General features: G+C 47.8%; 2 protein-coding genes across 10 annotated transcripts in view; both read left to right on the top strand.

Annotated features, from left to right (window-relative positions):
• Positions 1 to 22,097, top strand: part of LOC147102126 (septin-5-like) — a 136,181-nt gene extending 114,084 nt beyond the window's left edge. For 6 of the 9 annotated variants that reach the window (XM_085964353.1, XM_085964349.1, XM_085964351.1 and 3 more), the window contains exons 12-13: positions 17,170 to 17,269; positions 20,330 to 22,096. In XM_085964353.1, coding sequence (XP_085820479.1) covers positions 17,170 to 17,269; positions 20,330 to 20,401 — 172 coding nt within the window. In that variant the 3' untranslated portion in view covers positions 20,402 to 22,096. Of the gene's footprint in view, positions 1 to 17,169; positions 17,270 to 20,329 lie in introns of all 9 variants that reach the window. The other 3 variants (XM_085964355.1, XM_085964354.1, XM_085964347.1) reach the window with 1 other exon arrangement.
• Positions 22,098 to 63,989: 41,892 nt separating this feature from the next.
• vps37d (VPS37D subunit of ESCRT-I) lies at positions 63,990 to 143,254 on the top strand. The gene is made up of 4 exons (XM_085964345.1): positions 63,990 to 64,245; positions 101,495 to 101,666; positions 125,656 to 125,738; positions 140,386 to 143,254. Exons 1-4 carry the CDS (start codon positions 64,147 to 64,149, stop codon positions 140,884 to 140,886), a joined length of 855 nt encoding a protein of 284 aa, XP_085820471.1. The 5' UTR covers positions 63,990 to 64,146; the 3' UTR covers positions 140,887 to 143,254.
• Positions 143,255 to 144,179: the final 925 nt, after the last annotated feature.

Below are 144,179 nucleotides of genomic sequence, written 5' to 3'. Positions count from 1 at the left end.
GAAAGCTGCCCACACCTTCTACTGAGTGGCCCGCGAGGGCGAGACCTTGGCCAGCCTTTTGCCTCCCCTGCCCGGCCTGCTGCTCCTTCGCAAGCTCTGCCCAGTGGCTGCTGCGAGGCTGGGGGAAGGCGCCTGAGGCTCAGATGCCCTTCCGCCAGATGCCGCTGGGGGGCGGCCTACACGGCGTCTGGGCCTCGAGGGGCCGTCTGCTGAGTGGCGTACCTGAGCCTGGCCACCATCAGCTGCAGCCGCTTGCCCTTGACGCCCCAGTGGGGGAATGGCGGCGACGGATGGCGCAATGTGGGCCAGCTGGCGTCTGGGATGCGCTGGCTGGTGCTGTGGCGCGGTGGCACTCGGCCGGGCCCGCACTGCAGGATCCGCAGCAATCAGCCGAGGGGCGGCTTGCTGGGATGGTCCAGCGCGGCGGCTGCCCTGGCGATGCCTGCCTGAGACAGCGCGTGTGGCAGCAGTGAGTGCCCCTGTGGTCCTGGTGTGCGCGCGCATCACATCCGTCAGGGTCTTGACGGCATCAGTCAGCATGCGGCCACTCGCGGCAGTTGCTGCCCCGAACTCGCGCACACTGGTCGCCAGCGACTCGATGGCCTCAGGCATGCGCCCCACCACGCTCATGAGCTCCGTGTGGCGCCGGTCCGAGTCGTCGGCCATCTTATCCAGCTTCCGCACCTCCTCCGAAGTGAAGGTGTCCGGACTGGAGTCGCGACTCTCCCGCTGGGGCGGAGGGGGCCGAACTAGGGGACCCTTGCCGCGTTGGTGACGGCGAGTGTGCCGAGCAGCAGCACTCCCCTCTGATCCTTCCCCCCTTTGGGGGGAAGGCCGCGGGCCACGCGCACGGCTGCTGGGTGGCTGGACGCCACTGGTCCCAGAAGCTGCATTGCCCTGCGACAGTCCCTCCAGGCACTCGTCCAGTGAGGAGGTGTCAAGCATTTCCTCCTCTCCTGCGGGACGTGACTGTTCCCCCGAAGGTCCGGCTTGCTCCTCCTCCTCCTCCTGGTCGGAGGTGCTGTCACTGGCAGCTTCAGGGTCCTGGTCGTCAGAGTGAGGAGACGGCGTCAGCAAGGGAGTTAGGACTGGTGGGATTCAGCGCATTGGTGGGACAGTGGCAAAGGAGGTAGCTCGGATGGGCCAGTGCGACGCGAGAGGGCCAAAAGGCGAGGTCCTTACCATTGCCGGGCAGTGGAGGGTCGGATACACCGCACGCTGTGGGGACAATCACACGGGCTCCCATGAGCACACACACGCGCTCCTCCAGCCGAGTGAGCTTCTGCAGCTTGGCGCGGCCACCCCTGGCACGGGCCTGGCGATTAAACGCTACTTTAGCCTGCAAGAGAAAGGACGGGCTGTAAGTGCGCAGTGAAGCCCTGATGTAGTGTGCACTGCCTCCCATGGTGGAATAGCTTGGACAGAGTGAAGCCCTGATGTACTGTGCACTGCCTCCCACGGTGGAATAGCTTGGACAGAGTGAAGCCCTGATGTACTGTGCACTGCCTCCCATGGTGGAATAGCTTGGACAGAGTGAAGCCCTGATGTACTGTGCACTGCCTCCCATGGTGGAATAGCTTGGCCAAAGTGTAGAGTGCCGAATGGCCATTTGATGCTCATGGCTGTCCCAATGCTGCTGGCTGAGGGCTGGCCAATAGGACTTTCAGCTCCCTTTGCCCATCATGTCAGGTGTACATGCAAGAATGAGGAGGAGACTGGAAAGGCTACTCACCTTCACAATCCTGGTCAGATCGTTGTATTTTTTACGACATTGTTTGTGGGTCCTGGGGGCATCGCCGGTGAACGTCACCCTCTGGGCGATCTGCTTCCAGGCTTTGGTGTAGTCATGGTGGGTTGGATTCCTCCCACTCTCTGGAAACAAGATCTTGCGCCTCACCTCCAGAGCTGTGACCATTATGTCCAGATCACCCTCTGAGAAGCGCAGGGCACGCTGACGGGCCTTCTCTGGCGTTGCCATGACTCCCTGGGGCTGAGCAGCAGTGTTGAGGCCTCTTTGCAAGGCTGCAGTGTGCAGGGCGTGGCAGCAGACCAATTCGTCCCTTCCCCCTTTAACAGCTGGTCGGCACCACGGGGTCTGCTGTCAGTGCAAAAATGACCGCACCCGCGCTGCGCTATCCCTCTGGACCGCCGGCTTAGCGCCTAAAGGTAGGAGTGGAACGCCTCTTTTAGTGCTCCACCACTCTCTTAGGGCGAAGCCACTGAATTTCCGGCAACGGGGCGCTACTTTGGGGCGGGCGCTAACTTCGGGCGGGCGCTAAGGTTAGCGCCCCAAAACTGTCTATACTGAAAATCTAGCCCCTAGAGTTGTCAAGAAACCAGAGGATTTGATTGAAACTTGCTGATAGAAAACGACTGGTACAGACTCGATCAATGGTGAAGAGCCCGCAGCCCCTCCTCTCAATAGTATACTGGCTTGGAGAGTTTGTTAGTTTAATCCTGTAGCTAAAATGGAGTTGGATGAAGGGAAAGAAATGATGGACATGAGGAAAAGTGATCACAGACACACATAGCTGCTTTGAATGTTCCAGTTAATCTTTTGCTTCAGAACAACAGAACACTTTATGAGCGTAAATATAAAAAAGGTCAAGAACTCTAATGCACAAGACTAAAATAACACAATGCCAAATGGACATTTGAAATACATTATTACTGATGCTCTCGAGCTACTCAAAGACTAAAAGGGGAGATGCAGTGTGAACATAAGAATGCAGCACCATCTGGTGGGAGCAGTTATTACCACACAGTAGCTTCCTGATCTGGCTGGAATTTCCTGTTTCAGCATAGTGCCAGCATGTGAGTTGTGGCGGGAGGACCATTCGTCCCTGGCCTATGCTACTGAACCTGGCCGATTTTCTGGGGTCGGGCGCGCTGGATAATTGTGGCAGACTCCCCAAACTCTGTCAAAGAGTTATGGGCGGGGGGGGGGTGCCGGCAGGGTAGGTTGGCTGCAGCAAGTTGCAAAAGGGAGCAACATTTTAACAACAACTTAAATTTAAAAACATTCTTTATTTGTAGAATTAATCACTCTGTAATCAGTTGCGCAGACTTTTCAAACTTCAAGATCTAAGTATCTGCCATAGCAACAGCGGATGTCAGGAATAAACAGGTATCCCCAGTATCCAGCATTTCTATGGCGCAATTGACAGAAAATACAGGAAACTTTTTTTTATCTGGCACGGACGGGACCGACGTGCTGCCGGTTCATCAAAAATTCCGGATAACCGAACGCTATTTATAGTAAAAGATAGGGAGAGCTGACAGCCCCGTATAAAGCAACAAACCCTGTTGCTTAGCAACAACTGTAGAACAATGGCCACAAGTTTCAAGCGTCTCTGTAGCTTAGCAACAGCTGCAGCCACACCCTTGCACAGCACAGATGGAAGAAGGCAAATACAATATGAAGTAAAACCTATTCCTGAATTTTGCCGGTTAACCGACATTTCCGGTTATTTAGGTGCCGGTAAATCGAAAGTTTCCTGTACATTGGATGGTGTATTCCTGTTATTTGCCTAGCGTTCCAGTACACCTGTCTACATGTGACCAGGCTACTGGATGTCCTTTGTTGCTTCTGGCGGAAGATCATGGAAGTGACGGGGCAAGTAGGGAGCCAGCGAAATGATTCATAAAGAGGTTTCCACCCGTGCCCAGCCCAGTTACACCAAGGACCTTCAGTTCTTGAAAATGCATCGTCTACTATCTCAAAGTCAATCTAGTTCCACAATAGAAATGAAAGAAAGAAGTAAAGAAAAAAACTGGCATTTATATAGCGTCGTGTGTGACCTCAGGATGTTCCAAAGCGCTTGAAGTACTTTTCAAGCATAGCTACTGTTGTAATGTAAGGAATTATGGCAGTCGATTTCTACACCGCAAGGGCTCACTAACAGTAATGAGGTAAATGACCAGGTCATCTGGTTTGGCAGCATTGGTTGATGAATAAATATTGGTCAGGACACCGGGAATAACTCCTCTGCTCTTCTTCGAACATTGTGTGGGATCTTTTATGTCCACCTGAGAGGGCAAACGGGGCTTCGGTTTAATGTTTCATCTGAAAGACGGCACCTCCGACAGTGCAGCACTCCCTCAGTACAGTGCCATCTTAGATTATGTGCTCAAATCCTGGAGCTGGGCTTGAACTCACACCCTTCCGACTCCGAGGTGAGATTGCTACCACTGAGCCAATACGTGTAAATACCATTACAGGAGGGAATTTAAAATGGGGCTGTACTTGAATGTAAATGATAGGGTGAGCCAGTCGACTTCTCATTCCTGCTGTTTTGTGTTCTAAAAGGAAAGTAAGCAGCCAAGGTGTACTTGACCTGGACTCTAGATGAATGAGGAATTCCAGAAGCACATGGGAAGCATCTGGAATGTCAAATCTCATTAAATAGGTAATTGAACATAAATAGACAAATGACACAAAGCAGTGGTTCCCTTGAAGCTACTAAACAAGGGAGAAAATAACCCTGGACCAATCCATGGAAAAATGAAAGAAATTAGTAACAAACTGTAAATTTGTTGTTGCTGGGTAAAGATGACCCTTTCTCTCTCCAAGTTCTAGGTTTCAGTGCCAATTGTGTAGTTTAGAGGGAGACCATCCTCATGTCTATAGGCTGTTGCTCAGATACTAAAGGGGTATTAGGGATCTAATGTAAAAGGTGCATCCAATGTTCTGTATATTACAGAACCCTTTCCTGTATTGGGTTAATGTTGAACCCCCAAATTATATTGTGGAGTGGTTTTGGCAACAACAGAACAACTGGGCAGATTTGTTCATGCAGTTGTCCAGAAGTGAGGAATGCCCCAAGCACCCTGAACAAGCCAGTGCATCCCTGCAGTCAGATGCACGTGGCACATTACGGTCAAAGGAAGGAAGGATTCACCACCTCCAATGGCACTGATGGCCACCTTCAGTAGTTGGCTCCAGAGTTAACCCCGTAATGTAAAGTAACATAAGCATTGAGGCACATTGTGACAATACCTTTCTAAGTACAAAGATACTGTTTGGGCTCTGGAGGAGCTCGGGGGCTGTGTATGTTGGAAAATCCCACCATGTTGGGGGCGGTAGAGGGAGGAGATATTCCAGAACGACAGGGTTAAATTACGAGGAAAAGTTACGTAAACTTGGTTGAGGGGTGATCTAATTGAGGCCTTTAAAATAATAAAAGGGTTCGATAGGGTAGATACAGAGAAATTATTACCTCCGATGGGAGACTCCAGAACAAGGGGGCACAATAACATTAGAGCCAGGCCATTCAGGAAGCACTCTTTCACACCAAGGAAAGTGAAAATCTGGAACTCTCTCCCTCAAAAGGTTGTGGATGCTGGGTCATTGAAATTGAAGACTGAGATGGATATATTTTTGTTAGGTAAGGGTATCAAGGAGCAAAGGCGAGTTACTGGAGTTGAGGTACAGATCAGCCATGATCTCATTGAATGGCGGAGGGGCTGAATGGCCTCCTCCTGTTCCTATACCTGAATGAATTCTCCACCCTCAGTCCAGAAAAAGAGCGATTTGGGATCAGCCTATGTCCCAGTTATACTGAGGCCAGCCTGTTTCCGAGTTTTACTGTGTGGAATGAAATAGTATGTCTAGGGACCTAGTGAATTGAATCAGGTTGAAATCTATATTAAGAATTTAAATTAAATTAAAAATGTTTTTGCTTCTGTTGCAGGTTGGGCTAGGTTGAGTCCCCTACAAATCAAGTCAGTTTCAGACCTGTCTTACTCAAGATCCTATAGTCATCTCAGCCTGTCTGTCTTAAAACTACCAATAAACAAGACAAATTAATGCTGTAAGAGAGTTTGCTGGTCCCTTAGTTATTTATAAATAATACCATTAATAGTATAGCTATTAATACTAGGTAGATCTAGATCAAACATTCGCACCCATTTCATCACATGGGAAAGTAGGATTACACGCATTGGGTAATGGGATTACTGCCTTCGATTTAATCCACTTTATTCAGTGCCAAAACAGGCCCTGAAAAATAATCTCACCACCTTAAGGAAGACCATGACCAATCCCTTGTGCTAGGATGGAAAAAGTAACACTTCCATTTCTTCATTTACCAAGATATTTTGCAGGAGCGGGAACTGGACCTGAACGAGACACTTTGATCTTGTGAGGTCCCCTGTCGATGACTTAAAACAAAACACAAAAAGCAGAAAAGGCAGAGAGCATCCTTGTTAACACACCTAACTTTAACCGAGATGACCTTTCCATAGGAACAGGAGTAGGCCATTCAGCCCCTCAAGCCTGTTCCACCCTTTAATTAGATCATGGCTGATCTGGACCTCAATTCCATTTACCCGCTGTTAATCCATAACTCTTGATACCCTTACCCTTTCAATTGACCTGGCATCCACAGTCTTTTGGGGAGAGAGTTCAACATTTCCACTACTCTTTGGCTGAAAAAGTGCTTCCTGATTTCAGTCCTGAATGGCCTGGCTCTAAGATTGTGCCCCCTTGTTCTGAATCCCCTTGCCCCCCCCCACCCACCCCACCCCAGAGGAAATAGCTTCTCTATTTCTATGCTATTGAATCCTTTTAACATTTTATAAACACCTCAATTTGTTCACTCCTCAGCCTTAATGTTGTTAGCCGTGGCTCAGTGGTAACAGTCTTGCCTCTGAATCAGAAGGTTGTGGTTTCAAGTCCCACTCCGGAGACTTGAGCACATAATCTAGGCTGATACTCCAATGCAGTACTGAGGGCGTGCTGCATTGTTGGAGGTGTCATATTTTCAGATGCCGGCTCAGGTAGATGTAAAAGATCCCATGGCACTATTTCGAAGAACAGTGGAGTTATGCCCGGTGTCCTGGCATATGTATCCCTCAACCAACATCACTGAAACAGATGATCTGGTCATTATCACTTTGCTGTTTGTGGGACCTTGCTGTGTGCAAATTAGATGCAGCATTTCCTACATTACAACCGTGACTACACTTCAAAAAGTACTACATTGGCTGGAAAGCACTTTGGGACATTCTGAGGTTATGAAAGGCACTATATAAATGTAAGTCTTTCTTTTTCTAAACTCAAAGGAATACAAGCCAAGTTTATGCAACCTGTCCTCATAATTTAACCCTTTTAGCCCTGGTTTCATTTCAGTAAATCTGCGCTGAGCCCTCTCGAAGGCCAGTATATCCTTCCTGAGGTGTGGTGCCCAGAACTGCACGCAATAGTTGAGATGGAGTCTGACCAAGGCTCTGTACAACTGAAGCATAACTTCCTCCTGTTTGTATTCCAGCCCTCTTGAGAAAAAGGCCAACATTCCATTAGACATTTTGTACATATGCTTTAGCTTTTAGTGATTTGTTTACCTGGATGCCCAAATCCTTTGATCCTCCACAGATTCGAGTCTCTCACTATTTAGAAAATATTCTGATTTGTCTTTCTCAGATCCAAAGTGGATGACCTCGCACTTCCCACATTGAACTCCATCTGCCATAGTTCTGCCCACTCACTTAATCTGTAACTTCTTTCTCCCAACTACTCAATTTACGGTTCCTCCTGACTTAATATCATCTACAAACTTAATCCAAGACATTGATATATATGGTGAAAAGCTGAGGCCCCAGTACAGATCCCTGGGAACCCCACTTGTCACATTCCGCCAATCAGAGAACGTTCCCTTTATCCCGACTCTCTGTGTTTCCTACCTCCCAACCAATGTTCAGTCATTTACTAAGGTACCTCCAATTCCATGTGCACTAATTTTTGGTAAAATCTCTTGTGCAGAACCTTATCAAATGCCTTCTGGAAGTCCATAGAAAACAACATTCATAGACACTTCCCTGTCCACCTTGTTAGTGCTTCGGCCTCAGCTATTTACAATCTTTGTTCGTGACATAGATGAGTATAATGTATCCAAATTTGCTGCAGACAAAGTTAGGTGGGAAAGTAAGTTGTGAGGAGGATGCAAAGAGGCTGCAAAGGGATATAGATGGGTTAGGTGAGTGGGCAAAATCCTGGCAGATGGAATATACTGTGGAGAAATGTGAAGTTATCCACTTTGGTAGGAAAAATAGGAAAGCAGAATATTTTTTAAATGGTGAGAGATTGGTAAATAGAAGATAGGAGCAGGAGTAGGCCATTCGGCCCCTCGAGCCTGCTCCGCCATTCAATGAGATCACCTCGAGCCTGCTCCGCCATTCAATTAGATCATGGCTGATCAAATGTTGTGTTCAGAGGGACCTGGGTGTCCTTGTACACGAATTACAGAAGTTAACATGTAGGTACAGCAAGCAATTAGGAAAGTAAATGGTACGTTAGCCTTTATTACAAAGGGATTGAAGTATAAGAGTAAAGACGTTGCACTACAGTTATACAGGGCCTTGGTGAGACCACACCTGGAGTACTGTGTACAGTTTTGGTCTCCTTACCCAAGAAGGATATACTTGCCTTAGAAGAAGTCCAAGGAAGGTTCACTAAACTGATTCCTGGGATGAGGGGATTGTCCTATGAGGGGAAATTGAGTAGACTAGCCCTATATTCTCTGGAGTTTAGAATAAGAGGTGAACTCATTGAAACATAAAATTCTTAAAGGGCTTGATAGAGTAGATGCTGGGATGATGTTTCCCCTGGCTGAGGAGTCTAGAACTAGGGGTCAGTCTCAGAATAAGGGGTCCGCCATTTAGGACTCAGATGAGGAGAAATTTCTTCACTCAGAGGGTTGTGAATCTTTGGAATTCTCTACCACAGAGAGCAGTCGATGCTCAGTTGAATATATTCGAGACAGTGATCGATCGATTTTTGGATATTAAGGGACTCAAAGGGGTTAAATTGGGTCTTGCCGATTTTGGGGCACTAATATCAGCCCGGTTCAAAGTTTAGCGCCCAGCGCTAATTATCGCCTCCGACTGCAAAATTCACCTCTATTGCCCCGGAGGTGATTTAAGCACTAAATCAAGCGCTACACACCTCTTAAGGTGCAAACCTCGGGGAGCGAGGCACTACCTCAGAACGCTACTGAAGCTCAGGTGATGTCCGTTACCATGGAAGCCAGACAGACTGGCGCCGTCCAGTTCTTAAAAGGGAGGGGCCATCTTGCTGGCCAGCCACACCCTGCTCATTGCAGCCTTGAATCTCGATCTGGAGAGACCTCTGAAGCAATTGTGTTGGAAGCACTAATGGATATGCCCAGGCAAGGAACTCGGCGCTTAGGAACCTCAAAAGTGGTGCTGAGGGCCAAAACTCCTGGGGGGAAAAATTGGGTGAGTAGCGCCACCTGTTAGCGCCTAAAGAGGCAGTCAGTGGCTGTAGCACCACTGGCTGCGCCTCCCGCGATATTCAGAAGGGGCGCTAATGGTGGCGTTAGCCATTTGCGCTGCACCGCCACCGATGACGTCATCGGTGTGCGCAGCGCCCCATTCGCGCCCCGTTCGCGATATTTGGTAGCGAACGCCGCAGTTGCGCCGTTCACTACCCGCGCCCGGTTCACGGGGCCTTGCTGTGCCGGCAGCGGCGCAAGTTAAGGTGGCGGTGCAGGGCGGCCGCCTGTTTTGGCGGTTGCCTGCCAGCACCTCCGTCCCCGGCCTCCTGACCCCCCCCCCCCCCCACAGCATTGCCGGCTGTTTCCCGAGAGCCCGGCACTTCTCCTTGGTGCCGGGCTCGTTTGCCGGCACTCGCGAGCGGGGATCGCGCTGTTGCAGGCCCCTCCCCCTTAACAGTGGGAGGAAGGCCTGCAGTACCGCAGCATGCCGTGCCGCAGCGTGTGGCGCTGTGGCACGTTGCGCTGCGATATTCAGTTTCAGCGCCCTAAGAGGGATGCGGAGCGCCTCGAGCCTCGCCCCGTCTCCCTCTAGGGGCAATGAAACTGAATATCTGACGATCGCTAAAGCCTCGAACGCTGTGCTAAATCCTGCGCTCAGGCGACTTTGGCGCCACTTTGGCGCCCCAACCCAATTTCTAGGCCCTTAGGACAGCATTAAATCTCTCCAGATGTCTCCCTCTCAAGCTGCGTGTACCAAAAATTTTGCCAACAGGAAAAAACAGGAAGCCTCTAAATAGCGCTCCCCCAGCCCCTTCCCGACTTGAAAACGGTCCCCACTACCATCGTTCCTTGCGACAGACGCTAAGGCAGGGGCTGCGACTCAATTTCCGGTCCGGGACGTTGCATACTTGCATGACATCACGATCTGCGGGCACAGGAGATTGTGGCAGTAGTGTTTAGCGCCAGCGCAAAACGACAGGTCAATTTTGCGAGCGGCGCTGAAAACGCCGTGCTCGGGCGCTAAGTTGCTAGCGCCCCCCGGAGGCGCTAACGGGAGGTGCTAACCAACCGAATTTTTCCTCCAAGGGATATGGGGAGAGGAGCGTGCAGGAAGGTAGAGATGAGGTAGAAGATCAACCGTGATCTTATTGAATAGCGGAGCAGGCTCGAAGGGACGAATGGCCTACTCCTGCTCCTGCTCCTATTTCTTATGTTCTCAAAAAATCCAACTAGATTAGTCAGACATGACCTTCCCTCCCACTGGGTCAGGAGAATTGAAGTGGTTTGTGGGTTTAAGGGGCTCAGCGGGTTTGTGCCTTCTGTCGGGAAAGATTCTCATAGCTCAGTTTATTACTTTTATACCAGCAATAAATGAGTTGCAATGAGGCCGCACGCCAGATATTCATAAAAACATTCAATTTTTCGATAGCTTTGCAATTTAATTAATTACCAATGAGAGGTTTTAAATAAAATCTCCAATAAATAAAACTCAGATGAATTAAATCACATTAATTAAAATCTTCAATTAATAAAATCTAAAAGAAATAAGACCTACAATAAGTAAGAAATAAACCAACCATCTATTGGTTCTTGCTTCTCTCACTTTCAGTACATTGACAGTGCTGTTTGCTTAAATTCCAGAATTCATTATTTCTCTTGATTTTCCTTCAACCCTCTCAGTTAAGGATAATCTGTGAGCAAAAACAGAACCAGCTACACATACTCAGCAGGTGTGGCAGTGTCTGTGGAGAAACAGAAGTCAGTCAGTTAACGTTTCAGGTCTAAGACCCTTCTTCAGAACTAAGGAAAGGACAGAATTTTCAGCATCTACAGTATTTCGCTTTTTTGGTCGCCTCCATCAGTCGGGGCTCTCGGGCATCACCGTCAGTCGGGGCTCTGAGGTCACCGTCAGTCGGGGCTCTCGGGGGGTCACCGTCAGTCAGGGCTCTCGGGAGGTTACCGTCAGTCGGGGCTCTCGGGCATCACCGTCAGTCGGGGCTCTCGGGGGGTCACCGTCAGTCAGGGCTCTCGGGAGGTTACCGTCAGTCGGGGCTCTCGGGGGGTCACCGTCAGTCGGGGCTCTCGGGAGGTTACCGTCAGTCGGGGCTCTCGGGGGGGTCACCGTCAGTCAGGGCTCTCGGGAATCACCGTCAGTCGGGGCTCTCGGGAGGTTACCGTCAGTCGGGGCTCTCTGGGGGGTCACCGTCAGTCGGGGCTCTCGGGAGGTCACCGTCAGTCGGGGCTCTTGGGGGGTCACCGTCAGTCGGGGCTCTCGGGAATCACCGTCAGTCGGGGCTCTCGGGAGGTTACCGTCAGTCGGGGCTCTCTGGGGGGTCACCGTCAGTCGGGGCTCTCGGGAGGTCACCGTCAGTCGGGGCTCTTGGGGGGTCACCGTCAGTCAGGGCTCTCGGGGGTCACCATCAGTCGGGGCTCTCGGGAGGTCACCGTCAGTCAGGGCTCTCGGGAATCACCGTCAGTCGGGGCTCTCGGGAGGTCACCGTCAGTCAGGGCTCTCGGGAATCACCGTCAGTCGGGGCTCTCGGGAGGTTACCGTCAGTCGGGGCTCTCTGGGGGGTCACCGTCAGTCGGGGCTCTCGGGAGGTCACCGTCAGTCGGGGCTCTTGGGGGGTCACCGTCAGTCAGGGCTCTCGGGATGTCACCGTCAGTCAGGGCTCTCGGGATGTCACCGTCAGTCGGGGCTCTCGGGGGGTGACCGTCAGTCGGGGCTCTCGGGAGGTCACCGTCAGTCGGGGCTCTCGGGAGGTCACCGCCAGTCAGGGCTCTCGGGGGGTCACCGTCAGTCGGGGCTCTCGGGGGGTCACCGTCAGTCGGGGCTCTCGGGGGGCCACCGTCAATCAGGGCTCTCGGGAGGTCACCGTCAGTCGGGGCTCTCGGGAATCACCGTCAGTCGGGGCTCTCGGGAATCACCGTCAGTCGGGGCTCTCGGGGGGTCACCGTCAGTCGGGGCTCTCGGGAATCACCGTCAGTCGGGGCTCTCGGGGGGTCACCGTCAGTCGGGGCTCTCGGGGGGTCACCGTCAGTCGGGGCTCTCAGGGGGTCACCGTCAGTCGGGGCTCTCGGGGTGTCACCGTCAGTCGGGGCTCTCAGGGGGTCACCGTCAGTCGGGGCTCTCGGGGGGTCACCGTCAGTCGGGGCTCTCGGGGGTCACCGTCAGTCGGGGCTCTCGGGGGGTCACCGTCAGTCGGGGCTCTCAGGGGGTCACCGTCAGTCGGGGCTCTCGGGGGGTCACCGTCAGTCGGGGCTCTCGGGAATCACCGTCAGTCAGGGCTCTCGGGGGGTCACCGTCAGTCGGGGCTCTCGGGGGTCACCGTCAGTCGGGGCTCTCGGGGGGTCACCGTCAGTCGGGGCTCTCAGGGGGTCACCGTCAGTCGGGGCTCTCGGGGGGTCACCGTCAGTCGGGGCTCTCGGGAATCACCGTCAGTCAGGGCTCTCGGGAATCACCGTCAGTCAGGGTTCTCGGGAATCACCGTCAGTCGGGGCTCTCGGGGGGTCACCGTCAGTCGGGGCTCTCGGGGGGTCACCGTCAGTCAGGGCTCTCAGGAATCACCGTCAGTCGGGTCTCTCGGGGGTCACCGTCAGTCAGGGCTCTCGGGAATCACCGTCAGTCAGGGCTCTCGGGGGGTCACCGTCAGTCAGGGCTCTCGGGAATCACCGTCAGTCAGGGCTCTCGGGAATCACCGTCAGTCGGGGCTCTCGGGGGGTCACCGTCAGTCGGGGCTCTCGGGAATCACCATCAGTCGGGGCTCTCGGGAGGTCACCGTCAGTCGGGGCTCTCGGGAATCACCGTCAGTCGGGGCTCTCGGGATGTCACCATCAGTCGGGGCTCTCGGGAATCACCGTCAGTCGGGGCTCTCGGGGGGTCACCGTCAGTCAGGGCTCTCGGGAATCACCGTCAGTCGGGGCTCTCGGGATGTCACCGTCAGTCGGGGCTCTCGGGATGTCACCGTCAGTCGGGGCTCTCGGGAATCACCGTCAGTCGGGGCTCTCGGGCCTCACCGTCAGTCGGGGCTCTCCGGCCTCACCGTCAGTCGGGGCTCTCGGGCATCACCGTCAGTCGGGGCTCTCGGGAATCACCGTCAGTCGGGGCTCTCGGGATGTCACCGTCAGTCGGGGCTCTCGGGCCTCACCGTCAGTCGGGGCTCTCGGGATGTCACCGTCAGTCGGGGCTCTCGGGAATCACCGTCAGTCGGGGCTCTCGGGAATCACCGTCAGTCGGGGCTCTCGGGCCTCACTGTCAGTCGGGGCTCTCGGGCCTCACCGTCAGTCGGGGCTCTCCGGCCTCACCGTCAGTCGGGGCTCTCCGGCCTCACGGTCAGTCAGGGCTCTAGGGAATCACCGTCAGTCGGGGCTCTCGGGCCTCACCGTCAGTCGGGGCTCTCCGGCCTCACCGTCAGTCGGGGCTCTCGGGAATCACCGTCAGTCGGGGCTCTCCTGCCTCACAGTCAGTCGGGGCTCTCGGGCTTCACCGTCAGTCGGGGCTCTCGGGAATCACCGTCAGTCGGGGCTCTCGGGGGGTCACCGTCAGTCAGGGCTCTCGGGAATCACCGTCAGTCGGGGCTCTCGGGAATCACCGTCAGTCGGGGCTCTCGGGGGGTCACCGTCAGTCAGGGCTCTCGGGAATCACCGTCAGTCGGGGCTCTCCGGCCTCACCGTCAGTCGGGGCTCTCCGGCCTCACGGTCAGTCAGGGCTCTCGGGAATCACCGTCAGTCGGGGCTCTCGGGAGGTCACCGTCAGTCGGGGCTCTCGGGCCTCACGGTCAGTCGGGGCTCTCGGGCATCACCGTCAATCCGTGTTCTCCATTGGTCACGATCAGTTTGGGTTGTCCAGTGGTCACCTCCTTTAGTCTGGATTTACCGTTGCAGACTTGCTCCTTTCTTATGCACAGATATTTTTCTTATTTCTCCTCTATTTCTGATCTCTCCTCTCCATTCTGCTTGTACCAGAAATGTTTATTTTAACTATTTATCAACTCTCAGCTCATTGTGTTACTTGTCCTCATAATATGTCTTTTTCTCTGAGATCCTTCTCAGCTCCATTTATTTTTCTTACCCCGTGTTTCTACACTTTCTGTCCTGGTTTAATATTAAAATACTCCTTCCTTTCAGTCTTTGCAGGTACTTTCTGTCTTTCAGTTAGGGTGTGCTATCCGTTGAAATTCTTATCAAATATATACCCATGCTTTCTGCACATGCCTTCTGCCCCTCCTTTCCCCACTGTAATCCTGTTGCTAATCTCCTCTTGTTTACTTTAAGATGAGTTTTATCTGTTTCACCAAGATTGGGGCAATTTCTGTGCTCATTACTGAGGGGAACACTAGCACCGAGGAACAGAGGACTTTTGTCATTTCAGTCAACTTGAGTTGGCACAGAACACTCCTGGCGCTCCATAAAACTATCCTTCCCTTCCAACACTGTTCCCAAAATGTTCCTCAACCCCAGCAGCAGAAGAGTGCATCCTGCTGCACCAGTGACATTTTACATTTCCTCCACCAGCCAGCACACACACTCAGTACGATTAACAATGCAAGCTGAATTGGAAAGTTCATTCACTTAGAGCTGTGCTTTATTGGATTCAGTACAATATGGATACCATGACTGAACCGTAACTTGAAAATAAATATATGGGCTTTCTTACCTTTTTTTGTGTTTTAAAAGTTGATATATAAGGGTAGAAATGACTGTCCATGATGTTATTGTATGAGTTCAACATGCTTGTATCAACAGGTTAAAATAGCAGAGAGTGATTTGGTATGAGCAAGTTAAACATTCGCACCTAAACATTGCCTGAGTGTAATTTCTATCCTAGTCGATCTCCCATGACATTGCACACAGTGGCGTAGATCTTGACTTTGTGCGATAGTGTAGGACGGGTGAGAGTGAATCGACAGCCCGTTTTACTTCTCTCCCGATTTTATTTCCATTGAATTCAGAATAGCAAGAGATGTAAAACGTGCTGCCGAGTCATTATCACCTATTTTACACTATCGCACAAAGGCAAAATTACCCCACGGAGTCAAAACAAGTGTAGTCCTCAGGTAAACTGAGGTTAGAGGGTAGGGGATAATTGGACCAGGGCATGCAGCATAATTTAGTTCCCATTTTAAAATCCTTATTCCTATTTCCATTATAACTTATGTTTCTAGCCCAATGAGGAAAAAAGCAGTGCTGGATGTAGTTCTAGGGAATGGAGTGAGGAAAGTGGAGCAAATTTCAGTGGGAGAGCATTTTGGGAACAGTAATCACAATATGATTAGGTTTAGAGTAGCTATGGGAAAAGGAACAATCAAAGGTGAAAATACTCAACTGGAAGAGGGCAAACTTCCTGGAGTTGTAAAGGGATTAATTGGAAACAAAGATTGGCAGGTTAAAAAGTAACTGAGTGATGGGAGGCCTTCAAAGAGGAGATAGTTTGGGTACAGACTAGAGATTCCTATGATGGAGAAAGGAAGGGCAGCCAAATCTAGAGCTCCCTGGATGACTAAAGAAACAGAAAAAGGAGGCTTATGATAAACATCAGGTTCCTAATACAGGAGAGAATCAAGCTGAATACAGAGGCAAACTGAAAAAGGAATTAAGAGGAGCAAAGAGAATGTTTGAGAAAAGATTAGCAGGTAACATATAAGGGAACACTAAAGTCTGTTATAAACATATAAAGAGTAAACGGATAGTCAAAGGAGCGGTGGGGCCAATTAAGGACAAAGAAGAAATCTTGTGGAGGCAGAGGACATGATGGTACTAAATAGATAGTTTTCATTATAAATGTGGACATAGGAATTTATGATGGGAAAATGCAGACAGGAAGTGTACATAGATATAAGATCTTTAAAATATAAATGCTGTTGGGTTCAGTCTGCTGCTATGGTTTAGCAATGAGACAAGGTACAATCCAACCCCTCTGTGAGTGACTGTTCTATTCAAGAATTTATTTCCATTTTTGGGTTTCATTAAGTGATGTATATTAGCGCTCAGAACATTATGCTGTTTGAGGCACCCAATGTCAGCAAAACCAATTTCAGGTATAGCATGGGTTAGATACAGAGTAAAGCTCCCTTTGCACTGTCCCTTCAATCACTCCCATGTCTGGTATAACATGGGTTAACTACAGAGTAAAGAACCCTCTGCACTGTCCCTTCAATCACTTCCATGATCAAGTATTACATGGGTTAACTACAGATTAAATTTCCATCTACAATGTCCCATTAAGCACCCCCAGGTCAGGTACAGCATAGGTTAGTTTCATCCTGCGATTCCAACACCTCACCACTATCCAGCAGGTGAAATTCCCGGCTTCACTAATTCTTGTCTAATGTGGAGTGTTCTGATGTGAGGACCTCTTGCAGTTTGTAGCCTCTGGTTATAAACCAGATTTTCTATTAGAGATGGAGCAATGAATATATACATGAGGTGACTTGGCCAATAATATAGACAGGGTGATTTAGCTGGTAGAAATGAATTCTGAATATATTCCTGCAGTATATTTGTTTCCACATCAGAGTATACATAATATAACTTTATTATCCTGCTATTTCACTTCCTTTCTACATTCCTGTTAGCGTCTCTGTGTGAGCACAGGTTGTTTTGCATATAATGTTTACAACTGCATATCACTGAAGTGTAAATAGTATTAAGTGACATAAGTAAGGTGAATACAGAACATTATTTCAACGTACATCAGGCAAGTACTGGGAAGTAGGGATTTAACCAGGATGGAATAGAAGTACCTTTTGTAAACTGCCTCCATGGCTTTGTTCTGGGGTCTCCTTAGTTCCCTCATGATGTAGAAGTGCTCTTTAAATGTTTCACTAATTTGCACTATTATACACCACAATTTTCACAGGATGACCATTCCCACAACATACACAATGCACACTCTGTAGGAAGTTTACTCAAATGCCCCTACAATCTTTTTTAGCAAACTGACGAGGGACAGTGGCACAGATTTCCCAATTCCCATTGTATCAGGATTGACGGATAACGAGACGGAGAAAATAATCCGGGAGAAGGATGAGGAGGTAAGAAATGCTCCTTTTAATTTAATTAACACTTTTTTTAATGCTAGGCTGTGCTGAGACCTGTAGGACTGTGAGGAAAATTATAATTTTACTTTGTGTATTGAAGAGTGCAGGGATTAAATTGGTAAATATGCAGGTTAACCTTATACTCAATCTAAAAACAAAAAGAAAATACTGCAGATGCTGGAAATCTGAAATAAAAACAGAAAATGCTGGAGAAACTCAGCAGGTCAGGCAGCATCTGTGAAGAGAGAAACAGAGTTAACGTTTCAGGTCGATGACCTTTCGTCAGAACTGGAAAAAAGCAGGAAATGGAACGGATGTTTAAGCAAGTGTAGGGGCTGGGAAAGGGGGGAGGGGATGAAAGAACAAAAGGGAAGGTCTGTGATAGGATAGAAGGCGGGAGAGGTTAAGAGACATTAAAGAGATATTCAAGGCAAAAGGAGATGGTAATGGGACAGGTTAAGAAACAAAGGATGGCTCTAGATGAAGTGTAAATTGCGCTGGCAGAGTGAAAGACAGCTGCCATGTGGGAGAGGAGAACAGGAGGCACAAACAAAAGGTGTGGATAAAAAATATATATATGATGGGGGCCAGGTTATGATCTGAAATTGTTGAACTCTATATTGAGTCCAGAAGGCTGTAAAGTGCCTAATCAAAAGATGAGGTGCTGTTCCTCGAGCTTACGCTGAGCTTCCGTGAAACAATGCAAGAGGCCGAGGACAGTGAGGTCTGAGTGGGAGTGGAGCGGTGAATTAAAGTGACAGGCGACCGGAAGCTCGGGGTCCCCCTTACGGACTGAACGGAGGTGTTCCGCAAAGCAGTCACCCAATCTGCATTTGGTCTCCCCAATGTAGAGGAGACCACATCGTGAGCAGCGAATACAGTATACTAAATTGCACGAAGTACAAGTAAAACGCTGTTTCACCTGGAAGGGGTGTTTGTGGTTTAGTATACTGTATTCGCTGCTCACGATGTGGTCTCCTCTACACTGGGGAGACCAAACGCAGATTGGGTGACCGTTTTGCAGAACACCTCCGTTCAGTCCGTAAGGGTGACCCTGAGCTTCCGATCGCCTGTCACTTTAATTCTCCGCTCCACTCCCACTCAGACCTCACCGTCCTTGGCCTCTTGCATTGTTCCACGGAAGCTCAGCGTAAGCTCGAGGAACAGCACCTCATCTTTCGATTAGGCACTTTACAGCCCTCTGGACTCAACATAGAGTTCAACAATTTCAGATCATAACCTCGGCCCCTATCATATATATATATTTTTATCCACACCTTTTGTTTGTGCCTCCTGTTCTTCTCTCCCACATGGCAGCTGTCTTTCATTCTGCCAGCGCAATTTATACTTCATCAAGAGCCATCCTTTGTTTCTTAACCTGTCCCATTATCATCTCCATTTTCCTTGAATATCTCTTAATGTCTCTTAACCTCTCCTGCCTTCTATCCTATCACAGACCTTCCCTTTTGTTCTTTCATCCCCTCTCCCCTTTCCCAGCTCCTACACTTGCTTAAAAATCTGTTCCATTTCCTGCTTTTTTCCAGTTCTGACGAAAGGTCATCGACCTGAAACGTTAACTCTGTTTCTCTCTTCACAGATGCTGCCTGACCTGCTGAGTATCTCCAGCATTTTCTGTTTTTATTTTATACTCAATCTACTTGGCTCACCCCAACACTTCAGTAGGAATATGCATCTCCTGCTGTGACACTGACAGTGTGGATTTTACTCAAGGGTGGAATTGCCACCAGAATTGGGGCAGGATTTCCATGCGTTAGATCAACCCCACTGTCATCTCATCTCATTTTCTTGGGTTGAGATCAATTAAGTAGGCAGGAAAAACTCCCAGCGCTACTCTCCATTCCTCATTGGGAGTCCAACACTGTAGAGGAGTTAGCTGCAGTGAAACAAAAGTCGTTGTCATCTAAGGGCTTATCCAGAGGAGGACGTTACTTATCGGCCCGTGTTGTTGAGGAGCACTTTTAGAAGGTCATCCCGAGTCTGCTTCGGGGTCTCTGTCATGTTGGTGGTGAATGCCCTGGCAGGGTCAGACTTGGGCATGAGGTGTCCATACTAGAGGAGTTGGTAATAATCAATGAAGCGGGTCGACAGAGATTGATTAGTCATGTTGTGTACAGTCTCATTTAGATTTGGTCCTGAGGATCAACCTTTAATAGTGTTCAAAGCAACCTAGAAGCAAGCCCATCAATTTGCTTATTCACTTCTTTACATATCCACCTTTCTAAGCCATATTTAAGTATGAATATTACAAATGCATTGTAGAGCCATACTAAACAAAAGTGCCGGACTCAAAATTTTTAATGACCTCTGAATAAGCCTAGCTAAAAAAGAACAGTCAGTGTGAAGGAGTTGGAAGAGGGAGAAGTGGTCAGATCGCCAAAAACGTTATTCCATCGACCTAGACCCGCCTCTTTCCTTCTAGCCTACTCCAAGCAGCAACGCAGAGGCAGGAAAGGTGCTATATAAATGCAAGATCTTTATTTTCTTTTAGTAGTGGGATGCGACAACTGGTCACAGGGCTAGCGAGCGAGGGTGGGAGGGGGAAATAAGCCAAGAGTCCTGTTATAAATCTCATCATTCATCAAGAAACTACTCGTGAAATAACGCTGGACGGCCAGCTGGTGGCGCCGTCCAAGGAGTATAAATACTCGGGCGTCAGCCCCAGCTTGACAGGGACATTTTGTAAGACAAGGAACTAGTGAAGTACAACTAGACCTCCATGTTCTGAAACAAGTTGATTAAAGCCTTGCTTTATGCTCAAACCAAGTGTGTAGTGAGTTTTATTACATCAAGTCCTACTACTGGTTGCTGCCTAATGACCCCTGCTGGAAAATGCATGTGTGTGGACTTTGGGTCAGGACAGGGTCAGGCTTGGCCGTAATACCTTGCGATGCCAGTTGGGTAAGATAGCAGAGAGTTGCCAGTGCCCAGAAGCACACCCAGCACCAGCCCTCATGGGGAGGGGGAGGTCGGGAGGAGGCCTTTCCTTTTTTTTGTGAAATAATTGATAGCCTTGTTGCCTGTTCTGTATTCTAGTTGCGGCGGATGCAAGAAATGCTGCAGAAGATTCAGCAACAAATGCACGGCCAGAAGCCCGAAGGATTGTAGCACGTGGTGCTCACCACTTTCTTCAGGGATTTGAGATGTTTACAGTCTTCACCCTTGCCCAAGGGCACGGACACTGTTCCTCGTCACAAAGCTTCGGGGCTTGGAGCTCGGCCTGTCTAAATCACTAACTTCAGAATTCGACATCTCGCCTTTCACTGGGAATAAATGCATCCATTTTATTAGCCCCACTAACTTAAAGCACTTAAAATAGTAGGAACCAAACCTAGAATTCATAACTGCAATAAATGTTGGGTGTTGTCCATAAATTTGAGGCATTTTAAACATGATTTAAGAATCCCATTTTGCTTTGCTAAGAACAGGCTGGATCTCTCTTTCTTGTCCCAGATTTATGTAGCAATGATCTATCCTGCTGGTTTAAGAGTTGTTCTTATTGCTATTACGTTGCTAGGGTTTCCCAGTTGCGGTTAGACTGATAAAATGCCTCCAGCCAGAACATTTGCGGTCAGTGTTTATGACACGGATGGAACCTGACAGATTTACACAACATTTTGGCAGCACCAGCTTTCTCCTCATTGCTTCCAAGTTTCAGCAGCCTCACGCCAGTGAAGTCAAGAGTCACATCCTCACACCTTTTTCAGAGTTTGCCGGGTGTTTAACCTTACTGAAAGAAAACTGCGGATCTAGTGGGAATGAAAGTGGCCTAAAAATGGAAATGGCATAGGACATATGGAGAAAAACACTGGAAATTGGGGGAAAACATGCTGGCAATAGGAAAAATCAATCAGAAAGCGGATTAATAATAGTTGAACCATGGTAAGGTCAATCTGAGTGAGGCCAAGAACAACTTAAAGCTTCTCTTGAACAGATATTTTGTGTTTCTATGAAATGTTGAAAATTATACACTGCAATAGTCACTTACTAATTCTTATTTAAAAGGTTTTCAAATCCCTATACAATAACATCCATCATTAAGTTGATACTGCAAAATAAACATATAAATACTATAGGTTGTAATCAGCACCTTCAAAGAAATGGTAGCCTCTCCTACCATCAGACTCAAAAATACTGCATTCCTTTTTAAGTCAAGCAATCTATAAAACATGAGACAAGGGTGGCCCATGGCTCAATGGGTGGGTGCATCGCCTGGTGTGATTCCTAGCCATATAGACCAAGTAGGCCCCAGGTTCAATCCCTGGTCGCTACTATGTTTGCTGATCTCAGTCAGGGCAGTGGTGAGTGGCCCTGCAATGGACCTTAGTGTCCTTGGACTAGGGAATGGAGAGTTAAGCCAAGGTTTCTCCTTCACGTTGCTTTGTAGTAACTCTTGCTGGAAAATGTGGCTGCATGTGGACACTGGCTGAGGGCAGGGGTTGTGTCAGGGTTCGCTGTGTTGCTCCCATCCTCAAGCTAACGCCCTACTGACGCCTATGAAGAATGCCCATTTGGGAGAGAGCCTGTGGAACTGTACTCCAGCATAAGTTAATACCTCCAGGAGAACGAGGGCAGAAAACTGATGATGATGTAGTAAAACCTCCAATCTAAAATTTACTGCATAAAAGGGTTCGCTGAATGAAACGGTTGTCGGCTTCCCAACCAAGCACTAACCAAGCTTTAGCTCCATGGGTGTAATTAGGTAGTGTGGTAGCATTTGCCAATCTAATACCTCCTCTCCAGCAAGTTGCTACAATTTGAATAAATACTGCTATTAAAAATGGTGCACTGTTCGCATTTGTTCTTTGTTCCACATTATGAACTGCTCTCAGCTATTCAACATAGTCATCACTTTGTATTGGAGTGGGCCTTTGGCGTAGCGGTAGCATCCCCGCCGCTGGGCCAGAAGGTGTAGGGTTTCGAACCCCGCTCCAGACAGTCCCGGCAAGTGGAGTCGGAGCTCCGGCTCTAAATTCTGGGTTGACATCCAGCGGAATACTTGCGTCCGTGGGTGTGGGTGGCCCCCCCCCGCGTATGGGTTGTGGGAGCCCGTAAAACCCTCCCGCCATAGGACTAACCACCCTAATGGCTGGTATGAAGATGGTTATGGTCACGGAAGGAGCGTTAACACGGCCAGAAATCCTTCCACCACTTCATACAGTTCCCCAAAGGGAACAATGTGAAGACACGTACGACGACGACTTTGTATTTAAATAAATCGGATGCTGCTACTTCACCCTCACCTTTATCAGCTACACTTATACAAGAGGGGGTTGCACAGTGCTCCTTAATACTGATTGATGATGAAAACCTCTTCCAGGAGTAAGGTGTTCGGCTTTGAAAGAGCAAGAAGCGAGACTATGGCAATGGATTTTTCGAAAGTCAAATGTTTCATTGGCAATCTTTTACGACAGTTTAAGCAGTATAAGCATCACAACATTATCACTGCAGCATGGGGCTCAGAACTCTGGGTGATCAGGCCTTTATCCTGGGAGAACAGGTTTTTTTCACCAGTAGGGGAGATTAGGGACTTCTTCCCTTCTTCGTTTTTCTCCTCAACTCTCGTTCAAAATGCAAAACATTTTAATACTTTTCAATGGTTTGTGGCAGCTGGTCACTTAACCACAATCGCCTGACTTTCATAGAATCCTAGATTGGTACAGCACAGAAGGAGGCCGTTTGGCCCATCGTGCCTGTGCCGGCTCTTTGGTAGAGCTATCCAATTAATCCCACTCACCCGTTCTTTCCCCATAGCCCTGTAAATTTTTTCCCTTCAAGTATTCATCCAATTTTCTTTTGAAAGTTACTACTGAATCTGCTTCCAGCACCCTTTCAGGCAGTGCCTCCTGGATCATAACAACTCGCTGTGTAAAAAGATGTTTCCTCATGTTACATCTGCTTCTTCTGCCAAACGACTTTGAGAGGTTTATTCTCTCACCACAATCACCTATTGTCTACAATCAGGCAGGCTCCATTTGTTCTTGCAGTTAGTAAATATAATCAATCCAAACCTGCAGTAACTTTGGATTGTTAACTAAAGTCAATAGGCCCATCATCCTCTACAATTTTGGTCAAGCTTGCAGTCTTGCAGTGCATTCAGTCCTTTTCCATCGATGCTGGGTTTTGTAAAATGCAGGGATTTCATATAATGCAAGAGTTCGAGATTGGAAGCTTAATCCACGAGCTCTTGCCCAGCCAGGTTACATCAACTCCAAGGAGATGTTGTGTCCACCCGCAGAGGCGAAGACAGTGGGTAAATACATTATCCAGTGTGGGACTGAGAGTCATGTCTGGAAGGACCCAGGACCATAAGTGCTGCATTAAAAAGTTTGAACTGGGACAGTGGTTCACATCACAGGAGAATTATAGATGAGGAAGGCCATTCAGCCCATTTTAGCTAATCCCATCTAGAATGCCCCCACCCCCACCCCATTGCAGCATCTAGTTGTTTCTAGACTGATTCCATCACTCTATCCAAGAGCCCGCTCTAAGGCCGCGATTTTCTGCTTGGAGGCAGGATGGCGTCGCGAACATTAGTCGGCGGGTTCCGGTCCCGCTGCCGACACCAGCCAGCCTGCTGACACAATTTTACGTTAATTGGGCGAGTTAAGCCCGCTGTGTGGGTTACCCGCCCTGATCACAAGGTATGGGTCTGCTGAGCTGCTATGCTGACGCATTTTCAGCCGATGTTTTTAAGGGGGCCATTTCACAATTAGATCTCACGTCATTTCTGCTGCTCCTGACTGCTGCTGCTCTCTACGGTGTCTGCAGAGAGACAAAAGGCAGCTCCCCGCTTCAGCGATGACTCCCTCCATGTTCTTGTGGAGGGAGTCAGAGGACGGCGGGAGGTCCTACACCCAGGTGATGGAAGAAGGAAACCTCCTCGGCAGACAAAGGCAGCCTGGCTGCGAATAGCTGAGGAGGTCAATGCCAGGTCCATGTTCAGACGCACCTGGGTCCAATGCAGGAAAAGGTTCAAGATCTCCTGCGCTCTGGAAAAGTGAGTATAAAAGCACACTTACCTTAATTCTGCTGTGCCTGTCATCACATCCCCATCACTCTGCATTGCCAACCCTACTCCTGCACATCCTGACTCAACCTAACATCCCTTGCACCATCAACCATCCCTCTTTCCCTATGCACAGAATCATTTCCCGATCTAACTATGCACCCCTCCGACCCACCCTCAAGGTTATATAATGACAACACCTAACAACTCAAAAGGAGGGAACGTGGTAATGGGAACCCACTCCATCGTAGTCTCCCTTTAAACATTTATCGTATCCATTCTTTACACTCATTCTATCACTCTCACTGAAACTCCACTTCTTTCCCTCGTTGTAGGGAAAAGAGAGCCCACAATAAGAGGGAGAGGGCGAGAACAGGAGGAGGACCACCATCTGTCTTACACCTCACCCACGCTGAGGAGGCCGCTCTCGACATTGCGGGATCAGTGGAACAGCTCGGTGGGGGACGGAGATAGAGGCTCAGTAGAACAACCTGGTGACCGAATGCTTCTCCATCCATCTTATTTGGCTTTCATGAGTGGCTTATATGGGATCTGATGTCAATAGAAATTGAATGCTCATCATGTGCACAATGGGATGTGTCTGCAATCTACATATCACATGTCAGGAGTACAGGAACAAGGATGTCTTGCTGCAGTTGTACAGGGCCTTGGTGAGACCACACCTTGAGTATTGTGTGCAGTTTTGGTCGCCTTATCTGAGGAAGGATGTTCTTGCCATGGAGGGAGTGCAGCGAAGATTCACCAGACTGATACCTGGGATAGCAGGAATGACGTATGAGGAGAAATTGGGTCGATTGGGCTTATACTCGCTGGAGTTTAGAAGAATGAGAGGGGATCTCATTGAAACTTATAAAATTCTAACAGGACTAGACAGACTAGATGCAGGAAGGATGTTCCCGATGGCGGGGGAGTCCAGAACCAGGGGTCACAGTCTAAGGATAAGGGGTAAGCCATTTAGGACAGAGATGAGGAGGAATTTCTTCACCCAGAGAGTGGAGAACCTGTGGAATTCTCTACCACAGAAGGCAGTTGAGGCCAATTCATTAAATATATTCAAGAAGGAGTTAGATATATTTCTTAAGGCTAAAGGGATCAAGGGATATGGGGAGAAGGAAGGGACAGGGTACTGAGTTTGGATGATCAGCCATGATCTCATTGAATGGCGGAGCAGGCTCGAAGGGCTGAATGGCCTACTCCTGCTCCTATCTGCTATGTTTCCATGTCTAACTCATGTCTTTACTCTCCCACAGGACCATCAAAAGCCCCCCTCCCTACTGTCCAGGAAGAAGAGCAGGAGGACTCTCGCATCCTCTGAGGGAGCAGCTTTAGCAGAAATGAGCGCACCTAGCACCAAGACGCAAACCTCGGTGGATCGTTTGCGAGATAGAGTGGTGTTGTCACCTGGTATATCACAACTCAAGAGTGAGCAAGAGCAGATGGTGGGGACAGGGACAGCAGTGGAGAGTCCTCGCCGGAGGGTGCTGGATGCTCCTAGCTCTGCTCAGCTGCATGCAGACACTGAGCCTCGGGGGCCATCCAGAAAGAGAGCGGTGCTGGAGCTTCAGGAACAAGTGCAGGAGGCTCTGATCGGGTTTGCAACCACGGTGACAGTGAGTGTGCAGAGAATGGAGGAGTCCATCTCAAACATGAACAATGCCGTGGTGCACACAATGGTGAATGTAGGTACTGCCATGGAAAGGATGGCAACCTCCATGGAGGACATCAATCGCCAGAGTCAAAACAACATGGTGACTCTTCTAAATAGATGGTCAGCTATGGAGGATAGATGGACATCTATCGTGGAGAGGAACCAATTATGAGGACTGTCAGTACAGAGATGGGTCCTCATGGCCCCACTGATGTGCAGCAAAGTGTTCTCCAGCTACTTGCTAGCAGAGAAGTGTGGGTGGCCCATGAGAGGGATGATGGTGGGAGGTGACATGTAAGTGGGGGGCTCCTCTCCAAGCACTCATACTTCCATCCCCTTGCCAACCCCTCGGTCAGAGCTCCAGTTGACTGCCCAAGCAATGATGGCCGAGTCTGCCCCTGTGCAGCCACAGGAGGAGCAGCCTTTGGCGGGGCCTTCACAGACTCCAAAACCCAGAGGACGACCGCCAAAGGCGTCTAAGCAGGCGCAGCAGGGAAGTGAGCAGGCTGCTGAAGCCACAGGGGTAGCACCACATAGAAGCACGCGTAAGAGAAAGCTGACACATAAATAATCATAAGGGTACTCACTTGAGTATTCTGCTAGAATTCAATGTTAAGTTTCTGTTCTTTTATTCTGTTGGAATAAATTAATGTGGTATGAATGTTTGACATCGGTGCCATATGTGTGCTCACAATTTGAGGTGGCACAGTGAAGGGTGAGGGTGCCTTTTATGTCCAGCAATGCAGGTGACAGTGGATATAGAGTTAACACCATACACTTACAGCCTCAAGACAGATTGTGTCTCCCAAATCATGAAATCAGCAACCTCTGACATTTGAAATTGAGCAGATGTGAGAGTGCAGCTTTTAGACTGCAGTTGCAGCTGTGAAGTATCCAGCTCATTGGTCCTCCCCTGGCGTGATATCCGAACATCGTGAAACCCATTGAAAATGTTGGAAAATAGGAAAAGGCTGTCAAAATAGCTGTTAACACGCACTTAACAAGGAGTTAAGTGCCTTAAATCCCTTACCCGTCGCTTGGTGTCAGGTCTATTGTGAAATCGCAGACCCAACACTCTTGAAACTCACACGGAGGTGGGTTCACGGCGGGTTTCCAACCCGCCATCAATCACTGTGACTTTAACAGCTGACCCGCCTCCGAACCCACCCTCTGAGCGCTGGCAAAATCGCAGCCTAAGTTTTGATCACTCTTCGTGCAAATAAGAATTTCATGATACTCATCCAGAATTTGCCTTTTACTAGTTTGAACCTGTGCCCTTGTCCTACACTTTAGTTTAAAGTAATATTATGGATTTCCTTTTCCATACTACTTACTATCTTGTATACCTCAGTAACATCACCTCTTGCTTACCCCCTTTCAAATGTTTTTATCTTTCCTTATTCCTTCGACCCTTGACACCGGGAATAAGCCTTTTACCTCTTCTCTGCACTGCCTCCAACATTTGAATGTCTCCCTTGTGACTCAGTGGCCAGAACTGGACACAGTGCCCAAGATGTAGCTTGGCTAGTGTACAATATCATTTGAGCATGACTTCCTCTGACTCACTGTAGTGTTTTCTACATAGTTCAACATTGTGGTTGCATTGTTGATTATTTCTCTGCAGCGAATGGACATGTTAAGCAGTGGGTCTAACGGGCTGAATTTTCCATGGTGGTAGCGGGCGCGATCAGTGGCTGGTCGGGTGGGAAAGTTGTTATTTTTGACAGCAGGTCAGCAACCCGCTGTCAACTCACTCCCACATGCCTTTCCCACAGGCGCATCTGTCAGTGTGGAGCCGACCCGACCTGCAGCAGTGAGGGACCCAATTGAAATCATTATCAGGCACTTAAGAGCCTTTTTCCCCTTTTTAATTTTCCCTGCATGGCCACGGGATTCACACATCTGTCAACCTGAGGCGTGATTTCTGTGGCCATTGCTCCAGCTGATTACTTGACAGCATGAAAAACAAACCAAAATAAAAACCTGTTGACTACATCAGCTAACAGATTGATGGAAATTCTGTTCTACTAGAAAAGCTACTGGTAAATGTTAATTTTTTTACTGGCCATTCTCGGCTGTTGCCTTCCAACTGAACAGTAAATTGATCTGCACTATAAAAAATTACATATACCATTTAAATGTATTTTTGTGTTGTTTCTGGTCAGGTTTTTCTCACAGTATACTGTGATTGTCCATTTACACACTAAATCAAGTCATCAACCGTAACACTCATTCTACTGGTTCAATTTGCTTTCAGTCCCAGGTTATGACTAATTAAATTTTTCAGTCTTTAAGGTGAATTTCTGTGGAGGTTCTCTCACTTGTCCATTGCTAACTTCAACGGAAGAGCTGCAGAAATCCCAGAAACAGATTGTAAGCACCACTTACACTGTTTGTCAGGGATTCCGCAGCTCTTTCGCTGAACTTGCAAAAGATTGTAAATCCACCCCTTTACAATTACATTTAAAATCTGCTTAATTTTATGTATTACCAATAAACGCACATCTTTTATTTGTACCAGTTACTGATACAAAAGTCTATAGATTTGTGACTACACCAATAACTTCCCAATTAATGTACTTTTAAAATTATGTTATTGACCTTATTTGTAGATGGAGTCATATTACTTAATGATAATTTTATTTAAATATTTCTTTGTCACTCATATAGAACTTTTTATTATATTATTGTACAGTAAAGATTCAACACCCACTATGTTAGATTAAACTTAAAATTTAATGTGGCCAGGGTCCCTTTAAGGACCCCGGCTACAAATGCATCATGAATGACGTCACCAGGCCTGCTCCATCTAATTGGGCTGGGTAATGCACTGGGCGGGCTTAATAGGCCCCATTATGGTAAGTTAATTTTGTACAGCGGGATGGAGCCAGCAGTGGGGTTGGGACCCTCCACGGACACTGGCCACACTAGACCCACCAAGGTAAGGAAAATTCTGGCCATAGTCTTTTTCAACTTCATGCTTAGCTATTCCAACACCATTCCACGAGTACCATGTATTGACAACTTTCTTCTTTCTATGTGCAATAATTTACACTTGTCTACATTATATGACATCTGCAATAATTCTGCCCACCTACATATTTTTTCCAACTCAATTTTTATTTCCCAAGCCGCCTCTTCCTAATCATAATTTGGAATCATCTGCAAATTTGACAAATAGGCCGCGATTTTGTCAGCGGTGTCGGGATGGGTGCGGGACAGCTGGTTTCCAGATACCAGTCCCGCCCCCAGCTGCTTCCGCTCCACAGACGTGATTTTCTCTTGACCTTGTTAAGCCCGCCCTGCGAGCTTGCCGGCCAATTAACAGGAAGCGGGTCTGATGATGTCATTTGATGACGCATCATCTGTCAGTTTCCTTAAAGGGACCACGCACAATTTTATTTTGACAGTTGATTTCTCAGTGTTTGACAGCATTGAGGTGCTGAAAACACTGACAATCACTGCACAAAAGTGACCTCTTGCACCCAGGCTCTCCAATGACTCCCTCCATAGGCTGGAATAGATGGCAACTGCAGGTGAGATGGCAGAAGCGATCTGTCACTGGTGAGAGAGGTTCTCCCAATAAGGTGGCAGTGGACATGGATTTCAAAACTTGTAAGCTAAAGAAATCTGTAAATGTTTTAAAAATACAGTACCCAACATTTTCTTTGCTCTGAATCTCACCATGTGTAACATTAGATCCTTCACACCACTTCTGCAGCTGTCATCTTTTCACAAATATTACACCAGACTCACAACACGCCACACTTACCTGGTGTGGTGTCCGGATGTCAGGAAACCTGACCCAGAAGTGGGAAAATCCAAAAACAGGCTGAAAACTACTGACAAGTACCTGTTAATAGGCAGGCAATTGCCTTTAATCCGCTTCCCGCCACTAGGTGTCGGGTCCATTTGCAAATCGGGGACCCGACACTTGGGAAAGCTGTTTGGAGACGGGTTGATGGCAGGATCGGAACCTGCTGTCAATCAAATCGAATTTAACCTCTGACCCGCCTCCAAACCCGCCCTCTGAACGCCGGCAAAATCGCAGCCTTTTCTGAACTTGATATAAATTAGAAACAGCAGTGGTCACAATACTGATCCCTTGGCCAGCCCACTTAGCACACCCCTCCCCCACCCTGACATAACTCATCTATCCAATACCCTCTGTTTCTAACCATCAACCAATTTATTATCCTTTCCCAAGGTTACCCTGACTCTCCATAGCATTAAGTTTTATAAAAGCCTTTTGTGTGGAACTTTATTAAATGCCTTCTGGAAGTTTAGGTACAGCTGATTGTTGGGTTTTCTACAGTCCGCTTGGGATGACACTTCTCAAAAATGTTTGGACAGGCAGATCTTCTTCTGGATCCATGTTGGTTGCTGTTTACTCTGTAAGTTCACTCCTGATAATCAATTCCATTATTTTACATGGAATTGAAGACAGACTAATGGGTCTGTAGTTTTCTCCTTTGCCATCATTTTGAATGTGGGCACCATGTTAGCTTGTTTCAATCTACTGGCACCTCACTAATGTTCAGTGACTCCCTCATAATGACCATTACTGTCTCACAAATCTCATCCCCTGTCTCTCTTAATATCTTGGGGTAAATGCCATTGCTCCCTGGGGATTTATGCATTTCTTGCCCTTTTAGTCTGTCTAAGAATCCGTCTCATGCAAACAACTTACATTCAGCACTTTTAACACAGTGAAATATTCCAAGGACATCACAAGGGGGAGCAGACTGGACAATCAGCAGGAATAGGGAAATGTTTAGGCTAGGCTGACCAGGTGGGTTTTGAGGAGTAGACTAAACAAACATGCACACAGTCACAGTGAAACCTGTATAAAGGGACACTCCCAAAAAACGGACAATTATTGAGAGACCCAAATCACTTACATTACAACATATACAAGAGACACTCTGAAACCATGGACACTGGCAAATTCCAAAACATGCACAGCCTTCAATGCACCAAACACTTTACAACTTAAAACATGGGACACAGCCTGACGTCGCACTTTAAAATGTTCAAAGTACTGTATCTGAGTCTGAAGATCATGATGATTGATGGAGAAATTTCTTCACTCAGAGGGTGGTGAACCTATGGAATTCTCTACCACTGAAGGCAGTGGAGGCCAAGTCACTGAATATATTTAAGAAGGAGATAGGTAGATTTCTAGACACAAAAGGCATCAAGGGGAGAGATAGAGGATCAGCCATGATCATATTGAATGGCGGAGCAGGCTCAAAGGGCCGAATGGCCGACTCCTGCTCCTATTTTTCTATGTTTCTATGGATTGTTGCTGGATCCCTTTTTGTCACTGCCGGTAGCAGGGTTTGAGTCCCCACTGTGGCCGATGTCCCTGCTTCCAAAAGCATTCTTGTTAACAACATACACCGGAAGATGCGCACTCGACCCCACGGGGACCCAGTAGATGCGCGCACGCCCGACCCCATGGGGACCCAGAATATGCGCGCACACCCGACCCCACATCTGCGGTGTCTGCAGCTCGAGGAACTTCAGCTCAGAGTTGTTGAGCTGGAGTCTGAGGTGCAGACATTGCGGGGCACCAGGGAGGGGGAGAGTTACCTGGACACTTTGTTCCAGGAGGCAGTCACACCCCTTAGGTTAAGTAGTACTTTAGAGTTCATCAATGGTCAGGGACAGGAGGGTGTGACCGCGAGTCAGGAAGGTATGGGGACCCAGGGTGTAGTGATGGAGGAGCCTCGGCCCTTGACTTTGACCAACAGGTATGAGGTACTTGCTACCAATGTTCTCTCTAAGGTGTGAGGCTGCGTGCGTGCACTGATCCCGAGCTCGTGCGCAGTTGATTTGAAATGCCCCGCAGAGAGCCGGACAGTAGCTGGGGTGGGGGAGGGGTCCAATACACAATGACCCCGGGAATCCAGACAGACTCCTTTGCGAGTCTTGCGACCTCAGAGCCGATCCCAATTGCAGCTCTTGAAGTGTGTGTCCCGATGGGAGGGGTTTGGTTTTCTCCCTTGAACTTTGACCTTTCAGCTGGACAGCGGGAGAATCCCCCGCCCTCTGGAATACCGGAGCCGCGCATGTGAGAGAGAGACTGGGGGAGAGCGAGAGAGAGAGAGAGACGGGGGAGAGAGAGAGAGACGGGAGGAGCGAGAGAGAGAGAGAGACTGGGGGAGAGAGAGAGAGCGAGAAAGGGAGACGGAGGGAGAGCGAGAGGGACAGAGAGAGGGGTGAGGGTCCAGACGCGTATAGTCCGCTCCCGGGGACTGAGTGGTGGCCACACTTTGGAACAACACAGGTGGAGGCGCAGTGCATGCACAATGACCACTGGAAGGAGGCGAAAGCAAACAAGTTTTAGGCCCCCGATGAAACAAAAAATTACAATTTCTTTTTTTTTAATTCAGAAAATTGTTTAAAGCTGGTAGAAAAAATACGGGAAAGTGATGTTGAATGTTCCACAGTAAGTTCCAGTTAAATTTCGCCAGGTGTTGTCACCTTTTTGAAAGAGTCTATCAGGGTTATTGAAATCATGTTATGAGAGCGGGGAAAAAGTTTGTGCCCCTGTTTTTACCTCAGAGTCTGTGAGAGACGGAGGGAACGGCAGCAGAAAAAGAGGAAACAACTGCTCCAAAACTGATCCCAACTTCTTAGGAAGTTTAGCCACTTTATTCACTTTCTCATTTGAGCTCCGTTTGGAATTAGAGTTTATTTTATTATTTTTTGTTGTATGTTTAACAACAGCGTTAAAGAGGGAAAGAAAAACTTGGAGTAACTTCTGTCAAAGCGGCAATGAGATTTGAAAGAATTTAAAGATTTTTAATGAACTTTTCACAAAACATGAGTGTTAAAAACACTTTTTTCCTCCCTAAGTTTCGAATATGATTTTGGAAGAAACAGAAACAAAAATCAATTTTCCCCTCATCGAAACAAGTTTCAATCAGGTCTAGGAAAAAACACAAACCATTTTATTTTGTCTGTCGATCTATAGTCCTAACAAGTCCCAGGAATAATGTGAATATAGATTTCCTTTTAAATGTTTAGTGGAGTGTTAATAGAAACAAGAGTTATGTAATGATGTATAAAAATTGCAGGAAGCTACTTTAGAAGTAACGACTATTTATTTATTAAGACACAGAAAATACTTTGATTAAACTGATAATGTACAATTTCAATTTGGTATAAATGTTTGAAATAGGAGATTAAAAATTAAGAGTAGAATGAAGTTTGTTTCCCACTATTTAATTGGGAAGTATTTAAAATAATTCAACACTTTTCATGATAAGGGCAGGGGTGAATATTGTGGAGAATGTTTGAGAGAAAAACATTAGAAGCGAAATTCGTAAATTAACATCTTTACGTCAACATAATAGTAAACATTTCCAAGTCCGTCTGATTGGTTCTCCTGTCCAGGAAGAAAGATGAATGTTTATTTCTGTTAAATCATAGTTTTCCTGCTTTTTGTTTTTAATTCGGTGACGCAAATTGTGTATGTGTTTTCTGCACTTGTGACTAAGTGCTACATTTCTGACATGTTACGTTGGGGCGGGGCGGGGAGGGGGGAAGGCTGCTGGTTCAAGAAGACAACATTTATTAATGGAAGTGATTGAAGCTGGAAATACAGATACCTGTTTTTGTTCACTTATTTTGAATATTGTGAACTAAAGAACGACAGCACTTTATATTTGCCACTGCTATAGTGACATGAGGGATGAGCTAATATGTTGAAAACATTAAAATTAATACAAATTGCATGAATAAATATGCCTCTTTCAGCTCATCTTGGGTTTTTGGATTGTTTGTCGATACATAACTGTGTAACTGAGTGACGTTTCTGAAATGTTAATGTATTATTATGCAGTTCTTTTATAGCCCAATCATTTCTGATGAGTAATTTTTTATTAAATAGAGTTTGTACATGATGAACTAAAACCTTTTAATTAATTCTACCGGAAACAAACTTGCAGAATGGGCAGGTAAATGACAAATGAATTTCAATATAGCTAAGTGTGTGGTGGTGCATTTGGGTAGGAGGAATACGGAGGCAACCTACTCCTTGGAAAATAAGAGTCTAAATGGGGTAGAGGTACAAAGGGATCTAGGGGTATAGATTCACAAATCATTAAAAGTAGCAACGCAGGTTAAAAAAGCGCTAAAAGTGCAAATAAAGCACTGGGGCTCATTTCTAGAGGAATAGAAGTCAAAAGCAGAGAAGTTATGTTAAACCTGTATAGAACCTTGTCTGATTGTCTCATGATTTGAGACAGTGGGTTGGCAATATGGCATTACAGCATATATGCTTTTAAGTGGTTGCTGTTGCTAAAGTTGTTGTTGTTGTTGTGTTAAAATTTGCTCACGGACTAAAAGGTCGCCCTCAAAGGAGTTCGTGGCCCGCTCAGTACAAAAAAAATTAGAGGGAATATTGCTTGCTACCTGTGTGGATGAGAACAAGGACTGCAGGGTGGATGAGCAAACTGGCCATGGCACCATGATACAGGAGGCCATTCAAGTGGGGGGAGTGAAAAGAAAGGAATGTAGTTGTGGTAGGGGACAGTATAGTCGGGGATAGATATTGTTCTCTGCAGCCGTGACCGGGAGTTCCGAAGGTTGTGTTACCTGCCCGAGAAGAGGAGGATCCAGTTGTCATGGTCTACGTAGGAACCAACGACATAGGTAGAACTAAGAATGAGGTTCTGCTGAGGGAGTTTGAGCAGCTAGGGTCCAAATTAAAACACAGAAGCTCAAAGTTAATAATCTCTGGATTGTTACCTGAGCCACATGCAAACAGGGACAGGCAGATCAGAGTGTTAACTGCATGGCTCAAAGAGTGATGTGGGAGGAAAGGGTTTCGATTCATGGGGCATTGGCATCAGTACTGGGGAAAGAAGGAGCTGTTCCATTGGGATGGGCTCCATTTAAACTAGGCTGGGACCAGTGTCCTGATGAATTGAATAACTAGGGTGGTAGATAGGGCTTTAAACTAATGAAGGGGGGGGGGGAGGATTCAGGAAAGGGTAAAATCAAAAGCAGTAAGAGAAATGTCAAGGCTGTAGAGCAGAGCAGTGATCTGGGTAAAGATAAGCAGAGTGGGTCAGGAAGGTACAGAGAGATTAATAAAGGTAATAGGGCACCAGTGACTAAAGTGACATCAGGGAAAAATAGAAAAAAGTTAAATCTAAAGGTACTATATCTGAATGCATGAAGCAAAGAAACGGAAAATAGAATATGAGAGTTAACTAGCGAGAGACATAAAAAGAGATTGCAAAAGCTTCTATAGGTATGTAATAAGGAAAAGATTAGCGAAAGTAAACGTGGTCCCTTACAGGCTGAGACAGGAGAAATTATAATGGGGAATAAAAAAATTGCAGGGAAATCACAGAAGAAGACGTAAAAACATTCTGGAAATAGTGGCGAACCAAAGGTCTAGTGAGAATGAGGAACTGAAAGAAATTAGTATTAGTAAGGAAATAGTACTGAAGAAATTAATGGGACCAAAAGCCGATAAATCCCCTGGACCTGATGGCCTACATCCTAGGGTTTTGAAAGAGGGGGCTGTAGAGATAGTGGATGCATTGGTTGTCATCTTCCAAAATTCCATAGATTCTAGAACGGTTCCCACGGATTGGAAGGTAGCAAATGTAACCCCACTATTTAAGAAAGGAGGGAGAGGGAAAACGGGGAACTATAGACCAGCCTGACATCAGTAGTAGGGAAAATATTAGAATCTATTATTAAGGATGTGGTAACAGGGCACTTAGAAAATAATAATAGGATTGGGCAGAGTCAACATGGATTTATGAAAGGGAAATCGTGTTTGACAAATCTGTTAGAGATTTTTTGAGGTTGTAACTAGTAGGATAGATAAGGGGGAACCAGTAGATGTGGTGTATTTGGATTTTCAGAAGGCATTCAATAAGGTGCCACACAAGAGGTTATTAAACAAAATTAGAGCTCATGGGATTGGGGGTAATATACTAGCATGGATTGAGGATTGGTTAATGGACAGAAAACAGAGTAGGAATAAATGGGTAATTTTCGGGTTGGCAGGCTGTGACTAGTGGGGTACCACAAGGATCAGTGCTTGGGCCTCAGCTATTCACAATCTATATCAATGATTTGAATGAGGAGACCAAATGTAATATATCCAAATTTGCTGATGATACAAAGCTAGGTGGGAATGTAAGTTATGAGGAGGATGCAAAGAGGCTGCAAGAGGATATAGGCAGGTCGAGCGAGTGGGCAAGAACATGGCAAATCGAATATAATGTGGAGAAAAGTGAAGTTATCCACTTTGGTAGGAAAAATAGAAAATCAGAGTACTTTTTAAATGGTGAGAGATTGGGAAATGTTGGTGTTCAGAGGGACCTGGGTGTCGTTGTACACGAATCACTGAAAGTTAACATGCAGGTACAGCAAGCAATTAGGAAAGCAAATGGTATGTTGGCCTTTATTACAAGAGGATTTGAGTATAAGAGTAAAGACGTCTTACTGCAATTATATAGGGCCCTGGTGAGACCACACCTGGAGTACTGTGTACAGTTTTGGTCTCCTTACCTAAGGAAGGATATACTTGCCATAGAGGGAGTGCAACGAAGGTTCACCAGACTGGTTCCTGGGATGGGGGGATTGTCCTATGACGGGAGATTGAGTAGACTAGGCCTATATTCTCTAGAGTTTAGAAGAATGAGAGGTGATCTCATTGAAACATACAAAATTCTTACAGTGCTTGACAGGATAGATGCAGGGAGGATATTTCCCCTGGCTGGGGAGTCTAGAACCAGAGGTCACAGTCTCAGAATAAGGGGTCGGCCATTTAGGACTGAGATGAGGAGAAATTTCTTCACTCAGAGGGTGGTGAATCTTTGGAATTCTCTACCCCAGAGGGCTGTGGAGGCTCAGTCATTGAGTATATTTAAGGTAGAGATCGATAGATTTTTGGATATTAAGGGAATCAAAGGATACGAGGATAGTGCAGGAAAGTGGAGTTGAGGTAGAGGATTAGCCATGTTCTTATTGAATGGCGGAGCAGGCTCGAAGGGACGAATAGCCGACTCCTGCTCCTATTTCTTATGTTCTTATGATGCGCAAACACCCGACCCTACACGGACCCAAAAGATGCACAAATACCCGACCCCACACAGACCCAGAAGATGCACAAACACCCGACCCCACATGGACCCAAAAGATGCACAAATACCCAACCCCACACAGACCCAAAAGATGCACAAACACCCGACCCCACACGGACCCAAAAGATGCACAAATACCGGACCCCACACGGACCCAGAAGATGCACAAATACCCGACCCCACACGGTGCAGTTGTCTGTCTTGTGAGAGTATCGTTAGGAACAGGTTCCACTGTACAAGTATTATATTTGTAACATCAGTTTTGTTGTTATATCTGCTTCCAAACTTAAGTTCTTAGTATTGTTGCAGCTGATTAGGTGTTGATCATAATCTCAGCTGGTTCTTCAAGATTGTAGGGATAATTTTTACGGTACATACAATGACAATTTTGAAAATGAGGTCACCTACAAAAAAAGGATATCTGATGCAAGTCCCTTAGGTGTCCGCAATTTACAGATTTCACTGTACATAAATTCATATACACATTAAAAACATGTACATGAATATGAATACACCCATACTTTAATAGACACACAAATACATACATTATATACATACACATACTTACAAACACCAATGCATAAATACACATATGCATACATACACACATACATATATATATATATATATATATATAAAAATACACGTATACATACATAATTACACAAACACACATGTATATACACGCATACATATACGTGCAAATAACAACACTGGCTCCACTTCAAAAAATAATTAATTGGATGTGAAGCACTTCGTGACAACCCGAAGATGTGATAAGATGTATTAATGTAAAGTCTTTTCTTAGAATTTTCTCAGAATTTTACGCAGTGCAACACTGCCCTCTGCTGCCTGAGAGCAGGAGTGACTTTTTGCTTTAACATTTAATTCTCCACCCAGACAGAATTCTCAGCTATATTTTACTAGGAATAGAATGCAGACCATTACTAGCAGGCAGAGTTGGGTGCCCACAAATACCGTTACGCCCCATGTATCCATCATACCAGTGTAGCTGCAGGTTAGCTCTTGTTTTTAAAGCATAAGGAGGAAAGTGTAAGAAACAGTGTCAATTTTAATCCCCCAGTGGGTTTTGGCAGGCAAGGGTGGAGGGGTGCGGAGCGAGTGCAAAACGTACTGGCTGACGTATGTTTGAAGTCAGGGGTATTTTAACTCCTGGGCCTCATCTACGTGAAACTGGCAAGCTGCCTACCTGAAATGGGCAGGAAGTGGCAGCTGGCAGGACAGGAAGTTCAGGCAACTGGAGGGTGGTAACTGGCACCAGAGGAAGGTTTGTTGCAAAGTGGCAGGTAGGGGGAGGGAGTCCGGGGCAGGGGAGGCTTATCCTGACCCTACAAACTAAAGTTTGCCACTTGCCATTTGGGCCTCTTCGTCCTTCCCAACAGCTGTAACCTGCTTTCACCTGCTGGGAGAGCCTCAGTCCTTTCCCACTCAGGCCCGAGTTCAAATGCTCGGGGGTCCTATTGACATAAAAGGACCCCAATTTGAATAACTATGAGACCCCCGCCTGTTTCAGGTGTACACCTCAGCTGCCTGTAGAATCCTGCAGGTTAAGATCGCAGGCAGTGTGAAAAGGCCGAGTTTCAAGCGGGTAACTAACCAACTCGGTTTTATCTGCCACCCTCCCGGTTTCCATCGGCCAAAATTCCTCAGGCCCTAAATGATGAGCTGCATTGGGACACCCACTTGCCAGATCTATTTAAATGCGATCAGGGTGTCACAATGGCTCCTGCTCTTCACTCCTGGCCCAGTGAGTTTTGATGAGCTTGTGGGGGAGGGGTGATGGAGTGAGAGCAAAACGCACTCGCAGGCGTAAGTTCAATGCCTGGGGTATTTTAGCTCCACTGGTCAGCTGCCTGGAAGTACCCGAGTGATAGCGCCGACCTGTATGGCTGCTGTTTTACGAGCTCCTCCCCAACTGATATTTTAATGTTGTATTTAATGTATTTACTGTTGTATTTAATGTTGTATTTTAATATATCGTACTGTTAGTTTTTTAGTATTCTACTGTTTAGTATTTAGCATTCTAGTTTTAGTATTAGTAGTTTCGTTGTTTTTTTTAAAAAGTATTCTACTGTTTAACCGCTCCCGGGCCCCAGCCTCGCCGCTCCCCCCGCCCCGCTGGTCAGGTCCCGCTCCTGGGCCCCAGCCTCGCCGCTCCCCCCGCCCCCGCTGGTCAGGTCCCGCTCCCGGGCCCCAGCCTCGCCGCTCCCCCCGCCCCCGCTGGTCAGGTCCCGCTCCTGGGCCCTAGCCTCGCCGCTCCCCGTCTCCGCTGGTCAGGTCCCGCTCCTAGGCCCAGCCTCGCCGCTCTCCGCCCACTCCCCCCGCCGGCCAGGACCTGCTCCTGGGCCCGGCTTCGCCGCTCCTGTGATGAAATATATGCCTTCATCAGCCCTTGTGTTTTACCTGCTTTGTATTGTGTGTACCGCCCCCTTTTTCCTATTGTGTGTATTGGCTACGCCCCTGTCTTTTGTCATATAAAGGTCTCAAGAGCTGTATGAGTCATTCTATCAGACGAACCCGATGTGTAAAGACCTGCAATGTTCTTAGTGATTAAAAGCCTTTAGTTGAATCCTTTAAACTCCTTGGGCTAGAAATTCACTTTGGGCCCGCCAGCTTGCTAGCGCCCAGAAGTTAGCGCTGCGCGCGGAGCCAGTTGCGCCCGTCGGAAATTCAGTTTCTGCGCCCCAAGTCGAAACCGGCCGCTATTCCAGGGTGTGCCCGCCCCCGCTTGGGGCGCTGAAACTGAATTTCGGCGCGCTAGGTGCCGCAGCGCCACTCGCTGCGGAGCGGCAGGCTGCGGTACTGCAGGCCTTCCTCCTACTCTTAAGGGGGAGGTGCCTGCAACGGGGAGATCGCCGCTTGATAGTGCCGGCAAATGAGCCCGGCACCACGGAGAAGTGCCGAGCTCCCGGAAAACAGCCGGCAATGCCGGGGGGGAGGCGGTGGAGGAGGCCAGGGAAGGAGGTGCGGGCAGGCGGCCGCCGAAAAAGCGGCCGGCCGCACCTCCGCCTTAACTCGCCCCACTAAGGCTGCAGGACGGCCCCGTCTTCACATCGTTGTTTGCGGCCGCTGCGGAAGAGGCGGCTGCAACTAAATATGGGGGTCGGGCCGGTAGCGGGGTGGAACCGGGGCACTGCGCACACCGATGACGTCATCGGTGTCGGCGCAGCGCTACCGGCTACCGCCGCCATTACCGCAGTGCTGAATATCAGCGCAAACTCCTCAAGTGGCGCAGAAGCCCTCTTTGGGCAGTAACTGGGCGCAAAGCCCACTGAATTTCTAGGCCCTTGTCTTTGAGTTATCGATGGCACATCAATTTTAATCACTAAAACACCAAGATGGATCGACTCCTGAAACCAGAGCGCTTGGATCTGGACCCCCATGCCTCAGACGCAGCCATACAGTTCGGAGACTGGTTCCAATGCTTCGAATTTTTCATTGCAAACTCATCCACCGCCATAGCAGCCGCAACCGCCACCGGAGACGTGAAACTGGGAATCCTGCGAAACTGGGTGAGCCATCGGGTCTCCCCTTCCATCCAAGATGCCACCAGCTACGGGGATGCCTGCACCATTCTGAAGGCCCACTACGTGCGGCCAATAAACGAGGTGTACGCCAGGCATCTTCTGACTACTCGCACGCAGCGGCATGGTGAGTCACTAGAGGACTTTATACTAAGCCTAAAAGTACTGGGCAGAGACTGTAACTGTATGGTCGTGTCTGCCATCGTGTACACGGAGGAGCTGATCCGAGACTCCTTTGTGGCGGGCCTCAGTTCAAATTACATTCGGCAGAAACTGTTTGAAAAGGAGGGACTGGACTTAAAACAGGCTATAGATATAGCGCGATCGCTGGATATGGCCCAGAGGAACTCTGAATCCTGTTCCTCAGGCCACGCGGCCCACTCCACCTCGTGCGCGCCGTGGGGGCCGCCATCTTGGAAGCCATCTTCACCTCCCAGGTCTCAGGCCAGCCCAGCACCATTGGAGCCCCAGCCCCCACCCAGGAGCCCCACTACTGCCGCGATGCATCGGGGCCCGAAATGCTACTTCTGCGGCCAGGACAAACACTCCAGGCATCTGTGCCCAGCGAAGGGCACCACCTGTTTTAAATGCGGGAAGAAAGGACATTTCAGCAAAGTCTGCAGAGGGAACCCCGCCTCCAACTCCACCACCGCCGCGTGCGCGCCGTGGGAGCGGCCATCTTGGACGCCATCTTGTCCACCCTCATGGAATCCACCATCTTGTCCCGACTACACGGACCTCCAGGACCCACTGGTGGCCTCGATCACAGTGGATCAATCCAGGCCGCATCCGTTGTCTAAATCGATGATGGACATAGAGGTAAACGGGAACAAGGTTAAATGCTTGATTGACTGCGGGAGCACCGAAAGCTTTATTCATCCTAGCCTGGTAAAACGACTTTCACTAACGATAGTCCCCACACAGGGCAAAATCGCCATGGCTGATAAGACTCATACCTCAAAAATTACAGGTTTCTGCGTGGTTATGTTGTCGGTAAAAGGCACTGATTACAGAGATTTTAAACTATTGATAATGCCAGATCTCTGTGTGAGCGTGATCTTGGGTCTGGGCTTCCAGTGCCACCACCAAAGTATCACGCTTACCTACGGTGGGTCCCAGCTGCCCCTCACAGTGTGCGGTCTGGCTACCCTGAAGGTCAAGCCGCCCTCTCTGTTCGCCAACCTCGCACCCAACTGTCGACCCATAGCGACCAAGAGTAGGCGGTACAGCTGGGAGGATAGACGGTTCATTGCGTCGGAAGTAGAAAGACTCAAGCGGGAGGGTATCATCGAATGCAGTACCAGCCCGTGGCGCGCCCAGGTAGTAGTAGTTAAGGGTAGCGAAAAGAAGCGGATGGTGATAGATTATAGCCAGACGGTTAATCTATACACCCAGCTAGACGCCTACCCTCTGCCCCGCATAGCGGATATGGTTAACCAAATCGCGCAATACCGGGTGTTTTCCACCATCGACCTAAAATCGGCATACCACCAGCTCCCCATTAGGCCGGAGGACCGTCCATACACCGCCTTCAAGGCGAACGGACGCCTCTACCACTTCCTCAGAGTCCCCTTTGGGGTAACGAACGGGGTCTCGGTCTTCCAGCGGGAGATGGACCGCATGGTCGATGAGAACCAGTTAACAGCCACCTACCCATACCTAGACAACGTCACCATCTGCGGCCACGAACAGCAAGACCACGACTCGAACCTCGCGAGATTTCTGAAAACCGCCCTCAGACTCAATCTCACCTACAACGAGGATAAGTGTGTCTTTAGCACCACGCGCCTCTGTATCCTGGGCTGCGTGGTGGAAAACGGGGAAATCGGTCCGGACCCCGACCGATTGCGCCCCCTACGGGAGCTACCCCTACCAAACACTCCCAAGGCCCTGAAAAGGTGCCTGGGGTTCTTCTCCTATTACGCCCAATGGGTCCCCAATTATTCCGACAAGGCCCGTCCCCTCCTGAAATCAACGTCCTTCCCGCTCACGGCCGAGGCCCACGCCGCCTTCAACAACATTAAACACGACATTGAGAAGGCCGCGCTGCGGGCAGTGGACGAAAACATCCCTTTCCAGGTCGAAAGCGATGCGTCCGACTTCGCTTTAGCAGCTACCCTCAACCAGGATGGGCGGCCCGTAGCCTTTTTCTCAAGAACCCTCCAAGGGCCCGAGATCAGGCACTCCTCGGTAGAGAAGGAGGCCCAGGCCATAGTGGAGGCAGTGCGGCACTGGAGGCACTACCTAGTCGGCAAACGCTTCACCCTGCTTACCGACCAGCGGTCGGTAGCCTTCATGTTTAACAACAAACAGAGGGGGAAGATCAAGAACGACAAAATTCTCAGGTGGCGGATCGAACTCTCCACGTTTGAGTACGACATAATATATAGGCCGGGGGCCCTCAACGAATCCCCCGACGCCCTATCACGAGGGATGTGTGCCACCATCCAGGGGGACAGGCTACAGGGCCTCCACAATGGCCTCTGCCACCCGGGGGTCACCCGGCTATTCCACTTTATAAAATCCCGTAACCTGCCCTATTCCATCGAGGAGGTCCGGTCTATGACCAGGGACTGCCGCACCTGTGCGGAATGCAAGCCCCGTTTTTTCAGGCCCGACCGAGCCCACCTGATCAAAGCTACACGGCCATTTGAGCGCCTGAGCTTAGATTTCAAGGGACCACTCCCCTCCACCGACCGCAATGTGTACTTTCTCAACATTGTGGACGAGTACTCTCGCTTCCCATTCACCTACCCCTGCCCAGACATGACCAGTGCCACGGTCATCAAGTGCCTCGGCAACCTGTTTTGCACGTTCGGCATGCCTAACTACATCCACACTGACAGGGGGGCGTCGTTCATGAGCGACGAACTGCGCCAATACCTGCTGTCGAAGGGGATAGCCACGAGTCGGACCACTAGTTATAACCCCCGGGGTAATGGGCAAGTGGAGAGGGAGAACGCGACAGTGTGGAAGGCGGTCACCTTAGCACTAAAGTCTAAAGGCCTCCCCACCTTCCGCTGGCAAGAGGTCCTCCCAGGCGTACTCCACTCGATAAGGTCGCTACTGTGTACTGCTACTAACGCCACTCATCACGAGAAGATGTTTGTTTTTCCCCGCAAATCAACCTCAGGAGTATCCCTACCCTCGTGGCTCTCCACCCCAGGGACAGTCCTATTACGAAAGCATGTGAGGGGCCACAAAATGGATCCACTCGTGGAGGCAGTACACCTACTCCACGCAAACCCACAGTACGCGTACGTCAAGCACGCCGACGGGCGTGAGGACACCGTGTCCATAAAGGACCTCGCCTCGGCAGGAAGCGACGACGACCCATCACCACCACCCCCAGAAGAACCTCCACCATCCCCAGGCTCACCACCCCCAGAAGTACCCGCAACACCCCCAACACATGGGTATGCCCAGGAGGGCACCACGGACTCCCGGTCGGAACCCGAGGTACTGTTGCGACGTTCAGGAAGGACTATCACACCCCCGGAACGACTAGATCTGTAGAAGGGGTGAATGTGATGAAATATATGCCTTCATCAGCCCATGTGTTTTACCTGCTTGTATTGTGTGAACCGCCCCCTTTTGTTCCTATTGTGTGTATTGGCTACGCCCCTGTCTTTTGTCATATAAAGGTCTCAAGAGCTGTATGAGTCATTCTATCAGACGAACCCGATGTGTAAAGACCTGCAATGTTCTTAGTGATTAAAAGCCTTTAGTTGAATCCTTTAAACTCCTTGTCTTTGAGTTATCGATGGCACATCAGCTCCCCCCGCCCCCGCTGGTCAGGTCCCGCTCCTGGGCCCCAGCCTAGCCACTCCCCGCCCCTGCTGGTCAGGTCCTGCTCCCGGGCCCCAGCCTCGCCGCTCCCCGCCCCTGCTGGACAGAACCCGCTCCCGGGCCCCAGCCTCACCGCTCCCCCCGCCCCCGCTGGTCAGGTCCCGCTCCTGGGCCCCAGCCTAGCCGCTCCCCGCCCCTGCTGGTCAGGTCCCGCTCCCGGGCCCCAGCCTCGCCGCTCCCCGCCCCTGCTGGACAGAACCCGCTCCCGGGCCCCAGCCTCGCCGCTCCCCCCGCCCCCGCTGGACAGGTCCCGCTCCTGGGCCCCAGCCTAGCCGCTCCCCACCCCTGCTGGTCAGGTCCCGCTCCCGGGCCCCAGCCTCGCCGCTCCCCGCCCCTGCTGGACAGAACCCGCTCCCGGGCCCCAGCCTCGCCGCTCCCCCCACCCCCGCTGGTCAGGTCCCGCTCCTGGGCCCCAGCCTAGCCGCTCCCCACCCCCGTTGGTTAGGTCCCGCTCCCGGGCCCCAGCCTCGCCGCTCTCCGCCCGCTCCCCCCGCCGGCCAGAACCCGCTCCAGGGCCCAGGCCTCGCCGCTCCCCCTGCCCCCCCCATTGGCTAGGACCTGCTCCCGGGCCCCAGCCTTGCCGCCCGCCCCGCCACCCCCAACTAGCCAGGACCCGCTCCCGGGTTCCTTTCTCGCCCTCTCGCTCCTCGCTGCTCCTCTTCCAGATCCCGTAGCCAGGTCTCTCTCCTCCCCTCACCAAACCCAGTATGGCGTTCACGAGCGTAGCCGCCGTTTTACGAGCTCGTCCCCAACTTTCCACCTTATTTATTATTTTATTGTTATTATTAAACACTTTTGTACGAACTGTTTCTTCGCTTATCCGGTACAACCGTCAATCACTTCTGGACATAAGATCGTCTGGGGACATAGGACCTACCCCCGATTTTTCGAACTGGGATTCTGCTGCTACTACCATCTACCCTCCCACCTGCTTACCTGACTTCATTCCTGTGATCAGGAAGCGACGACGGCGCAAGCGGAGCAGGCGAGCAGGTGCATTAGTGAAGCTGAGGCGACGTAAACACCCCCCCCCCCTTCCGAGTATTCTCCTGGCGAATGTGCAGTCACTGGACAATAAGCTAGACGAACTCAGGGGGAGACTCACCTTCCAGCGAGACATTAAGAACTGCAACGTCTTGATTTTCACTGAGACTTGGCTTGATCCATCGATACCGCCTTCGGCCATTCAACCAGAGGGATTCAACATTCACCAGCTAGACCGAACAAAGGATTCGGGGAAGAATAGAGGGGGTGGAGTATGTTTCATGATCAACAACTCCTAGTGTTCCGACGTGGAACTACTTACATCTTCTTGTTCACCCGACCTCGAACACCTGATGATCAAATGCTGACCCTTCTACCTCCCGAGAGAGTTCTCATCCGTGATCATTACAGCGGTGTATATTCCACCACAGGCCAACGCAAATAGGGCACTAAACGAGCTGTATGGGATCATTAGCAGGCTTGAAACTTCCCATCCAGAGGCTGCATTCATTGTGGCTGGCGATTTCAACAAAGCCAATCTGAAGAAAGTACTGCCTGAGTACCATCAGCATATCACCTGCCCAACGCGAGTCAAGAACACACTAGATCACGTTTACAGTCCATTCCGGGATGGATACAAGGCCCTCCTCTGCCCTCCCTTCGGCAAATCAGATCACGACTCCATCCTGCTGCTCCCCACCTATAGGCAGAAACTGAAACAGGAAAAGCCTGTGATGAGATCTCTACAATGCTGGTCGGATCAATCAGATGCTATGTTACAAGACTTTTGATTCCACTGACTGGGATATGTTCCGGAATGCCTCGGACAATGACATCAACACATATACAGATTCAGTTATTAGTTTCATAAACAAGTGCATAGACGACGTTGTTCCGAGGATTGTTGTACGAACATTTCCCAACCAGAAACCATGGGTAAATGGCGATATCTGTGCTATGTTAAAAGCACGGTCCATCGCATTCAATTCTGGGGACATGGATGAGCACAAGAAATCAAGGTACGACCTCAGAAAAACCATCAAAAATGCAAAAAGACAATACACGGACAAAGTGGAGTCACACTATCATAGTTCAGATTTGTGAAGGATGTGGAGTGGATTACAATCTATTACGGACTACAAAGGGAAACCCAGCTGTGTCATACCCAGTAATGCCTCTCTCCCGGACGAGCTCAACACTTGTTACGCCCGGTTTGAGGCCAACAACAACTGGCCTGTTACAAGGGCGCCCGAGGCTCAGGACGACCGGGTCTTCTCAATCTCCATGGCTGACGTGAGTAAGACTTTTAAGAGAGTGAACACCCACAAAGCACCCGGTCCAGATAGAATCCCTGGGCGTGTCCTTAGAGCATGCGCTGACCAGCTGGCAGCCGTGTTTACGGATATATTCAACCGTTCACTGTACCAGTCTGTAGTCCCCACCTGTTTCAAGATGACATCGGTTATTCCAGTCCCCAAAAAAACAAAAGTAACCTGTTTAAACGACTACCGCCCCATAGCACTCACTTCTGTCATCATGAAGTGCTTTGAGAGGCTGGTCAAAACCCACATCAACTCCTTACTAACTGACACACTGGACCCACTCCAATTTGCCTACCGCCCAAACAGATCTAGGGATGATGCCATCGCCACTGTACTGCACACTGCCTTACCACACCTGGATAAGAGGAACACCTATGTGAGAATGTTGTTCATTGGTTATAGTTCAGCATTCAATACCATTATCCCCTCCAAGCTTGTCAACAAGCTCAGTGAGCTAGGACTTAACACCTCCCTATGCAACTGGATCCTGGACTTCCTGACGGGCAGACCCCAGGTGGTGAAAATAGGCAGTAACACCTCCTCCACACTGATCCTGAACACGGGAGCTCCCCAGGGTTGTGTGCTCAGCCCCCTTCTGTACTCCCTGTTTACTCACGATTGCCTGGCCACGCACAACTTCAACTCCATCATCAAGTTTGCTGATGACACTACCGTTGTAGGCCTGATCACAGATGGCGACGAGACAGGCTACAGGGAGGAGGTAAGAGCTCTAGCAGAATGGTGCAAGTACAACAACCTCTCCCTCAACATCAGCAAAACAAAGGAGATGATCGTGGACTACAGGAAGTGGCAGGGGGAGGGACACACCCCAATCTACATCGAAGGGGCTGAGGTGGAGAGGGTCAGCAGCTTCAAATTCTTGGGTGTATTCATTACGGAGGACTTAACGTGGTCCCATCACATCGACGTCATAACCAAGAAGGCATGCCAACGCCTGTTCTTCCTCAGGAGACTGAAGAAATTTGGAATGGCCCCCCAGATTCTCACCAACTTCTACCATCGAGAGTATCCTGTCCGGCTGCATCACTGCCTGGTATGGTAACTGCACCGCCACAGACCGCAAGGCTCTACAGATGGTGGTGAAAGCTGCACAACATACTATAGGAATTAAACTACCTGCTGTGCAGGATATCTACCCCGAGAGGTGCCGGGGGAAGGCACTGAGAATCATCAAAGACGCGAGCCACCCCAGCCACAACCTCTTCGCCCTGCTCCCGTCCGGTAAGAGATATCGAAGCATGCGGCATCGGCAGCGGGTGGAGGCGGAGCAGCGCGGCAGAGCGACTACAAGAGGCCCCAGAGGCTCAGGTAGGCGTACCAATCTCCAATCTCAGGCAAGGAGAGAGGTAAAAAGTATTCAAGGTGTGACGTCACCACAAAACAGGTAGGTGATTGGTTGGAGTATTTCTCTCGTTTTAAAACTTTAAGTCTGTGGTTTATAGTTTTTAAGGTTGCTGTGGTGTACCAAGGCCTTTCTGGTGCAGAGTGACTGTTGGTAAACCATTTAACTGGTGTAACTAGAGGGATTGATTTAATTTAAATCCAATTAATTAAAGGGGATACGAGCATCTAAAATCGGGCAGAGGGTGTCCATAACTAACAATAAAAAATTTAATTAATTACATAGAATGGAGCAGGTGATGTGTTACTGTTGCGAGATGTGGGAGCCGGTGAACCCCATTGAGGCTCACGGTGATTACATCTGTGACAAGTGTCTGCTGCTACAGGAACTCCAGCTCCGTGTTGATGAGCTGGAGTCTGAGCTTCAGACACTGCGACACATCAGGGAGGGGGAGAAGTACCTGGACTCTGTGTATCAGGAGGTGGTCACACCTATGAAGTTAAGTAATTCAGATGTAGCCCATGGTCAGGGACAGGACGGTGTGACTACGAGTGAGGCAGGTACGGGGATCCAGGAGGTAGAGCTGGAGGAGCCACAGCCCTTGCTCTTGACCAACAGGTTCGAGGTTCTTACTCCCTGTGGGGACAGGAGCAGGGGCTGCAGGGAGGATGAGCAACCTGGCCACAGCATCGTGGAATGGGGGGCCATTCAAGAGGGGGGAGTAAATAGAAATGTTGTAGTGGTAGGGGATAGTATCATTAGGGGGATAGATAGGGTTCTCTGCAGCTGAGAGCGAGAGTCCCGAAGGCTGTGTTGCCTACCCGGTGCCAGGGTTAAGGACATCTCCACTGGGCTGGAAAGAAACTTGCAGTGGGAGGGGGTGGATCCAGCTGTCGTGGTCCATGTTGGTACAAACGACATAGATAGGACTAGGAAGCCGGTTCTGTTAAAGGAGTATGAGCAGCTAGGGGTCAAATTAAAAAACAGAACCTCAAGGTTAATAATCTCTGGATTATTACCTGAGCCATGAGCGAATTTGGCTAGGGCAAATAAAATTAGAGAGTTAAATGCGTGGCTCAAAGACTGGTGTGGGAGAAATGGGTTTTGCTTCCTGGGACACTGGCACCAGTACTGGGGCAGGAGGGAGCTGTTCCGTTGGGAAGGGCTTCACTTGGCCAGTGCCGGGACTAGAGTCCTGGCGGATCATATAACTAGGGCTGTAGAGAGGGCTTTAAACTAACTAGCGGGGGGGAGGTTCCTAGAGAGCAAATAATAAAAATGACAACAGAGAAGGTCATAGACTTAGGTAGCAGTGGGGAAATTAAAAACCAGAGCGTGTCAGGAAGGGGCAGAAGGTATGGAGTAAAAGGTAAAGTAATAAAAAGGGCAAAAGCAGGAACTAAGTGTCACAAAACATATTTGAAAGTTCTCTATCTGAATGCACGTAGCATTCGTAACAAAATAGACGAGTTAATGGCACAAATAACTACATATGGGTATGATCTTGTGGCCATTACAGAAACATGGCTGCAGGGTGACAATGCCTGGGAATTAAACATACCAGGTTATTTAACGACCAGGAAGGACAGGCAGGAAGGAAGGGGAGGTGGGGTGGCTATGTTAATAAAGGAAGGAATCACTGTAATACAGAGAAATGATATTGGGTCAAAAGATCAGGATAATGAAACAGTTTGGGTGGAGGTAAGGAATAATAAGGGGAAAAAAACACTAGTGGGCGTAGTCTATAGGCCTCCGAACAGTTGCAACTCTGTTGGACGGAGTATCAATCAGGAAATAGTTGAGGCTTGTAATAAGGGAGCATCTATAATTATGGGGGATTTTAACTATCATATTAATTGGACAAATCAAATTGGGCAGGGCTGCCTTGAGGATGAGTTCATTGAGTGTATTAGGGATGGGTTTCTTGAGCAGTATGTAACTGAACCGACCAGGGGGCAAGCAACCTTAGATCTGGTCCTGTGTAACGAGACAGGATTAATTAAAAATGTCCTAGTAAAGGATCCCCTTGGAATGAGTGACCATAACATGGTTGAATTCCATATTCAATTAGAGGGTGAGAAGGTTGCATCTCAAACAAGTGTGCTAAGCTTGAATAAAGGAGACTATGAAGGTATGAGAGCGGAATTGAGTAGAGTGGATTGGGAAAATAGATTAAAGGGTAAGACGATACATGACCAGTGGTGTACATTTAAGGAGTTATTTTACAACTTCCAAAAAATATATATTCCAGTGAGAAGAAAAGGGTGTAAAAGAAGCGACAGCCATCCGTGGCTAAGTAAAGAAATTAAGGATAGTATTCGACTAAAAACAAGGGCATATAAGGTAGCCAAATCTAGTGGGAGGATAGAGGATTGGGAAAACTTTAAAAGACAGCAAAAAATAACAAAAAGATTGATTAAGAAAGGGAAGATAGATTATGAAAGTAAATTAGCAAAAAATATAAAAACAGATAGTAAGAGTTTTTATAGTTATATAAAAAGAAAAAGGGTGGCTAAAGTAAATGTTGGTCCCTTAGAGGATGAGACCGGGAAATTAATGGTGGGAAATATGGAGATGGCAAAAACACTGAATGAATATTTTGTATCAGTCTTTACAGTAGAAGACACTAAGAATATCCCAACACTGGACAAACAGGGGGCTATAGGGGGGGAGGAGCTAAACACGATCAAAATCACTAAGGAAGTGGTACTCGGTAAAATAATGGGACTCAAGGCGGATAAATCACCTGGACTTGATGGCTTACATCCTAGGGTCTTGAGGGAAGTGGCGGTAGGGATTGTGGATGCATTGGTAATAATTTTCCAAAACTCCCTGGACTCAGCAAAGGTCCCGGCAGACTGGAAAACTGCTAATGTAACGCCCTTATTTAAAAAGGGCAGTAGACAGAAGGCTGGAAACTATAGACCGGTTAGCCTAACATCTGTGGTAGGTAAAATATTGGAGTCCATTATTAAGGAGACAGTAACAGGACATTTGGATAATCATAATTTAATAGGACAAAGTCAGCATGGTTTTATGAAGGGGAAGTCATGTTTGACAAATTTGCTGGAGTTCTTTGAGGAAGTGACATATAGGGTGGATAAAGGGGAACCAGTGGACGTAGTGCATTTAGACATCCAAAAGGCATTTGACAAGGTGCCACACAAAAGATTATTGCTTAAGATAAAAAAAATCACAGGATTGGGGGTGACAGCAAGGGAGGAATGAGTGCAGCGATTTAGTAAGTTGGATTGAAAGTTGTTGTGTATGTAATATGTGTGCTACTTTGAACCTATGGACAGGACTGCACTACTTGTAGGGCGTAGTGATACGCAGTACCACTCCTGGCCATAGGGGTATAAATAGTACTGTGGGTACTGATCTCCCCTCAGTTCCCGCCTGTGGGCATGAAGTAAAGATCTACGTGTAGTCCCTACCTCCAACCAGTAAAGACCTGTTTGAGTTATACGTTTAAGTCTTTGTGTTAATTGTTCAATACAATACACATACTTAACACTGGCGACGAGTCAGGTTCTTACCCTGCGGCAGTTGAAGAGAGGTTTCAAACATCACCACCCCACTAGAAGCGACAGGCTTTAGGACTCTGAAGCCTCCATCAGCGACTGAGCACTGGAATGCAGCAGCCATCCTGACAGCTTCCAGCGACTGACAGAAGTCTTTCTGCAGTTTCTTTGTTCAACCTAGGTGGTGGGGTAAGCCGTGCAGTGTTGGCTGCAAAGACAGGGCTGGGGAAGTTGGAGAAGATAAGGGCGATCGCAATCCCTGATAAGAGCCGCGGTGAAACGCGCGAGCGGGTAAGCCAGAGCCCGGGAGGGAGCGAGCAAGAGCCGCTTCGGTCGGGAGCCACTTCGCTATCCAGCGATCGCATCCGCTGATAAGAGCCGCACTCGGGCGATCGCGGCGAAGATAAGGGCCGCACTCGGGGGCTGAAGGGAGACGGCGTCGGGGGACGGGTGAAGACCGCCAAGCGCGGGAAAACCGCCATTTTGTGGGCGGAGGACGACGGCAAGAGCGGGAAGCCGCCATCTTTGATAACAAGTAAACAAAATAAAATCTGAGAAATTGCAAATCTACAATGCCTAAACACGGGAATATTAGCACCTTTGATAGTGACCTCGAAGATTGGGCCATATATGTTGAAAGAGTAAAAAATTATTGTAAGGCCAATAAAATTCGTGACCAAGATAAAGCTCTAACATTATTAAATTTAATGGGTGCGAAGACATACGGGCAATTGAAACACCTGTTATCACCAGATGAACCGGCGGATAAGACGTTCGATGAGATTGTTACTGTCCTGAAAGATCATCTAAACCCCACGCCGCTAATGCTAGCGGAACGATTTAAATTTTACGACAGAAGGCAGCTACAGCATGAAAGCAATGCTGAATATTTGCTGGAATTGCGTAAATTAGCGAAATATTGCCAGTTTCGAACGGGACTGACAGATGCACTACGAGACAAATTTGTGTGTGGTTTATTTAAACAGGATACACAAAAGCGACTGCTCGAGGAGAATGAGCTGACGCTTGAGAAGGCGGTCACTATGGCAGCAGCACACGAAGCCGCAGCGAGAGGCACGGCAGTAATGCAGCTACGGTCACCGGAGCTCAGTGCACACAAATTGGGTGTGAGTTCTGGCAAATGTTATCGTTGTGGAAAGACAACGCATGATCAGAACCAGTGTTGGTTTAAAAACCAAGAATGTAGAACTTGTGGTAGGCTTGGACATATAGCTAGAGTATGCAGGTCAGGGAAGAAGACCAGCAACAAGAAGTCACCGCAAGGAAAATACGCAAAGGTACACAAGGTGACCGAACAGGAGTCCGATTCAGACGCTAGCAGTAATGAACTGGCTGGCTTAAGCTGTAATGAACTGGCTAGCTTAAGAGTACTCAACGCTGGTAAGGGTGCAGACCTCCAGACAATTTGGGTCACTCTTCAGATAGAAGGAGTCCAAGTAAAACTGGAATTGGACACTGGATCGGCATTGACGGTCATAAATAAGAAAGATTACGGAAAGTTATTCCAACATATTCCCCTACAGGATACGGGGATTATATTGAAAACATACACGGGGCAAAGAGTGTACCCCATCGGGAAAATAGAGGTTGCAGTGGTCCACAAGGGCGAAGACAGTCAAATAATGGACTTATATGTGATATCTGAAGGAGGTCCTCCACTACTAGGACAGGAGTGGATTAGGAAAATGAATATGGACTGGCATTTCCTACAAACAATAACGAGTGAGAACTCGGTGAAGATAGTCGGCCCAGACTCTGGAACGGATGATGGTAAGCCCAACTCAGGTGCAAAAGACAAAGTTTCAGCACAGAATTCCACTGAGCAACAACAACATAGTTTAACTGTGGATTCTGAGTCTGGCAAGTCTACTGATGTGCCCATTTCTGAGGGACACCGGGCTCGAACTCAACTCCATTTCAAACTACAACAGCAATTAGAACAAATGCTTCGCCGTTTTGAGCAAGAGTTGAATGCAACGAAAGAGTTCTTTGATATAGAGTTGGAGAATCTGGAAAGACAACAGAAGCAGCTGATGGAGAAAATGGAGCAGGAGCACACAAAACGTCTGATGTCAGAGGAGTTAACGGTCAGCCAACTCCTGCATATGCTGAAGGACAGGACTCTGAAATGGGAAAAACTTGAACACGAACTTCAATATTCAAACGAAAGGGGTTCGGAGCTCTCAAAGGTTATTGGAAGAGCTGAGGTGGCAACACAGACTGAGATGACTGCAACAGAGCAGCCCTTGGATGCCAAAAGTACGCTGACTCACGTCAACGTAGAACAACAGACCGCTGAAACAGCTGCTCCGGTAGAGGGATTGAATAGTCCGATCAATCAATCTCCAAAAGAAGTTGAAGTAGTAAAATCTCAAATGAGGTCATTAGTAAACGACTTGCTGAAAGCCCAGAAAAAGCTGGATGAAGAGGTACACATGAAGAAGTCTCTTCAGGAAAGATGTCTGGACTTGGAACAAAAGCTGGCTAACGCCCAGCTGGGTATGGAGGAAATAGAAGACCCTCTCGCTGGCCTAGATCAGGACGACACCGAATATTACTATGTCCTGTCCTGCCCAACTTGTAACTTCGACTCCCACCATACAGAAATCATGGAGGAGCACCGAAAGTCTACAGAACATCGGGAGAAGGTGGCTCTACTACGGAAAAAGGAGGAAGAGAAGGAGGAACTGCGCATGCAGCTGGCAGCTGACGGAGCCCAGAGAGTCTCCAAGAAGCAGAAAAGGAAAAGTCGAAACAGAAGATGACCCATCTGAACCATTATTACCTCTACCAGATCACACACGTGGTCCCTCCGAACGGAGCCAATTCAGTTCGGAAGTTCAAACTGTTAAATCCATGGAAGGACTATTGAATGAGTCACTCCAGCAACGTGAACCGACTACACCACAGAGATTGAATCTGTGAACTGTTTTCCGCAGAGACTGAATCTGTGATCTGTTTTGACATGAAGTTATCTATGTATCTATGTTATTCTGTTATGTAAACCTGAAGTTATATATGTATATATGTTATTACGTTATGTTAAATGGGGAGATGACTGTAAAGCTAGGAAGGGAGGAATGTTGTGTATGTAATATGTGTGCTACTTTGAACCTATGGACAGGACTGCACTACTTGTTGGGCGTAGTGATACGCAGTACCACTCCTGGCCATAGGGGTATAAATAGTACTGTGGGTACTGATCTCCCCTCAGTTCCCGCCTGTGGGCATGAAGTAAAGATCTACGTGTAGTCCCTACCTCCAACCAGTAAAGACCTGTTTGAGTTATACGTTTAAGTCTTTGTGTTAATTGTTCAATACAATACACATACTTAACAAAAGTGTCAAAGGCTGGTGTTGTGAGGGACAAGTGGAAGGAGAGAGGACAAAAAGATGATGACCTTACCATTGCTGTCCAGAACGGGGTCGACATCTCCAGGGGTGACAGGACCAATCACCCGGCTTGCCACAATCCTGTGGATGCGCACCTCAAGATCGCTGGAAGGTTGCAGCTGAGGCCGCCCTCCACCCGTCCGTTGCTTCTGTCTCCTATTATGAGATAGCTTGGCCTGCAAGAAAAAGGACGGCGTCTGAGTAAATATGCAGCCATGGTCTTGCCTGATGTGCCTCCCATAGGTGAATAGCCCTTTCTCTATGCAGCCATGGTCTTGCCTGATGTGCCTCCCATAGGTGAATAGCCCTTACTGTATGCAAAGTGTGGAATGTGCGTGTGTGTTTCATGAGAGGGCCATAGGTGTTGGATGAGTGAAATAACAACAGAAAATGCTGGAAAAACTCAGCAAGTCAGGCAACATCCGTGGAGAGAAATTTGAGTTGACGTTTCGGGTTTGACCCTTCTTCAAAACTGGAGAGAAAAGGAACTAGATCGAAGGCAGGGCTGCGATCGGACAAAAGAATAAAAGAACCAAAAGAAGTAAAAGAGATTAGAAGCTAGACGAGATGGTAATAGGCTGTGATTAGGTGTAAAGTGTACTGGCAGGGCAAAAGATAGCTGCCAGGTGTGAGAGAGAAACAAAAGGAAAGGGGGGGGGGAAAGGAAAGGAGTGGAAAAATATAAGTGAAAATGAAATAGGGGCCGAGGTTATGATCTGAAATTGTTGAACTCGATATTGAGACCGGAAGGCTGCAGACTGCCTAATCGGAAGATGAGGTGCTGTTCCTCGAGTTTACGTTGAGCTTCCGTGGAACAGTACAAGAGGCCAAGGACGGTGAGGTCCGAGTGGGAATGGAGCGGTGAATTGAAATGACAGGCGACCGGAAGCTCGGGGTCACCCTTACGGACTGAACGGAGGTGTTCCGCAAAGCGGTCACCCAATCTGCGTTTGGTCTCCCCAATGTAGAGGAGACCGCATCGTGAGCAGCGAATACAGTATACTAGATTGCAAGAAGTACAAGTAAATCGCTGTTTCACCTGGAAGGGGTGTTTGGGGCCCTGGACAGTGGGGAGGGGGGAGGTATAGGGGCAGGTGTTACATCTCCTCCGCTTGCACGGGAAGGTGCCAGGCGAAGGGGAAGGGCTGTTTGGGGTGATAGAGGAGTGGACTAGGGTGTCTCGGAGAGAGCGGTCCCTGCGGAATGCTGAAAGGGGAGGGGAGGGGAAGATACGTTTGGTGGTGGGATCACTTTGGAGGTAGCGGAAATGCCGGAGGATGATCCGTTGAATGTGGAGGCTGGTGGGGTGAAAGGTGAGGACAAGGGGAACCCTATCGTGGTTCCGGGAGGGAGGGGCAGGGGTGAGGGCAGAGGTGCGGGAGATAGAACTGACACGGTCGAGGGCAGTGTCAACCACGGTAGAGGGGAATCCTCGGTTGCGGAAAAAGGAAGACATGTCTGAAGCACTGGTGTGGAAGGTGGCATCGTCGGAGCAGATACGGCGGAGGCGGAGAAACTGGGAGAATGGAATAGAGTCCTTACAGGAAGCGGGGTGGGAGGAAGTGTAGTCCAGGTAGCTGTGGGAGTCAGTGGGCTTGTAGTAAATATTGGTCGATAACCTATCCCCAGAGATGGAGACGGAGAAGTCGAGGAAGGGAAGGGAAGAGTCAGAGATGGACCATGTGAAGGTGAGGGAAGGGTGGAAATTGGAGGCAAAGTGAATGAAATTGTCAAGTTCGGGGCGAGAGCAGGAAACGGCACCGATACAGTCATCAATGTATCGGAAAAAGAGGTGAGGGAGGGGACCCGAGTAGGACTGGAACAAAGATTGTTCCACATAGCCCACGAAAAGGCAGGCATAGCTAGGACCCATGCGGGTACCCATGGCAACACCTTTGATTTGGAGGAAATGAGTGGAGTTAAAGGAGAAGTTGTTCAATGTGAGAACAAGTTCAGCCAGGCGGAGGAGGGTCGTGGTGGATGGGGACTGGTCGGGCCTCTGTTCGAGGAAGAAGCGGAGTGCCCTCAGGCCATCTGGGTGGGGGATGGAGGTGTAGAGGGATTGTACGTCCATGGTGAAAAGGAAGCGGTTGGGGCCAGGAAACTGGAAACTGTTAAAGTGGCGGAGGGCGTCCGAAGAGTCGCGGATGTAGGTGGGAAGAGACTGGACAAGGGGAGAAAAGATAGAGTCAAGATAGGAAGAGATAAGTTCCGTAGGGCAAGAACAGGCTGAAACGATGGGTCTACCAGGGCAGTCCTGTTTGTGGATCTTGGGAAGGAGGTAGAAGCGGGCTGTGCGGGGTTGGGGAACTATGAGGTTGGTGGCAGCGGGGGGAAGATCTCCAGAGGAGATGAGGTCAGTGACAGTCTTGGAAACGGTGGTTTGATGTTCGGTAGTGGGGTCATGGTCCAGGTGGAGGTAGGAGCAGGTGTCGGAGAGTTGGCGTTCAGCTTCCGCTAGGTAGAGGTCAGTGCGCCAAACAACAACAGCACCACCCTTGTCAGCGGGTTTAATGACAATGTCAGGGTTGGATCTAAGAGAATGGAGTGCTGCAAGTTCAGAGGGAGGTAGGTTGGAGTGAGTGAGGGGAGCAGAGAAATGGAGACGGCCGATGTCACGGCGGCAGTTAGCGATGAAAAGATCTAGAGAGGGTAAGAGGCCAGGGGGAGGGGTCTATCGTACTGGTGTTGGATGAGTGTTGGGCATTGGGGTTTTAAGACCCTCTGGCCACAGAGTGAGGTTGAGATGGAGGGATGGAGAGGTATTGAAAAAAAGCCACTCACCCTGATGACCCGAGTGAGGTCGTTGAACTTTTTGCGACATTGTATATGTGTCCTGGGCACCATGCTCCTGGAGGAGATGCTCTGAGCCACCTCCCTCCACACTCTTCTGTACTCGCGCGGCAAAGGCCTCCTGCCACTCTCTGGGTACAGTATTGATCTTCTGCACTCCACCGCACCAACCAGAGCCTCCAAGGCCCGCTCGCTGAAGCGCTGTGCTCGTTCTCACACCCTCTCCATAGTCCTTGGCTGCAAGATTTAGGCACAGGTCTCTCCAGGCTGAGATTCAAGGCTCCAGTGAGTAGGGTGTGGCTGGAGAGCAAGATCGACCCTCCCCTTTAAGAATTGTCTGGCGCCAGTGTGTCTGTGTTCCATCGCTAACTGACAGCACCTGCACTGCGCCCGAGCTCTGAGTTAGCGCCTCACTCATCGGTCTTTGTGCCTTAAGACAGGTGTGTAGTGCCTGATTTAGCGCTCCAATCAACTCCACGGGCGATGAAAACCAAGTTTGCAGTCGGAGGCGATAATTAGCGCCAGGTGCTAAACATTGTGCACGGCCGCTAATGGTGCCCCAAATGGGGCGATACTGAATTTTTCCCCTTATAACTCTATGAGATTGATTTAGAGATTTATTCATAAATCACCAGATTTATTTCTATTTCTGGAGGAATTCTGTTTTCATTTTTTATATAAAAATATTTCAATCGAAGACAAAGCCCCAGGTATCATATATTGACATCTGGGAATTTTACAAAGATACATTTTTGGAATACATTTTTAGACAAATCTGTAAAATTAAAAGATAGCTCATCATATCGCAGAATTAAAAAATAATAATTCCGGAGGTTTTAAAAATGGAAGAATGACCGAAAGATCAGAAGTGAAAAATTCCAACATTAAAATAAAAAATGCTGCAGGGAGAGTGTGATCTGCTCGGCACCTCGTCTATATGTATGGCCCTGTCTCTCTGAGATGTGTTTCCAGTATGTCCAAAATATATATTTCTCTAATATAAGTATCACTGTCTCCCCACATGTTGCCCCGCCTCACCCACATGCATGCTCCTGTCTCTGCAACATGTTTGTCCATGTCTAACTTGTTTCCCTGTCTCTCCAACATGTTTGCCCATGTTTAACATGATTCCCTGTCTCTCCAACATGTATATCACTGTATCACTAACATGTGTTCCCTGTATCATTAGCATGAGTTCACTGTCTCTCTAGTGTGTGTTTCAGTCGTTCGAACATATGTTTCCCCAGACACTCTAACATGGTGATCCTGTCTCTGTAATATGCTCTCTGTCTCAGCCCATCATGAAACCATCATCTGTGCCTTTTTTAAAATTCGTTCCTGGGATTGGGCATCGTTGGCAATCTATTGCCCCTCCCTAATTGCCCTCGAGAAGGTGGTGGTGAGCCACCTTCTTGATCCGCTGCAGTCTGTGCTGTGAAGGAACTCTCAGTGCTATTAGGGAGGGAGTTCCAGGATTTTGACCCAGTGACGATGAAGGAATGACGATACACTTCCAAATCAGGATGGTGTGTGACTTGGAGGGAATCTTAGAGGTGGTGGTGTTCCCATGCGCCTGCTGTCCTTGTTCTTCTAGGCAGTAGAGGTCGCGGGTTTGGGAGGTGCTGTCGAAGAAGCCTTGGCGAGTTGCTGCAGTGCATCTTGTAGATGGTACACACTGCAGCCACGGTACGCCGGTGGTAGAAGGAGTGAATGTTTAAGGTGGTGGATGGGGTGCCAATCAAGCGGGCTGTATTGTCTTGGATGGTATCGAGCTTCTTGCGTGTTGTTAGAGCTGCACTCATCCAGGCAAGTGGAGAGTATTCCATCACACTCCTGACTTTTGCCTTGTAGATGGTGGAAAGTCTTTGGGGAGTCAGGAGGTGAGACACTCGCTGTAGAATACCCAGCCTCTGACCTGCTCTTGTTACCACAGTATTTATGTGGCTGGTCCAGTTAAATTTTTGGTCAATGGTAACCCCCAGGATGTTGATGGTGTGGGATTCAGCTATGGTAATGCCGTTGAATGTCAAGGGGCGGTGGTTAGACGCTCGCTTGTTGGAGATAGTCATTGCCTGGCACTTGTCAGCCCAAGCCTGAACGTCATCCAGGTCTTGCTGCATGTGGGCATGGACTGCTTCATTACCTGAGGAGTTGTGAATGGCACTGAACACTGTGCAGTCATCAGTGAACATCCCCACTTCTGACCTTATGATGGAGGGAAGGTCATTGATGAAGCAGCTGAAGATGGCTGGGCCTAAGACACTGCCCTGAGGAACTCCTGCAGCGATGTCCTGGGGCTGAGATGATTGACCTCCAACAGCCACAACCATCTTCCTTTATGCTAGGTATGACTCCAGCCAGTGGAGAGTTTCCCCCCTGATTCCCATTGACTTCAGTTTTACTGAGGCTCCTTGATGCCACACTCAGTCAAATGCTGCCTTGATGTCAAGGGTAGTCTCGCCTCACCTCTGGAATTCAGCTCTTTTGTCTTTGTTTGGACCAAGGCTGTGATGCGGTTGGGAGCCGAGTGGTCCTGGCGGAACCCAAACTGGGCACCAGAGAGCAGGTTATTGGTGAGTAAGTGCTGCTTGATAGCACTGTCGATGACACCTTCCATCACTTTGCTGATGATTGGGAGTAGACTGATGGGGCGGTAATTGGTCGGATTGGATTTGTCCTGCCTTTTGTAGACAGGATATACCTGGGCAGTTTCCACATTGTCGGGTAGATGCCAGTGTTGTAGCTGTACTGGAACAGCTTGGCTAGAGGTGCGGCTAGTTCTGGAGCACAAGTCTTTGTTATGTCCAGACTCAACTATTCCAATGGTCTCCTAGCTGGCCCCCCCTCCTTATACCCTCTGTAAACTTGAGCTCACCCAAAGCTCTGCTGCCCGTGTCCTAACTCGCAATGTTCACCCACCACCCCTGTGCTCACTGACCTACGCTGGCTCCCCATTCGGCAACACCTCAATTTTAAAATTCTCATCCTTGATTTCAAATCCCTCCGTGGCCTCCTCCCTCCCTCCTCCAGCCCGACAACCCTGCGCGATCTCTGCTCTCCTTCAATCCTGGTCTCTTGCACATCCCCAATTTTCATCGCTCAACCATCGGCAGCCGTGCCTTCAGCTGCCTGAGGCCCGAAGCTCTGAAATTTCCTCCCTAAACCTCTCCGCCTCTCTCTCATTCTGTAAGAAGCTCCTTAAATCCTAACTCTTTGACCAAGCTTTTGGTCATGGGTCCTAATATGTCCTTATGTGGAATAACAATAGAAAATGCTGGAAAAACTCAGCAGGCCAGGCAACATCCGTGGAGAGAAATTAGAGTCAACGTTTCGGGTCAAAACCCTTTATCAAGACTAAAGAAGCACAGGGAATGAAATAGATTAAGAGGCCGGGCTGGGAGAGAACAAAAGAGAAGAGACATTAAGAGCTATTCAAAACGAGACGAGATGGTGATAGGACTAGTGGAGGCAAAAGACGGCTCTGGATTAGGTGTGAAATGCGCTGGCAGAATGGGAGACAGCTGCCATGTGGGAGAGAGAAAAAAAAGGGAAGGGGGGGAAGGGCCAAAACAAAGGGGTGGATAAAAAATATAAGTAAAAATGTAATAGGGGCCGAGGTTATGATCTGAAATTGTTGAACTCGATGTTGAGTCCGGAAGGCTGTAAAGTGCCTAATTGGAAGATGAGGTGCTGTTCCTCGAGTTTACGTTGAGCTTCCGTGGAACAATGCAAGAGGCCAAGGATGGTGAGGTCCGAGTGGGAATGGAGCGGTGAATTAAAATGACAGGCGACCGGAAGCTCGGGGTCACCCTTATGGACTGAACGGAGGTGTTCCGCAAAATGGTCACCCAATCTGCGTTTGGTCTCCCCAGTGTAGAGGAGACCACATCGTGAGCAGCGAATACAGTATACTAGGTTGCAAGAAGTACAAGTAAATCACTGTTTCACCTGGAAGGGGTGTTCGGGGCCCTGGACAGTGGGAAGGGGGGAGGTATAGGGGCAGGTGTTACATCTCCTGCGCTTGCACGGGAAGGTGCCAGGCGAAGGGGAAGGGGTGCTGGGGGTGATAGAGGAGTTGACTAGGGTGTCTCGGAGGGAGCGGTCCCTATGGAATGCTGAAAGGGGAGGGGAGGGGAAGATGCGTTTGGTAGTGGGATCACTTTGGAGGTGGCGGAAATGGCGGAGGATGATCCGTTGAATGTGGAGGCTGGTGGGGTGAAAGGTGAGGACAAAGGGAACCCTATCGTGATTCTGGGAGGGAGGGGCAGGGGTGAGGGCAGAAGTGCGGGAGATAGAACGGACAGGGTCGAGGGTCATGTCAACCACGGTAATGGGGAATCCTCAGTTGAGGAAAAAGGAAGACATGTCGGAAGCACTGGTGTGGAAGGTGGTATCATCGGAGCAGATGCAGTGGAGACGGAGCAACTGGGAGAATGGAATAGAGTCCTTACAGGAGGCGGGGTGGGAGGAAGTGTAGTCCAGGTAGCTGTGGGAGTCAGCGGGCTTGTAGTGAATGTCGGTCAATAACCTATCCCCAGAGATGGAGACAGAGAAGGTGAGGAAGGGAAGGGAAGAGTCAGAGATGGACCATGTGAAGGTGAGGGAAGGGTGGAAATTGGAGGCAAAGTGAATGAAATTGTCTAGTTCAGGGCGAGAGCAGGAAACGGCACCAATACAGTCATCAATGTACCGGAAAAAGAGGTGAGGGAGGGGACCTGAGTAGGACTGGAACAAAGAGTGTTCCACATATCCCATGAAAAGGCAGGCATAGCTAGGACCCATGCGGGTACCCATGGCAACACCTTTGATTTGGAGGAAATGAGTGGAGTTAAAGGAGAAGTTGTTCAATGTGAGAACAAGTTCAGCCAGGCGGAGGGTGGTGGTGGATGGGGACTGGTCGGGTCTCTGTTCAAGGAAGAAGCGGAGCGCCCTCAGGCCATCCTGGTGGGGGGTGGAGGTGTAGAGGGATTGTACGTCCATGGTGAAAAGGAAGCGGTTGGGGCCAGGAAACTGTTAAAGTGGCGGAGGGCGTCCGAAGAGTCGTGGATGTAGGTGGGAAGAGACTGGACAAGAGGAGAAAAGATAGAGTCGAGATAGGAAGAGATAAGTTCCGTGGGGCAAAAACAGGCTGAAACGATGGGTCTACCAGGGCAGTCCTGTTTGTGGATCTTGGGAAGGAGGTACAAGCGGGCTGTGCGGGGTTGGGGAACTATGAGGTTGGTGGCCGTGGGGGGGAGATCTCCAGAGGAGATGAGGTCAGTGACAGTCTTGGAAATGGTGGTTTGATGTTCGGTAGTGGGGTCATGGTCCAGGTGGAGGTAGGAGGAGATGTCGGAGAGTTGGCGTTCAGCTTCCGCTAGGTAGAGGTCAGTTCGCCAAACAACAACAGCACCACCCTTGTCAGCGGGTTTAATGACAATGTCAGGGTTGGATCTGAGAGAATGGAGTGCTGCAAGTTCAGAGGGAGGTAGGTTGGAGTGAGTGAGGGGAGCAGAGAAATGGAGACGGCCGATGTCACGGCAGCAGTTAGCGATGAAAAGATCTAGAGAGGGTAAGAGGCCAGGGGGAGGGGTCCAGGTAGAACGGGAATTCTGAAAGCGGGAGAAAGGGTCAGTCATGCGGGGGGAAGACTCCCGGCCAGAGAAGTGGGCACGGAGACGAAGGCGGCAGAAAAAGAGCTCAGCGTCATGCCGAGCTCGAAATTCATTGAGGTGGGGGCGTAAGGGGATGAAGCTCAGGCCTTTGCTGAGGACTGATCGTTCGGGGTCAGAGAGGGGAAGGTCAGAGGGGATGGTGAAAACGCGGCAGGGGGTGAGATTGGGAGAAGGGGGGGGTCAGAGGAAAGTAACGGGGAAGAAGGTTCCCGAGGGGTTTTGGTGGCCAAGAGTTGATGAAGCTTGTGTCCTTATGTGGCTGGGTTTCTGATTATGCTCCTGTGAAGTGTCTTGGGGCGTTTTACTATGTAAAGGCTCAATATAGATGCAAGCCGTGTTGCTGTATGGACAGCATGTTTCACTCTTTCTGTAAGATGTGTTTCCCTGTCGCTCTAACCTGTTCCTCTCGCTTCGCCCTATCTATCGATCTCGTTGCCTTTGCAGCGCCGCCTGGCGGCTGTTGGCGGATGCCACAGCCCCCGCCCTGCCTGCACACACTCCGCCCCGGCTCAGTGCGTGTGTCGCTCGGCTGGCTGGCTCTGGCATGGTCCGTCTCCGCTGCTGACTCCGTCTCGCTCGCCATCCCGGGGGGCTGACAGGCAGCAGCATGTCCCGGGACCGCTTCGGCATCCTCAGCACCCGGCAGCTGAGGGATGTGTTGGAGGACGAGGAGAAGCTGGGTAGGATGGTGCAGCTGAGCCCGCAGGTAGGAGAGAGCGAGAGACACCAGTCGCATTGTAATAAATCGCAACACAAAAAACCCTGCAGACAGCAGAGACCCTGGCGCTGAGGTGCTCGTTAATTTCACTGAAATTGCAGCCTCCGCCGGGGCAGCCGGCGCGGGGTCGGTGTGAAATTAACAAGCAGATATTTGCAAATCAAGGGCATGAAATTGACAAAACCAGGAATCTTCGCCGGGGCTTCTAACTCCAAACAAGGGATTCTTGAAAATCTCTTATTCACAGCACACAGAGAGATGGTGATGGGACCTCGATTGAAGCAGGGAGCCAGGACAGTGCAGAGGGGCTGGGAATTGGGCAAAGGATGAGCTACCAGCTATTGTTTGGAACAAAAGAGGGATTGAGCCCGTTGTTAATGTGCCGGCAGCGACCCACTCCATTGCTCGCAGTACTTAACACTGCGAAGGTGAAGGAGAACAACGGAATATCGGAGGAGCCGGTGTCGGCTGGGTGTGTGGGGGGGTCTCTGCTCTGAACCCACCGACTCCTGATCACACCCGACGGCTGCGCTACCCGTTCAATGGGGTCCCAGTCAGAACGGGGGGGGGGGCCCAGCAACAGGACATCAGGTTCGTGCAGCCAAATGTGTGAATGTTTGAGCTGTTTAAAGGGCTTCAGTGTTTACAGAGAAAATATTTTAAATTAACAGGTGCATTTGGCTGCAAGCTTGTTTTAGTAATCAGCACCGCCGAGGTGCAGCACCGTGATCTAGCTCTCTATAGAACACATTTAAACCATCTCTCCTCAGGAGCACCTCCTGTCAACTTTTCCCATGAGAAATTTCTGTGTCCACATTTAGAATGGAACTGGTCACGCTGTAATTGCACCCCCCTGCCAGTTGAGGTGCTGCAGTGCCACCCCTAGCAGGAGGATGGAGCGTGACAAGTTTACATAGGCAGTTTCCATTTCAAATGTGGACATAGGAATTTATAATAGAATTTTTTTTTTTAAAGGACAGAATTGATGACTTTAAAATGGGCCTGAATTACATAAGTGTGCCCTTGTCCAAATATTCCCAACCTCTAGCCTCACTTCACCTGAACACTGTACTTGGTCTTGACAATGCCACGTGCAAGTGATGAGTAATAATGTAAAATCAGGGAGTGAAATTGGTCTTTGCCAGTAACAAGCTCAGCATCACGCCTATTGACTTCAATGGACAGGAGAATGGGGCGCGGCGTAAAACCGGCTGCTGATTCGCTGGGAGCCCATTCACGCTACTGGCGTAGACCAGTTTCACCCCCGTTATATATCACTTTAAAATGGGAATTGAATTATGTTTGTGCGCTCTAGTCCAATTATTCCCACCCTCTAACTTCACTTTGTCTAAAGACTAGTGGGTAGAAATTGGTGTGCGTTGTGCCCATTTTTCAGGTATAAAATAGGTGCAAAGCAGATCGATTTAGCAGTGGGACAGTCGGCGCAGATGTTGGTTGCACTGCCAAATTGATGGGCCCCTTCCTTAGGTGTCCTGGGCGGAAACTTAACACAGGCATTAGGAGCACGCCACTCCCCTCTCTCATGGCCCATAGAAAGATAGAAAAATAGGAGCAGGAGTAGGTCATTCGGCCCTTCGAGCCTGCTCCGCCATTCAATATGATCATGGCTGATCCTCTATCTCAATACCATATTCCCGCTCTCTCCCCATACCCCTTGATGCCTTTTGTGTCTAGACCTTCAACCTCACTCCTGGACCTTATCCAAGGCCCTACTCCCGGCAAGGCAGGTGGCCCGAAATTGGCATCCCCCTCACCTCATTTATTCAGATGAGGCCCGAGGGCCAATTTGTACCGATCCTCGGGCCTCTTGTTTCAGAAGTGTGCTGTTTCCACAGCTTCTAGTCTGGGCCCAGACCAATCTCTGCCCCATCACTTCATCGCGAGTCCCGTGTGCAATGCCATTGCATATTCATTAGTTATTATAGGAAAATCTGGTGTCTGGTGCTCAGATGCCACACTATGTTACAAAGGCAAAACATTCCATAAAAAAATAAGAAAGTCAATTATTTCAATTACAATTGCCTCCGATTGACCTCGGCAGTTCACTAGCAGCTAGAATTACCTAGACTTGTCTGTCTATATCTCTTCATCACAGGGTGCACACAGGCAGTGGTTTTTCTTGCCTCTCACAGAAGATTGTTTCATTAGAGTGTGAGTGTTTGGTATTTGTAGTTGCTCTATGTCTGGATGGGGTGGGCTTGGTGAGCCCAATGATTTGTCCATTTTTTTTGTATGTTCATATAGTTTAAAAGGAGAAGCTAAACATGATAAACCATGCTCCATATCCTGGACTACCTGGGAGCAATGCCACTGGCGATCCACTAGTTTATATGATTTAAAAAGGCAAGCTTCAAATCAATGAGGGATGAAATAAAATAATGAACTGGGAAATATCGCTGGAAGATCTTTTAGCTGAGGAAAGATGAAAACTTTAAAACGATGAGGTCGAGTCTGTCGGATAGGTGCACAGCTGAGAAAAATAAATACAAATGAAACACAAGCCTCCAAACTGGCTGAACTGCAAAATTACAATTGGAATAATTAATGGCCAAAAAAACCCAAACCAAGCTTATGGGGTAAAGGAACAGAAGGACAGTGGGAGGAGTGTAGATATTCGCTGAAACAGGGATTAAAAGAGATATTAGAGAAACATAAAGGAGCTGGGAGATAAATACAGCAAACACAGTACTAAAGCTTTCTGCAGCACCTCGAATTCTCACATTCTATATAGCGCCTGATCAAAATCTCTCAAAGCAGGTCACACAGTGTGCAATTTTGGAACATTGTGAAGTCAGCAGCCATTCTGCACCATGTGACATGTAACACTGGTTAGTGGCCAGTTAATCTATTTTATGGTGGTGTTTGTTGATGGAAGAATATATGACCAAGACACAAGGAGAACTTCCTCCTCCTCCTCATTAACATCTACCCAAACAGGCAGGCGGGGTCCCAGTTCAACATCCCATCTTAAAGGACAGCACCTCTGCCAGTGCACCTCTAGAGTGCAGTCGACGATGCCCGTCTGGTCTGGCACTTGAACCCACAACCTACTGGCCCAGTGGTGAGGCAGAACAGTCAAAGAGTGGTTAGAGAGGAAGTTACCCTAAAAGGTAAAGTTGTACCAAAACTACAAGAGATAAAATAGTTAAAATTATGAAGTGAATATTTTCCAGCAGCATTCATCAAAGAGGGTAGCACTATTTTGTTACCCGGTTTCAGTTGTACGCCCAAAATCCAAGGATTATGAAGTCAGTGCGGCAGATGTACTTGATAGGTTAAAGGGGCTTAAGACTAACACGTCTCCTGGGACAGGTTGACCATATTCTAGAGCTCTGAAGTAGACTGGGTGGGGGGTGGGGGGCAGTTTGCGAAGCACGGTCTATCATGAAGGAATCTTTGGGCACTGATGAGGCTCTGCTTAACTTTACTTCCTGAATAAGCCAGGTTATCCAATCTCATGCTAGCTTGCATCGTGTAGCCAGACCTGTGAACTCGCATTCAATTCAATAAAGTCACCCATTTAGATCTGACTCACTCTTAAAATGAAACATGTTTAAGTGACTCTGTCAAGATCATTATGGATGAGGAAGGCCATTCAGCCCATCATGATTTATCCATCCTGAACAACTCTACAGTCGCCCCCATTGCTGCATCTTATTACTTCTCAAATGATTCCAGGGTTTTCACCTCCACTACTCTATCTGAAAGAAAGATTTGCATTTCTATAGCGCCTTTCATGACCGCCAGATGTCCCAAAGCGCTTTACAGCCAACTAAGTACTTTTGAAGTGGAGTCACTGCTGTAATGTAGGAAACACAGCAGCCAATTTGCACACAGCAAGCTCCCACAAACAGCAATGTGATAATGACCAGACAATCTGTTTTAGTGAGGTTGATTGCGGGATAAATATTGACCAGGACACCGAAACAGTACCGTGGAATCTTTTACATCCAACCGAGCCTCGGTTTAACATCTCATCCTAAAGATGGCACCTCACGACAGTGCAGCACTCCCTCAGTACTGCACTGGGGTGTCAGCCGGGATCTTTGTGCTCAAGTGGGACTTGAACCCACAACCTTCTGACTCCGAGGTGAGGGTGCTCCCAACTGAGCCACAGCGGGGACACAAAGTTAATTCCAAGTGTTGACCACTCTATTATAGGAATTTAGTTCACCAATTTCTTATAAATGAATGGATCTGGAAGCCTAGGGTCAGCAGCTTAATATTTTATTAATAAAACAAAATATACTCAATCATAGCAAGCAAGTTTATATACATTTATATACTTACAAGCAGACCACCCTTGGGTGAATCTAGTACACCCTGAGCTTGACTTCTGGTGTCATCAGTCCGAGCTGTCTGCAACCTACTGGAATGGCCTGACCTTTATACTCACGAGTAAACAACTCAACAGGCTTTTGTACTCCGTGCTTTTCCATTAACCCAAAGATTTCTTACCTTCTGTTAATTGTGTTAATTTGTTAGAATCCTGCATTGTTAACTTAATCTAGTCCCTTGCTCTGTATTCAATTTTTTCTATTCAATTCAATTCAAATCGCTTTATTGGCACGACAAGTTACATCTTATGTTGCCAAAGCATCGAAAAACATTCATGTTTGTTCACGTACTGTGCTAATTTAATCTGGTCTGTCTCAGCTGCCTTTACCTCCACTTCCTATTTTATCTCACCCAGGCTAACTGGTTGCTCAAGGGTGTCTCTTCCTATGTCAGCAACAATCTGTTACGCAAATGTATCCGCTGCATGTTGCACTTAGGCTAACTTTTATTGTGTTATCAATTTTCTACGATTGTCTCTAAAACCTACATGAATGAAGAAGAATATTGATTTTCGGTCCTGAATTACCCTTTTACTAGTTTGAACCTATAGCCCTTTGTCCTACTCTCACAATTCAATGTAAATTAATAATCTTTTATCCATCTTCTGTATCTCTGTAACATCACCTCTCAGATGCCTCCTTTCTAGGCTGTGAAGCCCAAGTTTCTCTGATCTTTCCTCATAAATCAGACTCCTGGCACTGGGGATCGGCCTTTTCTGCACTGCCTCCAGTTGTTTCTCAGTGATTAGAACTCAACACAATACTCAAAGTGCAGTCTGGCAAGAGCACTGTACAGTTTGATGATGATTGCTTCTAACTTACAGTCTGTGGTTTTGGCTGTATAGTTAAATATCCCATTGGCTTTATTGATAACTGCTCTGCATTGGTGTTGGACATATTGAACGTTAAATCTACTAAGACTTCTAGATCTCTTTCAACTTCACCCTCCGCTAATTCAAAACCATTCATGCAGTGGGTGTGCCGCGCATTTTCCTTCCTGTTTGTTTACGCATAACCCTGGTGCCAAACAGCTCTGGTATAATTGACGTCTAGAAGTGGTTTAGGCACTTTCATGGTTTCCTTGAACTTAGTCAGGGAGGGCAAAATCACCTTGATTCCCTCTCCTTATCCAATTGCCCTCGACTGAATAGAGTGCGTGTGCGGGCTCAGTGAGTAAGGACTGGACTTAACTGTGATGCCCCCATGGTAAAATAGCCTGTTGACACTCTCTGTCTATGATGACTGGTCAGTTTGATGAGGTGCTGGCAGCAGCCATGAAACTGTACCCAAGCAAGAGTCAGCAGGTTGGATTTTCCTTCACATACCCGCCGAAATTGGGTAAGGTAGTGGCAGGAAACTGGTGTGTTGAGGCCTACTGCTGTCTCCCCGCACTGTCCTGCCTCTGGCCCAATGGGGTGGCCGCTGGCTGCCTGTCCCCTCACCACTGCATGTAAATGCTGGCAGGAAGATGGAGCCTGGCATCCCAGCCCATTTCAACGCACCTGTCCCCTTACTGCTACTCCCTGGTGGAAGGTGGCGGGAGACCCAGGGTAACGTTAGTAATGGCCCTTAAGTTTGCTGCTGGGGAGTGAGGGCTGAGAAGATGCCTCCTCTCCCTCTAAATGGGCCCCAGTATTAATATTGAAGACCTCGGTCTCAGCTAAGCCGTAAAGAAACACTGGTCATTTCTGTCTTAGGGGCTCTTTGGCCCCTTTAAGTACAGAGCCGCAGGCCGTCTGGTGCTGGATTACCGCTCAATTTCTTGACAGTGGGAATCCCACCAGGAAGCCACCCTGTGTGACGAAGTAACGCTGATCCAGGAAAATTAGGTTACAGCAGGCAAAAGTCCATCCCAAAGAGAGAAATTCCACCCAGTATCTTCAGGAAAAGGTGAAGAAAATTGCCTCCCTCCCCCGCCCGAGTTTGTATTTGAATTAAGTTCAGGCCTCAGCCTCTGCCTGTTTGTGAGTAATGAGCCGTTAGATCCATGCAGATCAACAATTAAGGGATTGATTTTCCTGGCAGACAATAACCAGACATTAATAATTAACTAGACAATTAATCACCATTAATCTGCGGCTTCAGTGCACACAGAGAGCAAAATAAACATGCCCGTATAATAAACTTAACAATTTTAGGAGCTGGAAAAGGACATGTGGGCCCAACGAGCCAATCTCTTTTCAGTGGATCAACCCCACGCATCTATCGTCTCACCATATCCCTCAATCCCATCGCTCTCCACAAATGTATCTAATTGTCTCTTCAGCCTATTTAAACCTTCTGTTTCAATGGGCTTCGCGGTTAACTTACTCCACAATCAGGGAATACTTTGCAAAAAAAAGGTTCTATCTTCCATTTTTATCCACTACCCCCTGCGATTCGAAAACTTCAGCACAGTCAAAAATTTGCTTGGATCAATTTTGTTAATTTCGTTCATGATGAAATAATTGAAGTTGTTACAGTAAACTGGTATAGTACATTCCCCCACTGACTAAACTCAGTTAACCCAGCACCACTCACTGATCAGTTAACCCAGCACCACCCACTGATCAGTTAACCCAGCACCACCCACTGATCAGTTAACCCAGCACCACCCACTGATCAGTTAACCCAGCATACCCACTGATCAGTTAACCCAGCACCACCCACTGATCAGTTAACCCAGCACCACTCACTAATCAGTTAACCCAGCACCACCCACTGACCAGTTAACCCAGCACCATTCACGGATCAGTAAACCCAGCACCACCCACTGATCAGTTAACCCAGCACCACCCACTGATCAGTTAACCCAGCACCACCCACTGATCAGTTAACCCAGCATACCCACTGATCAGTTAACCCAGCATACCCACTGATCAGTTAACGCATCACCACCCACTGACCAGTTAACCCATCACCACCCACTGATCAGTTAACCCAGCACCGCCCACTGACCAGTTAACGCATCACCACCCACTGACCAGTTAACCCATCACCACCCACTGATCAGTTAACCCAGCACCACTCACTGATCAGTTAACCCAGCACCACCCACTGATCAGTTAACCCAGCACCACCCACTGATCAGTTAACCCAGCACCACCCACTGATCAGTTAACCCAGCATCACTCTCTGATCAGTTAACCCAGCACCACCCACTGATCAGTTAACCCAACACCACCCACTGACCAGTTAACCCAACACCACCCACTGACCAGTTAACCCAGCACCACCCACTGATCAGTTAACCCAACACCACCCACTGACCAGTTAACCCAACACCACCCACTGACCAGTTAACCCAACACCACCCACTGGTCAGTTAACCCATCACCACCCACTGACCAGTTAACCCATCACCACCCACTGATCAGTTAACCCAGCACCACCCACTGACCAGTTAACCCAGCACCACTCATTGATCAGTTAACCCAGCACCACCCACTGACCAGTTAACCCAGCACCACTCTGTTGTGTCTGTGTATAATAAGACACAGACTGCGGAGAACGGTACAACAGGTGCTTACTCAATGTGGCTCACACTGGAACTGATCTGTACAGATTACTACTCAGTGCTATATACAGGTGTGGTCACTGCCGGTACTGCAGTATACATGAGCTGTAAAAGATAGTTCCCCCCTTAAAGGTACATACATTACAATTCCTCCCCTTTTAGATTAACAGTACCATAACACTCATTTAACAATTAAATATCAAACTAATTACAATTAACACTTTTAACATGCAATATTAGCTGAAAATAGTCTATTTATATATTCAGTCTTTGGGGAGGCTTCCTGATCCTTTCTGGATAGCGCCTTTCCCGAGTGTCTTGCTCTTGGTGCGGAGGCGATTCTGGCCCCCTGTCGTCGGTTGGTTCATCAGCTTCCGATGCTACTGTTTCTGGGGTAGATGCGACCTGTAGGTCGGGTTCATCACCAGGTACGTATGGGCGAGGCATGGGGTTGACTTGTTCCTGTGACTCTAGGATCTGGTCAGCATGGCGTCTCACGATGCTCTCCCCAACATCCACTGTGTACATTAGGGGGCCCTGCCATGTGCATATCGTTCCTGGCTGCCATTTTTCTGTTCGGTAGTCGCGGGCCAAGACTGGTTGCCCTACATTGAAGCTCCTTGTTGGCTTCTCATGGATGTGCTGGAATTGCTTACTCTCAACATCTCTTCGTACGTTTGGTCTGAGCAAATCCAGGCGAGATCTTAACCTTCGGTTAAAGAACATCATGGCTGGGGCCTGGTTGGTGACTGCATGTGTCGCATTCCGGTAGGCGAACAGGAAATTGTCCACCTTGTCCTGCAGCGGAATGTTGTCATTGTACGTAGCCTTAATTGCCTTCTTAAAGGTTTGTACGAACCTCTCAGCCAATCCATTTGTGGCTAGATGATACGGGGCAGATGTGTAATGCCTTACCCCATTCTTTTTCAAGAACCTCCGGAACTCTTCGGACACAAACTGTGGTCCGTTGTCGGAGCAAATCTGTTCTGGCAAGCCATTCCTGGCAAAAATGGTCCGTAGGACTGCAATAGTTTTCTCCGTGGTGGTGGAGGACATTTTGATGACCTCAGGCCATTTCGAGTGCGCATCCACGGCTATTAAAAACATTGAGTCCATGAATGGACCAGCAAAATCAATATGCACCCGTTGCCATGGAGATGAGGGCCACTCCCATGGGTGTAGAGGGGCCTGTGGTGGTGCATTTTGGACTTTCTGGCATCCTGAGCAGCTCTTGGTCAGGTCCTCGATTTGTTTATCGATTCCCGGCCACCACACATAAGCCCTGGCTAGGCATTTCATTTTTACCCCTCCCAGATGACCCTCATGAAGCTCATTGGGCACTCTATCCCTTAACTTGGGTGGAATTACCACTCGGGATCCACACATCAAGGTTCCCCCGGCACACTGACAGCTGTTCTCTCCTTGTCGAGAATGCTGGCAACAGTGAGTCGCCATGTGCTGGCCATCCCTTCACCATCAAATCATATACCCGAGACAGTGTCGGGTCATTTCGGGTTTCCTTTTTGATACAAGCGTTACTTACCGGTAGGTATTCAACTATAGTCGAATGGAATATTTCGACAGGATCCACTGCTGGTGCTTCCTCCGCAGTAGACAGTGGCAGGTGTGATAGCCCATCAGCATTTCCATGCTGTTTCGTGCCCTTATATTCAATCTCATAGTGGTGCGCCCCTAGAAAAAGTGACCATCTTTGTAGTCATTGCGCAGTCATCACCGGAACGCCCTTCTTCGGATTAAAAATGGAGACAAGAGGCTGGTGATCAGTCAGCAAGGTGAATTTCTGCCCGTGCAGATAGTGATTGAACTTTCTCACTCCCCACGCTAGGCTGAGGGCCTCCCTGTCAATCTGGGCGTAGTTACGCTCGGCTGAGGTTAGTGATCGTGACGCAAAGGCTATTGGCCTCTCTGAGCCGTCCGAGAATTTGTGCGACAGCACTGCTCCAATGCCGTAGGGTGACGCATCGCATGCCAACCGAATTGGTAATGCTGGGTTGTAATGGGCCAATACCTCTTTCGATGTGATTAGTGTTTTGCTCTTCTGGAAAGCTCGTCTACATTCGTCACTCCACTTCCATGGCACCCCAGTTTGCAGTAGGGTGTTCAGTGGGTGTAGTATTGTAGACAAATTTGGCAAGAACTTATGGTAGTAGTTTACCAGCCCGAGGAACGACCTCAGTTGTGACACATTTTCCGGTGCTGGAGCCTTGACTACTGCCTCAATCTTCTCTGGGGACTTATGTAACCCCTCTTTATTGATAACGTGGCCACAATACGAGATCTGTTTTCTAAAAAACTCGCATTTGAGGCAGTTAGCTCGGAGCCCATATTCCTGCAATCTAGTGAGCACCTGCTCCAGGTTGGCAAGGTGATCACTGTCATTTTCGCCCGTGACCAGGATGTCGTCCAAATAACACTGGGTCCCTGGAATCCCTTGCAGGACTTGTTCCATTGCCCTCTGCCAAATAGCCGGAGCTGATGCTACCCCGAATACCAGCCGGTTGTATTGGTAGAGACCTTTATGGGTGTTGATTGTGAGGTATTTTTTGATGCTTCTTCTACCTCCATTTGCAGATACGCCTGGGCCAGATCAATCTTAGTGAAGCGTTTCCCTCCATATAGCGAGGTGAAAATATCTTCAATCCGCGGAAGTGGATATTGTACGGTGTGAAGGACCGGGTTCACTGTTACCTTAAAGTCCCCACAGATGCGAACCTTCCTTGGTTCCCCAGGCGTGCTGCTCAACAACTTTTTCATCACAGGGACGATGGGTGTAGCCCACTCTCTCCAGTCTACCTTGGACAGTACACCTGAACGTTCCAGACTCTCCAGCTCTGCTTCGACGGCTGGGCGGATCGCATAAGGTACCGGTCTGGCTTTAAAAAATTTTGGACTTGCGTTTTCTTCAATTTTAATCATCGCTGTCATGCCTTTTAGTGTTCCGAGTCCTTGCTGGAACACTTCTTTCACGTCAGTTAGGATCTTTGACAGTCGCCCAGGTGCGACGTCATCATCCTTTTTGTCAGCCACAGTCAGTGCCTGTATGGAATGCCAATCCAGTTGTATTTTCCGGATCCATTCACGTCCCAGTAATGGTGGTCCTCCATCTTGCAATACATACAGGTCTAGTTTTGGTGTTTGCTTACCGTTATATATAACGGTCACTCTTATTTTTCCTTTGGGGTAGACTTTTTGTCCCGTGTACGTCTTCAAAATAATTTTTGTGTCTCTCAAGGGTATGTGTGAGAATAACCGCTCGTAGTCCCGTCGGTTTATGACTGTTAGGGCTGATCCTGTGTCCAATTCCATCTTTACCTGGACTCCTGCTATCTTGAGAGTGACCCAAATGGTTCGGTGATCCTCCGTTGTGATCACATTATGTAGTTTCAGACAACTCAGTTCCCTGCTTTCGGAGTCGTTATCACTCTTTTGTTCATCTGAACTATTCTCCGTCATCTTATGTACCTTCTTGTACTTTTCTTTGGTAGGTTTCTTATTGCTGGTTTTCTTTCCTGACCTGCAGACTTGTGCTACGTGTCCTACTTTTCCACACTGTCTGCACACTTTGTCTTTGAACCAGCAATCATTCTGGTCATGTGTTGTTCTGCCGCAGCGATAGCACTTCTCTGTTCCATATGACATTTCGTTTGTGCCATATTCTTGCGGTCTCTGTTGTATCTCTGCAGCGCCCCGTGCTGCTGCTTCATATGATACCGCAATGCTGAAAGCCTTTTCCAGCGTAAGGTCCTTTTCAGATAAAAGCCGTTTCTGGGTTCCTTCACTTTGAAGCCCACACACAAACTTGTCCCTTAAGGTATCTGCCAGTCCCGCTCCAAACTGGCAGTGTTTCGATAGTTTGCGCAGTTCTGTTAAATAATCAGCATTGCTTTCATCCTTATGCTGGTTCCGTTTGTGAAACTTGAATCTTTCTGCTATCAGCAGCGGTGTGGGGTTTAAATGTTCCTGTAGTATCATTATTATGTCTTCAAAACTCTTTTCCATTGGCTTCGTTGGGGGTTACTAGATTTCGTAGTAAACCATACGTCTTTGCACCCATTAAATTTAACAATACCGACGCTTTCTTGTCATCTGACACCTCATTTGCCTTGCAGTATACCTCTATTCATTTGACATATGTAGTCCAATCTTCGACTTCATTGTCAAATGCGGTGATACTGCCACTCTTCGGCATTTTGGGTGTGGTTTAAAATGGCGTCTCCCGTGCTTTCCTTCCTCCCCCGCTGCTGCCAACGCCGCTCCCGGCGGTTCTTGTGGCAATGGCGGTGCCCTGTAGGTTTCGCGCACTTCTCCTGCGCTGCTGCCAACGCCGCTCTCGGCGGTCCTCATGGCAATGGCGGCGCCTCGCGGCTTTCTGCACGTCTCTCTCACCCTCTCTTCGACGCTGCTCGGCCCCTGAACACCGGCTGCGCCCTGTGCGCTCTGCCCTCTCTCTCTCTCTCTCTCTCCCCCGTCGACGCTGCTCGGACCTTTGCTGTGCCGCTCGGTCGGGCTCTAGCCCGCCGCTGTCCGGGAAGGGTCTGCGCACTACCTGTTGCCAGCCCGTTTCGCTGGACCACCTCGACTGGAAAGCCAAGCCTGGCTCTTGACAGCCTCCCCCGCAATTCTCGAGTCTCAGCTGGATGACTGGGCGGTTGCCCGTGGTCGACTCCTGAGTCTCTGGCCTTGACCTCCAATCCACTGATCTCCAGGATCGAATCCCCAGGAGGTGACGCAGAGTTGCAGGTAGGTTCGGAACTTGCCTTGTCGCCAATGTTGTGTCTGTGTATAATAAGACACAGACTGCAGGAGAACGGTACAACAGGTGTTTACTCAACGTGGCTCACACTGGAACTGATCTGTACAGATTACTACTCAGTACTATATACAGGTGTGGTCACTGCCGGTACTGCAGTATACATGAGCTGTAAAAGATAGTTCCCCCCCTTAAAGGTATACACATTACACACTCCCTGATCAATTAACCCCTCACCACCCACTGATCATTTAAGCCATCACCACTCATTGATCAGTTAACACAGCACCACTCACTGATCAGTTAACCCAGCACCACTCACTGATCAGTTAACCCAGCACCACCAACTGATCAGTTAACCCAGCACCACTCACTGATCAGTTAACGCAGCACCACTCACTGACCAGTTAATCCAGCACCACCCACTGATCAGTTAACCCAGCACCACCCACTGATCAGTTAACCCAGCACCACTCACTGATCAGTTAACCCAGCACCACTCACTGATCAGTTAACCCAGCACCACTCACTGATCAGTTAACCCAGCACCACCCACTGATCAGTTAACCCAGCACCACTCACTGATCAGTTAATCCAGCACCACCCACTGATCAGTTAACGCAGCACCACTCACTGATCAGTTAACCCAGCACCACTCACTGATCAGTTAACCCAGCACCACCCACTGATCAGTTAACCCAGCACCACTCACTGATCAGTTAACCCAGCACCACTCACTGATCAGTTAACCCAGCACCACTCACTGATCAGTTAACCCAGCACCACCCACTGATCAGTTAACCCAGCACCACTCACTGATCAGTTAATCCAGCACCACCCACTGATCAGTTAACGCAGCACCACTCACTGATCAGTTAACCCAGCACCACTCACTGATCAGTTAACGCAGCACCACTCACTGATCAGTTAACCCAGCACCACTCACTGATCAGTTAATCCAGCACCACCCACTGATCAGTTAACGCAGCACCACTCACTGATCAGTTAAAGCAGCACCACTCACTGACCAGTTAACCCAGCACCACCAACTGATCAGTTAACCCAGCACCACCCACTGATCAGTTAACGCAGCACCACTCACTGATCAGTTAACCCAGCACCACTCACTGATCAGTTAACGCAGCACCACTCACTGATCAGTTAACCCAGCACCACTCACTGATCAGTTAACGCAGCACCACTCACTGATCAGTTAACCCAGCACCACTCACTGATCAGTTAACGCAGCACCACTCACTGATCAGTTAACCCAGCACCACTCACTGATCAGTTAACGCAGCACCACTCACTGATCAGTTAACGCAGCACCACTCACTGATCAGTTAACCCAGCACCACTCACTGATCAGTTAACGCAGCACCACTCACTGATCAGTTAACCCAGCACCACCAACTGATCAGTTAACCCAGCACCACCCACTGATCAATTAACCCCTCACCACCCATTGATCAGTTAACCCCTCACCACCCATTGATCAGTTAACGCAGCACCACTCACTGATCAATTAACCCAGCACCACTCACTGATCAGTTAACCCAGCACCACCAACTGATCAGTTAACCCAGCACCACCCACTGATCAATTAACCCCTCACCACCCATTGATCAGTTAACCCCTCACCACCCATTGATCAGTTAATCCAGCACCACCCACTGATCAGTTAACCCAGCACCACTCACTGATCAGTTAACCCAGCACCACTCACTGATCAGTTAACCCAGCACCACTCACTGATCAGTTAACCCAGCACCACCCACTGATCAGTTAACCCAGCACCACTCACTGATCAGTTAACCCAGCACCACTCACTGATCAATTAACCCAGCACCACTCACTGATCAGTTAACCCAGCACCACCAACTGATCAGTTAACCCAGCACCACCCACTGATCAATTAACCCCTCACCACCCATTGATCAGTTAACCCCTCACCACCCATTGATCAGTTAACCCAGCATCACTCACTGATCAGTTAACCCAGCGCCACTCCCTGAGCAATTAACCCCTCACCACCCATTGATCAGTTAAGGCAGCATCACTCACTGATCCGTTAACCCAGCACCACCCACTGATCAGTTAATCCAGCACCACTCACTGATCAGTTAAGCCAGCACCACTCACTGACCAGTTAACCCAGCACCAGCCTCTGATCAGTTAACGCAGCACAACTCATTGACCAGTTAACCAGCACCACCCACTAATCAGTTAACCCAGCACCACTCATTGATCAGTTAACCCACCACCACCCACTGACCAGTTAACCCAGCACCACCCACTGACCAGTTTACCCAGCGCCACTCCCTGAGCAATTAACTCCTCACCACCCACTGATCAGTTAACGCAGCATCACTCACTGATCCGTTAATCCAGCACCACCCACTGATCAGTTAACCCAGCACCACTCACTGATCAGTTAACCCAGCACCACCCACTGATCAGTTAACCCAGCACCACTCACTGATCAGTTAACCCAGCACCACTCACTGATCAGTTAATCCAGCACCACTCACTGACCAGTTAACCCATCACCACTCACTGACCAGTAAACCCATCACCACTCCCTGATCAATTAACCCCTCACCACTCACTGATCAGTTAACCCAGCACCACTCACTGATCAATTAACCCCTCACCACCCACTGATCAGTTAACCCAGCACCAACCTCTGATCAGTTAACCCAGCATCACTCACTGATCAGTTAACCCAGCACCACTCACTGATCAATTAACCCCTCACCACCCAATGATCAGTTAACCCAGCATCACTCACTGATCAGTTATTCCAGCACCACAAATGTTAGTGTTAGTAATGGCGACCATGATACCATTGTCGATTGTTACAAAAACCCATCTGGTTCACTAATGTCCTTTAGGGAAGGAAATCTGCCGTCCTTACCTGGTCTGGTCTACATGTGACTTCAGACCCACAGCAATGTGGTTGACTCTTAATGCCCTCTGAAATGGCCTAGCAAGCCACTCAGTTGTAAACAACCGCTACTAAAAACAATAAGAATAAAACCGGACGGACCACCCGGCATCGACCTCGGCACCAGAAACGACAACGACAACGGCAAACCCAGCCCTGTCGACCCTGCAAAGTCCTCCTTACCAACATCTGGGGGCTTGTGCCAAAATTGGGAGAGCTGTCCCACAGACTAGTCAAGCAACAGCCTGACATAGTCATAATTACCGAATCATACCTTACAACCAATGTCCCAGACACCACCATCACCATCCCTGGGTATGTCCTGTCCCACCGGCAGGACAGACCCACCAGAGGTGGTGGCACCGTGGTATACAGTCGGGAGGGAGTAGCCCTGGGAGTCCTCAACATTGACTCAGGACCCCATGAGGTCTCATGGCATCAAGTCAAACATGGGCAAGGAAACCTCCTGCTAATTACCACCTACCGCCCTCCCTCAGCTGTACTCCTTCATGTTGAACACCAATTGGAAGAAGCACTGAGAGTAGCAAGGGCACAAAATGTTCTCTGGGTGGGGGGCTTCAATGTCCATCACCAAGAGTGGCTCGGTAGCACCACAACTGACCGAGCTGGCCGAGTCCTAAAGGACATAGCTGCCAGACTGGGTCTGCGACAGGTGGTGAGAGAACCAACACGAGGGAAAAACCTACTTGATCTCGTCCTCACCAATCGACCTGTTGCAGATGCATCTGTCCATGACAGCATTGGGGGAAGTGACCACCACACAGTCCTTGTGGAGACGAAGTCCCGTCTTCATGTTGAGGACACCCTCCACCGTGTTGTGTGGCACTACCACCGTGCTAAATGGGACAGATTTCGAACAGATCTGGCAACTCAAAACTGGGCAACCATGAGGCGCTGTGGGCCATCAGCAGCAGCAGAATTGTATTCAACCACAATCTGTAACCTCATGGACCGGCATATCCCTCACTCTACCATTACCATCAAGCCGGGAGATCAACCCTGGAACAGCACCAGGCATACCGAAAAATGAGGTGTCAACCTGGTGAGGCTACAACACAGGACAACTTGCATGCCAAACAATGGAAGCAACATGCGATAGACAGAGCTAAGCGATCTCACAACCATCGGATCAAATCAAAGCTCTGCAGTCCTGCCACATCCAGTTGTGAGTGGTGGTGGACAATTAAACAGTTAACAGGAGGAGGAGGCTCCAAAAATATCCCCATCCTCAATGATGCTGGAGCCCAGCACGTGAGTGCAAAAGACAAGGCTGAAGCATTTGCAACTATCTTCAGCCAGAAGTGCCGAGTGGATGATCCATCTTGGCCTTGTAGTGTATGTACCCGTCTACCTTTAAGGGAACGATTGAGTGTAACCGTTCACCTTTAAGAGAACTACTTTAGGTGTGGCACTATTTGATTGGCTTCTGTATACGGTAATACCGACAGTGACCACACCAGTATATAAGTGATGTTACAGGATAACGAGGGCAGATTCGCCCTGACCTCTGAATAGTAAAGACCTGTTTGTTTGTACTTCAAAAGTCTGTGTATTTATTTACTGCACAACCCACAGACTTTACAGTGGCGACGAGTCCGATCGTATCCTGCGGCAAGAATAGCAAAGTAACAAAGAGCGTCGAAGAGAGGCAACCGCCCTCGTCGTGCTACCAAAAGAAAACACGAGGCTACAACAACAGAAAGTGTGGTACTTTACAGAAGCTGGAAGACTAGCAACAAAAGCTTCATCAGCAACAGGCACTGATTACCCTGCTACCACGGTGTGGAGTGAGCCGACCAGCAAGAAACAAGGCGGCCGAAGAGACTGTGAGTAGGGGAAGGGGTAGAAGTATCCGGAGGAGAAGGGCAGAGCACTCGACCTCGGTCGAGGGGGAGCTATACCGGCCAAAAGTCGGGTCCAACGGCGTCGGGTGACAGCCGGACCGCGATCGGCGGGAAAAATCCGGGCAGCCACGAAGCGCTGAGCCTGCGAGTAGGCGCGGGAGGAGAAACCCAGCCGCAGCTGGGGAGGGAAACACCGGTCTGCGAGAGGGCTGGGGAGGCAAACGGGAACCGTGCGGGTGAGAGCCGGGTGCGGAGTGAGAGACTGCGAGGAGCCAGTCCAGCGGCTGAGCTGTTCTCCACCAACGGGGTACTCAGAGCCGGCAAAACCGAACGTGCGGGAGTGGGAGAGCGAACAGGAGCCGAGAACGGGGAGAGAGACTGCGCGAGAGCCAGTCCAGCGGCTGAACTGTTCTCCACCTACGGAGTACCCAGAGCCGGTAGAACCGAACGTGCGGGAGAGGAAGAGACAGAGCCGAGCACGGGGAGAGAGAGACTGCGCGAGAGCCAGTCCAGCGGCTGAACTGTCCTCCGTTAACGGGGTGTACCCAGCGCCGGTAGAGCCGTGCGGGCGGGAGGAAAAGACAGAGCCGAGTAAGGGGAGCTGTCCGAGAGCCAGCCCAGCGGCTGAACCTGTCCGCTGTGGGAAAAGCGTACCCCTTACGCCAGGGAGAAACGCGGAAAGCCGCCATTAGGTGGAGAAGACGACAGAGGCGGGAAACCGCCATTGAAGTGGGCGGGGAGAGAAAGGAAGAGCGGGAAACCGCCATTTTCGCAGGAAAACCGCCATTTTAGAAAAAAAAAAGATAATAAATAATACTTAAAGAAATACTGTGCTGCTTCAAAGAAAGAAAGATGCCTAAGCGAGGGAATATTAACGATTTTAATTCTGAAATAGAAGACTGGGCCACGTACGTGGAACGCATAGAGATCTATTGCGAAGCCAACAAAATAGAGGAAGACGACAAGGCGATAACATTGCTAAACTCGATGGGGGCAAAAACATATGGGCTCTTGAAGCATCTAATAGCACCAGCTAAACCAGTGGATCAGACCTTCGAAGAAATTGTGGCTGTGCTGAAGGACCACTTGAACCCCACACCGCTGATGCTGGCTGAACGATTCAAATTCTACGCAAGAACGCAGAGGAAAGACGAAAGCAATGCGGAATACTTGGTCGAACTGCGTAGGCTAGCGAAATACTGCCAGTTCGGAGGGAATCTGACAGAGGCACTGCGGGACAAGTTCGTATGCAGATTGTCCAAAGAAGGAACGCAGAAGCGACTACTGGAAGAAAACGACCTCACACTGGACAGGGCTGTCCTCATAGCTGCATCACACGAAGCCGCAGCGAAAGGAACGGCCGAAATGCAGCTAAAGGCGGCGGCACTCGGGGTGGACCAAATTACTTCGAGCACAACAAAATGCTACCATTGTGGGAAGACCACGCACGACCAGAATCACTGCTGGTTTAAGAACCAAGAGTGTCGGAAATGTGGCAAACTGGGTCACATCGCGAAGGTATGCAGGTCCGGGAAAAAGACCAACAATCAACGGAAGCCACCACAAGAAAAGTACAACAAGGTACACAAGGTGGCTGAAAAGAGTTCAGACGAACAGAATTCAGACTCAGACCCAAACAACCAGGAGCTGGGTAGTCTGAAGATCCACAATGTGGGGAAAGAAACTGATCTACAAACGATTTGGGTTGTACTAAAAATAGCTGGAGTCCAAGTACGAATGGAGCTGGACACTGGATCAGCTCTATCAGTCATCAACCGAAGGGACTACCACCGGCTATTCTCTCACATACCTTTGAGAAATACCAAGTTCGTATTACAGACATACACGGGGCATAATGTATACCCCGTGGGGAAAATAAGAGTCAAGGTGAGAGATAGAGGGAAAGAACACCCAAGAATGAATTTGTACGTATTACCTGAGGGAGGACCACCACTTCTAGGACGGGAGTGGATTAAGAAAATAGACATGGAATGGCACTACCTAAAAGCCATAATGAAGGAGGATTCGGTGCAAGCTATCAGCTCAGATTCTGAGATGGATGACGATAAGACCAATTCAAATATGCATGACAAGGCTAAAGGGGACTTGCCGACGATGGGGAAGGAAACAAAGACATGCAGAAAGACTTATGTCACCAAGAAGAATAAAGTTACAGAGCAGAACTCCAGGTTGACAGAGAATTCTGAGCCTGTTCAAGCTAAGGATTCATCCACGACGGAAGAACACCGAGCTCGGACTCAAACTTATGTCAAAGTACGACAACAATTAGAACAGTGGAGTGACCGTCTCGTACAAGAGATGAAAAATATGGAAAAGTTCTGGGACACTGAATGGGAGAACCTGGAAAGACAACAGAGACAGCTAGCTCGAGAAAAGAGCGACCATAGAGCCATCGTGGCCAAGTACCGATCACATCTCCCTGAAACTGTTCAGGAACTAGACTATTTACAGAACGACCTAAAGGAAGAGGAATCTTCAGGAAGCCAGGATTTTATCCCAGTTCATCTCTACGACTCGTTGCAAGCAGAATGTAACAAGTTGAAGGAACAGTATGAACGGGCCCAGACTACAATCCTGGAAGGGGTTAACTCGGCAACCTCCGAAAAGCTAGTTTTAGTGAAAGCATATGAACAACTAAAGTTTGAACTTGAGCAAGAATTACAAAGGCTGCAGGAAATGTTTGACGAGCTCCAGGCCAAGACAGACTCATCGGTAGAGATTCCATCCGTAGATGGAAAATTAGAGGTGGAAGACATAGCAGAACGTGAAATTCAAGATGTCCAAGAACTCGTTAAATTATTGAAGGAAACCCAAGACAAATATGAGGCGGCAATGGCAGAGGTCCAACAACTTGAAGAACATATTCAACTAGGAATCCGGGCAGTGGAAGGAAAGGCCAATGGAAGGAACACAGAGACTGTAGGAATGGCCCCTGATCAGGAGTTAGAGAACACCAAGGCGCAATTTCTTCGAGCGCTTAAAACCAAAGGACCGGAGGAAAGGAAGGTGAAAACATTGGAGGGAAAGGTGGATGAAATGGAGAAGGCGCTAATCCACAGTGTCCCCGTAGAAGAGTTACCGGCCAGCCAACTCTTATACACGCTGAGGGACAAGACCCCAAAATGGGAACACGAGTTTCAGGTTTCAAAGGGAAAGAATTCGGAGCTTCCAAAAGTCACGGAGAGAGCTGAGGGGGCAACACAGCTTGCACATGGATGTCAAAAGTATGCTGAATTACGTCAAGGGGAACAGAAGAATGCGGAAACAGCTACTTCAGTAGAAGGATTAAATAGCCTGATAACGGAATCCCCGATGGAAGGGAAGGTATTGAACTCACAAATGAGGCCAGGCGTGAAGGAATGGCAGACATCCCAGGAAGAGCGGGATGAATATGAATGCTTGAAGAAGTCTTTTCAAGAAAGATGGTCAGAGAAGGAACCACCGTCGGCTAACGTCCAGTTGGATAAGAAGGAAGTAGAAGGGCCCCTCACTGGCCTAACTCAGGACGACCCCGAATACTATCCTGACCTATTGAGTGACACTGAATATTACGAGGATCTGGTCTGCCCAGTTTGGGATGAAAACTCCCAAAGTACAGAAATCCGCATGAAGCACTTAAGGTCTAATGAACATAGAGAGTTGGTGGCGCTACAGATGGCCGCAGAGAAAGGAGCTCCAAGAGTTTCAAAAAGGCAGAAAAGAAAAAGAAGAAGCAGGAGATAATAACTGTCTAAAATACTATCATCTCAGGCGGGACACCATGAAAGGAGCTAAATTAGTTGAAAACCCGAAAATTATCAAGACAGCCAGTTGGTTGTAAAAGTCCGCACTGCTGGTTCAACAGGACGGAAGGTCAAGCTGTTACGTTAAGAAAAAGGCTATGGAGGAGTCACGCTAGCCATGTGAACCGGCTACACCAAAGAGATGCTGTTCGGAATGAGTCAAGATCAGAGACTGAATCTATGAATTGTTTCCGCAGAGACTGAACCTGTGAACTGTTCCCACCGAAAGTATATCTGTAAACTGTTTTATATGACGTTGACTCCACCGGAATTATCTCTGTAAATTGTTTGTTCTCCACCGAGAGTATATCTGTAAATTGTTATGTGAAGTTGAAGATATGTATGTTTAACGGGGACCCTGTAAGTAATAAGCTAAAAAGGGAGGATTGTAGTGTATGTACCCGTCTACCTTTAAGGGAACGATTGAGTGTAACCGTTCACCTTTAAGAGAACTACTTTAGGTGTGGCACTATTTGATTGGCTTCTGTATACGGTAATACCGACAGTGACCACACCAGTATATAAGTGATGTTACAGGATAACTAGGGCAGATTCGCCCTGACCTCTGAATAGTAAAGACCTGTTTGTTTGTACTTCAAAAGTCTGTGTATTTATTTACTGCACAACCCACAGACTTTACAGGCCTCCTCCTGAGGTCCCCAGCATCACAGAAGCCTGTCTTCAGCCCATTCAATTCACTCCACGTGATGTCAAGAAACGGCTGAAGACACTGGATACTGCAAAGGCTATGGGCCCTGACAACATTCCAGCAATAGTACTGAAGACTTGTGCTCCAGAACTAGCTGCGCCCCTAGCCAAGCTGTTCCAGTACAGCTACAACACTGGCATCTACCCGGCAATGTGGAAAATTGCCCAAGTATGTCCTGTCTACAAAAAGCAGGACAAATCCAATCCGGCCAATTACCGTCCCATCAGTCTACTCTCAGTCATCAGCAAAGTGATGGAAGGTGTCGTCGACAGTGCTATCAAGCGGCACTTACTCAGCAATAACCTGCAAACTGACGCCCAGTTTGGGTTCCGCCAGGGCCACTCGGCTCCTGACCTCATTACAGCCTTGGTCCAAACATGGACAAAAGAGCTGAACTCAAGAGGTGAGGTGAGAGTGACTGCCCTTGACATCAAGGCAGCATTTGATCGAGTGTGGCATCAAGGAGCCCTAGCAAAACTGAAGTCAATGGGAATCAAGGGGAAAACTCTCCATTAGTTGAAATCATACCTAGCACAAAGGAAGTTGGCTGTAGTTGTTGGAGGTCATTCATCTCAATCACATGACATCACTGCAGGAGTTCCTCAGGGCAGTGTCGTAGGCCCAACTATCTTCAGCTGTTTCATCAATGACCTTCCCTCCATCATAAGGTCAGAAGTGGGGATGTTCGCTGATGATTGCACACTGTTCAGCACCATTCAAGACTCGTCAGATACTGACGCAGTCCGTGTCCATATGCAGCAAGACCTGGACAACATTCAGACTTGGGCTGACAAGTGGCAAGTAACATTCGCACCACACAAGTGCCAGGCAATGACCATCTCCAACAAGCGAGACTCTAACCATCTACCATTGACATTCAATGGCATTACCATCGCTGAATCCCCCACTATCAACATCCTGGGGGTTACCATGGATCAGAAACTGAACTGGACCAGCCATATAAATACTGTGGCCACAAGAGCAGGCCAGAGGCTGGGAATTCTGCGGCGAGTGTCTCACCTCCTGACTCCCCAAAGCCTTTCCACCATCTACAAGGCACAAGTCAGGAGTGTGATGGAATACTCTCCACTTGCCTGGATGAGTGCAGCGCCAACAACACTCAAGAAGCTCGACACCATTCAGAATAAAGCAGCCCGCTTGATTGGCACTCCATCCACCACCTTCAACATTCACTCGCTCCACCACCGGCGCACTGTGGCTACAGTGTGTACCATCTACAAGATGCACTGCAGCAACTCGCCAAAGCTCCTTCAACAGCACCTTCCAAACCCGCGACCTCTACCACTTAGAAGGACAAGGGCAGCAGACGCATGGGAACATCACCACCTACAAGTTCCCCTCCAAGCCACACACCATCCTGACTTGGACCTGTATCGCCGTTCCTTCACTGTCGCTGGGCCAAAATCCTGGAACTCCCTTCCTAACAGCATTGTGGGTGTACCTACACCATATGGACTGCAGCGGTTCAAGAAGGCGGCTCACCACCATCTTCTCAAGGGCAATTAGGGATGGGCACTAAATGCAGGCCTAGCCAGCCAGCGACGCCCACATCCCATCAATGAATTAAAAAAAACTCACTGACCAGTTAACCCAGCACCACTCCCTGATCAATTAACGCAACAGCACCCACTGATCAGTTAAACCAGCACCACCTACTGACAAGTTAACCCAGCATCACCAATTGACCAGTTAACACAGCACCACTCATTGATCAGTTAACCCAGCAACACCCACTGATCAATTAACCCAGCACCACTCACTGATCAGTTAACCCAGCACCACTCATCGATCAGTTAACCCAGCACCACTCACTGATCAGTTAACCCAGCACCACTCACTGATCAGTTAACCCAGCACCACTCACTGATCAGTTAACCGAGCACCACTCACTGATCAGTTAACCCAGCCCCACTCGCTGATCAGTTAACCCAGCACCACCCACCGATCAGTTAACCCAGCACCACCCACCGATCAGTTAATCCAGAACCACGCACTGATCAGTTAACCCAGCCCCACTCACTGATCTGTTAACCCAGCCCCGCTCACTGATCAGTTAACCCAGCACCACTCATTGACCAGTTAACCCAGCAATACTCACTGATCAATAAACCCAGCAATACTCACTGATCAATAAACCGAGCACCACCAACTGATCAATTAACCCAGTACAACTCACCGATCAGTGAACCCTGCACCACTCACTAATCAGTCATGCCAGCACCACCCACTGATCAATTAACCCAGCACCACCCATTGATCAGTTAACCCTGCAGCACTCACTGATCAGTCACCACTCACTGATCAGTTAACCCATCACCACCCACGGACCAGTTAACCCATCACCACCCACTGATCAGTTAACCCATCACCACTCAATCAGTTAACCCAGCACCACCCACTGATCAGTTAACCCAGCACCACCCACTGATCAGTTAACCCATCACCACCCACTGACCAGTTAACCCATCACCACCAATTGACCAGTTAATACAACACCACTCATTGATCAGTTAACCCAGCACGACCCACTGATCAGTTAACCGAGCAATACTCACTGATCAATAAACCCACTGATCAGTTAACCCAGCACCACTCATTGATCAGTTAACCCAGCACTACCCACTGATCAGTTAACCCAGCAACCCTCACTGATCAATTAACCCACTGATCAGTTAACCCAGCACCACTCACTGATCAGCTAATCCAGCACCACTCCCTAATAAATTAACCCATCACCACCCACTGACCAGTTCACCCATTACCACCAATTGACCAGTTAACACAGCACCACTCCTTGATCAGTTAACCCAGCACCACCCACTGATCAGTTAACTCAACACCACTCACTGACCAGTTAACACAGCACCAACCACTGATCAGTTAACCCAGCACCACTCACTGATCGATTAACCCAGCACCACTCACTGATCAGTTAACCCAGCACCACCCACCGATCAGTTAATCCAGCACCAACCACTGATCAGTTAACCCAGAACCACGCACCGATCAGTTAACCCAGCCCCACACACTGATCAACTAACCCAGCACCACCCACTGATCAGTTAACCCAGCACCACTCACTGATCAATTAACCCAGCCGCACTCACTGATCAATTAACCCAGCACCACTCACTGATCAGTTAACCCAGCACTACCCACAGATCAGTTAACCCAACACCACTCACTAATCAGTCAAGCCAGCACCACCCACTGATCAATTTACCCAGCACAACCCATTGATCAGTTAACCCTGCACCACTCACTGATCAGTTAATCCAGCATCACCCACTGATCAGTTAAACCAGCACCACTCACTGATCAGTTAACCCATCACCACTCACTGATCAATTAACCCAGCACCACTCACTGATCAGTTAACCCAGCCCCACTCACTGATCAGTTAACCCAGCACCACCCACTGATCAGTTAACCCAGCCCCACTCACTGATCAGTTAACCCAGCCCCACTCACTGATCAGTTAACCCAGCACCATCCACTGATCCGTTCACCCAGCACCACCCACTGATCAGTTAACCAAGCACCACTAACTGATCAGTTAAACCATCACCACTAACTGATCAGTTAACCCATCACCACTCACTGATCTGTTAACCCAGCACCGCTCACTGATCAGTTAACCCAGCACCACTCATTGACCAGTTAACCCAGCAATACTCACTGATCAATAAACCGAGCACCACCAACTGATCAATTAACCCAGTACAACTCACCAATCAGTGAACCCAGCACCACTCACTAATCAGTCATGCCAGCACCACCCACTGATCAATTAACCCAGCACCACCCACTGATCAGTTAACCCAGCAGCACTCACTGATCAGTTTACCCAGCACCACTCCCTGATAAATTAACCCAGCTCCACTCCCTGATAAATTAACCCAGCACCACCCACTGAGCAGTTAACCCATCACCACCCACTGACCAGTTAACCCATCACCACCAATTGACCAGTTAACACAGCACCAGTCACTGATCAGTTAACCCAGCACAACCCATTGATCAGTTAACCCTGCAGCGCTCACTGATCAGTCACCACTCACTGATCAGTTAATCCAGCACCACTCACTGATCAGTTAACACATCACCACTCAATAATCAGTTAACCCATCACCACCCACTGATCAGTTAACACATCACCACTCAATAATCAGGTAACCCAGCACCACCCACTGATCAGTTAACCCAGCACCACTCACTGATCAGATAATCCAGCACCACTCACTGATCAGTTAACCCATCACCACTCACTGATAAATTAACCCAGCTCCACTCCCTGATAAATTAACCCAGCACCACCCACTGACCAGTTAACCCATCACCACCAATTGGCCAGTTAACACAGCACCAGTCACTGATCAGTTAACCCAGCAACCACGCACTGATCAGTAAAGCCAGCCGCACTCACTGATCAATTAACCCAGCACCACTCACTGATCAGTTAACCCAGCACTACCCACAAATCAGTTAACCCAGCACCACTCACTAATCAGTCGAGCCAGCACCACCCACTGATCAATTAACCCAGCACAACCCATTGATCAGTTAACCCTGCACCACTCACTGATCAGTCACAACTCACTGATCAGTTAACCCAGCACAACCCACTGATCTGTTGACACAGCACCACTCATTTATCAGTTAACCCAGCAACACCAACTGCTGAATTAACCCAGCACCACTCATCGATCAGTTAACCCAGCACCACTCACTGATCAGTTAACCCAGCACCAGGCACTGATCAGTTAACCCAGCACCAACAATTGACCAGTTAACACAGCACCAGCCACTGATCAATTAACCCAGCACCACTCACTGATCAGTTAACCCAGCACCACCCACTGATCAGTTAACCCAGCACCACTCATCGATCAGTTAACCCAGCACCACTCACTGATCAGTTAACCCAGCACCACCAACCGATCAGTTAATCCAGCACCACCAACCGATCAGTTAATCCAGCACCAACCACTGATCAGTTAACCCAGCCCCACTCACTGATCTGTTAACCCAGCACCACTCACTGATCAGTTAATCCAGCACCAACCACTGATCAGTTAACCCAGCCCCACTCACTGATCTGTTAATCCAGCATCACTCACTGATCAGTTAACACAGCACCACTCACTGATCAGTTAACCCAGCACCACTCACTGATCAGTTAACCCAGCCCCACTCACTGATCTGTTAACCCAGCACCACCAACCGATCAGTTAATCCAGCACCAACCACTGATCTGTTAATCCAGCATCACTCACTGATCAGTTAACACAGCACCAACCACTGATCAGTTAATCCAGCACCACTCACTGATCAGTTAACACATCACCACTCAATAATCAGTTAACCCATCACCACCCACTGATCAGTTAACACATCACCACTCAATAATCAGTTAACCCAGCACCACCCACTGATCAGTTAACCCAGCACCACTCACTGATCAGATAATCCAGCACCACTCACTGATCAGTTAACCCATCACCACTCACTGACCAGTTAACCCAGCAGCACTCACTGATCAGTTTACCCAGCACCACTCCCTGATAAATTAACCCAGCTCCACTCCCTGATAAATTAACCCAGCACCACCCACTGAGCAGTTAACCCATCACCACCCACTGACCAGTTAACCCATCACCACCAATTGACCAGTTAACACAGCACCAGTCACTGATCAGTTAACCCAGCAACCACGCACTGATCAGTAAAGCCAGCCGCACTCACTGATCAATTAACCCAGCACCACTCACTGATCAGTTAACCCAGCACTACCCACAAATCAGTTAACCCAGCACCACTCACTAATCAGTCAAGCCAGCACCACCCACTGATCAATTAACCCAGCACAACCCATTGATCAGTTAACCCTGCACCACCCACTGATCAGTTAACCCAGCACCACTCATCGATCAGTTAACCCAGCACCACTCACTGATCAGTTGACCCAGCACCACCAACCGATCAGTTAATCCAGCACCACCAACCGATCAGTTAATCCAGCACCAACCACTGATCAGTTAACCCAGCCCCACTCACTGATCTGTTAACCCAGCACCACTCACTGATCAGTTAATCCAGCACCAACCACTGATCAGTTAACCCAGCCCCACTCACTGATCTGTTAATCCAGCATCACTCACTGATCAGTTAACCCAGCACCACTCACTGATCAGGTAACCCAGCCCCACTCACTGATCTGTTAATCCAGCATCACTCACTGATCAGTTAACACAGCACCAACCACTGATCAGTTAACCCAGCACCACTCACTGATCAGTTAATCTGGCACCACTCACTGATCAGTTAAACCAGCACCACTCACTGATCATTTAACCCAGCACCACTCACTCATCAGTTAATCCAGCACCATCCACTGATCAGCGAACCCATCACCAGCCACTGACCTGATAACCCATCACCACCAATTGACCAGTTAACCCAGCAACCACTCACAGATCAGTTAACCCAGCATCACGCACTGATCAACTAACCCAGCATCACGCACTGATCAGTTAACCCAGCATCACCGACTGATCAGTTAACCCAGCACCACTCACTGATCAGTTAATCCAGCACCACCCACCGATCAGTTAACCCAGCACCACTCACTGATCAATTAACCCAGCCGCACTCACTGATCAATTAACCCAACACCACTCATTGATCAGTTAACCCAGCACCACCAACTGATCAGTTAACAAAGCACCACTCACTGATCAGTTAATCCAGCACCACCCACGGATCAGTTCACCCAGCACCACTCACTGATCAGTTAACCCAGCACCACTCACTGATCAGTTAACCCAGCACCACTCACTGATCAGTTAACCCAACACCACTCATTGATCAGTTAACCCAGCACCACCAACTGATCAGTTAACAAAGCACCACTCACTGATCAGTTAATCCAGCACCACCCACGGATCAGTTCACCCAGCACCACTCACTGATCAGTTAACCCAGCACCACTCACTGATCAGTTAACCCAGCACCACTCACTGATCAGTTAACCCAGCACCACTCACTGACCTGTTAACCCATCACCACCAATTGACCAGTTAACCCAGCATCACTCACTGATCAGTTAACCCAGCAACACCCACTTATCAGTTAACCCAGCACCACTCGCTGATCATTTAACCGAGCACCACTCACTGATCAGTTAACCCAGCCCCACTCACTGATCTGTTAACCCAGCACTATCCACTGATCAGTTAACCCAGCACCAACCACTGATCAGTTAACCCAGCACCACTCACTGATCAATTAACCCAGCACCACTCACTGACCAATTAACCCAGAGCCACTCACTGATCAGTTAACCCATCACCACCCACTGACCAGTTAACCCATCACCACCCACTGACCAGTTAACCCATCACCACCCACTGATCAGTTAACAAAGCACCACTCACTGATCAGTTAAACCAGCACCACTCACTGATCAGTTAACCCAGCACCACTCACTGATCATTTAACCCAGCACCACTGATGCGCTATCAATTACTCATAAAAGACTGAGGGCTAGATTTTCAGTTGCTTGCACCAGCAGTTAGCGCCTTAAGAGAAGTGATTTTCGGGCGCTATGCGTGTAGCGCCCGGGCGCAGCGCAGTTTGCGCCCCGCCCCAAATTAAGTTGCCCGTTAGCGCCGGCGCAAAGTTTAGCGGCCGCCCGGATGCGCACGCAGAAAATGACGTCACATCCTCGTGCAACGCCCGTTGGCCGCCCCGAATCCAAACTTCAGTCGGACCGCCCCATTGTGCGGCTGGCGTCCAGAGCGTTTGTAAAATGGAACGCAACACACCCTGGGGAGCGCAAATTAAAGGGCACTCCTCCTGCACTATAAACGGCAGTCTGCATGTGTTGTGTGGAAGGATGCAGTGTGTAATGGCGTATTTATGTTTCCGGACACCACCACCACCTCCTCCTCCTCCTCCTCCTCCTCCTCCTCCTCCTCGACTCTGCCTTTGAAAAAAACACATGCACCCTTCCCCTTTAAGAGCTCACTGGCACCAGAGTGTCTGCCGTGCGCTGCGCCCGAGCTCGGGTGTTGCGCTCTGCACCGCCGGCTTAGCGCCTAAAGATAGTAGTGGAACGCCTCTTTTAGCGCTCCACCAACCTCTTAGGGCGAAGCCACTGAATTTCCGGCAACGGGGCGCTACTTTGGGGCGGGCGCTAACTTCGGGCGGGCGCTAAGGTTAGCGCCCCAAAACTGTCTATACTGAAAATCTAGCCCTGAGAGTTAAGAGAGTAACTAAAGGCTTTTATTAACAAAAGAATGAAGGTCTGCCTCGAGTGGTCGACCGGTCCAGAAATACAAAGGGCTGGGGAGCAGTCACCTTTATACTAGGACTTGTGGGAGGAGTCAGCCGAGGCATGTCCAGGCATGTACACAGTGGAATACAAACAGTGGTTTACCACAACCACTCACTCATCAGTTAATCCAGCACCATCCACTGATCAGCGAATCCATCACCAGCCACTGACCTGATAACCCATCACCACCAATTGACCAGTTAACCCAGCAACCACTCACGGATCAGTTAACCCAGCATCACGCACTGATCAGTTAACCCAGCATCACCGACTGATCAGTTAACCCAGCAACACCCACTGATCAGTTAACCGAGCACCACTCACTGATCAGTTAATCCAGCACCACCCACCGATCAGTTAATCCAGCACCACCCACCGATCAGTTAATCCAGCACCACTCACCGATCAGTTAACCCAGTGCCACTCACTGATCAATTAACCCAGCACCACCCACTGATCAATTAACCCAGCACCACCCACTGATCAATTAACCCAGCACCACCCACTGATCAATTAACCCAGCACCACCCACTGATCAATTAACCCAGCACCACCCACTGATCAATTAACCCAGCACCACCCACTAATCAATTAACCCAACACCACTCACTAATCAGTTAACCCATCACCACCCACTGACCAGTTAACCCATCACCACCCACTGATCAGTTAACAAAGCACCACTCACTGATCAGTTAACCCAGCACCACTAACTGATCAGTTAACCCAGCATCACCGACTGATCAGTTAACCCAGCAACACCCACTTATCAGTTAAACCAGCACCACTCGCTGATCATTTAACCGAGCACCACTCACTGATCAGTTAACCCAGCCCCACTCACTGATCAGTTATCCCAGAACCACGCACTGATCAGTTAACCCAGCCCCACTCACTGATCTGTTAACCCAGCACCACTCACTGATCAGTGAACCCAGCACCACTCACTGATCAGTTAACCCAGCACCACTCACTGACCAGTTAACCCAGCACCACTCATTGATCAATTAACCCAGCAGCACTCACTCATCAGTTAATCCAGCACCACCCACTGATCAGTTAACCCATCACCACTCACTGATCAGTTAACCCAGCAGCACTCACTGATCAATTAACCCAGCACCACTCACTGACCAGTTAACCCAGCAACCACGCACTGATCAGTTAACCCAGCAACCACGCACTGATCAGTTAACCCAGCAACCACGCACTGATCAGTTAACCCAATACCACGCACTGATCAGTTAACCCAGCCCCACTCACTGATCAGTTAACCCAGCAGCACGCACTGATCAGTTAACCCAGCACCAACCACTGATCAGTTAACCCAGCACCATTCACGGATCAATTAACCCAGCACCACTCACTGATCAATTAACCCAGCACAACTCACTGATCAGTTAACCCAGCAGCACGCACTGATCAGTTAACCCCTCACTAATCACTGATCAGTTAATCCAGCACCACTCACTGATCTGTTAACCCAGCACTATCCACTGATCAGTTAACCCAGCACCATTCACGGATCTATTAACCCAGCACCACTCACTGATCAGTTAATCCAGCACCACTCACTGATCTGTTAACCCAGCACCAACCACTGATCAGTTAACCCAGCACCATTCACGGATCTATTAACCCAGCACCACTCACTGATCAGTTAACCCAGCACCAATCACTGATCAGTTAAACCATCACCACTCACTGATCAATTAACCCAGCACCACTCACTGATCAGTTAACCCAGCACCACCCACTGATCAATTAACCCAGCACCACCCACTGATCAATTAACCCAGCACCACTCACTGATCAGTTAACCCAGTACCACCCACTGATCAATTAACCCAGCACCACCCACTGATCAATTAACCCAGCACCACCCGCTGATCAATTAACCCAGCACCACCCACTGATCAATTAACCCAGCACCACTCACTGATCAGTTAACCCAGCACCACCCACTGATCAATTAACCCAGCACCACCCACTGATCAGTTAACCCAGCACCACCAACTGATCAGCTAACCCAGCACCCCTCACTGATCAGTTAAACCAGCACCACCCACTGATCAATTAACCCAGCACCACCAACTGATCAGCTAACCCAGCACCCCTCACTGATCAGTTAACCCAGCACAACCCACTGATCAGTTAACCCAGCACCACTCACTGATCAATTAACCCAGCACCACTCACTGATCAATTAACCCAGCACCACTCACTGATCAGTTAAACCATCACCACTCACTGATCAATTAACCCAGCACCACCCACTGATCAATTAACCCAGCACCACCCACTGATCAGTTAACCCAGCACCACTTACTGATCAGTTAACCCAGCACCACTCACTGACCAGTTAACCCAGCACCACTCATTGATCAATTAACCCAGCAGCACTCACTCATCAGTTAATCCAGCACCACCCACTGATCAGTTAACCCATCACCACTCACTGATCAATTAACCCAGCACCATGCACTGACCAGTTAACCCAGCAACCACGCACTGATCAGTTAACCTAGCAACCACGCACTGATCAGTTAACCCAATACCACGCACTGATCAGTTAACCCAGCCCCACTCACTGATCAGTTAACCCAGCAGCACGCACTGATCAGTTAACCCCTCACTAATCACTGATCAGTTAATCCAGCACCACTCACTGATCTGTTAACCCAGCACTGTCCACTGATCATTTATCCCAGCACCACTCACTGATCAGTTAACCCAGCACCAACCACTGATCAGTTAACCCAGCACCACCCACTGATCAATTAACCCAGCACCACCCACTGATCAATTAACCCAGCACCACCCACTGATCAATTAACCCAGCACCACCCACTGATCAATTAACCCAGCACCACCCACTGATCAATTAACCCAGCACCACCCACTGATCAATTAACCCAGCACCACCCACTGATCAATTAACCCAGCACCACCCACTGATCAATTAACCCAGCACCACCCACTGATCAATTAACCCAGCACCACCCACTGATCAATTAGCCCAGCACCACTCACTGATCAATTAACCCAGCACCACCCACTGATCAATTAACCCAGCACCACCCACTGATCAATTAACCCAGCACCACCCACTGATCAATTAACCCAACACCACCCACTGATCAATTAACCCAGCACCACCCACTGATCAGTTAACCCAGCACCACCCACTGATCAATTAACCCAGCACCACCCACTGATCAATTAACCCAGCACCACCCACTGATCAGTTAACCCAGCACCACCCATTAACTTCAGGAGCATAATAAACTAAAATCAAATCTAATTTTTTCCTGAAAGCTAAAATTAAAATCAGACTAAAATTCATGGCAAAGTGACAAGAAACTGCAATTGAACTGATTCCTAGGACTGAACCGGCACTGGGCAGTAATTCAGAGCATTTGGAATCGATGTCGGAAAACGCCATGGATGAATGATGTTTCTGTTTTCATTCAAGCTCCAGTGTTTCTCCTGTCCTTGTGAGCTCGCTGAGAAGTCAAACAACATGTGGGCCATATTTTGAAGCATAAGTTTTGAAAGAAGATTCTTGAGAAGACCATAAGGAAAATCTGCATCAAGGTTTACATTAATTGTCTCTGTTGTTGATGGAGAGCAGGTGGGAATATTTGCCCACACTTTAACAGTTCCTCCAGGGAGTGAACAGGTATGTTAGGCGTTACCACACAGCATTCCCATTTTTTCCCTTGTTAAGCAGCAATTGCAATATTTTTTCCTAAATTATTCAGGCTTAACTTAAGAGGAAAGAAACGTGAAATGTGCTGCCTGTTCAGGAGCTGTTGATAGAGCAGTAGGAGAAATTAGATGGATCATAGACATTGGGGAAGTGAGACACACGTATTGAGTGACGGTGAGTGCAGGAACCTGGGCTGTCCTGATGGGAAAGTGCTGCACACACCTCGACCATGTCTTACCATTGAGGTCAAGCCCATCAGTTGTGTTTCTGGGATGTGTGCACACGAGAAGTCATAGGAACAGAAGTAGGTCGTTCAGCCCCTTGAGCCTGTTCCACCATTCAGTTAGATCATAGCTGATCTGCCTGCCTTCGCTCCCTATCACTTAATACACATCTATCGATCTCCGTTTTGAAATTTACAATTGACTAACTAAAGCTAGTACTTTACAACTCTATACAAACTCCATGAGCAATGTACAGTACCATGACTGATTATGTAAACATGGTTAGCATGTTATTAAGAGGACTCCTGAACAGTTATTAACCTACTGACATTTAACCTGTTATTAGCATAACATGAATGAATGTTACTTATTTCAACAACAACAACAACTTGTATTTATATAGCGCCTTTAACACAGTAAAACTTCACTGGAGCATAATCAGACAGAAATTATCACTGAGCCAAAGAAGGAGCCATTAGGACAGGTGACCAAAAGCTAGGTCAAAGAAGTAACTTTTAAGGAGCGTCTTAAAGGGGGAGAAAGAGGTGGCGAGGCGGGGAGATTTAGGGAGGGAATTATTATACAGATTCAGATGGTGCAAGCAACAATTATCTCTGATGTGCCCAACGTATTCGTTATGAACTGAGCACAGGAGTTGACTGCTACTATTTTGAGTTCAATACTCACATACCTCATTACTTCTTCATTACTTATACAGAATTTCCAACCGGCACTCGTTTGACACCCTGCACAATCACCCCCACTCTTTAATTAATGTACACTCATCTCACTCAATAGGTTACTGGTACAATTTATTATCAAACAGAAAGAATGAAGAGCATGTGACAACTGGAAGCTTCTAGAGGCCTAAAGCAGCCCCGGATCGCTAGCAAATTTGCTTCACTTCATTTACGCCTTCGACTCTTGGCTGAATCTTCCTTCATAAAATGTTCCTTAGGCTGAAAGGTGCAAAAATAACACATTTAAAAATATGATTCAGCACTTGAGCTTTTAAGACATCCCCGACATAGCACGCGTTAATTAAATGCAGTTCCTGTGTCGGATGATGTAACATTTCACGCTCCTAATGCATGATTCCTGTTGATGCCAGTTACATGATTTCACCTTCACAGCATTTAAAAGTGGGTGAGGTCTGTTGAATGTATCCAAAGCTGGTGATACGCCGTATGCAGAGAAGTCAAGGGGCTGTTCCCTCTATGGCCTCCAACTTTCCCTAAGTAAAAAAGCCAAAATGCTTACTGTTACAGGTATGTGTTGCCACGGGGCATTCCGGGTATATTGGTTTACCTTAACCAATCAAAATGGGAAGAACTTGAGCTTGTGTGCCACACAGGAGAATTCGCCAAGTCTGCAGGTTTAAGCTCATTAACAACCGTTAGCGGTTTAACATGTGGTTCTGCAACGTTATAGCTGGTGTGTTAGAATCATAGAAATTTACAGCACAAAATGAGGCCATTTGGCCCATCTTGTCCATGCCGGCCGAAAAAGAGCTATCCACCCTAATCCCACTTTCCAGCACTTGGTCCGTAGCCTTATAGGTTACGGCACTTCAAGTGCATATCCAAGTACTTTTTAAATGTGATGAGGGTTTCTGCCTCTACCACCCTTTCAGGCAGTGAGTTCCAGACCCCACCACCCTCAGGGTGAAAACATTTCTCCTCAAATCCCCTCTAAACCTCTGACCAATAACTTTAAAATCTATGCCCCCTGGTTATTGTCACACAAAAGTGTTGCTTTTATCACACCCTAATGCACCCAAGATTGTAGAAAGTGCAGAAAATTGTACCTTCCTAAAACTGTGGTTTAAAAAAAGTGAGAAAAATTGCCTTCAATTTAATATGCATTCTGTGGATAATGTCACCACCTGCCCAGCCGTGGGGGTGGGTGCTGTACTTTTTAAAATAAAAATGTAAATGAAGTTAAGAGTAGTAAGTTTATAACGTGTGATTACTGATTGTATCACTACTTGTGTTATGATACCACTCTTTAGTAACCATGCAGGATACCTTACCTGATGACAGTACCCCTTTAAATCCTACAATGACAGCCTACAGTCACCACATTCTACAAAATATGCAGTTCAAGCTGGTATGGCCCTCTACCTCACACTCTCACACTCCCACACATACACACCCTAATGCACACACGCACACTCTCTCACACATGCGGCTTGGAACAGCAGCCAGTGATTCTGTTTCTGATCACCATCCAGTGACCCCCTGCTGAAACGTGCACGTTGGATGTTGATTGGTCATGGGACCGGACTCAGCTATGACGCCCCATGCCTGTCGGCACCCGCTGCCCTTTCGATACCCTGCATAGGTTCAGAAGTAAAGAATGGCCCTTTGAGTGATGTACCAGAGGTCTGCCTGTGGACCCTTACTTACCCCAGTGAGAATCAGCACCTTCAGGTGACAAAGGAATGAAATTGATGGGCAAGAAAAAGAAAGCATGTGCAGTTTAGTGATTCTTCATAACTCTTCGTTCCAGAATCATCCGCCTCTCTTTAACAGAGAATGTCACCCTAATCGATGGAATTATTGTTATCGGGCTCCTGCCTTTCAACAGCAAGCATTGTCAGAATCAGTGAACCTGGTGCCCTTTTGAAAAGTACTCAAACAATGAAAGTGGGAATGGTTTATAACATTATCACAAGTATTTTATTTATCGTTGCTGCATTATTTTAGTCAGCTCCATCATTACAGAACAAAAAGAGCACACAGATTGGCGACTTTAAACCCACGTAGCTGGGGAGAGAACCTCTCCTCAAAGTTTGTCACAAAAAGCATCATGATGCCCACCGTGCATTAACGCCAATGGAATGCCATTGTGGAAGAACTGCACACAACACAAATTATATCAAAACAGACACGTTGCTCAAAATGCACTGAGAAACCTTGGTTACAAAACCTCATCCGTTGCACCTGGTACTGGTGCATCTCCGGGTCTAACGCATGTGTTTCTGCTTCTAGTTACAGACGCTGCAGCTGGAGCGGGAGATGCTCCTAGCCGGTAACCGGAAGATGGCAGAAGACAACCTCAGCCTGCAGCCTCGGCTAGATGACAGCAAACTACGTTTGGCCAGGAAATACCAGGAGCTGCAGGAGGTGACTGCAGTTTATCAGTACAAGCAGAGAAAAGCGGGTAAGCAACACTTCTTCAGCCTGCTGCCCACCCCGTACCCCCCTCCCCCCAGATTACAGCCAGCCTTTTCCTGTATAATCCTGCAATCAGCCCACACACACAGATGAAAAGAAGAGTAACAGGTGGACAGAACCCCGGCCAGGGAGCAGTTCAAATCCCCCAGTGCCCCTGCTCCTTATCACAAGTTGGCGACATCAGCTGGAAAATCAGGCGACAATAAGGGTAAGGTTCAGCATCCAAGTTGGTCTATACCCAAGCCTATATTTTCCAATCTGTGTTATTTTAATGCCAGCATTAACCCATTTATAATGTGAGTTGCTAATTGGTAAATCCAGGTTTCACTGTTTGGTCACACACATGAAGAACAACCAATGGGGAGAGATACTGGAGATGTTCAGCACCCATGGCAAGCACATGTTTGAGAGCTGTGGAGGAGCAATGGGATTTAGGGGCCCATGTACACAAATCACTAAAAGCTATTGCACAAGTACAAAGAGTAATCGAAAAGGCCAATGGAATTTTGACCTTTATCTCAAGTTGGGGGTAGAATGCAAAAGTGAGGAAGTGGATGCTTCAGTTGTGCAGCGCCTTGCTCAGACCTCAGTTGGAGCACTGTGTTCTGTTTTGGGCACTGCAACTCAGGAAAGAAATATTTGCCTTGGAGTGGGTACAGCGTGGGGCTTAAAGGGTTAAATTATGAGGATAGGTTGCATAAACTAGGCTTGTATTCCCTTGTGTTTAAACCTAATTGAGTTGTTTAAAATGATTAAGGCATTTGAATGGGTAGATACTGTGATATCCGAGTGGTAAGGTCCGAAACTGAGAGAAGCGAGATCTTAAGGAACAAAACCCAACTGTTTAATTATACGGTGTAGCAGAGAAACATCTCTTACAGGCTGCAAGCAATACACAGTATTTCTAACTGCACGATGCAAGATGGAGGATCACCTCTGAGTCATACCCATAATGCAATGCCACATTACCATCCTAACTGGTGTACCAGGACATTACCTTAAACACTGGTGAATATGATCCCTTAATCTTTGGCTCCATCTGGTGGATAACTTAAACATTACATCCCAGATTACTATAGATACGGAGGAACTATTTTGTCTGGTGGGGCAATCCAGAACAAGAGGGCCTAATCTTAAAATTAGAGCTGGACTGTTTAGGAGTGAAATCAGGAAGCACTTTTTCACACAAAGGGCAGGGGAAATGTGGACCTAGCTCCCCCAAAAGGCTGTGGATGCTGGGACAATTGATGTTTTCAAGAGTCAGATCAAAATGTTTTTGTTAAGTAAGGGTATCAAGGGATATGGATTAAAGGTGGGTAAATGGAGGTGAGATACAAATCAGCCATGATCTGATAGATTGACAGAATAGGCTCAAGGAGCCGAATGGCCTACTCCTGTTCCTATGTACCCTATCAATGTTCAGAGGAGGGGAGGAAAATGGGGGAAATATTTCCAATAAAGTAGACGGTTAAAAATAGTTGAAGACAATAAAAGTAACTGCTGGAAATGACAGAGTAAATACCAGCGCATGCATGAATGTTTAAACCATGCCGCCACATTGCTGCCTCAGCCTCGCTCTGCCTTGAGCTACTGCGTGATCGGCTGGTCAAAATCATCGACATGCTTTTATTAACATCACAAAAAGACTGAGTGAAGGTCAGATACTCACCACCAGCAGAGTCTCCTTTGTGGACAGATTTCAGACCTGCTCTTTTGACAGAGCCAACAGCTGTACTGGCAGAGCTGTGACTCAGCATTAAGTCTGACACAAACGTGACCCAACAACAAATTGCATTCATATAGCACCTTTAACAATGCAAAACGTCCCAAGGTGCTTCACAGGAGCGTTATCAAACAAAATTTGACACCGAGCCATATAAGGAGCTATTAGGGCAGATGATTAAAATCGGGGATACGCAAGAGGCCAGAATTGGAGGAGAGCAGATATCTCGGAGGGTTGCAGGGCTGGAGGAGGTTACAGAGATAGGGAGGGGCGAGGGCATGGAGGGATTTGAAAACAAGGATGAGAATTTTAAAAATGAGGCGTTGCTGAACTGGGAGCCAATGTAGGTCAGTGAGCACAGGGGTGATGGGTGAACGGGACTTGGTGTGAGTTAGGACACGGGGCAATGAGCACAGGGGGTGATGGGTGAACGGGACTTGGTGTGAGTTAGGACACGGGGCAGTGAGCACAGGGGGTGATGGGCGAACGGGACTTGGTGTGAGTTAGGACATGGGTCAGTGAGCACAGGGGTGATGGGTGAACGGGACTTGGTGTGAGTTAGGACACGGGGCAGTGAGCACAGGGGTGATGGGTGAACGGGACTTGGTGTGAGTTAGGACACGGGGCAGTGAGCACAGGGGTGATGGGTGAACAGGACTGGGTGCGAGTTAGGACACGGGGCAGTGAGCACAGGGGGTGATGGGTGAACGGGACTTGGTGCAAGTTAGGACACGGGGCAGTGAGCACAGGGGGTGATGGGTGAACGGGACTGGGTGTGAGTTAGGACACGGGGCAGTGAGCACGGGGTGATGGGTGAATGGGACTGGGTGTGAGTTAGGACACAGGGCAGTGAGCACAGGGGGTGAGGGGTGAACGGGACTTGGTGTGAGTTAGGACACGGGGCAGTGAGCACAGGGGTGATGGGTGAACAGGACTGGGTGCGAGTTAGGACACGGGGCAGTGAGCACAGGGGGTGATGGGTGAACGGGACTTGGTGCAAGTTAGGACACGGGGCAGTGAGCACAGGGGGTGATGGGTGAACGGGACTGGGTGTGAGTTAGGACACGGGGCAGTGAGCACGGGGTGATGGGTGAATGGGACTGGGTGTGAGTTAGGACACAGGGCAGTGAGCACAGGGGGTGAGGGGTGAACGGGACTTGGTGTGAGTTAGGACACGGGGCAGTGAGCACAGGGGTGATGGGTGAACGGGACTCGGTGCGAGTTAGGACACGGGGCAGTGAGCACAGGGGTGATGGGTGAACGGGACTTGGTGCAAGTTAGGACACGGGGCAGTGAGCACGGGGGTGATGGGTGAACGGGACTTGGTGCAAGTTAGGACACGGGGCAGTGAGCACAGGGGGTGATGGGTGAACGGGACTTGGTGCAAGTTAGGACACGGGGCAGTGAGCACGGGGTGATGGGTGAACAGGACTTGGTGCAAGTTAGGACACGGGGCAGTGAGCACGGGGTGATGGGTGAACGGGACTTGGTGCAAGTTAGGACACGGGGCAGTGAGCACGGGGTGATGGGTGAACATTGCGAGTTAGGACACGGGGCAGTGAGCACAGGGGGTGATGGGTGAACGGGACTTGGTGCAAGTTAGGACACGGGGCAGTGAGCATGGGTGATGGGTGAACGGGACTTGGTGCGAGTTAGGACACGGGGCAGTGAGCACAGGGGTGATGGGTGAATGGGATTTGGTGCAAGTTAGGACACGGGGCAGTGAGCACAGGGGTGATGGGTGAACGGGACTTAGTGCAAGTTAGGACACGGGGCAGTGAGCACAGGGGGCGATGGGTGAACATTGTGAGTTAGGACACGGGGCAGTGAGCACGGGGTGATGGGTGAACGGGACTTGGTGCGAGTTAGGACACGGGGCAGTGAGCACAGGGGGTGATGGGTGAACGGGACTTGGTGTGAGTTAGGACACGGGGCAGTGAGCATAGGGGGTGATGGGTGAACGGGACTTGGTGTGAGTTAGGACACGGGGCAGTGAGCACGGGGTGATGGGTGAACGGGACTTGGTGCGAGTTAGGACACGGGGCAGCGAGCACAGGGGTGATGGGTGAACATTGCGAGTTAGGACACGGGGCAGCAGAGCTTTGGATAAGCTCAAGTTTATGGAGGGTGGAAGAACCAGCGTTCAGGAAACGCCTGCTAACCGACTGTAGGCGCACGGAAAGAACGCATCAATGAGCGGATTACAGTCCATTTTTAAACATTTTTCACATGTAACATTGTAACACACCTATTGCAGTGTTGGGCTACCTTCAGGGCTTCACAGGCTTGGTGTGACCATCTTGCGGCTGCTTTGTTCCCGTGTTGTATCTGCTGAGCCACCAGTAGGCACACTCAGCATCTTTCTGATTTCCTCTCACTCTCATAGCTTTCTCCCCCCACCCCCCTTCTCTTTTTATGGTCACCTTCTCTCTCTCAATTCCTTGAAAGCGCACAGACCAGGATAAGATACAGACTGAGTATCACATGGGTCAAGGCAATATACAGACTGGGATTAACATGCATACTTGCCCTGCTGCTGCAGGGAGGCAGTACCTTTGTACACCTTTACACTGTGTCCCTGCATCACCGTGCTTAATTCACACGCAGACAGCTGTTAAAACCTGCAGTGGCATAAACAGAGCATGCCAACCACGAGCAGGCGAAACACACTGTTTAATCTGGATCAGCTCAGATCACTGATAGCACTTTTTAAAATTAATTCTTGGAATGTGGGCATCACTGGCAAGGCCAGCATTTATTGCCCATCCCTAGTTGCCTTGGAGAAGGTGGTGATGATCGGCCCTCTTCGTGAACCGTTGAGTAGCAGTTTTGATACAACTGAGTGGTTTGCCACGAAGAGTCAACCACATTGGTGTGGGCCTGGGGTCACATACAGGCCAGACGGGGGAAGGGCGGCAGGTCTCTTTCCCGATTGGACATCAGTGAACCAGATGGGTTTATACAACAATCCCACAGCATCATGGTCACGTTACATTCTATTTCCAGATTTTTTTATATTGAATTCAAATTCTCAAACTATCATGGTGGGATTTGAACTGACGTTCTGCTGGATTATTAGTTCAAGTCTCCAGATTACCAGTAAATAACCATTACCCCACTAGTTCAGTAAATAACCACTACCCCACTAGTCCAGTAAATATCCATAACCTCACTATTCCAGTAAATAACCACTACCCCACTAGTCCAGTAAATAACCATTACTCCACTAGTCCAGTAAATAACCATTACCCCACTAGTCCAGTAAATAACCACTACCCCACTAGTCCAGTAAATAACCTCTACCCCACTATTCCAGTAAATAACCATTACCCCACTAGTCCAGTAAATAACCTCTACCCCACTAGTCCAGTAAATAACCTCTACCCCACTAGTCAAGTAAATAACCATTACCCCACTAGTCCAGTAAATAACCTCTACCCCACTAGTCCAGTAATAACCTCTACCCCACTAGTCCAGTAAATAACCATTACCCCACTAGTCCAGTAATAACCTCAACCCCACTAGTCCAGTAAATTACCATTACCCCACTATTCCAGTAAATAACCATTACCCCACTAGTCCAGTAAATAACCTCTACCCCACTAGTCCAGTAAATAACCACTACCTCACTAGTCCAGTAAATAACCATTACCCCACTAGTCCAGTAAATAACCACTACCCCACTAGTCCAGTAAATAACCATTACCCCACTAGTCCAGTAAATTACCATTACCCCACTATTCCAGTAAATAACCATTACCCCACTAGTCCAGTAAATAACCTCTACCCCACTAGTCCAGTAAATAACCACTACCTCACTAGTCCAGTAAATAACCATTACCCCACTAGTCCAGTAAATAACCACTACCCCACTAGTCCAGTAAATAACCATTACCCCACTAGTCCAGTAAATAACCACTACCCCACTAGTCCAGTAAATAACCATTACCCCACTATTCCAGTAAATAACCATTACCCCACTAGTCCAGTAAATAACCTCTACCCCACTAGTCCAGTAAATAACCATTACCCCACTAGTCCAGTAAATAACCATTACCCCACTATTCCAGTAAATCACCATTACCCCACTAGTCCAGTAAATAACCATTACCCCACTAGTCCAGTAAATAACCATTACCCCACTAGTCCAGTAAATAACCATTACCCCACTAGTCCAGTAAATAACCATTACCCCACTAGTCCAGTAAATAACCATTACCCCACTAGTCCAGTAAATAACCATTACCCCACTAGTCCAGTAAATAACCACTACCCTACTAGTCCAGTAAATAACCATTACCCCACTAGTCAAGTAAATAACCATTACCCCACTAGTCAAGTAAATAACCTCTACCCCACTAGTCCAGTAAATAACCACTACCCCACTAGTCCAGTAAATAACCTCTACCCCACTAGTCCAGTAAATAACCTCTACCCCACTAGTCCAGTAAATAACCATTACCCCACCAGTCCAGTAAATAACCTCTACCCCACTAGTCCAGTAAATAACCATAACCCCACTAGTCCAATAAATAACCATTACCCCACTAGTCCAGTAAATAACCTCTACCCCACTAGTCCAGTAAATAACCATTACCCCACTAGTCCAGTAAATAACCTCTACCCCACTAGTCCAGTAAATAACCACTACCCCACTGGTCCAGTAAATAACCATTACCCCACTAGTCCAGTAAATAACCATTACCCCACTAGTCCAGTAAATAACCTCTACCCCACTAGTCCAGTAAATAACCTCTACCCCACTAGTCCAGTAAATAACCATTACCCCACTAGTCCAGTAAATAACCACTACCCCACTAGTCCAGTAAATAACCACTACCCCAATAGTCCAGTAAATAACCACTACCGCACTAGTCCAGTAAATAACCATTACCCCACTAGTCCAGTAAATAACCACTACCCCACCAGTCCAGTAAATAACCAGTACCCCACTAGTCCAGTAAATAACCTCTACCCCACTAGTCCAGTAAATAACGATTACCCCAGTAGTCCAGTAAATAACCACTACCGCACTAGTCCAGTAAATAACCTCTAACCCACTAGTCCAGTAAATAACCATTACCCCACTAGTCCAGTAAATAACCACTACCCCACTAGTCCAGTAAATAACCAGTACCCCACTAGTCCAGTAAATAACCTCTACCCCACTAGTCCAGTAAATAACCATTACCCCACTAGTCCAGTAAATAACCACTACCCCACTAGTCCAGTAAATAACCATTACCCCACTAGTCCAGTAAATAACCATTACCCCACTAGTCCAGTAAATAACCACTACCCCACTAGTCCAGTAAATAACCATTACCCCACTAGTCCAGTAAATAACCATTACCCCACTTGTGCAGTAAATAACCTTTACCCCACTGGTCCAGTAAATAACCTCTACCCCACTAGTCCAGTAAATAACCACTACACCACTTGTCCAGTAAATAACCTCTACCCCACTAGTCCAGTAAATAACCACTACCCAACTAGTCCAGTAAATAACCATTACCCCACTAGTCCAGTAAATAACCTCTACCCCACTAGTCCAGTAAATAACCTCTACCCCACTAGTCCAGTAAATAACCTCTACCCACTAGTCCAGTAAATAACCTCTACCCACTAGTCCAGTAAGTAACCACTAACCCACTAGTCCAGTAAATAACCTCAGCCCCACTAGTCCAGTAAATAACTTCTACCCCACTAGTCCAGTAAATAACCATTACCCCACGAGTCCAGGAAATAACCTCTACCCCACTGGTCCAGGAAAAAACCTCTGCCCCACTAGTCCAGTAAATAACCTCGACCCCACTAGTCCAGTAAATAACCTCTACCCCACTAGTCCAGTAAATAACCTCTACCCCACTAGTCCAGTAAATAACCACAACCCCACTAGTTCAGTAAATAACCTCTGCCCCACTAGTCCAGTCAATAACCTCTACCCTGCTAGTCCAGTAAATAACCACTACCCCACTAGTCCAGTAAATAACCTCTACCCCACAAGTCCAGGAAATAACCACTACCCCACTAGTCCAGTAAATAACCACTACCCCACTAGTGCAGTAAATAACCATTACCCCACTAGTCCAGTAAATAACCATTACCCCACTAGTCCAGTAAATAACCATGACCCCACTAGTCCAGTAAATAACCTCTACCCCACTAGTCCAGGAAATAACCACTACCCCACTAGTCCAGTAAATAACCACTACCCCACTAGTCCAGTAAATAACCACTACCCCACTAGTCCAGTAAATAACCATTACCCCACTAGTCCAGTAAATAACCATGACCCCACTAGTCAAGTAAATAACCATTACCCCACTAGTCCAGTAAATAACCACTACCCCACTAGTCCAGTAAATAACCACTACCCCACTAGTCCAGTAAAGAACCACTACCCCACTAGTCAAGTAAATAACCTCTACCCCACTAGTCCAGTAAATAACCACTACCCCACTAGTCCAGTAAATAACCATTACCCCACTAGTCCAGTAAATAACCACTACCCCACTAGTCTGGTAAATAACCATTACCCCACTAGTCCAGTAAATAACCTCTACCCCACTAGTCCAGTAAATAACCACTACCCCACTAGTCCAGTAAATAACCACTACCCCACTAGTCTACTAAATAACCATTACCCCACTAGTCCAGTAAATAACCACTACCCCACTAGTCCAGTAAATAACCTCGACCCCACTAGTCCAGTAAATAACCACTACCCCACTAGTCCAGTAAATAACCTCGACCCCACTAGTCCAGTAAATAACGACTACCCCACTAGTCCAGTAAATAACCACTACCCCACTAGTCCAGTAAATAACCACTACCCCACTAGTCCAGTAAATCACCTCTACCCCGCTAGTCCAGTAAATAACTTCCACCCCACTAGTCCAGTAAATAACCACTACCCCACTAGTCCAGTAAATAACCTCCACCCCACTAGTCCAGTAAATAACCATTACCCCACTAGTCCAGTAAATAACCTCTACCCCACTAGTCCAGTAAATAACCATTACCCCACTAGTCCAGTAAATAACCATTACCCCACTAGTCCAGTAAATCACCTCTACCCCGCTAGTCCAGTAAATAACTACCACCGCACTAGTCCAGTAAATAACCACTAACCCACTAGTCCAGTAAATAACCATTACCCCACTAGTCCAGTAAATAACCATTACCCCACTAGTCCAGTAAATAACCTCTACCCCACTAGTCCAGTAAATAACCATTACCCCACTAGTCCAGTAAATAACCATTACCCCACTAGTCCAGTAAATAACCTCTACCCCACTAGTCCAGTAAATAAACACTACCCCACTAGTCCAGTAAATAACCATTACCCCACTAGTCCAGTAAATAACCTCTACCCCACTAGTCCAGTAAATAACCATTACCCCACTAGTCCAGTAAATAACCATTACCCCACTAGTCCAGTAAATAACCTCTACCCCACTAGTCCAGTAAATAACCACTACCCCACCAGTCCAGTAAATAACCTCTACCCCACTTGTCCAGTAATAACCATTACCCCACTAGTCCAGTAAATAAACTCCACCCCACTCGTCCAGTAAATAACCATTACCCCACTAGTCCAGTAAATAACCACTACCCCACCAGTCCAGTAAATAACCTCTACCCCACCAGTCCAGTAAATAACCATTACCCTAGTCCAGTAAAAAACCACTACACCACTAGTCCAGTAAATAACCATTACCCCACTAGTCCAGTAAATAACCACTACCCCACTAGTCCAGTAAATAACCATTGCCCCACAAGTCCAGTAAATAACCTCTACCCCACTAGTCCAGTAAATAACCACTACCCCACTAGTCCAGTTAATAACCATTACCCCACTAGTCCAGTAAATAACCACTACCCCACTAGTCCAGTAAATAACCTCTACCCCACTAGTCCAGTAAATAACCACTACCCCACTAGTCCAGTAAATAACTACTACCCCACTAGTCCAGTAAATAACCACTACTCCACTAGTCCAGTCAATAAACACTACCCCACTAGTCCAGTAAATAACTACTACCCCACTAGTCCAGTAAATAACCACTACCCCACTAGTCCAGTAAATAACGTCTACCCCACTAGTCCAGTAAATAACCTCTACCCCACTAGTCCAGTAAATAACCATTACCCTAGTCCAGTAAATAACCTCTACCCGACTAGTCCAGTAAATGACCAGTACCCCACAAGTCCAGTAAATAACCTCTACCCCACTAGTCCAGTAATAACCATTACCCCACTAGTCCAGTAAATAACCATTACCCCACTAGTCCAGTAAATAACCTCTACCCCACTAGTCCAGTAAATAACCACTACCCCACTAGTCCAGTAAATAACCTGTACCCCACTAGTCCAGTAAATTACCACTACCCCACTAGTCCAGTAAATAACCTCTACCCCACTAGTCCAGTAAATAACCTCTACCCCACTAGTCCAGTAAATAACCATTACCCCACTAGTCCAGTAAATAACCACTACCCCACTAGTCCAGTAAATAACCACTACCCCACTAGTCCAGTAAATAACCTCTACCCCACTAGTCCAGTAAATAACCTCTACCCCACTAGTCCAGTAAATAACCATTACCCCACTAGTCCAGTAAATAAACACTACCCCACTAGTCCAGTAAATAGCCTCTACCCCACTAGTCCAGTAAATAACCTCTACCCCACCAGTCCAGTAAATAACCATTACCCCACTAGTCCAGTAAATAACCTCTACCCCACTAGTCCAGTAAATAACCACTACCCCACTAGTCCAGTAAATAACCTCTACCCCACTAGTTCAGTAAATAACCATTACCCCACTTGTCCAGTAAATAACCTCTACCCCACTAGTTCAGTAAATAACCATTACCCCACTTGTCCAGTAAATAACGTCTACCCCACTAGTCCAGGAAATAACCTCCACCCCACTAGTCCAGTAAATAACCATTACCCCACTAGTCCAGTAAATAACCTCTACCCCACTAGTTCAGTAAATAACCATTACCCCACTTGTCCAGTAAATAACGTCTACCCCACTAGTCCAGTAAATAACCTCTACCCCACTAGTCCAGTAAATAACCATTACCCCACTAGTCCAGTAAATTACCACTTCCCCACTAGTCCAGTAAATAACCACTACCCGACTAGTCCAGTAAATAACGTCTACCCCACTAGTCCAGTAAATAACCTCTACCCCACTAGTCCAGTAAATAACCACTAACCCACTAGTCCAGTAAATAACCACTAACCCACTAGTCCAGTAAATAACCATTACCCCACTAGTCCAGTAAATTACCACTACCCCACTAGTCCAGTAAATAACCACTACCCCACTAGTCCAGTAAATAACCATTAACCCACTAGTCCAGTAAATAACCACTAACCCACTAGTCCAGTAAATAACCATTACCCCACTAGTCCAGTAAATTACCACTACCCCACTAGTCCAGTAAATTACCACTACCCCACTAGTCCAGTAAATTACCACTACCCCACTAGTCCAGTAAATAACCTCTACCCCACTAGTCCAGTAAATAACCTCTACCCCACTAGTCCAGTAAATAACCATTACCCCACTAGTCCAGTAAATTACCACTACCGCACTAGTCCAGTAAATTACCACTACCCCACTAGTCCAGTAAATAACCTCTACCCCACTAGTCCAGTAAATAACCATTACCCCACTAGTCCAGTAAATTACCACTACCCCACTAGTCCAGTAAATTACCACTACCCCACTAGTCCAGTAAATTACCACTACCCCACTAGCCCAGTAAATAACCATTACCCCACTCGTCCAGTAAATAACCTTTACCACACTAGTCCAGTAAATAACCACTAACCCACTAGTCCAGTAAATAACCATTACCCCACTAGTCCAGTAAATAACCATTACCCTTGTCCAGTAAATAACCACTACCCCACTAGTCCAGTAAATAACCACTACCGCACTAGTCCAGTAAATAACCACTACCCCACTAGTCCAGTAAATAACCACTACCCCACTAGTCCAGTAAATAACCACTACCCCACTAGTCCAGTAAATAACCTCTACCCCACTAGTCCAGTAATAACCATTACCCCACTAGTCCAGTAAATAACCATTACCCCACTAGTCCAGTAAATAACCACTACCCCACTAGTCCAGTAAATAACCACTGCCCCACTAGTCCAGGAAATAACCTCTGCCCCACTAGTCCAGTAAATAACCACTACCCCACTAGTCCAGTAAATAACCACTGCCCCACTAGTCCAGTAAATAACCACTACCCCACTAGTCCAGTAAATAACCATTACCCCACTAGTCCAGTAAATAACCACTACCCCACTAGTCCAGTAAATAACCACTACCCCACTCGTCCAGTAAATAACGACTACCCCACTAGTCCAGTAAATAACCATTACCCCACTAGTCCAGTAAATAACCTCTACCCCACTAGTCCAGTAATAACCACTACCCCACTAGTCCAGTAAATAACCTCTACCCACTAGTCCAGTAATAACCACTACCCCACTAGTCCAGTAAATAACCATTACCCCACTAGTCCAGTAAATAACCACTACCCAACTAGTCCAGTAAATAACCATTACCCCACTAGTCCAGTAAATAACCTCTACCCCACTAGTCCAGTAATAACCTCTACCCACTAGTCCAGTAATAACCTGTACCCCACTAGTCCAGTAAATAACCTCTACCCCACTAGTCCAGTAAATAACCTCTACCCACTAGTCCAGTAATAACCTGTACCCCACTAGTCCAGTAAATAACCACTACCCCACTAGTCCAGTAAATAACGACTACCCCACTAGTCCAGTAATAACCTGTACCCCACTAGTCCAGTAAATAACCATTACCCCACTAGTCCAGTAAATAACCTCTACCCCACTAGTCCAGTAAATAACGACTACCCCTCTAGTCCAGTAATAACCACTACCCCACTAGTCCAGTAAATAACCACTACCCCACTAGTCCAGTAAATAACCTGTACCCCACTAGTCCAGTAAATAACCATTACCCCACGAGTCCAGTAAATAACCATTACCCCACTAGTCCAGTAAATAACGACTACCCCACTAGTCCAGTAATAACCACTACCCCACTAGTCCAGTAAATAACCATTACCCCACCAGTCCAGTAAATAACCATTACCCCACTAGTCCAGTAAATAACCTCTACCCCACTAGTCCAGTAAATAACCTCTACCCCACTAGTCCAGTAAATAACCTCTACCCCACTAGTCCAGTAAATAACTTCTACCCCACTAGTCCAGTAAATAACCATTACCCCACTAGTCCAGTAAATAACCTCTGCCCCACTAGTCCAGTAAATAACTTCTACCCCACTAGTCCAGGAAATAACTTCTACCCCACTAGTCCAGTAAATACCCTCCACCCCACTCGTCCAGTAAATAACCTCTACCCTTCTAGTCCAGTAAATAACCTCTACCGCACTCGTCCAGTAAATACCCTCCACCCCACTAGTCCAGTAAATAACCTCTACCCCACTAGTCCAGTAAATAACCTCTACCGCACTCGTCCAGTAAATACCCTCCACCCCACTAGTCCAGTAAATAACCTCTACCCCACTCGTCCAGTAAATAACCACTACCCCACTAGTCCAGTAAATAACCTCTACCCTTCTAGTCCAGTAAATAACCATGACCCCACTAGTCCAGTAAATAACCACTACCCCACTAGTCCAGTAAATAACCTCTACCGCACTCGTCCAGTAAATAACCATTACCCCACTAGTCCAGTAAATAACCAGTACCCCACTAGTCCAGTAAATAACCACTACCCCACTAGTCCAGTAAATAACCATTACCCCACTTGTCCAGTAAATAACCACTACCCCACTAGTCCAGTAAATAACCACTACCCCACTAGTCCAGTAAATAACCACTACCCCACTAGTCCAGTAAATAACCACTAACCCACTAGTCCAGTAAATAACCTCTGCCCCACTAGTCCAGTAAATAACCACTAACCCACTAGTCCAGTAAATAACCTCTGCCCCACTAGTCCAGTAAATAACCATTACCCCACTAGTCCAGTAAATAACCTCTACCCCACTAGTCCAGTAAATAACCACTAACCCACTAGTCCAGTAAATAACCTCTGCCCCACTAGTCCAGTAAATAACCTCTACCCCACTAGTCCAGTAAGTAACCACTACCCCACTATTCCAGTAAATAACCATTACCCCACTAGTCCAGTAAATACCCTCTACCCCACTAGTCCAGTAAATAACCATTACCCCACTAGTCCAGTAAATAACCACTACCCCACTAGTCCAGTAAATAACCTCTACCCCACTAGTCCAGTAAATAACCTCTACCCCACTAGTCCAGTAAATAACCTCTACCCCACTAGTCCAGTAAATAACCTCTACCCCACTAGTCCAGTAAATAACCATTACCCCACTAGTCCAGTAAATAACCTCTACCCCACTAGTCCAGTAATAACCTCTACCCCACGAGTCCAGTAAATAACCTCTACCCCACTAGTCCAGTAAATAACCATTACCCCACTAGTCCAGTAAATAACCTCTACCCCACTAGTCCAGTAAATAACCACTACCCCACTAGTCCAGTAAATAACCTCTACCCCACTAGTCCAGTAAATAACCTCTACCCCACTAGTCCAGTAAATAACCATTACCCCACTAGTCCAGTAAATAACCTCTACCCCACTAGTCCAGTAATAACCTCTACCCCACTAGTCCAGTAAATAACCTCTGCCCCACTAGTCCAGTAAATAACCTCTACCCTACTAGTCCAGTAAATAACCTCTACCCCACTAGTCCAGTAAATAACCATTACACCACTTGTCCAGTAAATAACCTCTACCCCACTAGTCCAGTAAATAACCACTACCCCACTAGTCCAGTAAATAACCATTACCCCACTAGTCCAGTAAATAACCATTACCCCACAAGTCCAGTAAATAACCTCTACCCCACTTGTCCAGTAAATAACCTCTAGCCCACTAGTCCAGTAAATAACCATTACCCCACTTGTCCAGTAAATAACGTCTACCCCACTAGTCCAGTAAATAACCATTACCCCACTAGTCCAGTAAATAACCTCTACCCCACTAGTTCAGTAAATAACCATTACCCCACTTGTCCAGTAAATAACCTCTACCCCACTAGTCCAGTAAATAACCACTACCCCACTAGTCCAGTAAATAACCATTACCCCACTAGTCCAGTAAATAACCATTACCCCACAAGTCCAGTAAATAACCTCTACCCCACTAGTCCAGTAAATAACCATTACCCCACAAGTCCAGTAAATAACCTCTACCCCACTTGTCCAGTAAATAACCTCTAGCCCACTAGTCCAGTAAATAACCATTACCCCACTTGTCCAGTAAATAACGTCTACCCCACTAGTCCAGTAAATAACCATTACCCCACTAGTCCAGTAAATAACCTCTACCCCACTAGTTCAGTAAATAACCATTACCCCACTTGTCCAGTAAATAACGTCTACCCCACTAGTCCAGTAAATAACCATTACCCCACTAGTCCAGTGAATAACCTCTACCCCACTAGTTCAGTAAATAACCATTACCCCACTTGTCCAGTAAATAACCTCTACCCCACTAGTTCAGTAAATAACCATTACCCCACTTGTCCAGTAAATAACCTCTACCCCACTAGTTCAGTAAATAACCATTACCCCACTTGTCCAGTAAATAACCTCTACCCCACTAGTTCAGTAAATAACCATTACCCCACTAGTCCAGTAAATAACCTCTACCCCACTAGTCCAGTAAATAACCATTACCCCACTAGTCCAGTAAATTACCACTACCCCACTAGTCCAGTAAATAACCACTACCCGACTAGTCCAGTAAATAACGTCTGCCCCACTAGTCCAGTAAATAACCTCTACCCCACTAGTCCAGTAAATAACCACTAACCCACTAGTCCAGTAAATAACCACTAACCCACTAGTCCAGTAAATAACCATTACCCCACTAGTCCAGTAAATTACCACAACCGCACTAGTCCAGTAAATAACCACTACCCCACTAGTCCAGTAAATAACCACTAACCCACTAGTCCAGTAAATAACCACTAACCCACTAGTCCAGTAAATAACCATTACCCCACTAGTCCAGTAAATTACCACGACCCCACTAGTCCAGTAAATAACCTCTACCCCACTAGTCCAGGAAATAACCTCTACCCAACTAGGCCAGTAAATAACCACTACCCCACTAGTCCAGTAAATAACCATTACCCCACTAGTTCAGTAAATAACCACTACCCCACTCGTCCAGTAAATAACGTCTACCCCACTAGTTCAGTAAATAACCACTACCCCACTAGTCCAGTAAATAACCACTACCCCACTAGTTCAGTAAATAACGTCTACCCCACTAGTCCAGTAAATAACCACTACCCCACTAGTCCAGTAAATAACCACTACCCCACTAGTTCAGTAAATAACCACTACCCCACTAGTCCAGTAAATAACCACTACCCCACTAGTTCAGTAAATAACGTCTACCCCACTAGTCCAGTAAATAACCTCTACCCCACTAGTCCAGTAAATAACCACTACCCCACTAGTTCAGTAAATAACGTCTACCCCACTAGTCCAGTAAATAACCACTACCCCACTAGTCCAGTAAATAACCACTACCCCACTAGTTCAGTAAATAACGTCTGCCCCACTAGTCCAGTAAATAACCATTACCCCACTAGTCCAGTAAATAACCACTACCCCACTAGTTCAGTAAATAACGTCTACCCCACTAGTCCAGTAAATAACCATTACCCCACTAGTCCAGTAAATAACCACTACCCCACTAGTCCAGTAAATAACCATTACCCCACTAGTCCAGTAAATAACCACTACCCCACTAGTCCAGTAAATAACCATTACCCCACTAGTCCAGTAAATAACCTCTACCCCACTAGTTCAGTAAATAACCTCTGCCCCACTAATCCAGTAAATAACCATTACCCCACTAGTTCAGTAAATAACCACTACCCCACTTGTTCAGTAAATAACCTCTACCCCACTAGTCCTCTAAATAACCACTACCCCACTCGTTCAGTAAATAACCTCTGCCCCACTAATCCAGTAAATAACCATTACCCCACTAGTTCAGTAAATAACCACTACCCCACTAGTCCAGTAAATAACCACTACCCCACTTGTTCAGTAAATAACCTCTACCCCACTAGTCCTCTAAATAACCACTACCCCACTCGTTCAGTAAATAACCTCTACCCCACTAGTCCACTAAATAACCACTACCCCACTAGTCCAGTAAATAACCTCTACCCCACTAATCCAGTAAATAACCTCTACCCCACTAATCCAGTAAATAACCTCTACCCCACTAGTCCAGTAAATAACCACTACCCCACTAGTCCAGTAAATAATCACTGCTCTTCCATGATCCATTCAGTGCTTTCTGATAGGTGCTATAGAGTCGTGTCTGTTATTGATCCTCATTTGTTGTCTGGGACAGTGCAGCAGTTGACTACCAAGTAATCAATCAAATGAGTTGGCCTAAAACCCACTGCAACTCATTAAAAAAAGTGAGGATTGACTAGCCTCCTGCGGCTGACCTGGAGCTGAGGGGGAAACACTGAGACTGGCAACGAGCCCACGCTGATTTGATTGTTTGGCACTGACAGAGGCTGCCAGCTTCTGGTAACAGCCACATGCCACTGTTGAGGTTACCCTGAGGTTCACAGACGGTGCCCGTGCAGCAGATGGGTGAAGTCAGAGAAGCAGATGGCTGTCGTTGTGGAGCTCATTTCATGGCCACTCGGAAGGGTTTCCCCCTGTGCATTGTTTGTGTACAGAACAAGTGAATCCTCATTATCCCCTCATTACTGAAGTCCCGATCTGTGGTTACTCCCATCTGTTCTTATCCCAGCTGTAGCTGTGGGGCCCTCCATAAGTACAGGTCATCAAGCCCACACAGCTGTTCACAGAGCCCGCGCAGGACTGAAGGTAAATCAAACAGTTTAAATGAACATTATTCTGCAGTTTTTTTCTCAGCTATGGAATGGCTGTGTGTTTCTGATGGGTGCACTCTATTTAAAACTGTAAAATTCAGTTCAAATTGTTGACTACTTCTAGATACTTTCTACCTGAGGCCAAGTGATCTTTCTAAAAAGAAAGAATTTGCATTTATATACCAGCTTTCACAACCTCAGGACCTTCCAAAGCACTTTACAGCCAATAAAGTACTTTTGAAGTGCAGCCACTGTTGCAATGTAAGGAAACGTGGCAGCCAATTTATGCACAGCAAGCTCCCACAAACAGCAATGGGACAAATGACCTGATAATTTGTTATGACAGCAAAATATAACAAAAAGATTGATTAAGAAAGGGAAGATAGATTATGAAAGTAAATTAGCAAAAAATATAAAAACAGATAGTAAGAGTTTTTATAGTTATATAAAAAGAAAAAGGGTGGCTAAAGTAAATGTTGGTCCCTTAGAGGATGAGACCGGGAAATTAATGGTGGGAAATATGGAGATGGCAAAAACACTGAATGAATATTTTGTATCAGTCTTTACAGTAGAAGACACTAAGAATATCCCAACACTGGACAAACAGGGGGCTATAGGGGGGGAGGAGCTAAACACGATCAAAATCACTAAGGAAGTGGTACTCGGTAAAATAATGGGACTCGAGGCAGATAAATCACCTGGACCTGATGGCTTACATCCTAGGGTCTTGAGGGAAGTGGCGGTAGGGATTGTGGATGCATTGGTAATAATTTTCCAAAACTCCCTGGACTCAGCAAAGGTCCCGGCAGACTGGAAAACTGCTAATGTAACACCCTTATTTAAAAAGGGCAGTAGACAGAAGGCTGGAAACTATAGACCGGTTAGCCTAACATCTGTGGTAGGTAAAATTTTGGAGTCCATTATTAAGGAGACAGTAACAGGACATTTGGATAATCATAATTTAATAGGACAAAGTCAGCATGGTTTTATGAAGGGGAAGTCATGTTTGACAAATTTGCTGGAGTTCTTTGAGGAAGTAACATATAGGGTGGATAAAGGGGAACCAGTGGACGTAGTGTATTTAGACTTCCAAAAGGCATTTGACAAGGTGCCACACAAAAGATTATTGCTTAAGATAAAAAATCACGGGATTGGGGGTAATATTCTGGCATGGATAGAGGATTGGCTATCTAACAGAAGGCAGAGAGTTGGGATAAATGGTTCATTCTCAGACTGGCAATCAGTAACTAGTGGTGTTCCGCAGGGGTCAGTGCTGGGTCCCCAACTCTTTACAATCTATATTAACGATTTGGAGGAGGGGACCGAGTGTAACATATCAAAGTTTGCAGATGATACTAAGATGGGAGGGAAAGTAGTGAGTGAGGAGGACATAAAAAACCTGCAAGGGGACATAGACAGGCTAAGTAAGTGGGCAGAGATTTGGCAGATGGAATACAATACTGGAAAGTGTGAGGTTATGCACTTTGGCAGGAAAATCGTAGAGCAAGTTATTATCTTAATGGCAAGAAACTGGAAAGTACTGAAGTACAAAGGGATCTGGGGGTCCTGGTGCACGAAACTCAAAAGGTTAGTATGCAGGTGCAGCAAGTGATTAAGAAGGCCAATGGAATGTTGGCTTTCATTGCTAGGGGGATAGAATATAAAAATAGGGAGGTATTGCTTCAGTTGTACAAGGCATTGGTGAGACCGCACCTGGAATACTGCGTACAGTTTTGGTGTCCATACTTAAGAAAGGACATACTTGCTCTCGAGTCAGTACAAAGAAGGTTCACTCGGTTAATCCCGGGGATGAGGGGATGGACATATGAGGAGAGGTTGAGTAGATTGGGACTCTACTCATTGGAGTTCAGAAGAATGAGAGGCGATCTTATTGAAACATATAAGATTGTGAAGGGGTTGGATCGGGTGGATGCGGGGAGGATGTTCCCGATGATGGGTGAAACTAGAACTAGGGGGCATAGTCTTAGAATAAGGGGCTGCTCTTTCAAAACTGAGATGAGGAGGAACTACTTCACTCAGAGGGTGGTAGGTCCATGGAATATGCTGCCCCAAAAAGCTGTCGAAGCTACATCATTACATAAATTTAAAACAGAAATAGACAGTTTCCTAGAAGTAAAGGGAATTAAGGGTTACGGGGAGCGGGCAGGAATTTGGACGTGAGTCTAGGTTCGGATCGGTCATGGCCCTGTGGGTAGCGGAGCAGGCCCAGGGGCCGTGTAGCCTGATCCTGCTCCTATTTCGTGTGTCTAATTCTGTTAGATTCAGGAGATGGTTCTGTGATAGTAGATTGGCGGTTAGGATCAGATCAGCCATGATCTTATTGAATGGCGGAGCAGGCTCGAGGGGCCGATTGGCCTACTCCTGCTCCTATTTCTTATGTTCTTATGAAGGGATTTTTTACATCCACCTGAGGGGGAACAGGAACCTTGTTTTAACGTTTCATCCGAAAGACAGTGCAGAACTCCCTCGATGCCACATTGAAGTGTCAGCCTAGATTATGTGCTTATATCCTGGAGTGCAGCTTGAACCCATGATTTTCTGAGTCAGCTGTGAGAATACTGTCACTGAGCCAAGGCAGTGAGAAGTTAACTGATCGGAAGAATGGAGGGAGCAGGCAGTGAGGAGTTATCTGATTGGAGGAGTGGAGGGAGCAGGCAGTGAGGAGTTATCTGATTGGAGGAGTGGAGGGAGCAGGGAGTAAGGAGTTATCTGATTGGAGGAGTGGAGGGAGCAGGGAGTAAGGAGTTATCTGATTGGAGGAGTGGAGGGAACTGGGAGTGCGGAGTTATCTGATTGGAGGAGTGGAGGGAACAGGGAGTGCGGAGTTATCTGATTGGAGGAGTGGAGGGAGCAGGGAGTGAGGGGTTATCGGATTGGAGGAGTGGAGGGAGCAGGGAGTGAGGGGTTATCGGATTGGAGGAGTGGAGGGAGCAGGGAGTGAGGGGGTTATCTGATCGGAGGAGTGGAGGGAGCAGGCAGTGAGGAGTTATCTGATTGGAGGAGTGGAGGGAGCTGGGAGTGAGGAATTATCTGATTGGAGGAGTGGAGAGAGCTGGGAGTGAGGAGTTATCTGATTGGAGGAGTGGAGAGAGCGGGAATTGTGGAGTTATCTGATTGGAGGAGTGGAGGGAGCAGGCAGTGAGGAGTTATCTGATTGGAGGAGTGAATGGTGCAGCCGGCCATACCAATTTCATAACTCTATTAAACCTTTGGGTGAAGGTGTGCCTGATCTTCCTTCTAAACGTCCTTATTTTGAGCCTTATGTCCTTTGGGATTTGGCCCATTCGTCATTTAAATAATTTGCCCGGATCAAATTTGTCAATCCTCTTCATAGTCTCAAATTCTGATTGGATCACATTGAAGTCTCTTTTCCAAAGAAAATAAGCCTAATTTCCTTTAAAGTTTCCTCATACGTTAAATTCCTGGTACCCGGAATTACTCTGTCCCCTCGCAAGGGCAATAATATCCTTCCTATGATTAGTTGCCCAGACCTGCACAATACTCCAGATAGAGTCTGACCAGTGCCTTATAGAGCAACAATACAATCTCTTTAGGCCTATACTCTGTTTCTGTTAATGTAACTCAGAACAGTGGAATCCTGTTGTAATAATCGATTTGTATAATAATTTATTGGTGGGGCTTTGCTGTGTGCACATTGACTGTAACATTTGCCTATATAACAACAGAGGCTGTACTTCAAAAGCAATTCATTCATTTTGAGGCATTTTGGTACATTTGAGGGTGTGAAGAGGTACTATATAAAGACAAGGGGCTAAAAATTGAGTAGCGCCCCAATTGAGGCGCTAACTTTAGCGCCCCGGAAAAATTAGCGCCCCCGTGCCGGAGATTGAGTGGTTGCGCCCCAAGAGGGAAGCGGGGCGCTACTGGAAGCGCCCCGCATTCCTCTTGTGGCGCTGCGAGTGAATATCGTGGCGCTACGTGCCACAGCGCCACACGCTGCGGCACGTTGCGCCGCGGTATTGCAGGCCTTCCTCCCCCTCTTAAAGGGGAGGGGCCTTGTGCAGCGCGATCTGGGGCCCAGCTGGGCCCCCGGGGATCGGGAGTGCAGGCAAAAGAGCCCGGCACTCAAGAGAAGTGCCGGGCTCTTGGAGCGCAGCCGGCACTCCACGGGGGAGTTCAGGAGGCCGGGGATGTAGGCTAGGCAGGTGCTGGCAGGCGGCCAGCAACAGAAATGGCCTCCCCGCATCTCGCCTTTAAATTGCACCTCCCCGGCTGCAGGTACGCCACCCTGACCCTGTCGGCCATAGCGTCCGGCGGTAAATCGGGACACTCCCGAAGATCGCGGCCGGGGTGTAAGCGGGGCGCTGTGCACACCAATGACATCATCGTCAGCGGCGCAGCAATACCGGTTGGCGCCACCACTAACCTCCCGCTGAATTTTGCGGGAGGCGTGGGTAGTGCCGCGCCCGGGTGCTAGTTGGTTTGAGCCCCACTTAGCGCCCTCTTAAGGCGCTAACGGGTGGCGCAACCAACAGAATTTCCCCCCCCCCCCCCCAAGTTCTTTTTTTCTTTTAATGATCAAAGTTATCTAATACAACATTATTGTGATTGTACTGATCACTTCAGTGGCAGTGCCTCAGTGTTGTTAGACAGTGTGACTCAGTTGTGACATTGTTAATCTGCACCATCTACCACATGAATGGGTAACGGCATTACTGATGGGCTGCTTATTGTCCTTAGCTGGGCTCACTGTAATAGATCCTGAGGGTGACTCAATGCCTGTACTGCATTCACCAGCACTTTAAACAGCTGAGTCGCGGTGCCCAGTGCTCAACAGCACTTTACGCTGCTCCATTTAGAATGCCAGTTTTGGTCAAGATCAATGAATGGAACAAAATAAAAGCAACAACCTTCTTGTGAGACCACACCTTGAGTATTGTGTGCCGTTTTGGTCGCCTTATCTGAGGAAGGATGTTCTTGCCATGGAGGGAGTGCAGCGAAGATTCACCAGACTGATACCTGGGATGGCAGGAATGACGTATGAGGAGAGATTGGATCGATTAGGCTTATATTCGCTAGAGTTTAGAAGAATGAGAGGGGATCTCATTGAAACTTATAAAATTCTAACAGGACTGGACAGACTAGATGCAGCAAGGGTGTTCCCAATGGCGGGGGAGTCCAGAACCAGGGATCACAGTCTAAGGATAAGGGGTAAGCCATTTAGGACAGAGATGAGGAATTTCTTCACCCAGAGAGTGGTGAACCTGTGGAATTCTCTACCACAGAAGGCAGTTGAGGCCAATTCATTAAATATATTCAAGAAGGAGTTAAGATATATTTCTTAAGGCTAAAGGGATATGGGGAGAAAGCAGGGACAGGGTACTGAATTTGGATGATCAGCCATGATCTCATTAAATGGCGAAACAGGCTCGAGGGGCCAAATGGCCTACTCCTACTCCTATCTTCTATGTTTCTATGTTTTTATTGCACTAATTCTCTGAGCATGCACATTGGGGAAGAAAGGCTGAACGATCCAGACTATTGTAATACTCACTTGGGCTCCTGTTTTGGTAGGCTACCTGTTAAGGATGAATGACATAAGATGTGAAGTTATATAGATCTTCCAGACCTTTGCTTGATTTAGAGAAAAATGTTGCAGAACTCTTCCTCAGGAGATCAATTGTGCTGGATGGAGTCTATGATAGAGTGGGTGAAATTGGATTAACTGGCCAGCAGCTTCCCGTGCTGATGGGTGGAACAGTGACTGGATGGCTCAAGCCTCCACTGATGCTGCTGTGAAACTACCGATGTACAATCCTCCTGCCAGTTTATCTCCCAGCTCCCTCTGGATAGATGCCTGTCGCCACTCAGCACATCCCTCCCACCCCACCCCGACCGCCCTCAATTCTTATCGGTGACTGTTAAATGACCCCACGTGACTAAGATGGAGAAATGACAGAGTGGAGGATCGTCTGGTGGGGTGGAGGGGTGGGGTCATCTGTGCCTCGTCATGCTGTGACACAGTGTGTTGATTGCCTACTTTTCAAATGTTGACTGTAAGAGGAGAAAGTGCCACAGTGTGAAATTGTAAATGTTCTCACTAACCACCAAGCCCGTCAGTAGGAGCTTACAGCACTCTGGTGGAATGTGTCAAGGGGACACTAGGTGATTTTCCTTTGGGTAATGACAGGAGATGGAGCATCTGCTACTTATCCTGCGTGCCGCTGCGATCTACTGACGTGACTGGGCCTGGTTTCTGTCTCCACAGCTGCCTACCTGGAAAGACACAGCCCCAAGTCTGCGTTGGAGCTCCTGCAGAGAGAGACAGTCAGAACTGAAGAGGAATCTGAGGTGAGGCCTCGGCAAAAATAAAACCCCTGCAGGCCCCTTTCTGATAGATCGTAACCCTACCTCACAACCAGCAAACTTGAAAATCAGCGACACCTTATTTTATGATGTGCAGTTACAGTTACAATCAAATAGCCCTTCATTTGCAAATTTTGTACTTTTATTTATGCACTTCTAATGAGTTTAATGCATTGTTATGGTTTACACAAGTCCAAATGCTAAAAGCCCCTAGTATGTAAGGAAAAGGGGCCAACTTTGGCTCGTAAACAGAATATTAAAGAGACACTAAAAGAGGCTGAACCCAGGTTATTACTGGAGGAGAGGAGCACAGATTTCTCCGTCAGTATACAGACCCCCTGCAATAATATTCAAGTTGGGTTGCATTCCTTTATTATTAGCCCATCTGATTGAGAGTTGTGAAGTAAACAAATTATGCACACCTGAGACCGAAATCCTTAGCTTTAAGAGTTTTGGCCGGGAATGTGCTTCATTTGTTTTTCACACCTCTCAATCAAACGGGTTCACACCTTTATGTTATTTTGATATTTCTGCTGCTCCATTAGATGCACTCCTGCATCTGGTGGGAAAGGCCGCGGGGTTCAAGCCCCAGTCTAGGATCTGAGCACATCATCTAGGCTGTTACTTCAGGCAGTGCTGCTTTGCTGGGTGAGATATTAAACTGAGTCCCTGACTACCTTACCAGTTGTACGTTAACCGTTTATGATGCCATTCACAGAGGAGGAGGATATTTTCACCTCAAACCAATAATTGGGCATTTATCTCATTCCTGTGTGAAAAACGGCTGCTGCCTTTATGTACATAAATAACATAAGGCATGCACTTCAAAGTTGTTTTCATATCTTCACACTCTCCCCTTGAAGAATAGTGTGAAGTAGTGGATGGATTTGCCAGTGACTAACAGTCTTACAGGCCGCAACGCAAACACACTCCTTTCATGGGGCGGGGGGAGGAGGGGGACGCAGCAATGTTCCCCCTAAGGTGTGTGGCCTGTGCACCGATCACAAGGTCCCGCGCAGGCTGCTCACCAGCTGCTGCCTTTGGAAGAGATACGGTGCATGGCACAGCAAACTTAAAGGGGGAAAAACAATTAGAGGGAACATTGGTGGTGGTGGGGGGTTAAAGTGCCTGCACACATCCCAATGGATGTTAACCCAAAATTTAGAAGCACAGCTCTGGTCTCCACTCGCCAGGACTGTCTAGAGCAAGGTTTGAACCCCATACTGTCTGACTCAGAGGCAGCAATGCTACCACTAAGCTAAAGGGCTTGCTCCACTTCAAAGTAATTCATGTGCAATGCTTTGGTCCTAGCAAATTGGCTTTTAATGAGAAGCTTGTCTTTTGCCAAGTCCGATACTTGGCGGGCCTGGGGTAGGGCTAGGAAACAGCCGCGCAAGAGGAAAAAAAACTTTTTAAAAGCAAATTATTTCAACAATTGTGTGTCATCAACATTCAGTTGGTATCAGGGGTGCCTTTATTACAATGCAGTCACTCACTCACTCTCTGTCTCTGCCCCCTCTCTATTACAGGCTCACCTAGCTCCCACCTCGTTGCCAACTCTTTAAGTTGCTGCAGATTTGGTTGCGGTGCCTCTGGCTCATTATTGCTCAGAATTAATGTTACATTTTTCCTTTTGTTTTCTTTATATTTTGACACATCCCTTAGTTAAAGTGTAACGTATTAAATGGATCATTTCTCTGTTTCTATTTTGCTGGAGTGTCTCTGATTATTAATTATCAGGCTTTTTTTTTACAATATTTGGACTGCATTATACTCTGTATTTATTATTAGTTTTAACCCTAGTTCCTATATCTGAAATAATATATTTTATTAATTTTTTTTTGCTGTCTCTTCAACTCACACCCTATCCCTAGCTCTGAATCTAAAAGAACTGCATGAATGTTCTGTGCCTGCAAGACTAGGCCCTGGCTCTCGACTGGGAGCCTGGTCATATCCTTCACCTATTCCAGATTTCCTTATGTCAGTAAGCAGCTGTAGCCAGTTTTAGTTTCACAAACTCAGCCTTTTACTCCCCGAGTCTGCTCCACTCCCTACTGGTGGCTCTGAACTTCTTGAGGCCCTGATGGTTTTACAACATGGTGACAGCTCACACCAACCAGCCCAGTTTTAATATTTTACCGCGGACCCTGCAAACCTGATTTGAAAAGAAAAATCACATCAAAAAAGAGGTTACAAATTTGGAAAACTGGACATTTGTTGCTCCATGTGCTTTAAATTTAAAAGAAAACATGCAATCTGCTCAATAAAAGACTATGGACTGTGGTGACTTGATGCGAGGTGAACTAGGAATCCCAGGAGTATTCAGGACAGCTGGTGCGTGGAGGAGTCGTAAATCTCACCTGCTCTGGGTGAGAGAGCATGTTGAATATTTATGTACTGAGCCGTACAAAAGGAAAGACATCTGAAGCCCGTCGAAAATAATTAAATGAGCTGAGTGGATATGAGAGAGCATGAAGCTGGAGGCTGAGGAGGTAGTATTGAGAGTTTTGTCTTATGGTCCTGCCCTCACCCAACACACACACACCAATGTAAGTTTAACGGTGATATCGAAGAACTTCTACCATGTAATGCCTTATTATAACTCACAGTGCTCTACTCATGCAGTCATGATGTTAGTGAATGTGGCAGCTATTTTGCACATAGAAGTGACCCATACAATGACCAGTTAATTTGTGTGTTTTATTAGTGTTGGTTGGGACTCCAGGAGAACTCCCTGCTTTCAAACAGTGCCTTGGAATCTTTAACAGCTGCTGAACAGGGCCTTAGTTTAACAGGTCCTGCATTGGACTCATCGGTCACCTGAGAACTCATTTTTAACGTGGAAGCAAGTCATCCTCGGTTCCGAGGGACTGCCTAAGAAGAAGAAGGAGTTTAACACTGAGCAGGGCCTTAGTTTAACAATCATCCAAATAATAGCACCTCTGTCAAACTTGACTCAGTCCCAGCACTATTGCCTCTAAGTCAGAAGGTGGGTTCACTGCAGGACTTAATCACATCAGCTAGGTTGACACCTCAGTATGGTGTTGATGGAGATACATGAGATGTTAAACCAAGGCTCTACATGCCCCCACAGGTGGATGTAAAATATACTTCAATGCCTGTTGGAGGGGCTGTCTTTTGGATGAGATGATAACTGAGGTTCCAATTTGCTATTAAGGTGGATGGGATAGATCCCATGGTGCTATTTGAAGAACAAGAGAGGAGCTCTGGTCAATATTTATCTCCCAACTAAAACCACTAAAAACTGATTATCTGGGCATTCCAATCATTGGCCCGGATATTCCGATGCCTACGGGTGGGTACGCGCTGTGTACACACCCGTAGGGACATCAGAAATGCCAGTTTCAGGTATGCACAGCGCATGTGCTGAAAACCGGCATTTCCGATCTGTCAAGAATGCTCTTCACAGATCGGACGTCTGCCCTGGAGAAGGGCCTCTGCGGGGGGAGAGTTCCGCTTTCTGGAGAACCTCCACCCGCAGAAAACCCTTAGAAATCTTACACCTGGTAAAAGCTTGCATAAGGCCTGCTTTTACCAGCATAAGATTTGAAAAAAGTTTTTTAAAAATTCAGTCATTTATCATTTAAAAATACTTTTAAAAAGTTAAGTTTATTTTTAGCCCTGTAAACAACTTTAATTATTTTTTTCAAAAAATTAAATTTTTGTTTAAAATATTTAATTGTAATTTCAACTAATTTTAAAAATGTGATGTTTTTTAAAAATGTATTTAATGTCTTGAAGTGTTTTTGGGGTGATCTCCATTCATATATTTGACAGGTCTATCTGTTAAGTGTATGAAGGGAGATTCCCTTCTTTGACTGGCTCCCCATGGCCCACGTGATCACAGGGACGCTTGCGAACCGCCTGCGCCCCTGGGATACGTGGGCCCTGCACATTTCAAGTTGGAGAGGCCCAGGAGTGGAACTATACGCACCTCGGGAGCCCTCAGGGAAGTGCGTAGATTTTTTCCAGATCGGAGGCTTCCGCACGCAGGAAGCCTCCGATCGGAAAATACGGCCCCTTGTTTTTTGAGGGATCTTGCTGTGTGCAAATTGGCTACTACTTTTACCTACATCATATTAGCTATAAAGCATTTTGGGATGTCGTGAGGATGTGAACGGCACTATATAAATGCAAGTTAATTCTTTCTCTGACAACACAGCACTCCATCAGTACCGGCCAAGATGATATGCTCTAATCCTGGATTGGGGCCTTGTGCACAACCTTCTAACTCAAAGGCTGCCAAACTGACACTTGTATAAACTTGCTTTATTTATTTCTCCTCATCCATAGTTATTAATCTCATGAATCTAATGAAAAGTATAATCCTTGGTGCCCTCCCAAGCTATTTTCTTGCTTGGGCACAATTGGGCTGCTGTTGCTGTTGAACCTGCCCAGTGGAAGCAGGTCTATGTTGAAGAAAGCCCAGCAGTGATTGGTGTCGTCATAGTGTCAACCAGACTTTGTAACCTTGATTGGCTGAGAGACCTTCCTTTGCTGTTGGTTTTCCACCAATCAGAGGCGACTTTCTTAAATGTTACACCTTGGGTAGAGAGAATCAGGAATTAGAGGAAAACACAGAAAGTAGAAGAACTTTAAACTTATTCTTTCAAAGAAAAAACATTAGAATAGATAAAGTAAGTATGATTAAACAGAAATGAAGCCCAATGAACATAAAACTAAATCATCGAAACAGAAGAGAGAATATGACCACAAGTTTTCATAACCGTTTTTTATATTTATGTAAAACTGAGTTCAAGTGTCTGTTTTTGTAGTTTAGGATTAGTATTACATTAATGTAGCTATTCCAGACTTTTCAATATTTTTATTACTGTAATATTAGTGTTTTAATTCAGGCTCATGGCCTCAGCTGAAATTTTTATTGAAAAGTCAGTTGAGGTTGACTGAAATCTCCCTGGTAAGGCTGCAGTTAGGACGTTGTGTCTAGTTTTGGGCACCTTACTTTAGGAAGGATTTCAGCCATGAAGATGGTGAAGCAGAGATTCACTAAGATGATCGGCTTTAGTTATGAGCAAATATTAACCAGGCCTCTCCATTAGAACAGAGAAAGTTAAGAGACCTGCTGGCGGTGTTCAAAATATGTTTCTGTGTTTCTATGTGAGGGGTTTCAGTCGGGTAAATAGGAGAAAACTATTTCCACTGGTTGGCGAGTCAGTAACTAAAGGGCACAAATCACCAAAAGAATGCAGAGAAATGTTGGGATAAATATTTTTAAGCTGCGGTTTGTTAGGATGTGGGATGCTCTCCCATAAACAATGGTGGAAGCAGAATTCATCATGGTTTTTAAAAGGGAAGTGGATGCATTTTTAAATAAGAACATCTTTAAAAGGTATGGGGAAGGGGAATGGGATTTGGTGGATAGGTCTTTCAGAAAGATGGCACAGGTGCAATAAATGGAATTGCCTCCTTCTGTGCTGTAAAGTTTTGGGATTTTGTGGTCCTCAATAAGCTAAGGATTAAGTCTGAGCAATAAAAATGTAAATAACTAACTTATGTAGTCACGTTGGCAGATGTCCCGCTCGTCACCTTATTTACATTATCATTAGACGTTTTCCAGTTCGTGTTCCTTTCCTGGTGACTTTTATTTTGTTTCTTAACCCAGTCTACTCGCTGCAGTGGGAGATTAGAAAGCATATAATAAGGAACTGATTGTAGAAAGTGGTTTGAGATGTTTCCTGAACCTACTAATTCAATGTCGATAAAACTAATTGGCTTTCGAGCTGATGGCTGGACAAATTGCATGTTAAGGGAAGTAACTTTGTGAGTTTCCTTAATTTAGCGGGTGTTTACTTCTGCCGACACTCCTACGTTTACTCCTGGGATTTAAATGTTAAATATTTGACATCGAATTTACAGCACAGAAATAGGCCATTCGGTCCAACTGGTGTTTATGTTCCACACGAGCCTCCTCCCACCTTACTTCATCTCATTCTATCAATATAACCTTCTATTCCTTTCTCCCTCATGTACTTATCTAGCTTACTCTTAAATGCATCTATGCTATTCACCTCAACCACTCCATGTGGTAGCTGGTTCAACATTCCCATCAGTTTCTGAGTAAAGATTTCCACCTTACATTAACTCAAGACCCAACGCTGGTGCTTTTTCTTTTGCTTGATAAGCAGAAATTAACAGGACTTACTTCAATTTCACACCACACTAATTTCTCCCATTTAAAGCTGGGGCTAAAGCCCTGGAGGGAGCCAGAAGAGTTTGAATAGTGAGCAGAGCAGGAGAGATTGATTAAAGGAGGAAGGCTGCCAGATACGTTGGAGGAGAAGCAGCAACAGTAGGAACCCACATGTGGGGCGGTGGACTTTCAGGACTCGTTAATGCCCACTGCAGTGTGAATACTGACAGTTTGCCACTACGCGGACCTCAGCAAGAGACAGTGTTAAGGGGGTTGCACCTCAACAGGGATGCAATCTCAGACCTGTGAACTAGACCTGCCACCAAAGAGCTGCATCTGGACAGCATTCTCAGTGCTAAACTTCTACACGACTGAGTAATACCAGGCAACAACAGGAGACATCACTTGGATCGGCCAGTATGCCGTTCACAGCTGTATCCCTGAAGTAAGAGATGTCCTCGTCCACCAAATGGCAGCATATATCAAGTGTAACAGTGGTACCTAGCCAGAGAGGCGGACCAATTTAACCCATCATGTGGTCCCCAAGTACTCGACGCTATTAACTGCCACTACTTGTCGAAGTGCCCTCCTCATTATGAAAGGAAAGGCTTTCTACTCCCTGAACATTCAGATGGTTTGAAACCACCAACAAAAGGTTATGCAAGTTAATGCTTATTTTCAATGGAGTATTCATGATGCCCACATCTTGAAGGAATCAAAGGTTCCATAAGTGTTTGAGGGGGGAAACAGAATACATCGCTGGCAGGTTAACAGTTTCACTATTATAGGATCACACTGTGGCAGGGGTGTATTTTTGTGGGTCAGTCTCACAGTGACAAGACTCCTGCGAAGCAAAGATAACCCCCAGCTTCTTTTTCCCATGACCAGCTGCCTGCTTATACCCCTGCTCCTCCATCCTCATGTCAAATAACAAGTGCAAGGAGTTCATGGATTTCTTTGTCAGCAAGATCCACCAAACCTCACCTCCCAGCCCCCAACCGGAACACTCCTACCCTAGCCCATCTCTCTCTTTCTCATGCTCCGTAGTTTCTCTCCCATCTATCCCCGTGCTCTCTCCAAGTTCAACTCATCCCTGAGATCCACCTCCTGCTCCCTCAACTGCCTTCCCACTGAACTACTGACCACCCAACTTCTCTTCCTGTCCCCAATGCTGATGTTATAAATGTTCCGTCTGCTCTGGCACTGTCACCCCTCCCTTTAAAAACCACTGTCATCGCCCCTCTCCTCAAAAAAAAAAAAAAAAAAAAAAAAAAACGGCCCTGCCTCAATCCTTATGTCTTTGCAAACTACTGTTCCATCTCTAACCTTCCTTTCCTACTGAGTCCTTGAACGTATTGTCACCATTCAGATTTGTAACATCTTTCCTGCCACTCCATGCTTGAATCCCTCCCACAGCTTTAAAATTGCCTTAACTAAAGTCATGAGGGGTATTCATTGTGACTGACCATGGTGTATTATCCTTCCTCATCTTACTGGCCCTCTCTGCAGCCTTTGACAACGTTGACCACATCAATCTCTTCCAATGCCTCTCTTCCATTGTCCAACTTGGTGGGTCAGACCTCACTTAGTTTCACTCTTACTATCCAATCTAGCCAAATCATCTCTAGCAATGGCTTCTCTTCCCACTCCTACAAACATTACCTCGGGAATGCTGCAAGGATCCATTATTGGCACCTTCCTCATCTTCATCTACATGCTGATTCTTGGTGAAATCATCCACAGATATATGGTCAGCTTCAACATGTACATTGATGATATCCAGCTCTACCACTCCAACCCCTCCACTGCCTCTGTGTTGTCAGACTGCATGTCCGACATACAATCTTGGATGAGCCACAAATTCCTCTAGCCCGTCACCCCTGTCCTTTCAGGCCTACATCGACTCCCAGTCCCCCAACACCTTAAATGTAAATGTCTTTCTTTTTCAAATCCCTTCATGGCCTCGCCCCCTCTATCTCTGTATCTTCCTCCAACCCTGCAATCCAGCCCTCCCCCCAGTCCTCTGGCTCATGCCTCTTGTGCAACCCCCTCTCTTCACCCCACCATTGACGACCGTGCCTTCAGGCCCCGTGTCTTGCAATTTGCTCCCTAAACCCATCTGCTTCTCTACCTCTCTTTCCTACTTTAAGACTACATAGGATTACATAGGATAGGCACAGAAACAGTCCAACCAGTCCATTCCGGCGTTTATGCTCCACTCGAGCCTCCTCCCGTCTTTCCTCATCTAAATCTATCAGCATAACCCTCTATTCCCTTCTCCCTCATAAGTTTGTCCAGACTCCCCTTAAATGCATCTATACTATTCGCTTCAACCACTCCCTGTGGTAGCGAGTTCCACATTCTCACCACTCTTTGGGTAAAGAAGTTTCTTCTGAATTCCCTATTGGATGTCTTGGGGACTATCTTATATTGATGGCCTCAACTTATGCTCGTCCCCACAAGTGGAAACACTCTCTCTGTATCCACTCTATTAAAACCCTTCATAATTTTAAAGACCTCTATTAGGTCACCCCTCAGCCTTCTTTTTTCAAGAGAAAAGAGACCCAGCCTGTTCATACTTTCCTGATAGGTATACCCTCGCATTTCTGGTATCATCCTTGTAAATCTTCTCTGGAACTTCTCCAGTGTCTCTATATCCTTTTTATAATATGGCGACCAGAACTGTACGCAGTACTCTAAGCGTAGTCTAACCAAGGTTCGATACAGGTTTAGCATAACTTCCCTACTTTTCAATTCTATCCCTCTAGAAATAAACCCGAGTGCTTGGTTTGCTTTTTTTATGGCCTTGCTAACCTGTGGCGCAACTTTTAGTGATTTGTATATTTGTACTCCGAGATCCCTTTGTTCCTCTACCCCACCTAGACTCGCACCCTCCAAGTGATAAGTGACCTCCCTATTCTTCCTACCAAAATGTAATACCTCACATTTATCTGTGTTGAACTTCATTTGCCAATTATATGTCCATTCTGCAAGTTTATTAATGTCCTCCTGTAATTTGTTGCAGCTCTCCTCAGTATTGACTATCCCAATTTGGCATCATCTGCAAATTTAGAAACTGTGTTTTTGATTCCAAAGACTCTCTTTCAAGTCCACCCCTTTGACCATGCCCCTTCATAATATCGCTTTCTTTGGCTTGATGTCCAATTTTCCCTTACCCCTCAGGAAAGCACCTTTGGGGTATTTTCTACATTAAAGACACTATGCAAATGCAATTTATTGTTGGCGGCAGTTAGTCACACAGTGACAGGGCTGCACTATTGTAGGGTCCATCATTGCTGGGTCTAGAGTTGCACTTGTCCCCACTCTGTCCTAGGCCTTCACCACTGCCATGTTCTTCTAGTTGCCTCAGTCTTCCCACCCTAGACAAACAGAGGACTTATTAATAGTCCGACATGCCGTCTAATTATTTATATATTGTGAAAGTTCGGTAAGCAAAAGTGTGGCTTGCTTCAAATTCACAAGATTCATATCAAATACCTGAAATTTAATGTGTGCCAAAAGAAGTTTTCAAGCATTTCCTTCCAATTGTTGAAGTTTATAGAGCTGCGCTAAGCAGTGATGACCATCCTCATTATTATTTTTTCTTATTAGTACAGTGCAGCCCAATGTTAGAACTCCCACAAGATCAGCCCAAGTTAGCTTGTGTGTTGATTACCGCTCCCTCCTGATTGACAGGTGCTCAATGCCTCCCTCTGGCAGGCCTAACTAGAAGCAAGAGCCCATGCCACAGCAAATGGCAGTCATCGCTTATACTAAGCCCCGCTGCAGAATAGTAGTCCCCTGATACATGAGGAAATCTAGGCCTAGACGTTCATCTTCAGCGTTCCCATGTAGAGCATCATCTGCCGGGATCACCTTTCGGAAATTAAGGTCGATGAAGCTCCACACTGAAGATGAAAATTGAGGCACTGATGAATCGAAGAATGGAATAAGTAAACACCCTTCATATTCACTTTTCAACAGACCAGCTACAATCTGCAACGTCTTGGAGACTGTTTTCTAAAATAAATGTTTGCAAAAAACGGCACTATTTCAGTCTCATTATACAAACTAAAGCTTCTAATACCTTGCAGAGGACAGAGTTGGGCAGGATTCAGACCATGCTTTGCTACCTCAGGAAGCTGTGGTCCACCTAATCCCCATCCTTTACGAGTGCTGTTTTGCACCAGATATTACACAAGTTTCCTGGCTGCCGCGCATTCGTGTACAATTTGTACCTGTCTCAATTTGTTACTTGCACCATATTTCATACAGGAAGAGATTCCCCTCCCCCCTGCTCGCTACACCGAATCATGAGCTAGCTGTTTGTGCTGCAGTTGGAAATCTGTTTAAAACAATTTTTTCTGGTCTGAGTTACACCTCCCTTTGGTTATATTTTCTTTGCTATTAAAGAAAATTATTTCTGTCTCCGCCATTCATTGTGTAAATGGGTGAGCAGGAAATCTACCATACAGGCCAACCAGGAAAACCAGCAAAAGCTGAACAACAGCTTCAAAATACTGACACTGTCCAAATAAACCTGACGCCTCACAGACAGCCCTGAATCTAGTTCTATGACATGTAGTTAAACTGAGAGTGCAGTAGGACACAGCCTTGCCAAAATTTAAGGTGCAGGTATACCCAACATTATATCACTTGTGTACACTGATTGTGGCAAAGATTTGGAGGATTTTCCTTCATTTATTGCAGAGGCTTGCAAGCTATTATGGATATGTGTTGGTACTCATTCCTGCCCGCCCCTTAGTTGGTACTCTTCCACTGTAGGATTGGGTATCTGATTGCTATTGAGTTTGGTGTCCAGTTGTTGTAGGGCTTGGTGACTTATGGCTGTAGGGTTAGGTATAAGGCTTGGCGCCTGAGTGCTGTGGGGTTGGCATCTGATTGCTGTTGGGTTGGGTGTGTGATTGCTGTGGGGTTTGGTGTCTGATTGCTCTGGGGTTGGGTGTCTGATTGCTGTGGGGTTGGGTGTCTGATTGCTGTGGGGTTGGGTGTCTGATTGCTGTGGGGTTGGGTGTCTGATTGCTGTGGGGTTGGGTGTCTGATTGCTGTGGGGTTGGGTGTCTGATTGCTGTGGGGTTGGGTGTCTGATTGCTGTGGGGTTGGGTGTGTGATTGCTGTGGGGTTGGGTGTGTGATTGCTGTGGGGTTTGGTGTCTGATTGCTGTGGGGTTGGGTGTCTGATTGCTGTGGGGTTGGGTGTCTGATTGCTCTGGGGTTGGGTGTCTGATTGCTGTGGGGTTTGGTGTCTGATTGCTGTGGGGTTGGGTGTCTGATTGCTGTGGGGTTGGGTGTCTGATTGCTGTGGGGTTGGCTGTCTGATTGCTGTGGGGTTTGGTGTCAGATTGCTCTGGGGTTGGGTGTCTGATTGCTGTGGGGTTGGGTGTCTGATTGCTGTGGGGTTGGGTGTCTGATTGCTGTGGGGTTGGCTGTCTGATTGCTGTGGGGTTTGGTGTCAGATTGCTCTGGGGTTGGGTGTCTGATTGCTCTGGGGTTGGGTGTCTGATTGCTGTGGGGTTGGGTGTCTGATTGCTGTGGGGTTGGGTGTCTGATTGCTCTGGGGTTGGGTGTCTGATTGCTCTGGGGTTGGGTGTCTGATTGCTGTGGGGTTGGGTGTCTGATTGCTGTGGGGTTGGGTGTCTGATTGCTGTGGGGTTGGGTGTCTGATTGCTGTGGGGTTGGCTGTCTGATTGCTGTGGGGTTGGGTGTCTGATTGCTGTGGGGTTTGGTGTCTGATTGCTGTGGGGTTGGGTGTCTGATTGCTGTGGGGTTGGGTGTCTGATTGCTGTGGGGTTGGCTGTCTGATTGCTGTGGGGTTTGGTGTCTGATTGCTGTGGAATTGGGTGTCTGATTGCTGTGGGGTTTGGTGTCTGATTGCTCTGGGGTTGGGTGTCTGATTGCTGTGGGGTTGGCTGTCTGATTGCTGTGGGGTTTGGTGTCAGATTGCTGTGGGGTTGGGTGTCTGATTGCTGTGGGGTTTGGTGTCAGATTGCTGTGGGGTTTGGTGTCTGATTGCTCTGGGGTTGGGTGTCTGATTGCTGTGGGGTTTGGTGTCTGATTGCTGTGGGGTTGGGTGTCTGATTGCTGTGGGATTTGGTGTCAGATTGCTCTGGGGTTGGGTGTCTGATTGCTGTGGGGTTGGGTGTCTGATTGCTCTGGGGTTTGGTGTCTGATTGCTCTGGGGTTTGGTGTCAGATTGCTGTGGGATTGGGTGTCTGATTGCTGTGGGGTTTGGTGTCTGATTGCTCTGGGGTTTGGTGTCTGATTGCTCTGGGGTTGGGTGTCTGATTGCTGTGGGGTTGGGTGTCTGATTGCTGTGGGGTTGGGTGTCTGATTGCTGTGGGATTGGGTGTCTGATTGCTGTGGGGTTTGGTGTCAGATTGCTCTGGGGTTGGGTGTCTGATTGCTGTGGGATTGGGTGTCTGATTGCTGTGGGGTTTGGTGTCTGATTGCTCTGGGGTTGGGTGTCTGATTGCTGTGGGGTTGGCTGTCTGATTGCTGTGGGGTTGGGTGTCTGATTGCTGTGGGGTTGGGTGTCTGATTGCTGTGGGGTTGGGTGTCTGATTGCTGTGGGGTTTGGTGTCTGATTGCTGTGGGGTTGGGTGTCTGATTGCTGTGGGGTTGGGTGTCTGATTGCTGTGGGGTTGGCTGTCTGATTGCTGTGGGGTTGGGTGTCTGATTGCTGTGGGGTTTGGTGTCTGATTGCTCTGGGGTTTGGTGTCTGATTGCTCTGGGGTTGGGTGTCTGATTGCTGTGGGGTTGGGTGTCTGATTGCTGTGGGGTTGGGTGTCTGATTGCTGTGGGATTGGGTGTCTGATTGCTGTGGGGTTTGGTGTCAGATTGCTCTGGGGTTGGGTGTCTGATTGCTGTGGGATTGGGTGTCTGATTGCTGTGGGGTTTGGTGTCTGATTGCTCTGGGGTTGGGTGTCTGATTGCTGTGGGGTTGGCTGTCTGATTGCTGTGGGGTTGGGTGTCTGATTGCTGTGGGGTTGGGTGTCTGATTGCTGTGGGGTTTGGTGTCTGATTGCTGTGGGGTTGGGTGTCTGATTGCTGTGGGGTTGGGTGTCTGATTGCTGTGGGGTTGGCTGTCTGATTGCTGTGGGGTTGGGTGTCTGATTGCTGTGGGGTTTGGTGTCAGATTGCTCTGGGGTTGGGTGTCTGATTGCTGTGGGGTTTGGTGTCAGATTGCTGTGGGGTTGGCTGTCTGATTGCTCTGGGGTTGGGTGTCTGATTGCTGTGGGGTTTGGTGTCTGATTGCTGTAGGGTTGAGCATCTCATTGCTGTAGAGTGAAATGTCTAGTTGCTGTAGGATTTGGTGACTGATTGTGGGAGGGTTAGGTGTCCCATTTGCTATAGGTTTTGGTTTCTGCTCACTATGGGTGTCTGGTTATGGCTCAGCCCTTGGTCTGTGATAATTTAGCTAGTCTCAGTTCGGGTGGCAGTGAGCGATCTATCATTTCTTTCAGCTGGGAAGGAGAAATGAGCAGTCTAGGTTCCTGCTCCATATTACTGTCCAGTGACCCATTTTGGAAAGTACTTATTTGTGGGCATCAGGTGAGGGCTTGATTGGAAATGGCTGTGATATTACCCCATTGCTGTAGTGTCCCCCTATTTGATAATCTTTGAACATTTCTGTCCATTCACAGATACCAGAAGGATAACTGCACCCAGAGAATGATACCACAACATGAGTCAGGAGAGGAAGAGAAAACATGGTGGGAGGAAAAGATCTGGGGATTGGCACAAAACAATTCATCAAACATTTAATGGTTAAGAGTTTCTTCATCAGTAGTTTCTGGGCCTTTTCCAAAAAATCTTTGTGTTATTTCACCCACCAATGTATCTGTAGCTCTGAAAGACTTACAGACGGCTTATTGTCATAGTGCAGAGAGAATGGTTCAAAACCGCAGGCAGAGACAACCTGTGGCTCTCCGTTTGTTTCTCTTCATTCTCTGCAGTTGTATTTACACGTGCACAAGTCACAATCTGGCTGCACCCCAGTGGCAATAAGTAGGAAGCAACTTCATCACTGCTATAAACGACAACATCAGAAACCACAGCAACAGCAGAAGGAGCACTTCCACTGCAACTCAACTCAGTTGCGGCATTTCGAGTTGGTGCATGCAATCGGTTTATTGGCATTGCAGTGCCAATCCTGAGCTTTTATTTCCATGTCCTCAGGCTAGATTTGCTAAGACATCTGTCGTGTTGCAGTTAAGTCCAGTTATACCCCGGTTGTACTGCAAAAATTAGGGTACAATATTATAATGAGTTGACCTCTCCCTGCCCCCCAGATACTTGAACAGGCTCAGGAGCAGAGGTCGCCGACACCAACTCTGCCTCACTTTGTCCAGCAGAGCAGGTCTATGCATTTTCGGGCCCTGTCTTACCAATGTTTCTGCTCCCGGATCAAAGTATATAATAAGATTGTCTTTCTTCGTAGGAAATCACTGACACATTCCTGGCTGGGAAGGTGTCACTGGAGAGCTTCCTGGAGAGGTTCCACAGGACAAGAAAACTTTGCCACTTGAGAAAAACGCAAGTGGAGAAGCTCCAAGACCTGATTAAAAAGGACAGAAAGAAGCAGCAGGTGGTACAGCAGAGGCCGGAACAGCGAGTGGCTTCACACAACGTCCCTCGTGGCCCACAAAATGGACCCACAGGCCACGTACTGAACCTGCGCTACGGCTTCACACCCAACATCGTCGTAACCTCCGAGGCCGCGAGTCCATTCTCTGCGCCTTCACCTCTTCCTCAGAGCAAGAACCTGCCTCCCCTCAACCCACGTGAGCGCCAGCCTGCGGTTTCACGGCCTAACACTCCATTCACGCCCCAGGGCCTGCGCTCAGGCCTGCGCATGCTGGGACAGCTCCCAATATGGACTCCAAGGCCATTTAAGATTCAGCGGGCGTACCCGGTGCAGAAACAGCCACCCTACCGATAGAAGTACACCTGGCCTTTCCAGAAAGCTGCTCTGTGCAAATCAAACACAGAACCGCTGGTGGGGAAGGACGGAATGATACATCGTAGGGCAAAACCACATCTGAAACAATGTAGCAGGAATGGAAAGAGAAAATGGAATGAACAATTAAATGGAAAACATTTGTTTGGGGACAAAACGGATTTTCAAGTTGGGCTCTCCAGGTTGCTCAGTAGCCAAACCAGTATGGTTATCAAAACAGAAGGTGGAGACCTCATGCCTGCTTTAGCAACACGAGTGAAAACGACTGGCTGTAGGAACAACATCTCTCACTATCTGGGTAACATTATTGAATATAAGCAAGATTCGCCATGGCTGAATAAGTCAAATTCCCTTTTTACTACATGGGATTTTCCAATATTTTGGCTTTTTGGGGGGGGGGGGGATCTTACTCTACAAATCTGTCATATCCCATGAAGACCACAGCTACTGACCTTGATTATATAAGCCATGAAAGAGATTGAATGGGTATCTGAGAGACTTGGTGATTTTTTTAATTTGTTATTGATCTGCTTTCTGATGTAGTCAATAAGCTAGAGATGAGCAGCCCTAAAAAGAAGGAAGTCCAATTGACCTAAACTTGGCCAATGGTATGAGTTCCTACAGATGGCAGATGAGTATAGGTTAACACAAAGAAACTGGACAATATCCCTCAGATCCGATCATATCAGTATTGCTTTCCTTCCGTTCAGTTTGGTCTGGCTCAGTTCTGGTTGAGTCTGGCACATCCCATCATCGAACTGATCCAGATAACAGCTGGAGCTCATGCAGACTCTCAAAGCCATCCTGAAATGAAACAATACAGTATTTGCTTAAAAATCTGCCTCTGGCAGTCAGAGCATAATGGACAGGCCCAGCTCTTTCACCCAATCTCTGGAAATCAATTTGATAGGGATTTCCCCACGGTACCTGCCAATGGGTGGCTACTTGTCTTTGAACCGACCAGTCTGGTTTGGGGAGTGGCCACCTGATCATTCTCAGGAACGAAAGCTGGTCAGTAAATGTTCATTTTATAACTGCTGCATTAATAAAAATGGTGTGCCTGCATGAAAAGAAACATCTTGGGGGAAAAATTGAGTCGCGCCCCTTTTGGGCGCTAACTTCGCCGGGGCACTACTTTTAGCACCCTGAAAAAATTAGTGCCCCTGTGGCCGAAATTCATCGGTAGCGCCCCAGCAGGGAAGCGGGTGCTACTAGAAGTGCCCCGCCTCCCTCTTGGGGTGCTGCGAGTGAATATTGCGGCGCTATGTGCCGCGGTACTACAGGCCTTCCTCCCCTTCTTAAAGGGGAGAGGCCTTGTGCAGCTGGGCCACCAGGGATCGGAGTGCCGACAAAAGAGCCTGGCACTCGAGCGAAGTGCCGGGCTCATGGAGCGCAGCCGGCACTCCACAGGGGGTGGGGGGGGGGGGGCTTCAGAGGAGGCCGGGGACGGCAGAGGGGGCAGGTGTTGGCAGGCGGCCAGCATCAAAAATGGCCGACCGGCACCTTCCCTTTAATTAGCGCCACCCCGGCCGCAGGTAGGCCCCCCCTGACCCCGTCAGACATAGCGTCTGGCGGTAAGTCAGGGGGCGCTACTGAAGATCGAAGCCGGGGCGCTGAGCACGGTGATGACGTCATCGCTGGCGGCACAGCGCCACGGGGCGCTAATGGTTACCACCGCCACTAACCACCTGCTAAATTTCGCGGGAGGCGTTGACGGCGGCGCCGCGCCCGAGTGCTAGTTGCTTTGTACCCCAGGAGGCGCAAAGCAACCGAATTTTTAGGCCCTTACATTTACAAATGCATTAGTGGGCCCAATTTACATTTTTGCATATGCAAGTGGACCTGTCTCACGTGCACACATGAGAACCCCTCTCAGGTGTGCACATACAAGGGCAGACCCTGTCCCATACATATGCCTTTTAAAAAAGCTGCACCTCATCTACTTTTATAAGTTCTTGTATTGCAATTAATACTGGATCCTCAATTGACCAACAAACAAAACAGGGGAACTAATCTGCCTCCTGACCTGTAATGACCCAAGGTAAAGTCTTGCATCTAGAGTGTATCTGTTACACACCAGCTGTCACATTTCAAAGTGTCACACTTTGCTACAGATTCAAAACTATCTAAAAAATGGCAAGTCACTGACCTTCAGCCTGAAATTTACAAGCAGTTATAACTGCCCTGTGAATTAATTCAACAGCTTACAAGTGGCCCCAATGACCTGGATTTGAATATTTAATCAGCTGTGCTCCCGACCTGAGACTACTGGCGAGCAACGCCACGGAGAATCTGTTCGTTCATACAAATCTGAATAAAATTAAGGCGCTAAAACCATAATTCAAGCTTACTGCCTGTTTCAAACCTGTATTGGCTTTACAGCAGCTTCTGCACAGAGATGGAAATTATTGAACAATTTGAGAAATGACATATACATATGTAGCTGCCCCACAGCTCTGTAGCACCTAGTGCAGTATTAAGGCATACAGACAAGGAAGGTCCCCAGGTTCAGTCCCTTACGTTGCGCTGAGTTAATCTTAGCCGGGCTAACAGTAACGTTTCCGGTACTGGCTTCTGTACACCTGGCACAAGTAAGGAAAATCAGCCAGAGATCCTATGCAGTGAGTCCGGCTGGAAAGTGAATGTGTTTAAATGTCAGTAATACCTCCCCATCGGCAAATATGGTGCTAACTCACTGATTACACTCACATTTGAAGACTGGCCTCTTGAGCGAGATACTGAAGGGCTGCTGGCACCCATGGAACAGGACCTCAATGCATTGTTTTCAAAATCCTCATCCTTGTCTATAAATTCCTTCACAACCTCACTCCAATCTGCCTCTGCAATCTCCTCCAGTGCGGTCTCCCCTCCTGATAGTGCACAATTGCAGCAGCCAATTTATACACAGCAAACTTCCTCAGACAGCAAATGAGATAAATAACCAGATAATGCATTTTCGTCATGTCAATTTTAGGAAGCAACATTGGCCACAATATTGTGAGAACTCCCCTGCTCTTCCTCGTGGAATATTTTATTCCCACTTGAGCAGGCAGACAGGGACTCAGTTTAACATCTCAACTGAAAGACAGCACCTCTGCCAATGTAGCACTCCCTCAGTACTGTACTGAAGTGTTAAGCTAGATTGTGTGTTCAGGTTCTGGGGTGGGTCTTGAACCAACAACCTTCTGACTCAAAGACAAGAGTGCTACCAACAGAGCAAAGTTGGCATTTAAGAGTGATAAACCTAAAACTTACAGGCAAGCTCGTCTAACATA

This window comes from Somniosus microcephalus, chromosome 22 (assembly GCF_052327205.1).
Source record: "Somniosus microcephalus isolate GS21.2 chromosome 22, FLI_Smic_1.0, whole genome shotgun sequence".
In the NCBI taxonomy this organism is placed as follows: Eukaryota; Metazoa; Chordata; class Chondrichthyes; order Squaliformes; family Somniosidae; genus Somniosus; species Somniosus microcephalus.
This window is presented reverse-complemented; position numbering and strand designations above follow the sequence as displayed.

What these genes read in the sequence shown, in the direction of transcription:
- vps37d (XM_085964345.1), top strand. Translation starts at nt 64,147, where the DNA reads ATGTCCCGGGACCGCTTCGGCATCCTCAGCACCCGGCAGCTGAGGGAT. An exon ending in TGGTGCAGCTGAGCCCGCAG is followed by an intron (nt 64,246 to 101,494) that starts GTAGGAGAGAGC and finishes TTCTGCTTCTAG; the next exon opens with TTACAGACGCTGCAGCTGGA. An exon ending in GAACTGAAGAGGAATCTGAG is followed by an intron (nt 125,739 to 140,385) that starts GTGAGGCCTCGG and finishes CTTTCTTCGTAG; the next exon opens with GAAATCACTGACACATTCCT.